Source organism: Lichenostomus cassidix, chromosome 4 (assembly GCF_008360975.1).
Source record: "Lichenostomus cassidix isolate B80296 chromosome 4, HeHo_3.0, whole genome shotgun sequence".
Taxonomy (NCBI): domain Eukaryota; kingdom Metazoa; phylum Chordata; class Aves; order Passeriformes; family Meliphagidae; genus Lichenostomus; species Lichenostomus cassidix.
The window spans coordinates 29,116,690-29,242,383 of record NC_139484.1 but is presented as its reverse complement, the minus strand read 5'-3'; the positions used below and the strand labels follow the sequence as shown (position 1 = coordinate 29,242,383).

Genomic DNA, 125,694 nt, shown 5'->3' with positions numbered 1-125,694 from the left:
ATTGAATGTAGGGTTTACCTTACAACACTGAGTTTGGTTGTGTCTGACAGGTTAATGGTGAGCTGAGGAATGAGAGGTGAGTTTATAGCCACAGAATATCATGCTGACAGGATGTGTTGCTGTTGGGGAAACTTGTGATAAGTAAGAGTATAGCTTGTGCAATCAGAAAAACCTTTGTGCTGTATCCAACAGTGCTTTTTTTTTTCTGTATGGGAAAAGACACTACAAATCATAACACAACTTAACTATTTCCAAGTAAACCCCCTTGACAAGCAAACTTCCTGCATTGACAACTAGAGATCTGCTCTCAATAAAGCAGCAATATAGATTATGAATATAAAAATTCCATGCAAAAATGTGAGCATGACTTCAGCTGCCAGATGAGTCAAAGATCATATCCTGTAAATATATTAATTCTTTCCTGCTCAATTTCTTTTCTTCCTGTGCAACATGATAATGAGCATGTTTCTTTTAAAGAAAGCTTGGCAATGCAAACATACCAGAATCTATTAATTCTGTTAATAACTTTGTTCTGTTTTGCAGCTGAAAATCCCAGTGAAGGAGTTTTGTGATGCTCTAAATCACACAGGAAATTCAAAAGTAACTAGCAACTCAATCACGGTAGCTAAATGAAAGCATAGATAAAATTGCTTGCTGCTAATTTAAATTAATGTAATGAAATGAAGCTTTATTTCTCTTCATGAACAAACCTGATTATTTTTGGTTTTGTGATTTTTTTTTTTTTGGTTGTTTGTTGGGTTTTGTTTGTTTGTTTTCTAATTTGTAGGTGAGGTTTTAAATGTGCTTTAATTATGTAAGAGGAAAAAAACTGCTCCTGGTGTTTCTGCAGTTTTAGTTGCCATGTAGTTACCAGTTCAGTGATGCAGCTTTTCTGCAGTGAATAAAAGAGACTGTGCTTAAAATGGCACAATGTGTTTCAGACTTTCACACAATGAAGAAAAGGTCCACATGCTTTCTGTAACATAACCCTGTGGCAGTGCAATTTTTAGTGTTATATTTTCTCACAGGTTTCAATTTCTCATTGATTTTTGTTTTTAGGAAACTTTAGTGGTGAAAACACTGCTAAGAAATTGGAAGCTATTTCTAGCCTGTATCTCCAGCCTGATTAACTATGATCTGGTGACTCTTTTTTTTCCTTCCCCCAAACTTGTCCTGGCCTTCTTCCATCAACAACATCCCTGAGGATCCTTTGAGATCCTCAGCTGTTCTGGATAGCTTCATGTTGTCCAGGTGCAATATGCAGTGCTATAGATTGCTCTTTCAGGTCCCCATGTGGCTCAGCCTTGCTGTATCAAACACTCTGACAGAACTATGCAGTGGGAGAATTTTGTCGTGGGAAGTTGTTCTTGGAGAAAGAAAATACTGACTGGATTACCTGACATGCAACCTGATGTTGATAGATAAGTGTTCTGCTTCCATCCTCCCAGCTCCTCTTACCCTACTTGATTTTTCTTGAGAAATCATAGTAATACAGCACACTATGTATAAAATGCACTAGTGGTTGTTAACAACACCCCACAGTGGTTTTAATACCAAAATCTGACCAGAGTTTTCACATTCTTGGCAGAAAGTGGGCAAGCAGTAAAGCATAAGATTGAATGAGACACACACAAAGGAAACCTAAACCAAAGTGAGGAAGATATTCAAGTAAATCATGTCTCTGGGTTTTTTCTTTTTTAACATGAGCTCAGCTATGTGCCCAGTAACAGTTGCTGAGCCTCAGCATTCCACTAGGAAACGTTCAACCCAGCTGACTGTCCTGGCAAATGCTTTGTATTGGTGATGTTGAGCAGGGGATATTCTGGTGGAGGAATGCCAAAATCTCTGAGTGAAAAGCTGTCCTTGTAATGAGAAAATGTCTTAACTTTTTTCTGTTTCACAATTTCTTCGTTTCTTAAACCCCATAAATAGTTGCTATGAATAGTGTAGTAAACAGATCTAGTATTGTAGGTAATACAGGCTTTTAAATTCTGATCAAACTTCTAAATTGTCTTAAAATTTTGGACTTGGGAATATTCCTGGACTTTCTTCTTCAGAGAATATTGCATCTCCATACATGTCTTCCAAAAAGAAGAGAAAAGCCTAAATGTTGTTGCTCTGCTCAAACAGAAGACATAAGGGATGGTGAGGTGAGGTTTGTTTATTAAATGAATGGCCAGAACATAAATGTCTGTGTGCTGTTCTGTAAATGTATGTCTTGCACCCTGCTTATTCTGAGGCAGTTCATTTGAAACAACTCTGATGATAACTGGTGTCTGTGTAGGGAGGCATGTTGGATATGGAACACAAAACTGGTGATTTTCTGCTGGATACACCTCACAGTTAACCACTAGGAGCCAGCATGTTTAAAAATAACACAGCTGTTGTCACTCATACCTCAGGGCAATACTGTGTTTTCACACAGTTTTGCTTGCTTTAAGATAGGCCAGTTCTCACTTTTTTTAACCTGTTGCTTTTCTCTAGTGTAACAGGGCCAAAGTAGTACGTTGTTGAATTTAGAAATGGTCCTGGATAAAGAATACACTTTGCTCGTCCTCTTTCATTTTCTCTCTCCTGTTTTTTGTTGAAAGGTTTTCCTGTATGTTCTCACATGCAGTTCATGTAAAGTCACAGCTCTCCCTCAGTAGAAGTGGAACATAACTTATATTAAGCAAGAGAGGATAAAGGTAATGTTCCCTGAGAACCTTACCTTAGAAAAAATTAAAAACTCTTAGCCTCACATTTTGATGACAAGTAGATAGAGTCAACAAAACCTCTTGCAAAAATGCATTTGATTTCTTTAGGCTGCTGTAGTTTCCCCCCGTGCTGAGGCTGATGAGGACAGTGGTCAGCTTAGTGAGATTCCGCATTCCTCCTTCCTGTGCACATCACGTCCTTCCTCATTCTCAGCCTGTCCCCTCCAGAACGGAGGGAGGTGGTGGGCAGAAGAAACACAGCCACACACTGACTCCCAACCCAGAGCCCTACCAAAAGCCTTTTTGTCTCCTGTTGGCTCATGAGCAGAAAAAAATAATAATCTGTTGTTTCTCTCCTGTGCAGCAGAGACCATCAGAGAAATGAGTGTATTACAGGGAAAGAAGAAATGGGTTTCTTTTTTTTCCCTTGATGCTTAGAAGTTAGAAAGGGATCACCTGCTGAAAACACTGGAGTTGTGTTTATAGAGTCACACCTTCTAAAATTCACTGTGGAGTTTGTAGAGACTCTAAAGCTGTTTTGCCTGACAACTTTGATGTTTCTCCTGTCTGAAAGCATCAGAATGATAAAAATGATGGTTGTGAACTATAATTTGCCACAATGAGCACTAAGAATGGAGTTGCATTTTTCATGTTTTCCTCCAAAGAGTTTTGTATATCTATTTCTGCAGGGGGTTTTTTGTTTGGTTTTGGGTGGGTTCCTTTTTTTTTGTTGGTTGGTTGGTTGGTTTTGGGTTTTTTGTTGTGTTTTTGTTTTTTTTTTTTTTTTGTGGGGGGGATGTTTTTGTTTTTTATTTAAAATAGGACTGAGAAGCATCCCTGATTCACTCCACTGGATTTCTAAATTTTGTTTGGCAAGATCAGTGCAGTTTGGGCAAGAGAAATTCTACAGCTGAATATAAAATATAGCTGCTTTTCTCACTGCCTTCTTCATTGTCCCTAACAAATATACAGCCTGATCAGTAACTAAGCATAGCATAGAAATGGATCCTACCCCACAGTGCTATGCTTAGTTACTCCTCAGGGGCTGGATGACTGTAGTTACTTGCAAAGCTTGTTTCTTAAAATCTCTGGTGGTTGCTAGGATGGTTTTGCATCCAGGCCATTGGTCCAAGATGTTAGTACTGAAGCATTTGTGCTGCCATAAAACCATAAAATGTTTTCTACACGGCTTGAGGTGATGTAAGTCTACCAAACCTGGGGCCCATATCCCAGTTTGGAGGTTTTTTCTCAGGTACTGAGGTAGATCCAGCCTGTGCTGTTCCACACGTGTCCCACCTCTTGCCACCCTTTCCTAGGAACTGGTGGCAGAGACAGCAGCTTTAGCAGGGCAGTGTCAACTGTTTGGAAATGTGCCAGCTCTTTGGGCTGCTTGCTGCCTGACTATCTACCCCCCCAACACACACCACCAAAACCTGGCCATGCAAACCCCATACAACCATCTACTTTTCATGCTGGATATTAAGCTGAAGAAAATAAAGTATATGCGCATTCCTGAGGAAATAAATTTTGGGAAGCTAAATTTGCAGTTCCTATTTCACATTCTTTTCTCCTTTTAAATCAAGACATGAATGTTGTGATATGCACTGTGTGTGTGTGGTGATCCTTGCTGTTGCATCCCGTAACAGGAGAAGGGAGAGGAAGTGTTGCTTCTATTTTCTCTGCTCTGAAGTCTTCTTTGTCATGCCAAAATTTTTTCTTTGGCATTTTTTCCATGTCTGGCTCATTGAAGCCATGCATTTGTTTTCCATTAGTTGCCTCAGTTAATATGATGAGTTTCTTCATTATTATTTTTAAATACTGTATTTTCAATGAAAGACCACATTCAATGGTCTGATAAACTGGTGCTATTTGCCATCTTTGCCTCATCTTCTTTTTCTCTTCGATTCATTTCTTTGAGCCAGCTTCGCTCACACACACATTGTTTAATGTGTTTTCATGTGTGTGGTACTGCACACAGAAACTCCCACTGCAAGCACAAGTCTGCCACAGACTCTGCCCAGCTCACCTGTAGGCTGGGAAGGGGACACTGGAGGTACCAGGGACAAGATGGTGAAATGAGCAAGGTCTGGTTAAGAAGCACAAACATATTTAAAATATCTGTCTTGGCTGGTTGATTGACTCACTTTCCATCTATCTACATTTTCCACATCTGTTCTGGGATTTTTCTCCTTTGACAGAAGGAAGTAGAAATAAAAAGTGCACAAGAGAATAAGTATTGAGAAGTAACACTGAGGTAAGATTCTTCATGTGCTTTTTGTGTCCTATAAACCAACCTATTTTCATACTATAAAGCTTCCTCTATCAAACCCCTAATTTTTCCTCTTTTCTCTTAGTAAAGATTTAAGCCAACAGATAAGTCTTGCCTCACAGACCAAAGGTAAGTAAATCCACCCAGCATACACTGGCGGAGAAATTAAAAATTTACATTGTCCTCAGGGCTGCGTTTTCTAAAATGTCTTTTCTCTGCCAGTACTTTTGGTCATAAGCCCTCGGCAGCAAATTCTGCAGTCACATTTGTGCCTTGAATCTGTACTAGTCATAACAGGGGAGGTGATTACCACACTGAGTGGTTTTGTTTTTCAAAGTATAATTGGTTACGATCAGTGAATATTTATTGAGGTGAGGCAATCAGAGAGAGTAAGCTGGGCATGCTGGGATGGGGTATTTTAATAAATTCTGAAATGTTCTAACTGCATGAATGTACTGCTTCTTTCTTTCACGTCCTTCCCTACCTCAGAAAGCGATGCACCAAGGGATCAATATTTTTTCTGTCTAAATGTCTGTTTAAAACTTTAGTTTGAACCATTTTTTCATTTTGTGCCTTTGCCTTTTCTATGTGTTTCTTCAGAGGGAAAAAATCCCCAGGCTGAGATATTAGCCAAGGAGTTCTGACTCTCTAACAAGAGAGGTCAAAAAATGTGAAGTGGCTTCTGAACTTGGGCATACAAAAACTCCCTGCATTGAATGGCTGCTTCAGATGTAGGTTTTGAACAGGGAATTGCACCTCCCAGCACTCTGGGAGATACATTAATACATTAATATTACATTAATTGATGGGCAGAGGGAAAGCCAGGCATGAGTTCACAGAGGAGTAATTTATTTGGAAATCGAAGTCTCCCAAGAGAGAATTTTAACACTCTTTGTCCTCCCCCCAAGGATACTTATTTTCCCAATTATCTTCACCTCCTGGGGAGTTGTTTACGTGTTCGCTGCAGCAGTTTGATGTCCTTGGATATACCACACTGCTGTCTGTGACTTCAGTGCATGGGAGAACTGGCTGGAATCCCTGCCTGGATCATCACCCCTGTACCTGCCTGGCCTCCATGCCCTGGCCAGAGGCAGCTCTTGGCAGGAGCCTGCCTCCATCCCATCCTGTTGCGATTTGCTGCCCAGTTTATTGGTGCAAATAGAGGCAGTTGAGGTTAAGTCACAGAAGCATGAACTGGAGCAGATGAAACGCTGCCTGCATCTTGTCCTATGGCTGAAGGACAGCAACCCATGGGGAGCAGCAGCCAAAAGCTGTGAGAGACAAGTCATGCACTGCTGCCAGGATGGCTAGGCATCCCCTTTGAATGCATTTTTCTGCTCCAGTTTAATCTCCCTGGTGCTCAGGTCATTGCCCTTTTACTCATTGAGAGGAGTTTCAATGCATTTCCCCATCCTCAACCTTTCCATTTTGCCGTTTATTCCTTGCTTCATGATTAACTGTGTTTGAAATTGGACACAGAGACATGTATGAGTGGAAAACCAAAGGAGAAGTCCTGAACTGTGCTGTTACTATTAATGGTGGGGCTAGCAGCCAGCGAGTTCACATGATTCTGCCAAACGCAGATTAGACGGCACAAACCCTAACAATTTGGTATTATTTTCTGAAGAAATTATTCAAAGTCTGTTTTCTAGTGGGGAGACAAGACGGCATTTTGCGTGAAAAGAATAACTTTCTTTAGCTGTTGAGCAAACACAGAGCATCTGCCTACTATGCATATCCAAGAAAATGTAGCCAGAAAATGTTCATTTTGGAACTTAGTGGATGAAATTTTGTCCCTTTAGAGTAAATGGGAGATTTGCCATTGACTCCAGGCAGGCAGGCGTTTCACCCGATACTTCTTACATATGTTTTTATATGTTATGATAATTCGTGAATGAACTGAAATAGTCCTGTAGAGAATATACTAGGATTGTTCTTCTCTGGCTTAGGGGGTGCAGTCTTCATTTATATTGGGGTCCTTGGAAAGAAATATGGATGGGAGAGTCTTTACTACATTAACAAGACATACTTTATCTTGTATCTTTTGTATAATCCATCAACAGCAGCATTGCACAGAGTTAGCTGAGAAAGGTGCACAGATGGGAAGAAAATGTTTGAAACCAGATCTGAAGGAGGCTAAGGTGATGTTGTCTCGATGGTGGTTGTAATCAGCAGAGAAGGCAGAGTATCTTGCCCTTTGAGAGTGTCTGTCTTAGGCCGTTTCAAGTTTATGATCCTAAGGCCTGGTTGGGCTTCCAATCTCTTTCTGGATGGATTTCTAAATGCTTAAGACATAATTAGTAGCCAGGACAACTTTTTGGGGTCTATTTGTTACCTGGCATGGGGAGATTCTGAAGAATCCTCGTGGAGAAAGACCTTGTTATTTCAACGAGGCTTTTGCCTCCCAACATCAGGGTCCTTCAAACACGCTCCTTTATGAAAATCCATCTTCTACCTGATGAGAAACCAATACCCCCATGGACATTGTGAACTGGTTTTATCCCCTGTGAATGCACAGGGCCTGTGCTCCACAGGCTGCTTTGGCCACCTCTTGTCTTGATTTGAATATGTTAGTTTTGGCCTGGGAAGTTGCAGCAATCCGAGAGAGCTTGTCCTTTCCTGGCTCAGCCACCAGTTAGTGCTGGCCCTCGGCCTGGAGGGCTGCTAATGTAAGAGAGAAAAGGGGTAGCTGGAGAGCCATTTTTGTTTCAAGATCTTTGATTGGAAACTTGCTTTCTTGTCCTGGTCAGAACATCTCCAGGGGATGAATGAGTGGTTTGGAACTTAGGGAAGGAGAAAAAGAGGATGAAGGTAATGCCACAATATTTTCTCTCGCAGGACTGTGGTTTGCAGGTAATTTGGGGAGTCCTTCATTATTGTAACTGCACTCACCTACAGAAAATAAAACTGTAGCTAATATAAAGCCCATGTAAATCAGAGCATAGGAAGACAGTACAAGTAGTTGGTAGGACAAAAATGTTTGTGATGCTATTGACTGCAGAGCAGAGAAGTTCCAAAACTTTACAGACAGATCTGCTTTGCCCATCTCAAGTGTGAAAGCAGTAGAGCTGTTTGGATGGTATTGTGTGCAAGTAAATAAGCTTGTTTTTTCAGAGCTGCTTGGGTGTCTTCCTGTTGCTCTAGTATGACTAAATCCCAGGCACGATGATTTGCTTCCATGTAGTTGAGAGGCGTCTGTATTTCCAAGTGGATCCTACAGTTATGACTACATGGCTGTTACTGCAATTAAAAAGGCGTGGTTTAAATTAAAAGATGATTTAAGTGCTCATTGCTAAAGACTTGCATCTGTTTAGCGGCCTAACAGTGCACAGTTTGGAGTGGTTTGGATTTTTCATATCCCTGGTACACTACTGAGTCCTGAATTCTAGTTGGTACTTCTTCTATAGCTCTGTCTCATTAAGCTAGGCAATAATGGCATGAAGTTGTTGCAGTAAATAAAAATTTCAGATAAGTGCTTTAGCGTTCAAGCAAAGAAGCATATGGGAATATTTCAACTCATTCAGATTTCCTTTAAATATTATCTTGGCCACAAAGTACTATTATTTGTCCTTGCAATATGTTTGGGGTTTTTTTCTGGAAAGCTTTAACAAATTCTCTTGCATCATATTGTCTTATAATAAATTTTTGTGGTTTGGCTGATGTTCTGGTTCAAGCCTGCTCTAAAACAGAAGGAAGAAAAGTAGCCTAAAATAGCAATTAGAAGAGAGGTTTGAGGGTTATGAATTATTTTCTATTTCTGTCACTAGCTTAGGTCTCAGCTCAGCATGCCTTGAAGTTGCAGGAAATGTTTTATTGATTTCAGTAGATCATGGTTCAGGTGAATTTAGTCTGACCTTGCACAAGTCAGGTGCCTTCTGTTCTTGGGACTGAAAAGTGAATGCTCTGCTTACTCCTCCAACAGGATCACTATAAAGCTTCATTCATTCACATCTGTAGAGAGCCTTAGGGCTTGTAAATGAACGCCACTTTCTAAAGTACAAACTATTATTTCAATGTAGATGAATTCATTTTACCTTCCCACCAGCTGCCAACAATCTGTTTACTGCAATGAAATTCTGACAGCCTGTGTCAACAACTGAAAGCAGCTCATTCATGACAGAGAGAAGAAAGAGAAAATGCAGACCTGAATTCTTCCCCTAGCACAGAATGGCTTTGTGTATGAAAATAAAAATTTTGTCTGTCATTTCAAAAGGACCTCTCATAAAAGAAACACACATTAAATTAAAACTGCTGTTATTTTTTCATTCCATAGCACTATGGACCCCTCCTGGTTCTTGATGAAGAGTGAGGTGAAATATCGCACGATTGAGCTACAGAGAAAACAGCAAGCTGTTCCAAGTGCATAAGCCAAAATGAGCATTCAGAGAGAGATCACCCTGTCATGAGCTCATGCTGCAATATGTTTTTTTCTATGGGTGTAAACTGAGATTTGAGCCCGAGAGAGACTCTATATTCAGCCCTGCAGGAGCACTTTTTTGCATGTTGTTTTCTTTAGAATAAGCGAGGAAGTTGTGAACTGCTCCCAGACCTAGAAAAATACCTACAGCCACAGTGAGTTCGATGGTCTCCTCCCCTTCCCTCCCCACCATGCAGCAATAAACTGAAGATGGAGTCAGAGAGAAAGCATGCAGGTTTTACTGAAGGGACAATGTCATTTTGCCCTGTGTTATTTCTTAGGTTTGTGTGGTGGTCTGAGAGTCTTGCCTCCTTTCATTTGGGAGGCAGTAGGCAGAAGTAGGTGTGTGGTGGGCAGAGGCAGGGACAGGATGGTCAGGGCTGGGAAGCAGAAGGGCAGAGTAAGTCCCTGTGTGAAGCAGGCACAGCGTGAGCCTGGTGTCTGTGCTGCTGTGTGGCAGTGGGACCCCATCTGGATCATCCCATGCAGAGTGGGGGCTGTAGGGTAGCAGCCCAAAGCCAGCAGAGTGCCCAGTTTCTCTATTCTCCGAATTGTCACTCAGGTACTGTGCTGTAGAGGAACAATGCCATTTGAATTCACCAGGATATTTTATGCCCTTCTCAGCGCTGGTTTGTTCCTGCTAGATGTGAGCAACACTGGGATTTCTGGTATAAACTGCCCCTTCCAGGCAGTTACACCTCCCTGTGCCTGAGGTCTGCTTCCAGCAGAGTGTAATCTATTGCACATCCTGTTCTAGACCTAAACACTTCAAAATTCCTTTTAAGAGTGTCATATCTTTCTTATTGGCAAAGTCTGAAAAGCATAGCATTAATTATTTTCCTTGGTGTCCTAAGAAAGGCTAGTAACCCTTGATAGGAAAACAAAAAGTGTTTAAAAATAGAACTCTCCTCTAATCCCCAAAGTACTGGCGCCCAGTTTTAGAGTATGACTGAGGCTGGGGGCATTGTGGCACTGGGAGGGGCCATCACCCACTGTGCTGTACCCAAGACACCTACTCTGATGAACGTGTTTAAGTATCCAGTTTCATTTTCCTGATGGTATTTTTCAGTGCAGTTCAGAGAAGGGATGCATTTTATGTTATTTTGAAAGCAGCAGCCATGAACCCTTTGATGCAGGAATTCAGAAACAATGTGGTCTAGTCAGGGATGAACACATGGCAAGTGTAATTGAAATAGTAAGCTAGGCCTACAGACAGTTCTTGCCTAAAATTAGCTGTAGGAATTCAGACTTCCTATGATATCCTTTTGTTCCTGTGGTCATATTCTAGTGCATAAACGTGCATGGGTTTAGAAGTCCTGCATTCCTTTTACAGATGCCTAGCAGTCTTTCTTTTTCCTCTAAATACATTACAGAAGCCTTACTTAAAGGTTTGAGAAGCTTCTCCTTCCTATCCTTTTTGGCTGAGTTCACTCTGAAATACTCTGATTTCTGTATCATGAATATTCATTAATATACTAGGAGTGATTAAACAAAAAAAATTTAGAAAGATCTTTTTGTTGACCATTTTGTGCTGGGAAACAATTTGCTCTGGGTAACATTGTGATATCCATGAAACTTTAAAACCACTGCTGTGATGCTGTGATCTCAAGCATCTCATAGTTGACGTTCCAGCTACCAGAGCAGAAGATACATAGCTAAAATTGGTAAAAGCCTGTGTTATTTTATTCTTGAACACACCAAAAAAAGGGGAAAAAAAGGGGGGAAAAAAGGGAAAAAAAAAAGTCAGCAGTGAATTACAACTACAACAGACTGGGAAAAGCAAATGGGGAAAACCACTGCCTTGGGCTGCAGGAAGTGTAGGTTGCATTGCTGATTCCCTCTGTGACTGTGCACATGGAGCGAGTGATTTGCAGGGTGCTCCCCACCCCAACACATTCACTCTGTGAACACAGTCTTTGCAAACTCCAAAGAGTGCTTGGCACTAGAAGCTGTGATGGTGAGATAGCTGGGGCTTTTCCAGCATATAACTCCCCTACCCCCCATTTCAGGCTGGGGACCCTGAGGGTGGTGCTATGACACCTCCAGCTGAAGAGCATGGTCAGTTTTACCCCAGGGCTCTCTGTTCACTGCAGGATGTAAATGTGCCCGGTGGATTCATAACTTGTGTCTGCCTGCTGTCCTCTGTGGAATGGTGAAAATGAGCCTTCTCAGCCCCATGAAGATTCTGTAGTGATAAACTGTATGAAAAAAATGATGAGATCTTGGCTAATTCAGTGACAGCAGCGTAAAAGTAGGATTTCTCCGTACTGGTGTGAAGAGGCTGGAGGATGCTGTCAGAACTGCTTTTAGATGCAGCTTATATGACCTAATTAAAATAGGCAACAACTTCTGTCTCCAGCACTCAGTTTGGCTTACTTTCAATCAAATAGGATCCATTAATTAGAATTTGTACAAATGTGCTTTCACATCCAGTAAAAATTGGTGCCTATGGAGAAGGTGCAAGGTGCTCCACTACCACTGACCAAAATGAAATGAGCACAATTACCCAACAGTTTACTGACAGCTGCCAACGAAAACAAACCTGCTACAGGAGGTAAGACAAACATCTGCTCCCCTATGGCTGTTATGGGGTTTTCACCCCATCCAGTCTCACCTCCAGCTGTCACCTCCCCAACGAAATATGCAGTACTGCATAATACTGTGTGGCCTGAAAATCAGCAGGTCAGGGTTCTTATACTGGGACAAGGAGGATTGCTTTGTTCTTCTGTATTTATAGCTTTGTCTTAATAGACTGCTCAAGAAAATGTGAACCTTTTAGGAATGTAATTGTGGTAGTGTCAGTTGTAGCACAGCAGCCAAAACTCAGGCATAAAAGCTCTTTATGAAATTATCATCTGGAAAAGGAGTACAAAGCCTCAAAACTGCTGGTGAATTCATTGCTTTTAGTGTTTGTGCACGTGAGAGAGAGAAAATAGCCAGGGGCATTAATTCACAAATGGATTATGGTATATTTCACTTTTAAAAGCAAAGCTCTTTTCTGATTTACAGCTATTTAAAATAATTACTTAGCTCAAAGCAGCAAGGGAATCAGCTGGCAGAATGGCTTAGCATATTAAGATACAGCTTTATGTGTAGACCCTCCCTCCTCTCAGTGCCACAAGCTTGAGTCCTCAGCAGGGACTTCAGCTGATGAAGTGATAGCAGCAGGTTTCCAGTCTCAAGCACACTGTGTGGGCTGCTCTTCTGTGATCAGGGCAGCTGCCCTGGGAAGCTGGATTTTCATAGATGTGAAAGCCAGAAAGGAACAGTCAAATCGTTTAGCCTGACTTCATTTTGCTTGGTAATTTCAGTTTAAAGCCCTGTCATTTGTGGCTGAAATAGAACAGGTCTGTTAGCTGTCTAACCTTGATTTAAAGACTGCAAGTCACAGAAAATGCATCCTATCCCACGGCATGCCATTGCAATCGCTCTTGCTATTTGCATCTTGTTTGCAGCTTGAACTCTGTTAATGGACTTTTAACTTCCAACTAGTGCATTTTGGCTCACTGGCACCACTAGTGCTATGCACAGTGCTGGCCAATGTTAACATCAGCTAACTGACGTCACTGGAGGGAAATCTGGGAAGAGCTAATTCAGAGCAATCCTCTGCTTGATGACTTCTTTGTCCTGAGATATGGTTGTGATGGTTTGTTTTGCTTTCTCTCAGCCACTTCTTGCTTTTCAAAGATTCAAAGCTTAGAGAGAGGGAGATTAGGGAAGCATTGTAAATGCTAAGATATCATAACCTGTAGACATGGAATAACTTCTCTAAAGCTGCACTCACATCCCTGGTTTAGGAGGCTGCATGCAGATGAAGATTATCTGTGGATTTGGAGCTCCTGCAAATGTGTTTGGTCACTGCATACTTTCAGCATCATCTGCAGTTCAGACAAACACATCAGATAATAGGATTTGATTCCATTTTGTTTCTCACATCTGCGTCTTTTTTCTTTTGCTATTCTACACACATAGAACGTGGCTACTGGATCTGATTGCAGGTTGTGATCTAATACTGTGTGAGAAAAGTTAATAATGTAGATGATCTCATATATTTTGTGAAAATTCAACATGATAGTCAATGGAGGTATTATGCCCAAGAAGTATTAAATCCAGTTTGGGATTACATTTTATCAAGCTTTCTGGAGCTCCCCTTCAGATTTTAGAGAGACCACTAAGGTCTGGATTCAGCAGTGGCAAGCAGATGGCAAAAGACAGCTTTATGTGGAATGCAACCCATGTAGTGCGAAGCTCTTGTGTGTTTATACCTGGCCTGTAAGGGTGAACCCTTTGCCATCCTAAAGAGATTGCTTCAAATCTGCATCAGCTTGTTGGAATAACAGACAGCTAAAGAAAGAAGCCTTTCTTCTCTTTTAAAGATAACTTCATATCATGTTAATTACAAAACAAATGAGGCAGTGAACAGTAATCAAATATGGGTATTTTAGATAAAATCTCATTGCTAGATTAATTAAATCTGTGACAAAGTTTATAAATTAAATATAGATAGAAATATAAAATTGGTTAGGATGTAAAAATCTGAATGAACACCTACCTAGTAGAATCTAATTTAATTAAATCAATTTTATTATTTTATTTTATATTTTCTATAAAGTTTTTAATAGTAAAGGATCAATTATATATATTGTGCATAACAAGAAATATCTTCATCCTGAAGGGGACAGTGGGATAAATTGAACGTGTAGGACATAGCCTATTTTTTCAGGCAGATTTAAATATATTTGAGCAATCATCTTGACAGGTGATGTGACACTTGGATTTGCAGCTGGGAAAGATGTGTAGAAACAGAATGGGATCGACAGCAAAGAGATTAATGAAGATCCATAAAATGGAAACACAAAACTGGGACAGATGATTAAACCTAGTTGACAGCATATGAGGTAAGTGGACTAGAAATAAAGTTAATGTAACAATATTGATCTGGGTAATCCTAGTTAGATGGTTATATCTGAGTGACAAATTCTGAAGTAATTGCCCACAGAAGGTGGCAGCAATATCCTCTACAGGCAGAGCAAAGGCATTGTGGTAAATCTGGAATGAAACTGAAAAACTCCACTACTACTATCTGTCCCACAAACAGTATGAAAGTCTTTCTTACCTATGAAGACAGACTCAGGTACATTATTTCCAATCAGATTCTGGCAAATACATGATTCTTCATCAGAGAAGGCAAAGCATCTATTATTTCACAGCAAAATGAGTTCTGCAAATTAGTTTGTGATTAAGAGTTAAATTATCGCTAATTTTTCTGCTAATTATAGCAGAAAAAAAAATTACTCTGAATTACATTTCGCTGCATTTATAAGGAGAGCAGTCCCTACATAGATTTTTATTATAGTAACTATGACCAGCATCCATTTGGTCACCAGCAAATCTTTTGTGCAGCTGACACTTCTTCAAGGAGGTGTTGCTGAAAACAATATACGTGTGCCTGGGGAATTATAAATAATGAAACACCTGATGCTCTGCAAAGTTAACGCTTTCTCCACATATCACATATTACAGGCTGAATATCCATAGTGACCCCAGCCAGTGAGGCTGGAGACAGACATCCTTTCTTAGATCCAGCTGCAATAGCTGAAGATATTAGTGCCTCCTCACACCACAATTTTGCCAGAAAGCTGATTAACATGGGCACTCTGTAACCCAGCATAGGAAAAAAAAATCACTGGGGTTAATGGAAATCATTGTTTCAGCATTGCTTAAACTAATCTGTCCTTAAACTAAACCCACAGAGGATCAGGGAACACCACCTGGTAAGCAGAAATGGAAGCATGGTGTCCACTGGCTTAAAGGCAGTAACAAGCAGTTGAGACCATGCTGTCTTCAAACAGCAGGAAATAACTTCATGGAAAAATGTTCAGGTTTTATTTGCTTCAGCTCTGTCTGGAGCAGTTCAGCCATGTTCTGCCCTCAGCTGGCTGCTACCGCCCATCTAATGAGCGCTGGAATGGATCCTGTAGCGCTCCCGCCCTGCGTCAGTCCCCAGGCAGGTGGTTTGGCTTAAACTGCTGCTGCTGCTGCTGAAGATGGTTTGCAGTGAGCCAGCGAGCTGCAGAAAAGGAAGTGGTCATACTGCTTTACCACCTCAGCCATGTCTTCAGCATGGGAGGGTCACATCTTAGGCTGCCACAGCTGTTGCGTGGGCGAGGCAATGTTTGTCGGTAGAATTAACTCTGTTATTGATAGACCTTCATGGTTGTAACAACACTATTTCTGTTTCAGGGATCTTTTGTGCTCCAGTGTCATACTCAGCTTTACTTTGCTATAGTTTAATTCTCCTTGAAGGAAAAGAATTTCCAATGAATCCAAGCTATTAAGCTATAGTAAATTGTGATTTGCAAATGTGGGCCAATTAAATTTGAGCAGCTGATACAGCTATCGCCTTCCAGTTTCCTTCTTTCCTGGAGGTTGGGTCCCTGCCACAGGACAGCTGAATTTGGCATGCAGAGCTGCTCTGGGAGCACCAGAGTTCACTGCTTTGCATTGTGCATTAGAGGGATGCTCATGTAGGGTTGCCTGAAGAAACAGGGTTCGAAACTTCAGTGGTTTGAAAATGGATTCACATGCTGTTCACCTGTCTACAAAGTCAGAGGTGGCCACTACCAGGAAAGGAACAGGAGAACAGCTGGAGTAATATCTTTCTGCTATCTAACTGAGCAGGCTCGCTCACAGACAATCCCTTCTATACTGGAATGTTCAGGCATTTAGAGTGCTCTAACCAACATCCCTCATTTTCATATATGCTTATCTTCCTGTCCACTTTTTACACTGGAAAGCTTGGTAGATCTGAGGAGCTGACAAGTGCCTTCACAATGAGAGTGATTTGTTGAGGATGTAGGAAGTGGCTAGTGCACTAAAACTTTGACACTTTGCTTCCTTTTGGATAATGTCATTTTGCCAGCTTCTCTCCATGTCTTACAAATGTCACTTCTCTTTTTTGTGTAGGTCAGCATGTCACTGAGAAGATGGGGAACAGCAGCGGTAGCTAAATATATCCTGGAGATGGCAAACACCTCCTCAAGATTTAGAAACTTCTGTTTGTGATTTGTGGAAGAAAAGAATGAGGTCATGAACATGGCAAAAGAGAGGAAATGTTCAAGAAAGAAATGGAAGAAAGAATAGACTCAGAGAAGGCAGAAACCCAAAGAAGGTGGAAGAATGCTTACAAGGTAAGGCTCATACAGTAGGCAAAACATCTATAGTGCCCCAAAGATGTAGTATTTCTGGAAACTGCTGTAGCTGGGCAGTGCTTTCATGAGACTTTACTTCATATAAAACTGTTAAAGTGCCCTGGTTTCACAAAGTGCATAGATACTGCCAGAACCATAGATAACTACATCAGTCTTAATTTTCCCCCTGCTATATTCATGCATGCTGTATCTGAATATCGAATTTTGCTCTTTAGGCACTGCCTGACCATGTCAACAGCAGGTTTTGTTTAGTTTTTCAGTGAATATGCCTGACTGAACATGATTCACATGTTTTTTTAGTGACAGCATGGGCTGCATGGGACATGGCTGTTTTTCCAAACTTGCTGTGATTCAATGGAATTCAGGCATTTTCATATTGAACATCTGTGACTTGGGGAGGATCCATGTGTTTTCTCAATGAATATGAACGAAGCTGGCAAGGGCCTCAGCATTTCCTTCTTGCTTCTATGCTTGTAATTATCACAGTGTATAAATATACAGAGACTTTCTCAGAATGTGCCTAGAAGACCTGACATGATCTAACTTTTGCTCAGCCCCGTTTCTCTGTGTAAGGAGGCAAGACAGATACAGTGGATGTGATCTCATGTGTTCCCCCTCCTGTCCATGCAAATACACACATGCAGTAAGACTTCTAGGCTTACTTTAGAACCTAGTTCTCCCTCTTAACCTGGACATGTAGTATTGTGTAGGTCCCAAAAATGTTTCCCCTTCTCCTCACTGTTGCAGTGAGTTTGCTCCCTCCTCAGAGTGCTCTGGCAGTGGTACTTGGGTAGTTCTCCCATGATTTAGAAAAGAGGTAGATAGTAAAACAACCTCCCTCTCAAGTGTGCCTTCATAGGAGAGGACTGAGTTACAGTAACTCCTGCTAGTTACAGTCTTTACCCTGATTTTACTTGTCTGTCCTAGGACGAATTTACTTTTCTCTGAACAGCTGCTAGACTCTTGCCAGAAAGGTGAAATTAGGTTTGTAAAGGATCGTGGGAACAGCAAGAGAGTGGTAACCATTGAAATACTGTACTTTGCTTTCATGGAAAGATGGATGGTTGGTACTTAGCATTTATATGATGCTGTATATTCTCAGTGTCATTGAAAAAACACTACTTCATTCTTAGACCATTCCAAGATACATATGGGAGTCAAGAATAGTGGTAAAGGAATGAAGTTCTGGTCTTGCTGAAGCTGATCGAAGTTTCTACTTAAAGCTTACTTCTGGTAAATGCTTTCCTGCTGTGCTGAGTTGCTATTTACTGACCTAGTGCAAGGATAACAAGCAAACCTTTTAATGGAAAAGGAGGACCAGAATATTAAGGCGAGACAAATCCTTGTTGAATTGTGCAAACTCGTTTATCCTCGCAGATTTCTGTTTCATTTAAATTCTCCTCCTTCACGAGCCATGCCTCTGCATCTAGAGGCAGCCCGTGCACTAGTCACACTTTGCCCCATCAGCAGAAAGCCAGCTGATTCCCCGAAGAACCAATTTCGGCGAAGACCTCTCCGAATTCTGAGCGGCGCTGCGCACCACCCCGACCCAGCGCGACACGTCCGTGAGTGGGGGACACCGCCGCCCCCCCGGGCGCTGGGTGGGTGGGCGGGCGGTGGCCCCCAGGGCTGCGGGGGGGTGGCGGGGCGGGGGCTGCGCGGGGCGGTGGCGGCGGGAGCCGCTCTCCCGCCCCCTCGCACACGCTCGTCCTTCACATCGCCGCCGGCGGCGTTCGGGAGTTGCTCCCGCGGCGGCGAGGCGGAGGCACCTGCCTGGCGGTGGCGAGTAGCAGGGCGCAGGCTGCCCGCGATGCCGGCTTAGCGGCCAGCCATGGCGCGGCGGCTGCGGGCCGGCAGGTGCCGGGGCGGGCAGGGCGGCGCTCCCCCGACGGGACGGGCGCTGGCGCTGCTGGTGCCGCTGTGGCTGTGCGCGGCGGGCGGCGGCGCGGCGCCGGTGTATAACCTCAGCCTGACGGTGGATGAGGGGCTGCCGGCCGAGACGCTGGTGGGCGACATACGCGCAGGGCTGCCGGCGGGCGCGGACCCGCCGGGGGGTTTCCTGCTGTCGGAGGGGAGCGGCGAGTCGGCGGTGCTGGCGGACTTCCACGTCCAGCCGGAGACGGGCATCATCCGCACGGCGCGGCGGCTGGACCGGGAGCGGCGGGCGCGCTACAGCTTCGCGGCGGCCACGCTGCGGGGCGAGGTGGTGCAGGTAGAGATCGCTGTCACCGACGTGAACGACCACCCGCCACGCTTCCCGAGGGACAGCCTGCAGCTCAACATCTCCGAGCTCAGCCCGCCCGGCACCGCCTTCCGCCTCCCGGCTGCCCGCGACCCCGACGCCGGCCGCTTCGGCACGCAGGGCTACGCGCTGCTGGAGGAGGGCGGCGCGGCGGGGGAGCCGCCGCTCTTCCAGCTGCGCTATGCGCGGCCGGAGCCGCTGGAGCTGGTGCTGCTGCGGCGGCTGGACCGCGAACGGGCCGAAGTCCACCGGCTGGTGGTGGAGGCGTGGGACGGCGGCAGCCCGCGGAGACGCGGCCGCCTGCGGGTGTCGGTGCGGGTGCTGGACGAGAACGACAACGCGCCCGCGTTCAGCCGCGGCGAGTACCGAGCGCGGCTGCGGGAGGACGCACCGCCGGGCACCGCCGTCTGCCGCCTGCGGGCCACCGACCCCGACCTGGGCGCGAACGGCGAGGTGCGGTACGCCATCAATCGCCGGCAGAGCGACCCCGACGGCTACTTCGCGGTGGAAGAGCGCAGCGGCGTCCTACGTCTCCGGCGCCCGCTGGACCGCGAGGCGCGGGCCCTGCACCGCCTGGTCGTGGAGGCGCGGGACGGCGGCGCCCAGCCCGAGGTCTCCAGCGTCCTCGTCTACGTGGCCGTGCTGGACGTGAACGACAACCGGCCCGCCATCCGTCTGCTCTACCTCACCGAGACCGGCGGCCCGCGGGTCTCCGAAGGGGCGCGGCCCGGCGACTACGTTGCCCGAGTCTCCGTCTCGGACGCCGACGAGGGCGGCGAGGCGGAGGGCGCGGAGGGCGGCGGCGGCATCGCGCTGGAGCTGCTGGGCGGCGACGGTGCCTTCGCACTGCGGGCGGCCGGGGCCGGCGTCTTCTTCCTCTGCGTGGCGGGGCCGCTGGACCGCGAGAGCCGCGACCTCTACGAGCTGCGGCTGGTGGCCACGGACGGCGGCGCGCCGCCGCTCTCCGCCGAGGAACCGCTGCTGCTGCGCGTCGCCGACCTCAACGACGAAGCGCCCGTCTTCCCGCAGCCCCACTACCGCGCCGCCGTCTCGGAGGCCGCCTCCCCCGGCACCGCCGTGCTCCGCCTCAGCGCCTCCGACGCCGACGAGCCGGGCTCGCCCAACGCCGAGGTGCGGTACGCGCTGGAGGGCGACGCGGCCGCGCTGGCCCTGCTGCGCATCGACGCGCGGAGCGGCGCCGTCACCACGCGCGCGCGCCTGGACCGGGAGCGGCAGGCGGCGCTGGAGCTGCGCGTGCTGGCGCGGGACGGCGGGGTCCCGCCGCGCGCCGCCGCGTGCCGCCTGAGCGTGCGCGTGGAGGACGCCAACGACAACGAGCCGCGCTTCGAGCGCGCGGTGTACCGCGCGAGCCTGCCCGAGCACGCCGCGCGCGGCCGCCGCCTCCTGCAGGTGAGCCCCGCGCGGAGCCCCGCGAGCGCTGCCAGACAGCGACACCTGTCGGGTGCCCGCGGGAACGGGGCCTTGGCGGGAAAGCCCAGCGGGCGGAGTGAGCGCAGAGTCAGGGCTGCAGGGGGAATCGAGTGCCAGCTCTGGGTCAACCTCAGAGGGAGTTTAACCGGTGTGGTACTGCTGAGGACTTGAGAGGGTCCTCGGAACAGAGCCGGTAGGAGCCATCCCCGAGGGCAGCGTGATCCAAACTGAGCCAGAGAGAAGGGCAGACAATGTAACACGCAGGGGCTTGAAATTAAAATGCACTTCAGGGTCTTTGTAATGGTTCCTGAGCTCCCTGCTAACGAAGTGAATCAGCTCACCTTGCCTTCGCAGAAACTATTAGATGAGTGCTAATAGAGAAAAATGTTCCACCCGTCCATAAAAACCCCTTTATGCTTTGCAAGTGAGGTTGAATGGAAGCTTTGGAGGGCCACGAATTGACAGAGAGCCGTTTTGCTTTTAGCTTGAAAAAACACTGCAGAATGTATACCTTTGAACTGAACAAAGCCTTTTCCATCAGAAGAAAATGCACAGCAGTTGGTCCTGGGTGAATGTAGACGTGTTTCTGAGTTTGTGCAGAATAGGGGGGAAACCAGTACTTAAAGGGAGACCTAGGGAGAGCTGCAGTGTGTTTCCTCAGTACATCTGATGAACAATCAATCTGTCTTTGTCTTCAGGTGGCCTACTTAATTAATTTTGGAGGGGTTTTTTTCTCAACTCAGGAGTCGATAATACTTGGGGTCTGACAATAGTGGAACAAAAGGCATTTTCTTCTCTGTCATTTTTTCTCTTTTTCTAATTGCACCTTGAGCTCAAAAAGTACACAGTTTGTACAGCCCTAGTACAAAGTAATCTAGAAAAACTTTGGGAATGTTGAGCTCATGGAGTTTTTCATTTAGTATCCCAAGCCAAAAAGAAAATCCCATCACTGCCCTTCCTTGTTCCTCCTTGTTCCGCTGCCCTTCCCTTGTTCACCATGGGCTGTTGGGGGGAAAAAAAAAGAGGACATCGGGCACCGGTGGCGCCAGGAAAGCCCAGGAAACAATTAATAACGTAATGTTAGACGCTCGCCGTCCCCGGGGAGGAGCGAGGGGCGGTGCGGCAGCCCCGGCCTCTTCGCTGGGCGTCCGTGGTGCTGAAAGGCAGCGGGGCGGGCGCCGTCGGGGAGCGCTTCCGCAGCCGGGCACCGCCCCGGGGCTCATGGATAGCGCTTGCTGGCTTTTGGTTTACGCGGATGGAAGCCTCCTGAAGGCTTCTGAGTGTTTTAATGAAAATAACCCGTGATTGTGGTTTTACTAGTATATTTTTTTCCTGTAGGTTTTGATGTATTAATAGTGCAGATTTTCTTGGGCCACAGGTGTTGTGCACTGTGATGTCATGTATGTGCATATCACACACGGTGCATTGAATTTTGGAAGTGTCACCATGCTGCCATAATCTTGCTTAGAGAGTAGAAATAAATAGTTACATCGTGCTGATGATCGAACCTAGGATACTAAACCCAAAGATGAATGAGAAGGAGGCATGAGAGACATGCATAGGAGGAATGGCAGATGAGCATCCTATGCACTGCCAGGAAAGGAAGCTGGTTCTACTTGCAGGTTAATCCAGGATAATCATAGTGATGTCCAAGTTTCATGCTACATTGTGTAGCAGGCTTAAACTTCAAAGACACCTACCTTTCAAAATTATCCTCATTTCCCCCATTTTACTTCTACTCAAAGACTGTGAGCAGGAAGGGCTATCATGAAGTGGGCAGCTTTGTTTATATTGCTCTAGGAGTTGCAGTGAGTGATAAGAATGTAGAAGATAGGTTTTGACTTGGCCAAGATGTTTTTCAGGGTCTGTGGTACGAGTCTTGGCTTCAGGTGGGCTCTTGAACTTCAGAGCTAGCATGTAAAGGAAGTAACCATGGACTCTATTACTGCTGCTGCTGGAGAACTGGAAGCAAACCAAGATACTGCAGGAGGCTACTCATGTCACATCTTCCTCTGATCCACAGCCTGGGAGGGGGTGATAAACATTTGCTTTATATTTGAATCACAGTCATGACTGTGGAAGTCTTCTAAACCCTCTAGTCTTCTCCCTCTGCAAGCAGAGGGGCTCTTGCAGTAGGGCATTAATGAAGTAGTCTTGTTCATCAGTGACTTTTGCTTGGGGACCAGCTGGTGACAAACCATTGCCTCATACATTGTGTGTCTAGAGCCTTCTGCCTTAGTGCTTTGCTGTTCCTCTGCCCAGCCACTAAACAACAGGACAGTTTGTTCCCTTATGTTCTTGACTGCATGTTGATAATGGGGGATTTCTTTCCTTCTGGGAAATCTTTAACTCCTCCTGTCATTATTCAGGTTATCTTCATTTCCCCCCTACTCTCCACAAATGTAGCCCATAAGTGGGCTAGTCTTATGAAATGGATCAACTTGCATATAAATCTGTGTATTACTGGTTTCTTCTCATCTGTGGGAATTCAATAATTAGAAGAATTAACTGCACACTTGAAAGCCATAGTATTCAGCTACTTCTGGAAATACCACTTTATTCCAAGGTTTTTCCTTGTGGACAAAAGGCTCTCCTGTGCATATTGACCAGTAAGTGATAATCTGCATCCTGAAAAACAAGTGGAACTTGTTTGCATCAGCTAATATAAGAAAGAAATGTGACAATGTTACGATTGCATCCCCAGGGTAGATAACAGAGGGGGAGATCAGAAATCTGAGCAGACAAATGGAAGAAAGTTTAAATGAAGAAAAGGGAAAGTCAGTGGGAAAGCAGAGGGTTATCAGACATTAGAAAGTAGAGCAGTGAAATATGTAAGTAGAATTTTGAAGTAATTAACAGCCTTTATCCCATTATTGCCCATTTTTTGATACTGAACTTCTGGTTTGTTACCAGTTGTTGTAGACCCATCTTTGTTAAAATTCAAGTGTTACTGGTGGCATGCTTAAAAAAAAAAAGTGCAAGGAGGCATAAGTGAAGACAATTTGAGATAAATTGTAGACAAAGGCAATTTGCAATAACTGAAAGGGAACCAGCAGAAGCACTCTTGGTGTGATGTGATGTTTACAGACATTTTAGTAATGCTTTGATTTTTGCAGATGTATCAACATCCTGGTTTGTTAATGTAAAGGTACTGCATGTTAATTCTGAGTTGTCACTAGCCTTAAGGATGATATCAGTTATCATGATGAACTTTCAGCACAACATGAATCTGTTTTCCTGAAGATCTTCAGCATAGCCTAGAAATGGAATAAGAAGGAGGAATGAGTGAGGACACATTGGCCTCTCTCCTGTTTTTCTTACTATAACTTCTCAAGGACCTATGTGATTACGAATGTCTATTGACTGTTGAGCGATGGTGGTGATTATGTCCTATTTATGCACACTTTGGTGTGAGCTTGGCAATTTTGGGTAGATTTAGCATCTTTTATAACTGCACCTCTATGGCCTAAGAGTAAGGGGTGTGACAAAGTGTCTCTTTTCTGAGCCATTCACTTATGCTATTAATGAAGGAACAAAGCTTTGCCATGGATCTACCTCAATAACAGAGATTTAATTCTGATTACAAATTTTATTTTCAAGATTTTTTTAGGTGATTGTAATGCTTCTCAATACTCATTGTTATGGTTCTCTTTAGTACAATATATTTCCAAATTACAGTACAGTATTGCCTCTAGCTGAAGTGACACTATTCTTTCTCTTTCTTTCTCTCTCTGTCTTTGAGCAGGCTAAAACTGTATATGAATTAGGAGAAATCAGCACATCATGTTGGCATCAGTTCGCCTTGTGTTTTTTACCTAGATGGGGTGGAAACACCGCATCCTGTTTCTTATCCTCCATGGACTCCTGCATAAAAGAGTATTTCCGTTATTGAGCTGTGCAAAGTTTATTGTTTTGTTGATGGTGACAGCTCTCAGTCCAACTCATATTTTGAACTTAATGAAGGTGTTTGTTTTGTGTAATACAGCACAGTACATTCTGTATACGTTTGAGGCTTGTAGGTTAAACTTGCTTCCACTGCCAGGGTATGCTGTAGCTTGTAGGGTATAAATGTGTGGCATAAATGTCATTCTCTTACACTGCACATGCATTCTTCTGAAAAGTCTAACAAGTTACATACCTATACTTGCATCTTGAAGAGAGCACTGTCATGACTTAGTCATGTCAGTAGCTTTTTAGTAAATTCATTTTCTTTTATGGTTTATTAGAAAAGTTATGTTTATTGGCTTTAGAGACATGTCTGAAAGAGCAGAGGAAGAGAAAAAACATATGTTATCTGGCAAATGATAGAGACCCATATGCATTCCAGTGTTATGACAACTTGCACTTTCCTGGTCCATTAAGGAGGTTGTTTCAACTCACTGGGCAGAGCACCTCTGTTCCTTTTATTTAAAAATAACAGACTTTCTGACTATGAGATTGTGGGAGGTTTGTAAATGCAATGACAGCAAAGACAGATTTTGTTTAAAGCTCTTAAAGCTAATCTAGGCATGCCAGGAATTATGGAATAATAAATCTGTGGGATTTTAGAAAATAGTATTTAAAGGTATAATATATGTAAGAAGGATGCATGGGTTTTCAGGATTTTTAAAGTATATTTGAGAGTAGTTGTTTGTGCTTGCTTGAAATACACATTGCCAAGAGCTACTTGCAGAATGAGAGAGTTCTAAAAAAGACATTATAACATGCATCTTCTCTCGTTTCCCTCTGCCTTCTACAAAATTGAAAGGGAAACTAAGAGGACAGAAAGGGATGGAGGACACATACCTGCTTTGAAGGATGGAGACTTAGAGACTATAATCTGTCATGGAGACACTAAGCAGGTAGCAGCAGAATTGGCTGCAGATTGCATTTTTCTTCCTTTTCTTTCTCTCAATGTTGAAGCAAGGAGCTAAAAGGACAGTTCTTTCCCTCCTGGTTTTGGTACTGGATCATTTAAACCACACTGCAATTGCTGAAAGCAGAAATGAAGTCAGCAAATGAGGTTCATGTATGTTCTAAAGAGTTATAAAATCTACCTCATCCCCGTTAGAGGTAGACCAGGAAGAAGCTAAAGATGTCATGCTGTATATTCCTCTGTTCATTTCTTGAGCTTTCCAGGTCTAATTTTCACTGCATTCAATTCAAAGTCAGCTGCAAAAAAAGACAGATTTTGTTTGTTGACTTGAAAAGCTGTCACTGTTGAGCCGCTAGCAGAGAAAAGGACTCCAGTTCTCAGTGTAGCAAGAAAAGCATTTATTATTTTGATTTCCATATATATATAGACTTTTCACAGGTCGCCCAGATTGGTCAGTCAGAAACCTCCCCCTAGGCCTGATTGGCCAGGCCTGAACTGTCCAAGTCTCGAGACACTGTTTGAAAAACATCCAAACTTTATCTTTGTTTATGAAACACAGCAGAATGTTCTCACGAGAAAGACCTGTGCTAGCCACAAAAAGCTACTGTATTTTAAAACTACTACAGTTGACAACAGAGAGACCAAACCCCAGACTAAACTACAGTAATAGCAAATAATCTAACCTGTAATTATAATGCAAAACTATTTATTTGTTCATCCAGTTTCTATTCTCATAGTCTGAGTCTGAAAGCAGTTAATGTATCATAATTTATCTGTTAGATGTGTGATTTTGTGGCAATTATTTCTTTCTAAATTCACAAGAAGTATCCCTTTGCACTCCAGAAGCTGTTCAGTAGATTCTCAGTATATTGTAATAGCTTTGTGGGTATAAAATCACTTTTCCTGTCTGTGCACAACATTTTGTGATCTACTGTTATGTAGCTTTAGAAGTGTGGGTGGGCTGGGCTCAAAAATAAATAAATTTTTCTTTGAATTAGTGTGGGAGTAGTAGGTGGCTATGCTGAGCTGATGCAGGAAGGAAGAAAAAAGTTTAAAAAACCAACCCCCAAAATAAATAATTTTAATAATTAAGTAACTTCAGGTGAATGGGAAGTCTACATGTGCTTTTGCTTAAGAATTCTCTTATTGCACCCTTCTAGCATTTTAAAAATAGAAAAACCAGTTCCATTTAATAATTAAAGTGTTTGTAAGAATGAGACTCTGTTCCTTGATGCAGTCCTTTCAATCCAGCATCCAACAACAAATGGGTGCTTTGTAGATGTAAGAAGCTCTGATCCTGAAAAATGAGCATTGGAAGCCTTTCACTTTGCTTCTCTTAGTTTGTGGTTGCTCTTAAATATGGCAAGTGTTAAATTTTCAGTGTCTAACACCTGCTAAAAACAGGTCTCCAAAGGTAATTCCCCCATCTGTGTAATAAATCTACAGCTGTTTGCTAACTTGATCCATGACTCAGGGAACGTGTGAAATGTTGAAACATCAAAAACATATTGACACATGGCTTTTATTTGAGAATTAAAAATTATGTTAAAGTTTAAGAACAAATACATTTTAAAAATTACTGTAGTAAATGACCTTTTTTCCCCAGTTCTCAGGAAAATCTTTTAACTGGTGTCAGCAAACTGGGTCTGCAAAGAGGGAAGTTTTGGAGGCTTGTGTGTGACTAAGTCCGAAATTCTCTGCATACTTCAGTCTATAGCTGTGATTAAAAAAGAACATATGTGATAAAGGTATTCTTGTTAGAGAAATTTGATATGTCCCTAGCTATGGAGTAGATTGGGAGAGGAGTAATGATATTAAATAATCTTAATCATAGACTTTATATTGCAGAGTGCTGTGTATTAAAATATTAGCTAATAGACTACTCAGAGCACCAGTGGCAAAAACAGAGTCCTTAAATACCTTTGGCTCCTAAATTTTTAGATTTTTATGCAGCATGATTAATAAAATTTTAGTTAAGTGTCCAGCAAGAGCTCATTCATAGCTACTGACCATTTGGAGTAATAGTTGTGAACTGCTTTTATAGATGGAAGTCATTCCAGTTCAGAAACAGAGGTGTTTTGCTGGTGCTCACTTTTATACAAAGAATTGGCATCAGCAGTTGTCTTACAGTACACTAGAGCAAATTATTAATAAGCTGTAAATGGCTGGGTCTGCCCATTTATCAAATATTAATGTCTGTTGATTGTCCTGATAGATTTTCATAAATTGCTGGGTCAGCAGAAGGCTTAGTCTTTCGTGGAAGGCATTAAAACATTGGGAAATAGATGAGTTAGGAATCTCTTAAATTCCATCTTACTATGCAAGCAGATTGACACACACTAGAATGAGCCTTTTTATTTTACTTCACAGCTCAGTTCATTCTTCAAAACAAATTTCTTGTTGCATAAAAAAATCGCAATGATTTCCAGAGTCTGCATTTTCCTTTTAAAGGGCATAGTTTGATTTAGAATCTGATAGGCTTCAGGGTCCATGTAGATAGCTTGGAGAAACTTACTCTGCACTGTGTTAAAGATAGGAGTTTGTCTGAGCAACCCCTGCTCCACAGTAAAGGTTGAACTGTAAATAATGTGAACACTGCTGTAGTGAGGAGTGGGGCTCTCTGTCCAACTGGCTGTTCAAATCCTGCTGCAGGTGTGAACAGCATGGAAGCAGAGAGATACCAGCTAAGAAAACATTTGGGGGAAAATATCACCCCGCTCATTTGGCACAGGTGTTATATGTAAGTCAGTGTATGTGTTGTATCAGACCAATATCCCATCTAGCCCCATATCCTTCTTCTCACAGAAGCTAAAAGTGTACACCCTGGATGAGTGTAAGGACAGGGCAAACATAGGTGAAATTTTCCTTCATGGATTCTTGGTGTTCAACCATTTTCAGCTTGAGAACATCCCAAGTAATGTAGTTTCTACACATTTTGTAACCCTGAATGGATTTTTTTTTCCTGTGAAAATTACCTAGCCCTCACCTCAGCTTTTCTGAGGTATCATCAGCCCTAATATGCTGTGGTGGTGGGTGTGTCAATCAGCTACTTATTCCAGGAGAAAGCATCCTTTTGATTTCAACCTGGAGACAAAGAGAATGGATGCTCCCAACTCCTCATTATTTCACACATCTGCTATATCACCTCTCCATCCCACTTCTTGTACTCATTCTTGTTAGCTGGGGAAAAAAAAAAAAAGAAAAAAAGAAGAAGGGGGAAAAAAAAAAAGTTTTGGCCAGCAAACACTCCTCTTTAACACCAAATGCTGAAATGTGCCACTGGTGAAAATATAAAATTAAGCCTTGTTTACAAAGGAAATGTAGCAGAAGAAAGTTCCCATTTTATAGAAATGATAGAAGATAGTGCCCTTCCTCTCTATTTATGAGAAAAGCTTACTAATCTGTGCAAAAAGGCACTTCTTTCAGGAGGGGTAATGGATTTTTAAAACGATACTTATAAATCACAGTTCATTCAATCAGCTCTAAGCTCTGTGAGACAGCTCTATTATAGGAAGCTGTCATTAATTTCATTGGCACTTAGGTGAAATCATTCTTCTCTGAATATTGAATTGCAAGGGATTTACATCATGCCTGGAGAACATGTCCAGTGGTGGTGAATTTAGCATTGTAACAGAAGATGTGCAGTTACTTCTCACCTCTTTGCACTAAACTATTCCCCTATATAAATTTGTGTATATAATTTAATATCATATAAAAATTAATGTGCAGCTGATTGAACAGTTGTACCCTATCTAACACATACATGACCAAATGTAGTAACTGTAAGCATTTACAGTAACTAATGCAGAAGGGATGTTTGTAGGGACCTGTGTGCTGGCCGGCTATGCTTGGCTATAAAATCTCTGCTGACTTCTCTTGATAATTACTTGTTAAAGGGTTTTGGGGTAGATGCAGGAAATGCATACCAAAGTAGGTGGATTACTGATTAAGTTGTGTTGTGCATGGAATCAAGTAATATTCCTCAGTCAGTCCTATTTAAATGAGATGGTGTAAAAAAATTGAACTAGGCTTTCTTTATGTGGGTGAACTTGACAGTACAACCCAGGCTTCATTGTAGCATCTGACAGTGAGAGTTAGCAGAACATGTTTTAAGCGACCATGCTTACGTTGCAATCCTTTTTTGTGTCTATTTCTTCACTTCCACAAGCTTCCCATTGATAACGTGGGCTACTCTAGTTGGGTCAAATCTATGGACTTGGAAATGCTTTGAAGTGCTTTGTTTAGAAGTGGGTTTTCATTCTGTAACTGGAAGTACATTAGAGACGCAGCTCTAGGTTCTCTCTCTCCCTGTTCTCTGTACTAAAAGAAAACAAGCATTACATTTGTGCCAGACTTTACTAGCTTCATTTCCTGTGGGATATGACTTAAAAATCAGGATACTGTCATGCCTATTTAGTTGTGCTCGCAGGCTGCACTGCTTTAAGCATAAACTGTTGCAGTACCAACATTATTTGCTGTAATAAAAGCAAATGTACTAACTTCCAGCCCTGACAGATGTCTCAATCTCCTGCACTGACCTTGTGCAAAGTGTTTTTGTCTCCCCTTCCCCCTCCTTGTCCCGAGCTACTTCCCTCATGCAGAGAATTAGGTTGTCATGCCTATGTCTGCTCCACTTCCACTGGCTTGTGCCTACATCTGGTACTGGGAAAGGGGCAACAGGAAGGGCAGTTTTTAGCTAATGTCTGGCTAAACATGTGCAAGACAAACAACTTGTGTATGCTCTTTTTTTCCAGCAGTTATAAACAAACACATATGGTTTAATGCAGAGTCCAAGGAACTGGGTGTCTCTTGCCAGTCAGAGAAACCACTGGAGATGACTGCACTCTTCTCCTGGTGTATATACATTACCTTCTATATGACCTTTTGTTTTCAACTGCATAACACCCCAATAAATACAGTTTTGTACAACACATTCAGTTTTTCCTGCTTTGAATTTTGAACTCATGTTCAGGCATACCAGATTACTGATTTACCAAAACTTTCCTTCCATGTGTCCTTCTGTATTGTGGCATTATTATGAGACCTACCATTTGTATGAAACTGTTTTCTTGCAGGCTCTTATCAGTCACAGATATATTGATGCCTTTATTTCTGCTTCTTTACACCAATAAGGTTATATATTGAACACTCTGTATACATACACAGACATCTAAATATATTTACTTAAGGTTATTTCATTAATCATTGGATAGGCTATTGCATTTTTATTAATTAGCAAATTTTATGGCCAATTTCAGTTTGGTACTTTGATCACTATGATGCTTACTTGACATTTCTGTAGGATCAGTGTGCATTTACACAGACATGGACTCAATAAGCATGTCTGTTATTCTCTTCTGAAAAGATTGCCTTAAGATGCTCCCAAATGGAGGAAAATAATCTCTTTGAGAGAAGGATTATCCTTCTGTTAATGCTTATGCCATACAGGGGGCCATAAGTGTGTTGTATAGGTAGGGTTTTTGATGTAGTTTTAGAAAATATGTTAATCTCAAGAATGTATCAACACAGAGTTCAAACTTCAGAATTTGTTACATTTAGGGGAAGGGAAGCAGTAAACTTAATGTACCAACTCAGCACTCCCTCAGTTTTCAACAGGCTGGTTCGTGTTTTGAGTGTTTTGTGCACTGTACTGCTACTTTTGCTCATGAAGACATCCAGTAGAACCTGTTCTACAGTTTTTGAGAAATTAAATCACTGAAAGCACTTCAGATGTTTTGGGGCATGCTGTGCTTACATTTGTAGTTATTCTAGTGAGGCTCTGGGGTACCTGTTTAGCATCATTACTACCAAGGCTCATTGGGTGTTTGAAGCCCCAGCAGTATCTAGTCTCCAGCTCGTGGTGCAAAATTAGGACAGGGCAAAAATTGCTTGAATTGAACATTGTCTATTTAACTCAGGCGTAAGATTCATTAATGATGGGTTGTAAAATAGACAAAACCTGATATTTCCTGTCTCTGCCTTCTGCTTTGTGTAGGTCTATAGTAGTATTATATGGGAATGTCACATCAGTTGGTGGCTGCACAAGTTGAGAGACAGTGGGGAGAACTGGGAGGGTCTTTTCAAAAAGCTTTTGTTGTCTAAACATACAGGGAGCTTAGGAACAGAAGCTGCAGTGAAGTCAGCCACAACTTGTTCTTTGGGGGGATTTCAGGTTGGCTGCAATTTGAAAATCCCAGCTAATTTAATGTGTATATGTGTGTTTCTGAGGGGGAGAGAGTGCTGTGTGCATGACACTTTAGGAGCAAAGGGATGAAACAAACCAATACTAAACAAACTAAATGTGACCTGTTTTCTCAGAGCACAGAACTCCTTCTCAATGTAACACATTTGTAAACAATGTGTGCTGCCATAACTAGTAATAGTAGAATAATTATTTCCCCCAAAAGTTCAATTTAAAAATGAAGTCACAAGTTGAAAACTCTTTTTCCTTTAGTTTTAGATTTGTATACCTTTAAAGGAGGCAACCTCACATATATTTGGCCCTTGTTTATTTGTTTGCTTCCTTTTGTTATTATTAAAGTAATATTCCATATCCTGGAATTTGTTTCTTTTCTTTTTTTAGCTGTCTTTGAAGTCCATGTCTTTAGCAATAATTTTGGCAGTGGTACAGTCGTATAATTATTTTGCTATGATACCAGGCTGCCTTTGTGTTCTCTTTCCATTGATAAAAAACAAACCCCAAGTCTCTTAGGTTTGTAATATTCAATTAAAGAAGTAATGTTTACATTTTCTCAAAACTAATCAATGTTTTTGGTGGGTTTTTTTGGTTTTTTTTTTTTCTTTTATATCCACTTGTGCTTGTATTGGAAGAGGGGGGAAAGACCTGACAACTGGAACAGCCTTTTTGAAAGGCTGACTGCTTTTAATTTTCAGAAATGTTTGTCTGAAGGGAGGACTCTAGCCAATATTTGGGGCTTAGACTAGACCATGTGTTACATTTCCAGAGCCCTGCGGTTGTGGGACACAAGTTATCCCTCAGTTTCTAAAACTTTGCCGTTGAAATGCCTTTTTCATTTTGCCAGAAATTCCCAGAAAACTCAAATATTTTCCATGTCTATTACATCTTATTAGAGGCCATGTATGGCGTACTTTTTGAGACTTTGATTTTATGCTATGCCATTATTCTTGCTAATTGCTTCTAATGGAAACCATGTTTTAGGCCTATGAGCATGCAGTAAATCGTAGTCATTTTTCCTAGAAAATGTGGATGAAAGTTAGAAACACTGGTAGGGATGATCAGGTGCAGATCTCAGCACCCACCATTCCCAGAGGCTCCCAGTGACTACACCTCCCCTTGCCCACCCCACATTTCTGGGAAGCATATCAGAACTGCTGTGCCTTCTGGAATGCATGGTCAGGCAGGTGTTTTCATCAAGTCTCTGGCTCTAGCATGACCACTGGAGCTCTCTGCTCCATCATTAATGCTCAGTATTCTCGAAGTAGAAACTTATAGGTTATTTACAGAGGAATGTTAGTACTTAACTGGTAACATCTTGCCTAAATAAGTTTGCATTTATCTTTTTTTTAGGCTGGATCACTTTGACTTACAGTCATCCATGTTTGGTTTTTTCTTTAGTTTCCAATGAATAACTTCCTAGCTCACAGCAAAAAATATTGGTTTGTTGGTATGTAATTTTGTATTTTGTCATTCTGTCTTTATTACTTCAGTGTTCTAGTTCTTCTGTATAAAGATCCTCTTGATCTCCCACATTGATAGGGCTTTCTAGTTTCAAGAATTAGTGAATGTTATTGAATTGCTTATGTTCTGTTTGTTTCCTGATTAATTAATAGATTTAACAAGCTGGTTATCAATACAACCAACATATTTGTTACTTCCCTTTTTTGAGACCACTTGTTTTGAATCCTTCTTTACCCAGTTTTCTGCCATATGATTGACTAAAAGCTATGTTGTCTGTACTAAGTAATATGTAAAGAAATGTGATTTCTGTTGGTTGCTTTACTAAATCCAGATCAACTTACTTGTGTGCCTAGAAAAATCTGTCATGGGAAGGATACTGAAGTACTTGGCAAATGTTTTATCTTCTTTTCTATCTTTATTCTTTGAAAGTTGTTCTTGTGATCTGTTTAGGTCAGGCTGCTAGGACTGTAGTTGCCACATTCAGTTTTTCTCCTTTTCTGCAGTCCCTTAATTTGATATTTTTAAGAGAGATTGTTTTGTTGACATCTATAGTGGTTATGGCTGCAAGCTTGTAGTTTGATTTGTCAGTTTTATAAAAATTCTATGTTGGGTCCTCCCACTTTGAGTGTTGTTTGAATTTTACCTGTAAGGTACATAACTTCCATTGTTGTGTCCTCACTCTGCTTATGCTGGCCACAATCACTGCTGATAGCAGAAGTGAGGAAGGAGCTCCTTCATTTCTAGTACAATGGCCAGTTTTAACAGCATGCTCTCGTTTCATCTTAGTACGCATATTTATGTTTATTTTTTTCTGTCCAGGACGACCTATATTTTTTATTGTGATTGATGGAAGTTCTAGACATTTTTCATATCCAGCCCTCCATTTTTTTTGGTCTCTGTTAACCGCTCATTTGAGCATTACATATTTGTCACATAAACTTTGAGATACAGGCTAACTCTTGTTCATTTCTCCATTTAATTTAAACTTAAGTGGTAATTACATGGTCTGAAATATTCAAGTCCAATGGCTTTATCATTTTCATTGGTTTACAAGTCTCTGAGAAGTCAAAGCTTCTTATAAAGAAATGATTCCTGGTGATACTCTTTCTCTAAGAGTATGGTAATTCTATTTGTGTATCTTCAAGTCTAGCCCTGGGGCCAAGGAGATCTAGAGCAGATACTCAGCTTTATTCCATGTGATGCTGGGGGAAAAAATCCACCAAACAGCGTATCCTCTGAGCATTAGCTCAACACTTTGCAGCTGTTAAAATCTCATCTTCTTGCTCTGAGGACTAACCATCTATGTTTCTCTTGGCTCATAGACTTGCACGTGAGTTCATTCTCTTGGTTTTTTTTTTTTTAATAACATACAGGTTAACTGGGGTTGCTGGTGGAGTTCCTCCTCTGGTGGGACATTTCACTGGCTTATGTGTTAGGGATTTATTTCATTAGGCCATTCATTCTTTAAGCCCCTGGAATCTGAACCTCTGTGGGGTCTCTAAGCACCTTCTGGAGATACCATAAATCTTTCAAGTGACTGTTGGGATTCAGCCCAGCTCCTCTTGGCTTCTGCACTTTCCGGCCTTTCTTCATAACAAAGCTTTTCTGACATTTTGTTCTCACGTGAATCTTATGTGCCTCCAACTAAATGAGACCACCTTCTTTCTCCTTTCTGAAAAGTACTGACATTGCCCCCTATGTAGGCTTTTCTCAAATCTTTTTAAGCTTGTATTTTATACGCTCAGTGAATTTTTCTTGCTTGGGTGTTCTCTTATCTCTCCACTTCCTCCTTGTGGACAAGCAGGAGAAAACTCTTTCCTGGCTTTCATCAGCCTCACTCAATGAAGCAATTTTTATTCTTAATGGGCACTCATTCTGTCTGGTTGGGGTGGTATGGTTGGAAATAGTGTGTATGAGAGTTAGTCAGTTAAGAAAACAGTATTTATAAAAAAATGTCCAAATGTCATACAAAGTTTATGAGTTGTTTACAGGGAAGGTTCCTGGAGTGTCACAGTGAGTGTGGATATTCTCATTGTGAAGTACTAAAACTGCTTTTCTTGTGCGGAATTGTTAATGTAGCCTTCAGAGAGCCTCAAGAGGCAGACAGTCATCTGTCATATTCTTCACCCTGCTTGTAAAAATGCCCTAGAAAATTCAGCACCTCTGAATATTTAGAATATGTGTAATCCTTTTTAGAATCAATATTCGTTGAATTAAATAGAATACATCACTATAAGCAAGAGAGAATCTCTGACTATGGAGAATAAACATCTTAATCCTATCCCTCTTGGGTCTGTGAAGTTCTTAAGCATGAATGTAAGATCTATTATGGTTATAATTCAGCCTACTTTTGCTTATAACTTTGCTGTTGCAGGTATGAGATGGGAGAAAAGATTACACAAGTAATTAAAGTACTGATGGATGGCAAAAACAGTTGAAAGATACAAGAAGGAGGCAGACTAACAAATACGGAGATGAGACTGGAATATTAAGCTGCCATCAGTAGTGGCCAGGAAAAAAGGCATTTTATCATTATCATGACTTGGTGGTCAGAAGAGAAAGGTGAGCAGAGTCAAAGAGAACATGATGGATTGTCTCTGAAAAGAGTCCTGCAGAGTGTTTAGGTTTGCGTGACTTGTGTTGCATTTGTATTGCGATTACTGTCCTTAAAATACTTGAAAGGTAAAAAGAAGAATTTTGGTTTGGGAATGAATGCTGTTGTGAGAGTTTCACCTGGTCAATAGGACTGAAGCAGAGTTCTACCAACTGCCAGAATTTCAATTAAGCTTTCAAAACAAAAGGATGTATTGGTTGTCCTTTTGTATCTAACTGAACACTGTCAGAGTGAAGTGTCACCCAGAGCAGCTGTGTTACAAAGTTAAAGATTTGTGGAAATGGTTTTACAGTGGCATGAGGCTGTGTGTGATTAGCATTGGATGTGTTGATTAGCAGACTGATCTACAGAAACACTCTTCTAGCTGTGAGACATGAACTGACCATCAGTTGCAGCAGCATTTTTTAGGGAGAGTTGGAGTTTCAGGCACTTTGTGTGCTCAGTATGTGCTGGTAATTTAAAACACAGATATCTAAGAGTGTGGGTATATGAGGTGTCTCTTTGATATAGATTTTCACTGTGTATCAAACTGTGATCTAAAACAGTTTCTGCAGTGAGTGGGTGGAGAAAAGAGAGGTAACATTTCAAGGGGATTTCCTCTAAACCATGACAGTATAATTTTTTTTTTCCAAACCACAGAAGGGGACATGCGGATAAAGTGATAGGCAGGCTGGCTTATTTTTATTTCTTGGTCTGAAAAAGTCCACTTCCAGAGCTAACTGTTGAGCTGATAGTGCCCTTCAATACTATATAAATCTACAATAATTTTTTCACTTTAGATATCTGAATGTTATTACAAAGTATACAGTAATCGGACTATTCAATATTCTTGTCATATTCTTTTACAGCAATAAAGTGGTAGTGTTACTTCTTCTCCTTTAAAATATAATAAAAATTGGATTCAATCTAATACTGAACCGTAAGTTCTAGTTATTTGGCTACTCTTGTTTAAAACATGAACTTCAAGAACCCTTTCTTTTCTTTTTTTTTTAATTTAACTCCTCTGGAATTATTCATCTCACTGGCTTAGTTCACATTATCTTCACATGTACAGTCACTAGAGGCCTTGGAAACTGTAATGTAGTACAGAGATGGAGATACTGGGAACATTGTGTGCATTTGTGACAATTCCAGGGCCATTTTATATATTCAAAGAGTTACTAGGCTGCAAGTATATTGATCACTTCTAGCTGTGGCATCATTGATGTGGATGATCTTTATGTGATACAGTATTCAAAAACTTAAGATAGTAACATTAATTTAGTAGAGCCATATTTAATTTGTTCTTTTAATCTCTGTGTTTTGAGATAATTTATCAATTTTCAGTAACTCCTGTCAGAAGTTCTTCTAAGCAGATTTTTTTGATCATCAGTATGGTTTTGACATTTAGACCAGCAGCGGAAAATAAGTAGTAGCAGGATTAGGCTGCTGTTGATATCTTCTCTGGTTCAAATCCCCAGAGATGTGACTTCTCTTGGCTCTTTTGTCACACTTATTCTGGTTCAGTGCTTTAGATCTTATCCTGCCTTTTCTGAGCTGAAAAAATTAATACAGGCTTTCACTCAGAGTGAACCTGAAATTTTTTTCATTGCTTTTTTCTATTTCCTCTTAAATATTAAGTTAACAAGGTGCTGCAGGCTGAATGAAACATTGACATCCTTCGGAAATAAAGCACGTTTTCTGATCCTCAAGGAAAGCAAAGAAGTTAATAAAGAAAATGTTCTCTCTTTTTTTTCTTTTGTTTCCCTGATAGCTGAGCTGTTAATTCACTCATAAAGCCAGAAATCAAGCTCCCATTTACCTTCTTTTGGAAAGGGGTGTGTGATAGCTGTAAGTGAAGGCTTTTCTTGATCATTAAAACCAGATGCAATTCAGTGTATATTTTCCACAATCACAGCTGTAGACTTGTGCTTGGAAAACATTCCTAGTCTTGAAGGTGTTCTTAATCATTGTGATATTAATCTGGTGAGATGCTGTAGCATGCCAGGATGTTTCCCAAGAAACTGATGATAATAAATCCAGAACATGAGATTGATCTTGTGGAAATAAGACTTAAGAGAGGAAAGTTAAAAGAGAAAGAAAAGTCCTGGACAGTAAAGCAAGGTTCTCTTTCAGAAAGGAGAAGTTACTGTGAAATTTCAGTTTTCTTTGTGCTCCTGCCCTGTCACTGCTGTTGGTTTATTTCTCCCAGAGGCCTCTTTAATATTGAAAGCCTGACTTAATTATCTTGAATTAATTAGTTCAATATAAAGTGGAGAACAGTGAATATCAGTGATTGACTTGTGAGGGACCTGAAGTTTTAAAAATGGGTATAAAAATGTGAAACTCCTCAGGAATGCTTCTGCAGGGAGCACCTGCAGGGAAAGATAATGATTTACTTCCAAGCCTAATGGCTTTGTCCAGGTGTTAACAATCTGAAGTGGGACAGTTTCAGCTGCCTTCCCTGCAGGGGAATACAACACTTCAGGCAGTTAATTGCCTAATAGATTTAATTTCTTCAGGAGAGATTATTCATGTAATCATTCCCATTCCCTAGAAATTTCACCTGTTCAGCATTTAATGTGCCCCTTGCCACTTAGTGGACTATGCTGTCACTGACCTGTTTACTATGTGTTAGTCTGTCCTTGGTTAATATGTGTTGTGAGCAGGAAAAACAGATTACTGGAAACTTAAAACCTGTGTGTTGCAACTAAAACCTCTGTGAGTTCAGATAGCATCCTGGATGTCCACTGATCACAAAGCTTTCCTTTTTAGTAGTTGTATGTGGAGAAAAGTCTTTATAATGTCACATGTTTGAAAATCTCACAGACTGTGTTTTCCTCTGAAAAACACAGTACTTTTGTGAACTCTGCTTAACTAGAGTTCACGCTGTTTTTCCCTGCAGTTAAAAATAGATGGGTTTAAGAAGTTAACAGTAGATATCTTTTATCTTTCTGTCTTTATCCATTTGCTAGTATCTGAAAGGTGTTGTTAAGATACTGAGATGTGGTAAATGCATACCCAATTTAAAATTCTCAGGTTAGAGATCATTAGGATAATGTGTTACAGTTAACCTGCTACCAGATGAAAGTAATCAACCATTCTGCTTTATTAGTTGATTGTCTCCTTTACATATAAATACCAGGTTGTGGTGAGCCTGCTGAGTAAAAGTTAGGGGGTTTTTTAATGTTTTAGTAGAGCTAATATGTAGACTACCTTTTAGAAGTCCAGAAAGTACTTAAAAAGGATCTTCAGTGAATTTTAAAAATCAGTATTTTCCATAGGAATTGTGCAAAAAGATGCACCGAATTTTCTTGGTGACATGTTTGTAAAAAGTGGAACAAAAAATAATAATTAGTTACCTTTCCTGCTTCTACCTCTGCCAGTGTCCAGCTCTATGCCATATCTAGCCTCATGTAAAACTTTTATCCTCTAAATGCAGCAATACAGAACATGGAGTGTGCTCAGGTTACAGATGCCCTTCTGTACTTGTGCTTTCAGGTAAGGCCACCTTACTGAGCAGCTTTATTAATAGTGCTAAAATCAGGATGGGAGGGAGGGTTCTTCTCTTCCAGTCCTCTCCACAAACTACATAATTTAATTTTGTTTCTTCTGTATTTTTACTTTATCGAGGTGTCTAGTACTTGTACCCTAGACCATGTACCTACTTTATTTATTTTATTTGTAACTGAAGCTGTTCCAACTTGTACAATCTGTCCTGGGCAGATACTTTCCTCCCAAAGTCACTTGTACAAAACTCATGAATTTGTTTCACTGTGCTTTATTCTGTGAAACTCTTCATGTTGTGAGCTATAGCATAGTAAACTGACAAATAACAGACTATGAAGACTGATTATGATAGAAAAATGTTTCCAAGTATACAAAGAGTTAATGGGGTTTCTAAGTGCTTGTGTTAAACTTTTGCATTATAGTTTTCATCAGTGTAATAGAATGGTTAGAATTTTCCATAGCATGAACCAGGATGGTGACTTGTTCTGTGTGCTGCTAAAAAATAATACTTTTTTGTATTGTGAGTTTTTCTCTATGTTTCTGTGATACTGTCAAGAGTATCAGAACTTTGAACAAACTTTCTGATTCTCTCCAGTTTGTCTTTGATGCATCTATAAATGAAGAGCTGCTTGATTTCACTCACTGAATTCAGGGATGCTTAAGATAAGAATCAAGTCTTGAATTTTTTGATAGTGTATCAGCAGGAATTTAAAAATTTCGTGAGATTGTTTTAGTTGACAGTAATTGTCAGTTTTCCAGGTATCTTTATTGCAGAAAAATTCCACCCCAGCTGTGGACATAGCCTATGTGTCTCACAGGTACAGATCATCAACAACGATCCTAAAACAAATTTAAAGCCACCCATTTTATACCTTCAGGATGACTGTGGGCAGTATTTCATTACAGAATGAAATTTGCTGTCTTGCGGAGCTGAGCAGCTGTAGTGTGTCCAAGGGCCTTCATCTGAGGAGCTCCTGAACCAACAGGTCAGGTCCTATCATGAAAAAGAAACCAGCTGCCCACTTTCCTTTGTAAAACGGGATACTGACTCCTCACTGTGAAATCAGGGCTCAAAGGAGAGTGAAAAATTTAACAGCTGCTTTGAATTTCTCTTGAGAAGGCTCACATGCCTCTGTGAGAATTGTGTTCATTGTCTTTGGGCAGCAAGAATCCCAACTGCTTGAAAATACTCTCGTTCCTTCCACTTGCATGGATATTATTCTCTGTGCTGGGGTGATGACTCTTTCCATGGCTGTTTATGCTCATCTTTGACTGTAGATGAGTAGGTGTGAGTAGACTTGTTCTCACAAGCAGCTTTGTTCTGAAGGCTGCATAACAAACACATGAAGAAAACTCCACTGGGCAGAACTTAAAATCACCAGTAAAAAGTTTTGGTTTTTTTCATGCTGGCACTATATGCATAGCAAATGCAGTTACAGTAAAGAAGGAGTTGTGTGTGCATTATCTTCTGGGACAAAAGCAGGGAGTGTAGCTGCTGCTTCTTGAGAGTTGAGAGTCTTCATGGAGCAGAGCTCTGGTGCTGCCTCCTTATTTACCCCCTTGGACAGGAAGCTTGGCACTGTGAGATGACATACCCAAATAAGCTATTAAAGTGTAAAATGGGGCACTTCTGTGTGATGCGAATGACTGGAAAATGAGCACATGAATTCTAATTTATAATACTTGTCAATGTACTGGGGTTTGCTAGTGTAAGGAAAAATTTCTGTTTTTCTTAAGCATGTTGAATTGTACTACAGAAATACTGTTTTCATGATATCTCATTGGGTGATTTTCATTTAGCAGATACATAACTGCTTAGCCTATTGAAATGGCCATATGGAAAATATGTGGTGAAGTTTTACCTTAATAAGCTTTAAGATCTCATCATCAACAACATTCAATATGGTTTTGAAAGTGAAGGGTTTTTTATGTTGGTCAACAAGAATACTTGAAATTAACAGAATTGTGTAGATTAGTGTTGAAAATGTGAGAATGCTCCTCTACCTCCTCAACATTTTGTCAGATCTCCTTCCTGTAATGGATGTCAGCAACATATTTTCTTTCAGCCCCAAATGATATTAATTCTTTTGCTGTAGTTTCTCTCCAGTGAGTCTGTTCTTTTCTTTCCCTCTCCCTGTTTATGTAAGTGTGGTATCACCAAGTGACTCTCTGACTCTCCAGCATCTGCCAGTGCTTCTGAGAGCCTTCATTCTTGCACTGTGGGACCTGACTGAACCATAGCTGAACATTCTTCCCACTGAACAGCTGCTTCAGTGTTCATTGCTTTGTTCAGAAGAAGGGAAGTTCTGTAATCATCAGGAAAAAAATTAATTTTGCTCAAGGGAAGGATTTTGTTCAAGGACATATCTTTCTCATTCAGAAACTAGTGGTGCCTTTAGCCATGGTGCTTGTTAGCCTTGAATTTGACCTGCTGTTTAATGGGGAGTTAGTCAAAGGAGAATAAACTAAGAGATGTGCTGAGTGACTGTGACTGCTGAGCTACTGCTGTGCTGCCTTTCAATCTGGTAGGAGACTTTCCAGGATTTCAGGCTGTGGTGTGTTCAGTTATCTGCTCCATTGCAGTCCCAACTTGTGAGGCCTAAAGGTGGAAGAGCTTGTGATCATTGTGGTTAAGTCCAGCTGTGGCAGGAATGGACACACATTCTCCCTCAAACCCAGCTGTTCTGGCTTTCTGAGTGTTTGGGAAGGATGATAAATTCAGATGAATACCAAAGCAGGTAGCCTAATTACATTTGATATGAATCATACTTGAAAGGTGTTAGGGTTTTATAAGAACTCTTCTACTAGCACAATCTTAGGATTGCTAGGTTCAATCCACTATCCACTACATATCCTACATCTTGGATACCTGTGAAATTGAGCTCTTATATATCATAGCAGAGAGGGATGTTGGCAGTACATAAGCTATTATATTTAATCTTTCCCCAGTGGTTTTGGGGAGAGGAAGAGCAGAAACACTTTGATTTTTTTGAAAAGAGCTCTAAAACCAGCTCACCACAAGCCCTGTAACCCCTGCGAGGTGTTTATGGCAGTAACATCCTCAGCTGGGAGGAATCCCTCTTCTTGGCAGCTCCTGAATAGACTTGGAGACAATTCTTGTCAAGTGTCTTGTTTGGCTTCCTCGGGAATTGGGAGTTTACAGATGTAAGTAAATAGGGGAGTTGAATAAATGGATAAACAAATATGGTGTGCTTCAAAGGAGACACTTCTCAAAAAATTTTTAAAAGGGAATATGGCACAATATTCCCTTGAAAAACAAGGGAGAAAGGTTAAATTTGCCTTTATCTTACAAACCTAGATTCTTAGGAACAGCTTTGTAGTGTGTTATTAATGAACAGTCTTACTCTTTGTACCTTCTTAGCCTTTGTGGGACTTGGTGTCTTGGACTTGTTCCTGCTGCTTCATTTGTCTTTGCCACAGAACACACTGTGAAAGAAACCCAAACAAAACAACACAAAACCATACTGCTAGTGAAACCTCTGCACTGAAAGTGGGTTCCTGTGTGGTTGGTGGTGTTATATACCAACAGGAACTTCTCCTTTCAGAGGGGAGAAGGATTTTCATTTTGCCAGAGCTGGCTGTTTGAGGCTTTTATGGGAACCAAATGTAAGTTAAGGAAATATGTGAGAGTTTCCCACAAAATTAATAAAGTCTTATTAGACTTGTTTACATTAAAATGTCCAAATGCAGTTATTCACATGACATTATCTAGTTGCACACATAATGACTGCTGTGTGACCTTTCAAATTTGATAAAAGTAGTATGTGATTGTGGACAGGTTAACCCAACAGACAAAATAATAATAGTTACTTTACTGAGTGATTAAAGTTTAAAAAGGAGGGAGAGTAGATATGTTTAGCTGTAATCCAGCCAAAGAAAATAAGGACCAAGACCTCAACAGTAGCTGGGATTTACGGGATTCTGATGCTCACTGGAAAAAAAAAAGGCTAATATCAACTATATACTAGCTTAAAATTAATTCAACATTTGTAATTTTGCATCTATATTGTAACTGTATTTGTGTTGTTAAGCATGTTAATGTGAGACAGCTGCTACAGCTTTATACAGAGACTGTGTCCACATGATGAGCTGCTTTTGCATGCAACAGAGAGGATCTAGTACTGCTATTTCTCTAAAGTGTTGCAGAAAAATGCTGTTTGACCTCAGAACTTTGTCTTGACACTAAGCAAGCAGGTTTTTCTGATTTCCACTGATTCAAAGTTCAAAATCGTAAATACTTGTTATCTGCAAAGCAGCAGAAACAGCTTATTTTCCCAGCTGGTGTTGGTAACACATGTGAAGGTGAGAAGCTTTTAAAGATTGTCAGTGTGTCTGTCAATAACCAGTGGGCCATGGATGAAGCCAGACAATCTTTGGAGTTAGCATAATTCCTCAAAGATTGCAGAGGAGCTGCAGATAAAGTGAAGCAGACAGACATACATGCTCACCACAGGATTAGTTAACTAAAAGTTGTGACTTTCTACACTTGATCTTTGCAATTATGTCATTTGCTGTCATGTAATTATTGATTTTTGAATTAATGAGTTTGATTTCAGGGTGAGATTGCTCTGACAGACATGCGTATATGATATGCAGATATTCATTAAGGATTTAATTGTTTTGTTAAGGTCTGTTGCAATTTTACTTGCTTGAAGAGACTTTGTTTCACTGTATTTTGCACCAAGAGACATTTCTCCCTTCTGTCATGACATTATCCCATTCACTATTGACAAACTGTCTTTGCTTTCACTGCCTCAAGTCCAGAAATAACCACAGAATTGAGTTTTACAGTGGGAGCTTTTACACTTAATGCGTGAACAGTACAGCTTGTTTAATTCCTGAAATGTACATTTTTTTCCTTTTGGCATTCAGTATTTTGGCATTGGTAGCCTGAGCTGTGGGCAAGGCACTTTGTAGTGTTCTCATTCATAGGAGCAGTCATGCTGGAAGCACCAGGCTCTCGTGAAGCTGCAGTCCAAAACACCTTATACTTCAAGGCTTCCTGTAATTTGTCTTTATCACTTTTTTGGCAAAACATTGCCAATATTTAGTAGGAATTTATTTTTACTGTCTTTGGGTAAGTTTTTTCAAGGCACAAGTATTAGATGAATACATGTCAGGGTGACTTTGCTCACATTTTATCGCTGATACTACTTGCCACAGAGTGATGTTATTTGCTATAGTAGGTGTAAAATGAGCCTTAATAAAGGCACAGAGTCTACATTCCTTTGCCCTTGAATGCCAAGGTGATGACATTACAGAGCTAGTGGTAATTTCTCTGAAGTTTCCCAGTCCATGGCTAGCATATTAAAAATAGTGGAATTATTTGCAAGGAGAAAGATTATTACAGGAGGGCAAATATGGCATGACACAGTTTGCTTTGAATTTTGTATTAAATCTATTTTTATTAATTCTGTAATAAAGAAGAAATTGCATAAGTTTTTTTATTTGTGAAAATTCTTAGTTTAAGAATTTGGAATCAAACACTGAAGATGTATTTCAGTAACTAAAGGAGTCATTTAGACCAGGGGGAACCTAGAGCAAATAGCTGTTTTTCATCAGATTATAGATTAGATGGCAGTACAGAAAGGAGATACTTGCAGGGAAGAAAATAATGCTGAGAAAGAGACCTTTTTCTGCATGCTGGCCTCCATAAAGGGCTTTTCTTTTGTCTGGAACCCACAGGTGGTGACAGTGGGGTTTGTTTCAAAATGTGTTGAGTGCAGTCATGGTCAGTTCAAACCAGTCCCTCAGGATTTCATGCAGTAATAGAGACTACTGCCTGTGCTGGGAAATTGATTTTGACATACATTTTGCAAATGCCTTTGCATGCTGCTGTGATAGTATTATTAAAATCCTGAATTCCTTGTGCTGCAGAACATGGCAACATTGCTGTGAATTCCTACTGTTTTTTGTTTTTTAATTTTCATTATTGAATCTGTAATTTTGTTTTCCCATTATAATTTTATATTAGTTTTATAGTGGAATTTCAGAACTATTTTGCTCCCTTTTCTTAGAATTGGGTGAAAAAAAGCCCCACCTCTGACTGCATTTCTCTTTCCTGTCTGATGGTTTTACAAAGTGTTTTTTACTTTTTTTCTTCAGATAGTTTCTACATTTTCCTTTGTTCTTTAGTTGGTCTCATCCTATCCTTCCTTTGCCTTCTTTTATGTTATGTACTTTAAAAGGTTTGGGCCTGTGGCCATATATTTACAAAACAAATATGAGGTTGATTTTGTTCTTGGAATTTTGAGTTTCCTGTGTGTGAAGCTGCATCAGAGGTGATGGGAAGAGTCTTTTAGGGATTAAGTTTTGTTTAACTCATGAATCTATCTCCTTTGACTTTACTGAAATATATATATATAGAGATTCAACTTTCATTCACTGTAATTGTGTGTTCCTAGCACCACAGGTATGCAAAAGACGCTTCCTTGCCTTAATTTATCAGCTTGGATTTTATATAATAGAGAAGTAGTAGTAGTAGTGCATGTGTAAAGCAGTGCATTTATTTACCTGATATTTTCTCCTGATAATGACAGTCTTTTGTTAGTAAAGAATATTGCAGGACTAGTGGACAGTTTTCAGAGACAGCAAAACCATTTTCAGTTGCCATTAGGGAGAGAAAATAAATGTAAATCTCACTGTTCCATCTTATGGTGCCTTTGGAAATTGCTTCTCTGGCAGACGGAGAATGTGTTGTAACTTCAATGAAAGTTTTGCCCCATAATGATAACGCAAAGTGTCATTTTTGTTGTTTGTTTTTTCTATAAATCTCTTTACCTTGCTTACTTTTACTTGCTTATTTTTCAGCATATTGCACAGCCTGGCAGATAATGATTATAATCAAGCAGTTGGCAAGAATCCCCTGCTTTGTAATCCTGTGTAGCTCAGCTGCTGTCAAAAAGAAGCAGTTTCTTTCTCTGATGTAGGCTATTTATGAGTGTGTGTTAATGGTAAAGTAGCTCTACCCAGAATTATTGAAGACAGCTCACTGTTCATGAGCTTTGGCTGCTACTGTTATGGTCACTGTGTTTAATTATTTCTAGATGTACTTCCAATCCATTCTGCATTCTCTTCAAAACACCCTCATTTCATATCACCCCACCTGTGCTCCCAGTGCATGTGACATGCATGACATTACCAGATGTGTGCTCTGGCTGAGGCATTGGGTTACTGATGGGAGAGCAGCTCAAATGACAGAACTGAGAATTGTAGTGCAGCACAGAGCATGGTGGCTGTGTGGAGATCATGTTTCTGTTTCCTGTCACAAAAAACTGCATCCTCATTTACAGTGCCTGACCACTGAAGTGCTCAGCTTTCTTTATTTCTCTGGTGTACGTGTGTAGAGCTGCTGGGCCAGATGGAGTGCACTTACTTTGTGATAGAACAGTGGCTTTGGCACCAAACCCTATCACTCTCAGCATCATTAATTCTTTCATAAATTTCTGAATTGTAATTTTTGACACCTCGTAGGAAGAATCACAGTTAAAAATGTTATTTTCCCGCTTTTAAATTTTCTGTGGCAATTGCTCTTTTTTCATTCTTAGCTTTCACGTCCTTTTAGAAAGTAGTTCTCTGATAGTAGCATGTGTATATTCATGATAACTTGTTTTGCTTTGTTTTTTTTCCCCTTTGGAACTGAATTTTTCAAAATGTAAAGTTTTAATTTCAACTTTTTCTTTTAAGACAGTGAGTGTCTTCCAACTGCATGACCCTTTCCCTGCCATCACTTTTCTGCTGGAGTTAATTTGAGCTGCAGAGGTGCTATACTTCTTTAGGCCACATGTGTTGTTCCATTATCCCCTAATGTCAGTTTTTATGCTTTAGCCTTTCTGTGAGTTGATTTCCATCCTGATCCTTGCACCATTACTGCACCCTACTTTTCACTCAGCACACTGAAGGCTTCTAGTGCTACAGTGAATGGTGGTTTTTCAAATTTGAAACATCTGCCAACTAAGCCAGTTTTATACTTTGTGATGAAGTGAATCTAAATGTCAGAAGTTGTTGAGGAGATATGCCACAGTCTGTTGATGCCAGATCCAGCAATGATAAAGATAGACCAACCAATTCCATCTTCTTTCTTGGTGGAGGACTCAGGTGCATTATTCAGGGTCAGCTCAGATGAGCTCAGTTGGTCAGAGCATGGTGTTGATAATAATACTGATAGTCATGGGTTTGGTTGCTGTATGGGCCATTCACTTAAGAGTTGGACTCTATCTTTGTGGGTTCCTTCCAACTCAGAATATTCAGTGATTGGTTGAGGTCACTTCTTTAAGAGATCACCTCATGACTTTTCAACTCTCATGATGAAGTGATCATTAGCAGCAATTAGTTATTAGTCATTGCTAATGTACCCACAAGCAAAAGGGACCCTACTGCAATCCCTGTGGACAAAAGCATGGATAGATATCAAGGATTATTAGGTCATTATCTGTGGAGAAGGATCTTTACCGGTACTGTTCCATCATTTTCTAGGACACTGTCAGAGACTGAGATTTTCCTTTTCTACAGTGCTGACAAATACTGGCTTCATACTCGTCAAGGAGATGGATTCTTTAGTGCTGTATGATGGGACTCTGCAGATACGTTAGCCCAGCTTCCCAGCATAAGCTGTGACTGATGTCAAGCGTTTCCTGTTTCAGAAATGGGAAAGAGAAGAGAAAGACTGGTATTATTTATCTTGGCCAGAAAATGAACAAAGGGACACTCAGGAAAGGAATTATGAAATAATTGAATAGTTCAGAGTAGATATTAGGAGCTTTTTGCTCCTTGTCTAACACCATAAAATACTTCATTGAATTGAAAAGGCATAAATTAAAAAATTAAGAGAACATTGTTCCTGAGAAGAAAATTTGTAGCCATGACTTATCTTGGCAAGGGGTTTTCTTTGGAGAAAAGTTGGACATTTATGGATTTAACACTAGTAAAGTCAGTTCATTTAGAAAAGTTTAGAGAAAAAATGAACCCCTGACCTTTTAGCCTATTTAACTAATATACTTACATTGAACCCTTCATAGGTGAGAAGAAAGGAGAGGGAAAGAGTAGTTTTGTCGACTGTGTGGTTCTTGCATCTTGGTCTTCAGATCTTCAGACTCTGGCACTGACCTTTGTCCAGTAACAGGTTCTGCACTAAAGATTCATTCATTATGCTCCAGTCTGGAAGTTTTATATCTTTATAATGTTCCTTCAAAAGCTACAGCTTTGCTTGGGAAGGAAAGGGGAAAAAAATGAGGTTGTAATGTGGTGAGACACACTAGGAAACAAGCTTTGATTCTGTGTAGTGGAATGAGACCTTGAGAATAAAATATGCTGGCATATTTACAAGCAAAGTGGAAACCAGTGGTGCAAAGTGAAAAGAGCACACACTGTAGCCCAGATATCCCCATCTCTCTACTCTGTTCTCTCCAGGGTCTCTTGTGTGGATGAAATTCAATAGCTCTGTTGTGAAACTTTAGTTGCTGTGATTCCCATTTCTGTTGTTTAGCAGGAGCCAGGTCTCAGCAAGAAACTGTTTAAAAAGTTGAATTAGAAGACTGTTGCTATGTGTCTGCTGTATAGCTGCTAGTGAGGGAGAGCTGCCACTCTGAGGAGGTATGGGAAAGGATGGGACCAGGGCTAGAGATGAAATGACATGGCAGAGGTTAGAAAAACCAGCCACTTCTTTGGCCATATGGTGAAATGCTCCAATAAAGGCAGCTGAGATTGGCTAACATCATGGACAGGTACCAATAATATGCATGAAAGATGGAAGCAACTGAGAGCAGAATCAGTTATTCAGCAGTTTGCTATTCTAATATGTCTTTTTAGCTTCTTCAGAAAATGGAGGAACATTACACCACAATGGAAATTAAAGGGCTACAAATTTAGCAGAGAGATGTGACAAAACTGCAGGGATCCTTTTTGTCTAATGAGAATATCTGGTCTGTTTATAGTTTAAATACTGTGGCTCAAATAGTCTCATCCATTAGTTTGAGGGGAAAAAACTAATGAGGAAATAGGGAAAGGGCTGGCTAAAAGCAGCACATGTGATAAAGTGATTTAGTATTAGAGACACACTGGATATTCAGGGCGGCCTCAATGCTCCCAAAAATTATGGATGTATAAATTCTGTATATACCAAGTTGGATATCCACTTCTTTTTGGAATGGCTATGTTTTTAATTTTTGTTTCTGAAGAGCAGATACTGAAGAATTCTTCTACTTGCCAGCACCATCTCATTCTTCTGATCTCTGAAGCTGAAATTCATTCCAGTTAACTGTTTCGATCACTGAAGGGGCTAAATCCAAAATATTCACAAACCAGTTCCCAGAACAGAGTATTTTCTTTTCCTAAGAGAAAACAAAAGACTTTGGAGAATTTTGGAGCTGAGCAAATGGACCTAGCCATCTGATTTTCATCATCTGCCACTTCAAAACAGATGACTTCTCCTGTGCAAGAAGTATAGGAAGACTATAGGACTTCAGTGTCCTGTTGGGAGGAGAATTCCTTATCAAAAAAATGGGATGCCTGTGTCTGTATCTCTGAGGTGGCCAATTTATACCATCAGCCCCTCTCATTTCCTTCCCAGAACTTAATCCATCTGTTATTTTTACTAATTAAAAATTGCTGCTAGTGCACAGTGTGCTTTCCTCAAATGTTACACTGAAACTTAGTCACTTTTCTATACTTGTAGATGTGCTTGAGCTATTCCTTCATACAATGTTCCTTTAGTTATGTGGTGTATTTGCAAAGGGCTTAAGTTTTGCCAGATACTGGATTGTGTCATTTAAATGCTCTGAACTCATGAACAAAGGATGAATGTAGAAATTGGAGTTTGTAACACATCTGTTATAATGGGGGGGTCCACCTGTGCTGCAGGTTTGTGACCCTTTCTCATTGGCTCTGGATTGTTCTGGCCTGGAAGCATTTGTAACTTGGCATTTCTGTGTGGTGTGTGTAGCTCAGCAGGACAGGCTGCTCCTGGGTTCCCATCTGGTGGAGGTGCATCCCTCGCAGTGACAGATGAAACATTTGTCACTCAGTGCCCAGTCTGGCTGTGTATCCTGGCTTGTGCACGTGTAACATGTTGGTCTTGTGGCCACCCTGTTGTTGGATTTGTGTGTGGAGGCTGTAGGAACAGAGACTGAAGAAGGAAAAGTGCATCTCATTGTTTCCTTCAGCCATGTAGCCTGGTGTGAAAAGGGCATAGAGTACTTCTGGCCCCATAATTCTGAGATGGTGTATTGAATGACATAGATGTTATTGCATTCATTTGAAGATGTGTAGCTTGTGAAGGACTGTGTATACACAAATAATTTCATTATTGATGTGTATGGTTTAGTTGGCATCATAATGCAGTTCAGGTAAACTTTACTGGCCTTTCACCAGACAGAATTTTTGTTGTATGAGGAAGTGTAATTCTCATAATACTAATCAGGACTTTTAGTTTGGGATTGGAAAATATTTTATGGGCAGCTCAGTTTTAGGCAATGAGAGTGTTTAAAGCTCTGTCTTGTGTTAAACTTAGAGTGATGGTGACTTTGTCATGCTTCTGCATATCATTGTTTAAACATCATGGATCATAGGTGATACCCTTTAACTCTTTGGGAGTGGCTCTGCCACCTCCACATGTTCAAAGCTGGGCCATCTGAATCCTATTTGTAAAATATACAGCAAACTTAAATTGAAGAATTTGCTGGTTTAGTTACATTTATTGCGCACTCAGTGGGTTTTGTATTTCAAACCAAATAAATTACTAAAGGATTCTATTTTTTATTTGACATTATCCCAGATTGTGCTTCACGTCATGCAATTGTGGTTAAGATTTGCGTGTTTTGTAACTTTTGTTCTTTCTGAGGATTGCTTATTGTTGCACATTGCCCTCTGCTTGCCCCGAGATTCTGTGAGTGTGAGGCTTGTGTAGAGCGAAAATAGGTCGAGTAATATAGACATGCAGTGTTGGAGAGAGAGAAAACAACATTGGTGTGTGTATGAAATATTGATTTAGAAGGAAGGAGAAGGGAAATGTCTCAATCCTTTGTGTCAGGCTTCATTTCTCCACCAATTATTAGGAGATACATAAGATCCCTTGCTAATTTTTAGTCTACAATGAACAAAATATGAAAATATTTTTTCTCAAGTGCTATGAATACAATATTCAAGCTGTGACTTTGGCCATATTTTAAATTTTCCCTTAAAGCAGAAATGAACTAAGAGAGCCCTCATCTGCTTACTTCCAAATAGAAATTGGCCATGATTTATAAAACTCCAGTTAAGCAAAATGTATGCTTTCCTTAGAGAGGTTATTCTTTTTAACACTTAGGGACACAACATTTTATGGGCAGTAACTGAAAGTAGTGCAGGCCATATTTCTGAGAGCCAAGCTAGAAGATGCTATTAATAGTGTGATTTTGGACAAAAGCACATTAACAGATATTGAGAGGGAGACAGGACAGAAGAGGCTGGCTTTCTGAAGAGATTCTGGAAGGCATTTTGTATTTGTTAGTATTTGACAGCTATAATACAGGCATGGGAGGGACTGGGCTCTGGGTTGACCCTCTCTGACATCTTCTCTGGACTTGAGCAAAACTACATTTTCTGACTTAACCCTCTGCTAGGGCTTTTTGGACAAGTAATGATGTCTAGAAGGTTTCTTCTCCAGTGACAGCAGACCTCCAGCTGGCCTGCCATACTACCCTTTCCCTGGCGTTAAACTATCATATTTACCCAAGGAGTGCAGCAATTTACAAGTGTAAGTGGCAATTTAGGTAGCCCACATGTAGTCCTTGCTTTCTGTAAAGGGGCAATAACAAATCCTTCTAGTATGACAGCAAAATAAGTTTGAGATTTCAGTCTTGCTAATGCGACTCAGAAATGAACTAAGGAAAGATTTTCAATAATCTGACTATGTACAAATAAAGCTTCTAGGGTTTCATTCTGTCTTCTGTTTCTTTAAATGGACCTCTACTCTTAGTGATCTTGTTCAGCACAAAGCTCCATAAATAGTTGTAGCAGTCTAGTCAGGAATATTGGTTGGAGCATTGTGGTTTGCAGGCAGGAATTAGCACCTCAGACTGGTTTTGGGGCTTGGAAAATGTTTTCACAAATGTGTGTAAGTGTTCAGATTTAGCCTATCTTAAGACCATGCCACTGCTTAAAGAGGTTTTAAGCTCTATCTGGACTGCACTTTTCCCACCACTCTCCTACCATCTGCCTCAGGTCAGCTGCATCAGGAACAGACTTGGCTGAAATCTAATGTTGCACCAAAACCAACATTTTTATGATGAGCTTTTATTGGATCATCTCCTTGGTCTGGCTCAAAATCCATTTGCACAAAACTGTGCCAAAAGGGAGGGGCAGCTGAGGTGCAAGGTTGCTTTTCTACTTTTACAGCTCTTCTTTCTCTCCTTTGTAGCATCCTCCTGCAATTTGACTATCAGAGACATGAGAATAATCAAAAGATTTTTTGTCATTATTGTTCTAAGGTCACACAGCTACTCTGCATTCAGGATATGCATTTTAATCATTTAGTCTCAGCTAAATAATAAAGCACATTACAGCTATATAAATACAGTAATTATGTTAATTGGTCTAAGCAAAAAATGGAATTTTTCTAACTTTTTATTAATGTTATAATGAATGCATCTGATAAAAGTTACATTACGGATTTGTTGTTTATAGTAAGTTTTTCTAAATAAGATAGTACCCAGCTGTGCTTTCTAAAAGAACTTACTAAATATAATCCTGAAATTAATCCTGCTACCAAAAATTAAAACATGCTCCAGTGCACAATCATTAAAATAACATATTCAGTACAAATATTTATTTGTGGGAGAGATATTTTCAATTATTAAACCCATCACTCCTTGCTTTATGTAATTAGCACAGAATATGGAAATTTTTGTGCTCTGCTGTTGCTTGGCAGAGGTATTCAGTCTTGGGGCTCTGTAGCTTACTAATGAATAAAGATGGATTTGTACTTAAACCCGTAACTGTGCATAGCAAGGTTTTACCATGTTATAAAATGTGAAATTATAGCAGAGTATGTGAGCAGCATTAACAAATAGATGGAGCAGCTTTCACTGAAAAGTAGGGGGGTGACTTTGATGATTAAATAACGCTTCAGTCCTGCAAATATTTGCTAGTTGATGTTAAAAGCCTTTTCCTTCCTCAGAAACATGTTCTCTTTTGTCATTTATGTTCTTTCATTTTCCACAGACGATAAAATTTTCTATTTTATTATATTTGTACAATAAGAAGGAAGGCAATGTAGACCAAATAGACTAACAGAGTAGATGGTCCTTTTAGCAGACATTTTCAGTGCTGGAACTCAAACTTTGTACTCCTAAAACACATTTTGTAACCCCTTCCCTCCTATGTGATAAGTAGGCATTGGCAGCACAGCTGCTTATTGTGAATCCAGACATTGACAATTGTATTTTGTGATGGTCCTGATCCTATCAGTGTGATCTGAGTGATGAGGTCAGGCATTCCAGGTTGGACCTGCCTCCCACACCTCTGGATCCTGGCTAGCCTCAATGGGGTTTAGCTGTTCGTGCTGCTTTGCAGGAGGCATGGCAGCAAGAGTTAAGGCATGTCAGGAGTATCTGGGTTGATTTGAAGTGAATTTGGGATCTGGCTTGCATCAGAGCAGGAATTGCAGATTACAGTACAGATTGAAATGTCTTTTTCTTCCTGGATCTTGACTTGGCTTGCTGAATGGTGTGTGGTGTTCAGAATGAAAATGTGATGCTGTAATGTACTTAGGTTGTTTTCTCCTCCAGTGATTTTCATTTTTCTTGCTTTCTATAGACTAACTGAAAGCAGTAAATCAAAGATTTGTCAATATTTTTTATTGGCAGGTTTGTTCACAGTCGTCAGCTAGACAGAAGAGCAGAGGAGGCAAAAAGCTAAGATCTCATAATCATTCATCATGTAAATTAGATTTTCTTTCATTTATTTGTTGTGGGGAAGATAGAGAATGTTGTAAAAATCATTGTATTATAGAGAAGATAAAAATCAGCATGATCTTTTATGAGAGATTCGTGTGTGAAATGGGGTTAGTTTTACCTTGTTTTAAAACCATGTAGTTCATTGGAATTTCTCTGCAACTCACAGGGGCACAAGCAAAAAAAAAAAAGAGCAAAACAGATAAGCAAAAAATGCATTTGTTGAGCCATTTGGTAGTTGTTTGCAAGGCCAAGACCATTAAGAAATGTAATGTTTACCTGAGGTTACAGTGAATGCCACATTTCACATGCTGTCATTGAGCAGAGAGGGTGTCTACCCTCTTTCTGTGCTTGCACTTAGGCTTTTCTATTTTCACTTTAAAGGTTGTTGAGAATCAATTATGGAATGTTTTGATGGGACTTGCTTCTTATTAGCACCTTCATAAAACTGATGGCAATTTGTGGAGTGACCTGGGAGAATCTGCATTAGCTGCAGGAAAGGTCAGCAATGTCATGTCTGTGTAGTGCTTATTGTCAGTTGTTCAGCTTTGGAAGTTTCCATCCTACAGCAGATCAAAAGAATGCAGAAAGATTGACATTAGTCATGTCCATTGACCTGACCAGCACGGTGGAGGTGTTTTGCATCAGACCAAGGATGAGGACTAAGGATTTTGTTATTCATGGGGGATTTTTTGAGTATGTGGTACCTGTGGTGGTTGACAAAGTGGGTATCAATGCCAGTTGAATGATCAACTTAAATTCCAATTGTTATTTTGATTTGTGGCTTGCCAGATGCAGCCCAGTTTGATGATAAAGAGGTTTTTTTCTGTTTTCAGTGCTTTTGTTGTTCAAAGACCTCTTGTTAAGTCCTTAGGCAAACAGTGCCTGTTCTTGAAGTCAAGGCTAATGCTTTTAGGGGTTCAAGTGGATCTGCAGCTTTATTCCCATTTCCATGTGTTAAATCTTCTGCACTGGGGAGATGGGGGTTAATCGTGGGTGTTGAGGCAGATAGGTGAAATTCCACTGTAATGTATTTATTGTGCTCCTTAGGTTTGGTGTCAGCATTATTATCTGCACTGTTGCTGGCAGGTGTGAGGTAGAGATTATTGGTTTGCTTTCTCTGAGCTCTGAAGTCTCTCCTTCCTCAGCATAGCATGAAAAATGGTTTTGTTCCCTCTTATTTAAATACACTGCCAGCATTTTTTTTCTCCCTTCAAACCTGCACATTATAGGGTTGAAGTGTACATCTGGGTGAGGTTAATTACCCCTAGCTTCACAGATTCTTTGACATCATGCCCTCTTTCCATATGGAAATAGAAGATTATTTCTGCACTTCCCCGCTGTTGCATTTTCTTTACTTGTTCATCTTCATACACCCTTTGGTATGTACCACTTCACACATTTGTTCTCCTCTGCACTAGCCTGTGTGAACATCACACAGATGGATCAGGTTTTTTACTTGTTCTCCACAACATTTCTCTAGGTCCCCCTTTTTTCACCTCCTGAGAGAATATCTGAAGTCTGACCAGTTTATTGGTAGTGTCAACAGGACAGAAGAAACTTTCTTTTTCTCGGACAGATTTGCTGTCTAGACATTGTACAAGCTGACTAATGGGTGTAGGCAGCTGGAAGCATGACTGATGGGAGAGAGAAGTCCAGCCAGAAGCTATCCATACCACGATACTTGCGATTCTCGTTGGCTTTAAGAAATGTTTCTTGGGGAAGTACTTTGTCCTGAACTTACTCTCAAGTTTACACTCCTTAAAAACTTGGATGTTCAGCTTACTGTATTGGAAACTTATATAGTGAAAGGAGAAAGGTCCTGGGGGCAGAACCCTCCCTTTTCTTCCCCTTTCTTTTTCTGCAGGATTCCAATCTTGTATTAGGCTTGTCAGAGGCGTTACATATTTGGTACTCTCTTGCCTCCCACTTCTTTAAGGCACGTAAATCCATCCAGCTCTATCACCTCTGTGATATTGCCAACACACAACACTCTTGATCAATCCACTGTGAAAATTCCTGCTGCTGCCTTCATTTCCTCCTGTTTGGACTGCTGTAACTCACAGCTCTCAGGCAGTTAACTGCTGCAATGCTCTGTAAGATTGGTCCTCACAGTATGCTGTCACAACCCAATGTGTTTTGGACAGTGGCTAGTGTGCTTTAATTTCTAAAATCTTCAATAACTTGCTCTCTTAATTGTGTCAGAAAACTTGAATTTGTTAGCATGTTTTCACCAAGTTCCTCCTTCTAAATCAGCTTGCATTTAGTTGATAATCCTAAGGGTCTTTTTTCAACCTAAATGATTCTATGGTCATAGTTAATAGCTTCCCTGACCTCAAGTGTAGTGCCATTCAATGTCAACTCTGTCTGCTACAGGAAATTTTTCATTCGCTTTTAATTCCAGATCTTCCCTCTTCAGATCAAAGGTTCCATGGTGAGTGATTAAAAAAAAGGACTATTAAGTGGGTAGAAATTGAATGGATGTAAGGTACTAGAACAGGGAGAAAGATCATATTTTTCTGCAAAAATGGATGCCACTTAGTTCTGCTGCCTGAGAGATGATTACAGTAATTGAAGTTGATCACAATTAGACCTTTAAATTTGCATTGCCTTGAACTGGAGCATTTTTATTTAAATTCATCACTCATTATGCCTTTGCATGTACTGTTCAAAGTCTGAAGGCTGCATAATTTACTACAAAGAAAGCAAGTCACCGAACATAATGAGCTAAACTTCTAACAATACCCTCAAATTTCACCTGTAATTAATCACTCATGCTCAATTGCAGACAAATATGTTAGCATTTACACATGTAACTGCATGTAGGCATAGGCAGACAGAACCTTTTAGTACTGTCACCCCTGTTGGATTTCAGGCAAAGGAAATAAATTGGAATACTTTTCTTATAAGAGCCAAGTGGATTATTGTTCCATAACATTAGGGTGGTAGATTACTGAGAGCTCACTAGATGTATGTTCTGTTCTTGTCTTTATGACAGAAATAACAAAGTCCAAGGCTGGAGAAATATGCATGTTGTAGACTTGATTTACATACAGCTGTAAAGCATTTTTAGGATTGGATCTTTGTTTAGTTGTGCGTGATTGTGAGTTTTGCCTTTAAATTGCCCGGAATGAGTGGTTGGACTGAGGTCAGGAGAGGCTGCATGTTGCACCCTGGGCTGCAGCTGTGGGATGCAAACTGCAAGGGTGAGAAAAGGGCACCAAGGGCTCTGTGAGCACAGGGGTCTCCTAAAGGAGCTTTATTTTGCAGAACCTCTGGTGTAATGCCTTTGGCATTGTGAAAAGCCATCTTGCAGGAGGAAAAATGCTTTGGAGTATGTGGTGCAGTCACAGTGATACTTCTGAAGTACAACAAATATTAAGCTTTCCATGAACAAGGGGGAAAGTCTGAAAAACAAAAACCAAACTATGACAAGCCAAAAATAATGGTTGAAATAACACGTGTATCTTTTGGGCTGTCATTTTAAAATTCTGATTGATGTAACTTGTTTAGAGTAAGTTTTAGTGTTATAACTTGAATTAGCACTTTTTATGTGGTTTCCCTTTCCCCACTTCCATGCTTTTCAGCTTTCCCAAGGCATGTTTTGTTCATTTGGTTTTAATTCAGTCCCAGTTAAGTATCTCAGTGCCAAAAGAATTCCTCTGTGGGCAAAGAAGTGAGCTTGTGCTGAAGGCACCAACTGGTCTTTATTGTCACATTTGTTCTAATAGGAGCAGCAGCCAAAGGCTGTTCTGTGTCCCAGGGCCAAATGACCTGGCACAGCTTGTGTCCATGCAGCTAAATTACTTTATATCACCCAAGCAGGATGACCTAATCCAAACTTCCTTCTAGGAATACTCCCTGGCTTGGCCCTGGTTTTTTTGAAACTCTACCTAAAACTGTGCCAGATGGTTTTCCAGGCAGGCAGTCAGGTGCAGATCTCCACCTTTGCCCTGTCTGGGGTTGATGGTTGTGGGTCTCACCCTATCAACCTGTGTCAGGTGCCAGAAATGGCTGGCACAGGCCTTTGTGAGCTCCCACCAATTCTAACTTGGGATTTGTGATACCAAAGTTTCCAAAGCTCTGAAAAGGTCTTCAGGTGTTGTGCTTGTACAGACAGGCTGATGGAAAAAACCACAGAATTTATTGCTTTCAGAGAATAAGTAGAAAAGGAGGGATTCTTTACGTATCTCAAATAATGACAAATTAGAGAACTGAAAATACTGGATTTCTTAATGTATATATATTTTTATAAATTATTTTCTGCCAAAATGTTTCTAAATTTAGATGAAAAACTTTTACAGTGGAACATGCCAGAGAAGAGCCAAACTCAGCACAAAACCCTTGTTATCAAAGATCTTGGGGCAATAAAATTGAAGGTGCAATGTACAAAACTTTTCTGTTTATCAAATACATTTAAAATCAACCCATCTGTGGGTCAGAAAGCATGAGTGCCATCAAGCCCTCTTTAAAATGAAAATGAAATTAAGATCTGGGGGGGTCTTTTATAAAATACATTAGGTGATGATGTCCTGCAGCACTTTTCTGATCTACATGTGACATGGTTGTCATCAGACCTACCTCCACTGGTAAAAATAGCAAAAAGGTGAAGTAGCTTAAGGTACAGCCTAGTGACATGGCTTAATGAGCATGGCTTTTCTGGTTGTGGGAAAGGAAGAAGATTGAGAAAATTATGGACAGACCCACAAGTAATGTTACAGACAGGTCTAATGGAACTGTCATACAATAATTGCACTGTCAGTACCTAAGATACTTTACAAACTGCAGACAGCCAGCTTAGGTAGCAGAACATGCTTGTATTTATTGTGTGTATACACATTTGCTTTTACAACACAAACAGGTTCAAAAATCACAGACACTTTGTTTTAATGAGTAATAGTTTCACTGGCTTCATTTTTCTCTGTTGTCTCACTGCAGGTCAAAGCAACAGATGCAGATGCTGACCAGTTTGGAGAAATTGAGTATTCTCTTTATGATGGATTTAATTTTTATGAAAAATCCAAAGCTTTCCAGATTGACCCACGCACTGGTCAGATCTTTGTGTCTCAAGACATTGACAGAGAAGGAGATCCAACCACTTATGATCTCTTAGTAAAAGCTACAGATGGGGTAAGTTTTGCCTTTCTCTACTGCCAGATTTGTGAATGCACTTGTAAATGTGGATCTCCTGTATACTTTTAAATGAGAATGTAATGACTATGTAAAAATTGCATGGATTTGAATAAAACATCTTCTCCTTAAAGAGAGCAGAAAATTACATTCATGAACTGTGGATTTTTACCCAGATTAATAAAATTGGCTGTAAAATCCCCAATGGCTCCTAAATAAGATTTGGAAAAGTGTTTCTAGGATGTATTAGTCCTTCCTGATTTTCCTCCTCCTGCTGAAACCAATGGACTCCAAGTTACTTCTGCGCCCTGCTTTCAAGATTACTGAAGCAGTAGTAAAACAGCATCATGCACCAGACCTGCATGGCTGCTGTGGGTGACAATGACTTTTCTGGATAAATTCCTTGTCCCTTCTACCTGGCAGATTCTACTGCAGCTGCTGTGGCTGGGTGCAGCCTCCCTGCAGCTGCACATCTGAAAGTTTTCCCACTTGACAAGATCTGGTGCTTGGCAGTGTGTAGTCATGGTACAGCAAGGGCAGGGTAGTTGTATGTGCCTGAAATAGTCCATTGCACATCTCTGGCAAGGAGGTGAGGAGGCACTTGCTGTGGTGGGAACATATAAGGTATCTGGGACTGGACACCTTGCCTGCCTGATGCCATGTAGTACCAGAAAATTTTGGTAGTAAGCTCCAGAAAAATACTGGAGGAAAATTATTACTTTGATTATTTTAATGAGAAAATACTCATTTTACAATTTGCATGGTGATTTGCAATCTGAGGTGATTTGCAATGTGAGGCCCCATCTGTACTTGTCTTTGCTTTCTTCAGCTTAATAATGAATTGTGAAGAAGCTGAAGAAAAAGGTTATCAGTTGTCTTCACGTGTTAAAATTAACATAAAGTCACTTTTCAAAATGTTATTCAGGTCACATTTTGCAGTACAATTTGTGCTGAAAAACACTGAAATTCAGTTATTTCAGGCTATGCAGTCTTTATTTCTTACACTGAATATTAAACTTGCATCTAAGATAATGCCATAAGTGTATGTAATAAAACTTTTTAAAAATGCAGTCATGCTAGAATACTGTATTTTCCATTAAAATGCCTGTAATTATTTTTATAATACACTGAAGAAGCTTGGTGAACTATGAGTTCCATATTCATGAGTAGATGACCTTAAAGAGCTGCAGTTGATGGTTGGTATTAATTATTTCATTTTGAGAGTATAGCAGTTGCGGGTGTATCTATTCAGTTGAATTCAGATATATGTGTAATAGTTAAGCAATTAGTCTGGTTTTTTTTTCTTTAGCTGTCACATTTCAGTGTTTATTTCATAGCCTACAGAAATACTCTTTTATTAATATTGCTTTTAGCTGCCTCATCTTAGCATACTCATCTTATTTGAATGTCTGGTAACTTGACCCTGCTCATTGCAGGAGTGTTGGACTGGATGACCTTTGAAAGGTCCCTTCCCATTCAAACCATTCTTTGATTTTAATATAAGAATGTATGGGTGGGTTTTTCCAGGACAGTGCCTGTAATTTTTATAGCAGAGGTAGTTCTATGTGACCATTTTGGAATTTTGTGGGTATGTGATTTCTATCTTCAAAATTTATACTTGAGTACAGCTATCCAAACCTTGAAGAGTAAAGCAGACTCTATTGCAATGTATAAAAGCAGGAAACTGTGTATTCTGCTATACTTCATAATTTCATTTTTCCTCTCATTCACTTGTTGTGATGCTGTATAAATGTAAAGAACACATACACATATCTGGAATATCAAGATTAGGCATTAATAAAGGTTATGTGAGAGCTGGACAATAGCAGAGAAATTTTGAAAAGTTTCTAAGATAGTCTGGTACAGCAGATTATTTTGAAAATCTGAAAGAAAGTATGTTTGTATGAAAAAAACTTGATTCCTTATTTTTTTACCTCAATTTAAGTAGCCAATGCATTGAAACTATGGGGTATTTAATTTTTAAATTGCTCTATCACTTTTCTCAATTTAGGGGACCTTGTGTTTTGAGAAGTTCAATAATGGGGAGAAAGGTTCAGTTTTTGATTGCCTTGTTTGTGACAGGCAAGGCTTGATCTTTTTACTGGAAGTCAGCACTTTGTAGATCCCATTGATTTATCTTCTAGAAGTTTGCCTGACACCTGACACCTAAATACTAAAGGACCTAAATTCAATATCAGCTTTTCAAAATTTTCAGTGCACCTGAACTTGTGTTGACCAACTCTCCACCTTTAAAGCAGAATTGTAGTAAGAGATTTATTTTATTTCCTGACATTCTGCTGCTGATTTTGATGTATTAAAGATGCTAGGTATGGGGCTTAAAGTAGAGTCTGTGATCAGGGGAGAAATGTGTACAGAAAAGAGAGGAAGAATGAAGGGTCACTTGTGACAAAAGGGGGGAGAGAGATGAAAAGGAAAGAAAATAGCACAGTTAATTAGAAATGAGGAGGAAAAGCAAGTATTTTCCAGGTGGTGTGCAGTTTATCTTACAGCAAAGCTATCAGTTTCCTCCACCTGTTCCTGGCTACTCCATTACATGGCTTTGGAGCTTGTCAGTCATGTATTTTATGACATTGTGCAGAAAATGTAAGGAGTGAACTTAAATTGCACACAAGAGCCCGTGGAGAGGCAGGTGGAAAACAGCTTCTGTTAAACTGGTGTTAAATAAACATCCTGTGAGAGCTGTGGGAGCACTCTCACTAATTAAGAAAAGATGTATCTTTTAAATTAAATGGTAGGTCCTCAGTTTTTCAGCTGCTACATCATCACTGCTAAAGGTTCAGTACACAGCAGGTGTGTTAGTGACTCTCTTTCTGCCTTTCTGCATAGAAAGATATTTTGTCTCTTGCTTTTTCGGTAATCCACCCTGCCTATCCAATTTTCTTAGTCTTTTACACTGGAGCAATTGAAACCTAGATATAAACACTTGACACTCACAGGCAAAACTTCTGAGAACTTTAAGGCTTTTGAAATAATTGGAGACATCTCTCCACTTTTACAGCATTACAACTTCAAGACAACATATCCTTTAGGTTTACAGAAAAAAAGTCTTTATGTCAAGAGATTCTGTATCTAACAATTCAGTTTGGAACAAAAATTTGACAGCATGGTTCATCATGGACCAAAAACTTTGGAGGCTGTGATGAAAATCTTGATGGAGTTTTAAGCATTTTACAGCACCAAAATGAAGAAATACAGCTACTCAAAATAGCGTAATTTCTACTTATGAAGACAAAGAGCTTCCCCTGCCAAAGGCAGGGTAATATTTTTTTTTTTTAAAGGCTTAATAGAGAGGTGTACTAATAGCTTTAGATATTCACACAAATTTGGTCCTCCTGAAGAAAAGAGAACATTAATTGTTATTTTGACTTGATGGTTGTTTCCCATGGCCCCTTTTTCTTCCACAGGGGACAAAAAGGCTCTGGACTTCTCACAGCGCTGACAGAGAAATCATTGTAATTGTGACTTTTTGTTGCATCAGAGAGTACAAAAGTAGTCAAAAACACTTGAACATCTGAGATAAGGGATTTTAAAATGAACAACTGTGGCTTTCTGTTGCCTGTTAATGTGTTTTGACAAATGTAATTTTCTGTCATCTATAGACTCATTTCAGTCAGCCTTCATATTTTGGAAGATCTGTGTTTTGCTTGCTTCTGAGTACATGAAGTATATCCACATCATTAGAAACAGAAGGACTTTTTGTTCCTTCTCAGTTGAGATACTTATTTTCAGCTGTCAGAGCAAGAATTGGGCCATAACCAGTTAATATCATAAGCAGATGTCATACTTGACATGTGAAGGTATACACTGCTCCTTCAGGAAAAGAAAGTTCTGTCTTCATCATAAAATTGGGTTTATCTTCTGAGAGAATAGGCTTCCCCATAGACTTACAGTTAATCAATTTCAAGAGGCATTGCAATCTGTATATAACTCCACAGCATAAACACAAATTGGCTGAAGGGTGGGGTTTGGGATTTTTTCATGTCTGTTTAGCAATAATTAAATTTGAAAGAAACAGTTTAACACAAGCTCTAGTGAGTTTGATTTCATGCTGTTCCAGCCATCCTTTTTAGACACTTTTTATTCTTGACCTCACTTCTTTCCTGGCCCTCTTCCCTTAAAAATATTTCTGATTTCTGTTCTAAAGTACCTGAAAGCTGTGGAGCTGCAGAGCATCTTGTGACAGTGAGCAGAGCACATTCCCTCCCTTTTAGCTCCTTTGCAGGGATTTCCTTACCATGGAAATCAAGGCACTGGGAAGGGGCTTGCCCTGAAGTGGGAGGGTTGGCAGTGGACTCACATACCTGAGCCTTCATGGGAATGTCACTGCCACCCAACAGAGGTAACAATACAACACAGAAGTTAAAAACAAAACCAGGACAAAGCAAAAATCACTGTGAAAATATGGAAGCAAATGCTGATAGTATCTTTTTGTCCAAAAATAAGTCTGAACCAGTGGGCATACTAAGCAAACCCTCAAAAATAATTTTGTGGGAGAATGTTATACAAGATAAGTCTAAAGTAGTTTTATCTAGTCTGAATCATTGGATAGTTTCATGAAGGTCAGGCTTAAAAATAATTGATGTGAACAATTAGATTGCAGAAACAGGAAACATAGTTGGTTTTGGGTTGATTTGGTTTTCTTTGTATCATAGCTACTGTGACTGCAAAATTAAGTTTGGGCTAGCTCAGCATAGTTTGTCATGTGTATGCATGACCATCTGATCTGTGTCAGCAGTTTCTGTAAGTGACTGCTACAAGAACAGCACGCTCAGTGTGACTTTGAAGAGCTCAGGATTCTTCCTCCATCTGTATCTTAATATACTGCATAAAGCATGTGCAGACTGTCCATACCTGTACTGCTTTGTGCCTCTGAACATGCCAGTGCCCCAGCATTCACTATAGCTCTGCCACAATGGACCTGCTTTGTCATAAAAATACTTGTGCTTCCTATGGCTGGAAAATAGTCTTGGAAATATGAACCCCTCCAAACTCATGGAGGTATGAGGTAGTGCCTCTGAGAAGTAAATTGCTGTTAATTTCACTCAGGTGCCTGTGGGGTCTACACTTCAGCACCCATAGAGCTGTCTTTTTTAAAGAGTGTCACAAAATTCAGTGCTTTGTCATAGCAAGTGAGTACTTTCCTGTCGTACACTCTGATAAGCTAGCTTGCAGTTGCTCCTTTCTTCTCCAGTGTCACTCCAGAGCAAGGCTAAATGTGGCCCCATGGCTGCCCATGTGGTGTTTTACTGAGCTTTTGTTGGGCATCTGTTGGTAAATTAAGGAGAAGTCTTGCAGGCAGCTGCCTGCCAGGTCAGCTTTTGGCTGTCCTGCTCTGCTCTTAGTCTGTGTCCCTGGTTGAAAAGGCCTCATATTCACTGTTATGATGCTCATCCTTTTACATCTGAAAGAATCATAGAGAGAAATTTTTTCTGATTTACTGGAGTGCCACAGACACCTGAGGGGCATAAAGCCCTGACTTTTATCTGTGAAGGAATAAGTGGGGTGTTGGTGATGTCAGCAGAAGCATGTGAGGTTGGACTAGCAAGGTTTTGACATGTGTAGTACTCGTTAGCATTAACAAAACTGACTTCATGTTCAGGCCTCACCATTGTTGAGAAGCTGAGTTTCTTTATGTACTTGATCACCCCATTGGTGTTGTGCTGAGTACATAGCTTGCTTATGTGCAATGTTTTGGGGTCTTGCAAATACTGTAAGTTGCTTTTAATGGACATTTTCATTGATCAGTATTGTTGCATCATGTTCCATTTCCTAATGATGGACTGAAGCCTGTTGTGCACCATCCTATTTTAAAAATTGACCTTGTTTTTTGGTTTGTTTCTTATTTATCCAACAGGGTGGTCTGAGTGCCCAAGCTTTTGTTCGCATTGAGATAGAAGATATTAATGACAATCAACCTGTTTTTGAACAAGACAACTATGTGACAAGTATCAGCAGTCACACACAGCCAGGAACAGAAATTATCAATGTTGTTGCCACAGACAGAGATTCAGGAATATTTGGTGTTGTCACATATGAACTGGTCCCAGGAGAATTTTCTTCTTTTTTCACAGTGGATCCATCCACAGGTACTGTATGAGTCTATGATTCAGAAAGGTGATAATTATAAATGGTGTATATTTTCCTTGATGATAATTTTTATATTTGGAGTCATGTCATACAAGTGAAACTCAGATTCTGATGGAAAGTAATTCTAGAGGAAGGTGGAGGATTTACGTTTAACATGAAACCTTCTCATTCACTGGAATAAGCAGAAGAATGGAAAATATAGTTCATGCCAGTACAATGAAGGACAAGCAGCATGCCACTTACTCACTATTTTAAGCCCTAAATCTATTCATCATTGTAAGGAATAATCAAAACATTATTTTTGTTACAAAAATGTCTGAACTTCTGAAATGCTTAGGCCTTACTCTTGAAAAGCCATAAAAGACCCTTAAAGATGCTTATGCTGCCATTTCATCCCTCTGTTTCTGTTTTAATCTTCCTCTGTACTATGCTAGGATAAGTCTTTAATCTGCCCCGTCTACAAGGCATATTTGCCTCCCTGTTTGACTCAATGTTTAGCTTTGTAAATGTCTTTTTCTGCCTTTTACTTTCTGATGTGACACCTCATCCTTCAGGCTTCTGGAGAGAGCTTCAATGAAGGAGTGATGAAGAGCAGGAAAAAACAATTAGGGCAGAAGCAAACCTGTGTGAATTTTTTTCAAAGACAGGTTGAATCTCCCAGGTTGAATTACTCTTCCCATTGCTACAAAACAGCCTCTGTTAGTTAGGTTTCTGACCTTAAAATAGTTGTCAACATCAGCTGAAGAGAGCATGAGCATTGCATCTACAAATGTCCACGGTGCCTTTGAGTGAGTGGTTGACTGAACTGAAATTGCCATTTTTCTTGAGGGCCAACTCTGGCATATGAATGTATCCTGATCAATGGATGGTCATGGCACAGATTATTTTATATGTTTTAAGATATTTTTGGATTTTGGTACATGTGTGTTCTGTTCTTTCAAAATGGTGTCTGTTTTTACGCAGTTCCCAAAATGTTCTGTTGAACAGAAGAAACTAATCTTCTTAGGAAGTCAGTCTGCTTGTCTTGGCTATTTCAGAATTTATTTAACTGTGGACTTTTTAACTACCTGTCAAATCAGGTTCTCTGGGGCATAACTGATGTCAAAAATACATAGGTCAGTCAATAATTAGGAAGCTGAATCTCCACAGCCATTTAACTGATCATTTTAAAACTGTCCCATCAGGCTTGTTGAAGAGAGCCCCTGTGGATCACATTAGCAGCGCTGGCTTTGCTCTGCTGAAAGAAAGCCTTTTGAAAGGCTTCTTCCTTGGATTGTGACCTTTTGGCCTCTCTTTCCAGTTTGGCACTTTGTATAGGAAAAATGTCATGCTTAATGATGAAGACTCTATAAGCTTGTAAGTTACTATTACCTCGTGGATCTATCATGGTATTTTATCAAAGGCAGACCAAATTCAGGGTGAAGTTGCTTGAGGTCATTATTGCTGACATTTCATGATGAGAAAAGCACTTAGGTCAGACACTGTTCCCAGCATTATAGTGCTTGGAATCTGATTGCACTTAATCAGATCTCCTGGGTAATTCACAAGGTCAGACTGTGTCTAATTTTAACTTATTAATATTAATGCTGTGGGGCTTTTTTTTCTGAATACACTTTTTCCTTTTATATTCTTCCACATCTACTGACAATAGTGCCTATGCTCAGTCACTGGTGAGCAGAATGATTTTTAAACTCCTAGGAAAAATAAACATTATAAACAAAAAAACCCCCAAAACATTAAAACAGCCAATTTGTCACACAGAAGTTTTGCAATCTTTGTGGATTTCATAGCTGCAAAACCTGTGCAGTATGCAGAGAGAGATTAAACAAGTGGGTCACTGTTAGGGCACAGAGATTTTGAGCTCTTCCTCCTTACCTCTTGTTATAACAGTGACATTTTCCAGTGTTCATTGTGCTAAAGCTATCTTCATATGCTCTGATATATGGCCTAATTTAGCTGTGCCTCTCTGAAGGTTATGTGAGGGATTTCATCTAGTTATGTGGGCTGCATTTTGTGAACAGAGGGCAGTGGAAAAGTAGGTGCAGAAATAGGCATTCGCCAGGAGATGGATGCTCAAACCAGAAAGCCAAATGAGATGATAATACAATTTGGTCTCTGTTTTTCTGATCTTATGGATGAGCAATCAATTACTGATGTGTTCTGCAGTTTTTCCAGTTTACAGTATGGCATATTCTGTTTTATCTGCTCTCCTCATTATTAGAGGGCCTAAAAAGAGGGACAGTGATGGTGTTGGAATATTCTGTGGATTTGCCTACTTGATAAGTTCTATTTTTAAAAATTACTAATTTTTCTCACTGGTAAAGCATTTAGAAAGGAGAGAAGACAAACAGTGCATTAGTAATTTTGACTTACTATTTTCATTACAGCCCTTAATACTATATGTATTTCAGTATTATGAGATTTAAAATAATTAGTATCTAATGGTTTGTCACATTCCTCTATGATACATTAAAATCATATGCAAGATGATGCTGTTCTCCCTGTCATAGGTAATTTCTGTTCTATGGCGTCTATATTGCATCTGGATTTGAAACTTTATCTCACTGTAATTTTGTTCAGGGATACTTCTTGAATGCTGCACTTAGAATACACACTAAAAATTGACTTTTAAATTTTTGGAAGAGAAATGGATAAAACAGTAAAATAACAATTGAAACGTGAATTCTTCACTGCAGTGGCTTGCTTCTGGCTCTTGCTTTGTTACAGCTCTTAACTTTTCAATGAGCTGTGTTCACAACATCCTACCAGCTGGTCAACTCCTGACTGTACAGAATATAACAATACTGCTTTTGATACATAGATATTATTTGGTCAAGGCACATCCAGGCACTTTGAAGGGGCTCCATCTTTTGTTTCCAGGACTGTGACATGTGGATGTTGTAAATAGATGAATTCAGTGGGAGTGGGAAGGAACATCTTTTCATTGACCAGATAAACATTCTAGTGAAATTTTTTCTGAATTCTAAACAAGATTTTATTAGTTATATTTGTTTGCTCTTTTAGCTTTTAGACTCTGTGTTTATTGTTTGCGATATGCTCTCGTACTCATAAATAACATTTATTGTGTTTCCATTTGTGAAAAAGTTGAAGTGTTTTTCATTTGATTGATGGTAGACTGTCCACAAGAAAAACCACTTTAAGAACTGTGTAACTAGAAAAATGTATGGATAGGAAACTATAAACCAGCTCCTCTGCTGGTTCGTGACTCTTGCTATCATTTGTTTCCAGTGTTGGTGTAAACAACATCTTGGCTTCATTATGTTGCCTTTTGTAGATATCTGATCCATGCATGATCTATGAGCAGTACTCGTGAATTGATTAGAACAGAGCAAGTTGAAGAGCTCTTCTGGCTAAGAAACTGTTTGAGCTATGTTTGTTTATTTTCCCATTGTTACCTAACAAGCTATCTGAAAGAGAGTGTATTTATAGTTATGGCTGAGCTGGTAATTAAAAATGTAAGTCACAAGATGCAATTATAAGTGTGGCAGAAAACCTATGCAGTGCTTAACTTTAAGGTTTTAGGATTAACAACTGAATTTGTAAACTTTCATTATGTTACCAGCATTAATACTTTCCTTCACCCAACGGCATGTAATTAATTTTTCCATTGATCTTAGTGATGCTCTTTTTGAGAGATGGATAAAAAGATGGTTATCATCTTACTATAGCTCTGTTTCAGGGAAGCTGTTTCAAACCAATGAAGTTAATAATAGTCCTTGAAAATTATTCTGGACCAGTGTGACTTCATGTGTCAGTCTTCAGGTAAATGGTCTGTTCATAGTCTTAGAACAAATCCCATAGCCAGTCACTGTGTGCAGAGAAAACTTCCATGAAGGCTAAGAAAAGGCAGCAGACAGTGGTTTATCTTCTGTGAAGGTATTTGCTATTTAAACCTAGTATGAAATGGACGTAGAGAAAGTATAATTCCTTCAGTATGTGTTACAGCAGTATAAGCATTTAATTTAGCTTCTGTTTCTTTCAACTCTACGAGATATCTAGGCTTGGGTTTCTGTGTTTCCTACCTAAACTAGACGCTTAAAACAGAGGGTATGACTTTCCTTCTGTGTATTTTATTGAGAATGTTTCTGTGAACATGGTGGATAGACCTTGGCTGCATGCCAGGTGCCCACCAAAGTCATTCTCTTACTTCCCTGCTCAGTTGGTCAGGGGAAGAAAATGATGACAAAAGGCTTCTGGGTCAAAAAAGGCCAGGGAGAAATCTCTCAGCAAAGGAGACTCAATTTGAGGAAATTACTTTAATTTATTGCCAATCAAATCAGAGGAGGGTAATGAGAAATAAAAACTACATCATGAAACCCCTTCCCCCCACACCCCTCCCTTTTCCTGCACTTAACTTCACTTCCAGTTTTTTCTCTATCTCCTCTTGCCCCTGAAGCAAAGGAGGATGGGGAATGGGGACTGTGTAGCTCATCACAGGTTGTCTCTGCTGCTCCTTCCTCCTCACACTCTTCCTCTGCTCCAGCATAGGTCATTCCAGCAGGGTGCAGTCCTTCAGCAGCAGAATGATGCAGTGTGGGTTTCCTGTGGGCTCACAAGTCCTGCCAGAAAACTCACATTTCCAGCAGGCTTGCCATGGGGTCACTGCCTTCTTTGGGCATCCATCTGTTCCCCTATGGGGTCTTCCATGGGCTGTGGGTGGATCTCTGCTCCCTGTGGACCTCCATGGGCTGCACAGGGACAGCTGCCTCACCACGGTCTGCACCTCAGAAGGCACTCCTGTAGCCCCCACACTGCCAAACCCTTGCCACAGAAACACAATCCATTGAGATATTTGGAGATCTGTCCATTGACTTGAAGGTACTTGGGTCAACCTTTTGTTGTAATACCTTCTTAGTTATTTACACCAAAAAGTACATATTGAGGTGTACAGACAAGCCTTGTTGCAAGAGCTGGCCTGTAGTTGAACATTAAAAAAATAAATTCAGCACAGAAATATAGCTCCTGCAAAGTGAACTTTCTTTTGAGGAAATTCTGACTTGCTAAAAAATCTGCTCCCTTTAATATGCATTCTGATTTCTTTTTAAGAGAGGAGCAAAGGGCATCGTGTGACTAAAATGTCCTGTGAAAGATGTAGAGCAGTCTTGGAGCTTAGTCTGTTGGAGAAGAATAAGAGGAGGAATACACCTAAAGATCATGCAAACTTAAGAATATAGGAAGTAACTTAAACAAAAGGCAGATTTAAGTCCATCTTATCCCTTTAACAGCGCCTAGTAATGGATACAAGAAGAAGAGTTTGGTGTGGAGCTTGTGCAGAGCAGTCCCTTCACTGGTATATGTTTCTTGTTTTGGCAGAATGTATTTTAGTGCTGTACTACTTTCATTACTGTGCTGTGGAACCATATGTAAATGCATTTTAATCTCAAACTGACTTACATTAAACTTTGATTTGGTTCAGAATAGATTCATTCCAGTTAAGGATGCTGACAAATTTTGTTTTATTAAAGAAAATAGAATGTTTTTTGACACATGCATCTTAGGAAATTTTAATTGCATGCAAAAGTTTTACTTTTTTATTGAAATGCAAGTTGAAAAGTGATGTTGAAATACAACATTTCTTTTTATGGAGGGAAAAATCCAAACTTTGCTTAACTCTATGTATTATACAATGTTTAATGTATAGCAGATTGTAATAGGCATCAAAGTAAAATGGGGATGCACCCTTTCTAAAGAAAACAAGGCCATATTTATGATGATTGATGATGTTTTTGTATAGTAATGTAGGAAAAAAATAGTTTATTTTAAACACTTTTGGCATTTTCCTACAGCATGCAGTACATTTGCTAAACATATGAAGAGCTTCACATAAATAACATTTAAAATTAGGAGTGTTTTATTTTGGAACATTTTGAGGCCACTTCTTTTTTTAAACTGCAGTTTCTTCAATTTCTCTTTTTCTGATCTGTCATATGATATTGGTAGCATATTCAGAATGCTGCAAATCAGAGGACTATGTCAGACATTGGTTTAGCACAGTAAGTTTTCACCTTTGAAGAATTTTGTTTTAGTTAAATCAAAAAGGAAAAACTAGTGGTCTCAGCTGAGTGATTTGTGAACATTTATCTTCTCTAAGAGCTCATCTAATGAGAAATTTACCATAAAGAATGCAAAAAATGTCCTAGAAACCCACAAAATCTGCTGTATTGAGTGTAAGGGTGCCGATTTTAGCCCTGAAAGAAAGTTGTGCAGCAGAACAGCATGAAAAAATATCCATACTGCTAGGTCTTAATGTATGTATCCCTTTCTTTTATGTATAAAATCCAATAGAGTAGGCCACCTACAAAGAGAAATATTCCTGCAAGCTATGTGTCAAAAACTCAACCATGCAATAGTGGGGTGACTTGTGTACATGAGATTATTGTGAATGAAGAAATACAAAGTATTAACAGAAATAATATAGCCCACCCTTCTTTCTCATATTTAAGTCAATGTCAGAAACAGAAGAACCCACCAGAAGAGACAAAGAGCAAACTTACATGGCGTTGCACAGATGATGTGGGCTGATTAAAAAAATTGTGAAAAGGAAAAAACTATGCCCAAACCTCCCATTTTAGAGGAGAGAAGGAGTGTAATATTCATACAGGGAAATTCAGGCAAGCAGCCCTTTTCCTTGCTAGAGACTGTATGGGTCTCAGAGTACAGAATGTATTTACAATACTTTGTGTTCTCAGTTACCCTAAAGAAAAGAAGAAAGTGTTAGGTCACACCAAGAGAGCAGAGAGCTGTGGTACAATGCTAGAATGAATGTAGCAGGGAAGTGTGTGCAGCAGGAAATTGCTTCATGTAAACGAAGGGGAGCATCTGAAATGTTTTTTAATGCTCTTAATATGAGAACAGCAAATATATCTTCTTTGGCATATAGCAGGCTTCATTCTGTATCTGTCCTGATATATCTTTTTGTACAGTGCCTTCAAAGAAATATAATCCCTGGTTACCATGGCAGTCACGTTCCTTACCAGGTTGTGCACTGAGCTATTTTTGGATCTAGGGGCTGGCAGCTTGATTGAAAAGGTCTTTGATTAAAAAGATGTTTTTGGAAAACTTTGATAAGCTAAGCAAGCAAAGGTGATCTGTTGGCAGGGCTGGAGACAGGCAAATTGTGTGGGGAAGTCTCTGCCTTTGTCTTTGAAAGTACAGCAGTTCACCAGGCCAGAGTGCTGCCTGCTTGCTGGTATATACTTTGATTTCTGGGTGGACTCGTGTTTGTGTGAGAGTGTTCACTTTGTATGCAGACAGACAGCAAACAGCTCTGAGTTACTGTTAGGTCAGACTAAAGGAAATAAAGCAGGGCAGAAACAAAGGAAATCTCCTTGTAACAGCAAATTCTATCTCTTATCTGTTTTACTGAAAAATTAGCTTTTTGGGGGGTTTTGGTGGTTTTGTTTTGTTAGGTTTTTTTTTTTTTGTTTGTGGATTTTTTAGGCAATAATTATTTAAACATGTAGTAGTACAATATAGAGAAAGCTGCATCAAAGTAATATATTTTTCCTATATTTAGTTTTTATGTCCTATGATGCATCATTGTACTTTTGTTGTATTGACATTAGAATTCTACTAAGCAAAAAACCCCAAATCCTGGTCCTCTCCTCAAAGACCTTTCTTTGATGGACTCTTACTGTTGCATACTTCTTCCTTAGGGATTCATCATCCTTCATTATGGCAATCAAACTTCTTAATAAAACAGAACTTTTAAGTAGAAGCACTGCTCTAAAAAATTGCCTTCTTGAAACTCTCAGCTTCTCAAAATCATTGGAAAAATGCATTGTGAATTTTTTTTGTCTGCAACTTTTCATGGATTTTGTAAGCATTTTTTTAGGATTGTCCAGCAGCTGAGGACTTTTTACAGAAAGTGCTATACAATTAAGTTTTTCCCTACAAAACAACCAACCATCATGCTAATTTGGTTTGTAGTAAACTTAGAACCATTCATGGACAGCACTTAAATATTAATAATGCCTCTAATAATACTACCTGTAATTTAGGTTGTTGTAGAAATTCTAGAGAATTTAAAGTTTTTGTAGTGTTTGGATAGCAATTAGGCCAAGCATTTGATTCAAAAAGCTGGTAATGTAAATATAAACACCCCCTTATATTTTTAAGTCTAGTTCTCTAGCTCACTTCTTCAAGTTGCAGAATTGTGGGTTTTTTCATGGTTGGATGTCACATGGGAAGGCTGAAAGAGACCAGCTTTGCATGTTCTTTTACCTCCCCTGAGCATTAGGCAGCACCTGACCTTCTCAACTGGCAAACTGTAGTCTCTAAGGACACAAGAGTTTGAATCCTGAATTGCAAGACTTTGTCTGAAAAGCACTTGTGTTAGAGAAAACTGAGCCTAGATAACACAAAACCATTTTAGTGCAACACTCATGCCCTCTTGCTCAGCATTGGAAGGTGATGCTCAGGTGGATATTCGTTTGTGAATAATGGAACTGCTGTAATTAGAAATTACTATTTTGTGTGTTGATATACTTCTTAGCTCACTAAAACTCTCTGTAACCTGTAGTATTTGAAATAGTAGCATCATGCTTCTGGGGCAGCTTCAGTGTTAAAACTGCTTATATTGGCTTATAGATCCAAGCACTGGTTTGGTGTAGTGCAGACTACCAACATGGTCAGGGTCTGATGAAGTGCTCTGGAACAGACTTTCACATGCTCAGCACGTTCTTGTGATTAAATACAGTGTGTTTATATAGTATTGGTTATATAGACACTAAGCCATTTTATATCTGTTTCTCTTTTGAAGAGGGAAACTATGAATTTAGCACAAGAATTTGCTACAGAGAGGTCAGTGTTGAAAGCATCTCCAGTGCAATGGTATGAGACTGTAAAGTACAAATGTAACCAGAAGACTGATATGGGTTGAATCAGTTATTTACTGCAAAAAAAGTCAAATACTGAATATTTTCAAACTTGAAAAAGTCCTTCTTTGCTGAAATGCAAAACAGTGTGTGTGCCATCAAAACTAAGCTTTTTTAAGACTTTTCGTATGAGCTGAAACTGTGTATATTGGAGCAGGTAGACTGTAAATAACAGTGTAATTCCTTATTAATTCCTTCCTTTCCCTGGCAGTTATTAAACCAGCTATTCAGTGTATTTGGCAGTGTTGCTATGGTTACCATCAAGCATGCAGCTTCACTAAAATAGGTGCATTTTGAGTACTGGTAAAAGCTGGAACCTGTATGCGGTGCCAAGGTTAGAGCACAGGCAATGAGTTGGATAAACTTAAATAGAAATGTCAATCAGAAAGACGATCATTCTTCCTTAAAAAAATGCTAGTTTTAATGTTAATGCAAAATGCACACCTCCTAACTGCATCCAGCTTCTGGAGGATTACCCTGTCTATGGTCATCTTGAAGTTTTTTCTGACACATAAAAAGCAGAGCTGTGCATGCATCCCTGCCCTGGGAAGCTGCCCTGCTAGGGTGGGTGCTCTGGGCAGATCAGTGGGTCAGCTCTGACCTGCCCAGTATTGAACAGCAGGTCCAGGGCCAGCTTTGAAGGTGAACTGGGGGGATGAACCATATAGACCTTCTGGCCATCTGCTTGTTGTCTGAGCTGTGTCAGGTCATGCCAGCTGGCCCATCCTAGGGTATTTGCTGAAGAAATACTGCCGTGATTTAAAGTTTGCTGGGGTGTTTGGTTTCAAGGGCTTCAGTAACATTATTGATAACTATTGATTTTATTCCTCTTTCTGCATTCTAAAATTGCTGTTCTATTTTATGAACGGTGATAAAAATACATGAAGCCATTTAAGTAGGCACACTTATGTAATCCAGACTTTGTTACTGAAGTTAGTGCATGCTGATTTTTATCTTTGCAGGGCTTGACTGGTGGAAAACATTTTGTTTACCTGCAAATGGCTATAAATGTAGGGCTGCTTTTTGTTTTGCTTGAGTGAGAACCTTGTGCAAAACCAGACAGATTTTCAAAGTGCTCAGCTGGAGATTTGTGTGGAAATCCTATTGGGTTAACTAGTGTGATTTCTTCCCATACAAAAAGTTCTTTGGCTGAGTGAACCTACTTTGGTGTTGTATGCTGCTGTAAGATTAGGGCTGAACACAGGATCATGAATATAATTTTAAAAAGTTTTTTTTAAAGAATCATTATGTGTGGATTCATGTCTCCTGCCTGTAACTGTTGAGAAACACCTTATTAACCCACTTGTGGAATAGGGTGCACCTCCACAAAAATAAGAGCATCAAAATTCCTTGAGAAATTTTGTCATTGCCAGAGGATGGTGAGTGGCACAGAGCCCTGTCCTTTATTAGGTGTATTTGTACTTTCTGGGCAAATAAACACAATGTGAAGAGTGAGACTTCTTGGAAGTTCATGCCTCCATGTGCAGTGGGTGAGGAAGTATAAAGCAGATGGAGTTCGCAGTAACGATTTTGTCCTTCGGTACTACTAGTTCTCACCCTACATTCAGTGCTCCAAACCATTGTAACAATTTCTGCTGGCCTGTCAGCACAGATTGTTCTGCAGCAAAACATCTGTAAATTCCAGCCAAAATGGCTGTGCTGAGCTAACCTGCCTTGGAGCAGAGCTGTTCCCAAACTACAGCCTGCAGTGGGAGTTGCTAACATGCATCCAGCATTGCAGGTTCTGCCTGAAATCTGTATCCAGATCATATCCGGGCACTAGGCAGTCTGTATGTCACATTTTTGATTTATAAGGGCATAATCAGTTATGCTCATGTAGATCTAGTCAAGAAAATGAGATTGCCAAGGTGGGAATGAGGCTGAATGTTAATGCTTCATCTGGTGTGTAATTATAGAATTGTTCACCTGTGAAGCAGAATTGATTCCAGCTCTCTCTCTTGTGCAAAATAAGGAATTAACCAGAGGTAAAAGCTTCAGAGCACTGCAGTGATATAAATATTAATTTGAAAAATGGGAATTAAATGTTTTTAAGGGCAGAAGATAAGACTATTCATTTATGTGGGGAGTCAAGCTGTAAGAAAGGTGGCACTTTTCTTAAAATGGACCCAGGCATGTCTCTGTGTGGTCCCTGCTGGGAGCTTTGGTAAAACATTCCTCACAGAGGAGCTGTCTTGTTATTCCCTTTTCATTGTCAGTGCTTATAGAAACTGTTTTTCATAATGGAAGAATATATTCTGTACCACAGCAACCTAATTGTCTTTTAAGGTCTCTGAAGCTGTGAATTACATGCTGCAAATGATTGGGGTAATAACAATAATAAGCCCCAGTCTTAATTATGGAATGGGGAAGAAAGGAAAATCATGATTCATCTTCAGCCTGCTATTTAGTGAGACATGCCTCTGTTGAGTTTCACAACTGAACCTGTGACTTTGACAGTTCCTGCTCCTTGCAATTACCTCTGTGTTTCTGCCTTTGCAGTGTAGTACTCGGGCATCTCCTGCACTCTGCTCCAGCAGATCAAATGCCCCCAGCCAGCCAGCTCTGAGGTGTGCTGGCAGCTGATTCTGGCCCAAGCAGTCCTGACTGTCCATTTTAGTCACAGTCTGCTGTTTTACCTAATCATACAGAAAGTGAAATCCCAGATGCTGCTTTCTTCTACGGCTTCTTTCCCTCATGTGGTGCCATAATAGAGCCTAATGAGGCGTGTTCACCAACATATTGCAGAGCTATCTCAAATGTCTCTATAGATTATAGATCACCAGATGCAAAGCTAATGCCCAGCCTGACAAATGCTGAAGGAAACAGAATGTATACAGTTAAAAGTAAAAACGGGTTATTAAATTTCTGCATACTACAGTTTTTGAGGTTGGAGGGAACCATATGGAAAACACATACTTTCTATTTGGAATCTGCCATTGCTCTTATGGTGTCCCTGGTCCTGCAAAAGAGAGCTGAGTTGGCGAGATGTACTTGCTCATTCCCCTTTTTCCCTGTGACACAGCAGAAGCATGAAGAAAGAAAACAAAATCTTTTATTAATTTTCTTTTTTCTTTCTGTAGCTGAACTGGCAGTGGAGAGTGCTGCAATGTGTCTAGGTCAGCAGAGAAAGAATTTTGGTTCTGAAATATTTCTGTTCCACCAGGTCTTCAGAGTTCCTGGAGTGGAGCACTGTTTGTTCCACCTTTTGCTAAAGGATGTTCTGAAGTCTTTAGTTACTGCTTTGACAGTAAGATTTTCAGTTTGATGCTTTTCTGTAGAGGTTTTTCAGTTCTTCACATACCTCTTGAAGTATCTAAAATGAGAACAAGATATTTTTATCCTTGTCAATAGAAAAATATCCAGTTGGTCAAGTTAATACAATACAGTTCATTTGATTGATTTAAATTAATTTGACAGAAATTATGTTACAAATCCATGTGTTTATGTTTATCCTGTGGGGAAAAAATATTAAACCCCTTTTTCCTTCAAGCTACTGTTGCTCAGATTACCCCAGGAAATGTCAAAAGTTTATTTCCTTGAAGGACTACTTCATTGAGCTGCTTAAGTAATCATAAAACTCAGCCATCAAAAGAAAAAAAATTAAAAAGCCAAAATAAGGTTGTTTCTTAGAATTGCATCTGTTGATAGCATAGGAGTTGGATCACTAGTGAGCCCTGAATCCTGAGATTTGTATCACTGCTATGCTTTTAGTGTGGTTTGTCACACTGCAATTTGTTAGTGAAAAGCACTTTTCCTTGATCCTGAAGACTCTTTGAAGGCACTTTAAGCATGTCAAGACACAGTTTATTGTAGTGTCCTAGTAGTATATTTGGAAAGTATACTGCATGCACTGTTGAATATTTTCAAGGATTTTATGTATTTTCCATTATTCTGCTTAACAATGCATTGGAGAAAATTAGTGTGGTGGCTTCCCCCTAAATTTTGAGAAGATGAATTCTCATTGAATCATGCATTGATTCTCCTAAGACACTTTGAGCTAACTCTAGTTTTACCCTGTCTAACCACTAAATGACCAACTTGAATGGCAAACATCATCTCTGCTAAACTTGTCTTGAGAGGCAGGAAATTACAAAGGGGGCTCAGAGTTTAAGGGTTTGGTTTTACTGACCTGCCAGAGGTTTTGTGTCTTCACCTACTTCTACAAAAAGCTAGATGATTTCTTAAAAATATCTGTTGTTATGTAAAAGGTCGTCCCTATTAGTTGAATCACTTGAGTTTACTGCAACTTTACTACTTAGCACACTGTGATTCTAACATTTAATGTATATTTAGTCAAACGCACTTATTGTTAAGAAATATTTTCCTACATTTTTTCCCCCTTTCATCTTCACTTTCACGCTGAAAAACTTGACAAATAGCTTACCTTGAGGTATGTACATCCAAAGTGCTATATTTTGGGACTGAACACTGGTTTGTTCTTTTTTTTCCCAAAGATTTCTTTCAGTTTATATGAAATGTAATTGTTAGCAGCTTGCAAATTCAATGGACCTTAGAATTCACTATGAAAAGGTATTTTGACAGAAACTTGTGATCAGACAGCAGATGATACTTTCCACAGAGCCCACTGCTCCTAAGATTTGTATTTTGGGGCTTTGACTCCATTTGTGGTGATATTTCATTTCAGAAGTTACTTAAGCAGAATGTCTCCACAGCCTGTTTGAAATAACACTAACTTCACCATTTGCAAAGATAAATTAATCTTTTGTAACAATACGTTTTTTCCACTCCCAATGCACTTCCAAATTGCTATAGTCTAGTAGTGCTAGTAAAATTTAACATGGTTAAAGACTTAGCTAAATCTGTGTTTCTAAAATCAGAATTATGGACACTGTGTTTTGAAACAGGACTTGCTGTGTTTCAGTGGCTTTGTTAATGGTAAAGACCATATAATTGAAAAGAGCTTGGCTCTCAAAAATTAAATTGGGAGTGCTGATTTTTTCCACATTGCCTGACCCTCTCTTAGAGCAGCAATACATGTTGATACCATTTTGACAGCCTGCTGAATTTTATCTTACATCTCTCTTAAGTGCTAATTTATTTCTGTGTACCTCCAGGAATTATTTACCTGACCTCAGCTCTTGGCCACCTGGCACATGCTGCCCTCTTCCTGACTGTCTCTGCACGGGATGGGGGTGGCATTCCCTCTGCCAGCAATGCAGCTGTCACAGTAAACATCCTCCAGACTCTTTTGGCTCCTGCTGTGTTTGAGAGATCCCGGTATACCTTTTCTGTTCCAGAAGATGCGCCTGAAGGCAGCGTGATTGGCACTGTAAAGGCCAGAGAGCCTCCAAGTAAGCCTCATTGTCAGTCAGAGATTATGTTGTATTTTCGTTGTGACCATTAACTGGAAATAGCCATAGATGATTTTTTCTTCCCCCTAAACTTCCATGTTATTCAGTCTGTCAAGCATTAAATAGAATTTGCAGCAACTGGTGCAACAGCTGGTTTTTCAGGATGCTCTTTAGAGCAGTTGGAGATTCATGGTACTCTCCTTGGTGGTCCATGGAGATTGGCAATGGCCTCCATTTTCTTCCTGATGGCTTTCTGTAATTGTAAATGGGGAGATGGGGAGCATGTTGTGAAAGTTTGTGTGGCAGTCCAACTCGTGTTACAGCATCAGCCATGCAAAGCAAATCTCAGAGTGATACTCACAATCAGAGAGTATTCAGAAGTTTCAGAGGATCTGCAAGAAGTGCTCCTGACCACCCCTCAAAAACCAAACCAAAACCACCCAACCAAACAAAACCCCACGTTGTCTCAAATTAAGTGGAGAAGTCCAGATGCATGTTTATGGGACCTTTTGTAAATATATCTAATCCATCTGGTTTTGTTATCATTTGTAAAGGGAAATGGGTTAGCTCCTGACAGTCCTTGGTCATTAAAGGCTCTGTCCTGGGAGCTGTGTGTATTTGGTCCCTATGCAGAGCAGTGGGAGCTGAGAGTTCATGTATCAGCCCAATGAAGGATCTGTAAATGTAAAAGTGGTAGATGCCAAGGTTCATACAAGCTTGATTTGTCAGGTCTTCGCATTTCCTTCTTTCTGGAAGGACTCTTTCTGTCCTCAGGGTGGAGATAGCACTTGCAGGGTGGATTTGGTAGTAAGCCTGAATCTTTAGACAGCTTGTGCTTTAGGTAGCATCTGATGTATAAATATTCCAACAATGGTCACCCATGAACAGTAAGTTTATTAATACATTTTTTCAGAGAACTGCCACCTGTTTCATTCCTTGTTATAGTGAATGCCTGTGTGTAGGAAAATTGCTCCCGCAAGGCTAATTTATAGGAGTGTTTTTTTCTGTATTTTAGGTCAGGGAAAACAAGAGGCTATTATATGATTTTCTCTATAGAGTTTCATAATACCAGTGTGATGAAAATCAAATAGTGCAGAAGTGGACAAACTGTATACATTCATATTTTACTGAAGGGCTCCAGGGATGGGAAGAAGGAAGCATAAAAAGCCCAAGAATGTCAAACATCTGTATGGCTTACATTTAGTCCATTGAATTTAACAGCATGTATTCTCCACAGATGTTCTCACCAATTTTTGTTATCACTTCCATATTTAATTTTTTTCTACATTTTTTGTTGTTGTTTCCATTTCCAGATTCGTTAGAAGTGGTTTCTTACAGAATTTGCTCTGGTGATCCGCATGGAAAGTTCTCTATCGACCCCCAGTTTGGCATTATCCGCACCAAGAAGCAGCTTGACCATGAAGCCCAGTCTGTTGTGGTGCTCACTGTCCAGTCCCAGCTGGGTACCTCTCCAGTCTACAGCAGCACTCAAGTTAACATATCTGTGACAGACATTAATGACAACCCTCCAGTATTTCTCACCAAATCTGATAAGGTCACTATCTCACATACCCAGCTTCCTGGCACTGCTGTCTACATTGCTCACGCAGAAGACAAAGACAGTGGCCTAAATGGGGCAATCAAATACAGGATTGCAAGCAAGCAGTCAAATGCATTTAGCATTGATCCAAGTCTTGGAGTGGTAAACCTTACCAGGACAGTGTTTGCAGAAAAGCAGCAGGAATATACTCTACTCATAGTGGCTGAAGACTGTGGAAGTCCTCCTCTGACTTCCTTGCTGATGCTGACAGTGGTTATTGAAGAGCAGAAGATGGGCCCCACTTTGGTTTTTCAGAACTTGGTGTATCAAGTAGAAATCAGTGAAGCTACCTCTCCAGGTGCCCAAATCCTTCAGGTTCAGGCCCACTCACTTGATCCACATAGTGTTACCTCCAATCTGACATATTCCTTAGAGCCTAGCACTGATTCTGTTGCATTTGGAATCAGCACTGATACTGGCTGGATTTATCTTCGGAAACGTTTGAACTATGAACGTGCACAGATGCTAAGTTTTAGAGCCTTGGTCAGCACATCTGAGGATGAAAACCTTAGGCAAAATGCAAGTACATCTATAATAGTTAATGTTCTGGATGAAAATGATCATTCTCCCATGTTTACGCATGAGAGCTACTTCTTTGAAATTGAGGAAAGTCCAATTCCCAGTGGTGTGGTTGGCACTGTTACAGCTGTTGACAAAGACTCAGGAAGAAATGGACAGCTTTCCTATTTCCTCTTGTCTGATGGAAAGTATTTCAAGATGAATTCCAACACAGGTAGCATTTTATGATTTGTAATCTGCCTAATATTGCTTTTGGAAGGCAGCCTTCCCTAAGGCTATGGAAGTAAAGTATAAAGCTTTCAGGAATTGCTGTGAATCTTACGGGTTGATTTATGAATATTTTAACTCAGAGCTTCACAATATGGGGCATGAAATAACCCAACACATTTTCATGAAGAATGAGCTAGCCCTTAGGATTTTATTTTTTTCATGACTTTGTTCAGGTCTCTTGGTCATACATTTCAGTGTTCGACTGCAACAAATTAAAAGGAGAAGTTTTAAGGAATTCATATGAGGAATTTATTTGCCTGTGATCAAGTAGAGTTGAAAAGTACAGATCAGCCATAAGTAACTATAAAGGTACTTATGAAGTTAGACAGAGTGATTTAAAATACTTGTGAGCACTTCTGTAACTTATATCAAAACAGAGTTCATGTTGTACATGGCATCCCTGAAGTCAAATTGGCTGAGAGATGTTTTTCACGGCACAGGGTGTACTCTGCAGTGAATCCCAAATGTCTTGAGTAATAGGAGTTATGTCTACACAGTGTAACACCACAGACTAGAGCATGGAGACCCTAAAGGAAGGGTCCCTTCAAGGGACACAGGCACCGCAAATAATCCAGTTTAGCAAAATGATACATAGCAAGCTACAGTCTGCTGTTTCAAGTTCCTATTTCCAGATGTCCAGTCCCCATGGGGAATGAATAGGCTTTCCCAGAATCTCTCCATATGAATCTCAAAATAAAAGCAAGTTCCTTTTGAGTGTGCTTATGGAAGTGCAGGCAAACAGAGTGGTAAGAGTTAACCAAGAAGATCTGCAAGTAACGTGGTTATTATGGATGACAGGCCTTGGTCAACCGCAAATCTATGGCTGTATTGGGTATGGTTGCACAGATAGGGAGAAGATTGGTCAGATTTATTTGCTGGGTTTACCAGAATGTATGGGAGACATGAGGGTTTCTGATTAATGCAGATAATTAATAAAGGCCACTTGTCAGCAGTTAAACCTCTGTGCTCATGTATTATCTCTCCTGAAGTGTGGTGAAGGCCAGATGGATTTCTTTGGCAGGTCAGCACATTTCTTCATACTGTTGTACACCTTTGCTCTGGGGCACCCAGCATGCAGTGAAAGATGTCATAGAGCACTAAAGTACACGTGTAAAGCTGTGACTGACAGAATGGGGTTTGGAAAGCTGAGGTTTTCATGCCAGCGGTCAGGTGTATCAGAGGGCACGTATCATTATTTCCCATTAAATTAAGCGTTTAATTGCACGCAATAAGAGGGGTGCTAGCATACAGCAAACGCCTAACTCCATTTCCCCTGCCGTCTCCTTGTCCCTCAGGTGAAATCATCAGCTGGGCGGCGCTGGACCGCGAGGAGCGGGCGCAGCACGAGCTGCGGGTGCTGGCGGCGGACGCGGGACATCCCCGGCGCAGCGCCACCGCCACCGTGCGCATCGCCCTGCGCGACCGCAACGACCACGCGCCGCGCTTCCCGCAGGGGGCGCTGCTGCGCCGGCAGGTGGGGCCGCGCGGGGAGTTGCGAGCGTCCCGAGTCGCCCGCCTGGGACACTGCCGGGGCAAGGATAACGCGTGTGCCAGCTTGTTTACCGGGGCGGCGGGAGCTCTCTGATTGCCGACCTCCGGGTTTGCTAAGGAGGTTTGAGTTAGCGATCTATGCGGACCGCGACAGAGGGTTGCTAGAACTCTGATTTTAACCATCTCCTGAAATGCTCGTTGTGCTCACTCAGTAAATATTACCGAAATGGAAAATAGGGCAGCAGCTAAACTCTTGTGTTACGGCAAGGGATTTGTTTTAAGACTTGCTTTATCCATGTATAATTGCAAATCATTAATAAACTGCTTGGTGACAGGTTTTGGAAGGGCAGCCGTCAGGGACACTTGTTACTGCCATCTTTGCAAAAGACTTGGATTCTGGAAACAACGGTGTTGTATTATATTCAATAGAACCAGGTAAGAATTTAAAGTGTTATTCATACACAAAGGTTCATTAAAATAAGTAGAATTTTAGAGAAGCCACGTATGCATTCAAGATTCTATGCTTATTTTGTGTCTGCTAGAATAAAGGTGCCTCTGTAAATAGGAATCAGGACCATCATGTGTCTTATGAAGTATCTAAGGAGGTGCAAGCAGCTGCCTTTCTTCCCTTCCCTCTCTGCCCCATTTTTGAGGGATTTAGTTGCTTCTGTGGCTGGCCAGAGTGTTCAAACAGCACTCAGGAAAGATTAGGGCCATGATCTTGTACTGTACAGTTTAATATTTCAGTCAGTTGTTTAACATCCTAAAGGAAAAATGATCTCCCTTTTCCCATGACCAATTGAAAATTTTCCTGCTAAAATAACAGTTTGTGGCAGTCTGAGACAGGGATCAGAGGGATCAGGAGATAATCTGGGCAAACAGTGAGGTTTGTGGGTTTTAGTTCAGGTTTCACCCTTTGTTTAGCACTGTGTTAACCTGACATAGCGTGGCTGCTTCAAAACACTTCTCTTTAGTTTTCCCTGTAGTTCCTACATGTAGTAAGTAGCTCACTTCTGTAGTAAGCTGTAGAACCCAGTTTTCTTTGCAGGGAAATTAATAACAGAGCAGTCCTAAATTAGAACATGAGTGGGACTGGGACATTAGTACTGATAAGAGGCATAGATGTGATGTCTGGTTTTGCTGCATACCATTTCTTACACTTTTATAAAAGTGTGAACTCTATCTGTAACCAGGCAGGAAAACAGGTCTGTTCCTCCTGTTTTCCTTCACTATTGGTTCAAAACAGTAAAAGCTACCAGGAACAGAACTATTTCTTTTTTGTTTGGTACCCATTCCATTCTACCAGGTTAATGTAATAAATACTTTCTAAGTTCAGGATTTGTAATCTATGGTAATTTGCACGTAGAGTTTACTGTTTCATCAGAGCAAGAAAACATTATTCCCTTAATTTGGATACAAATGACTGTTTTTTCCAGAGGGAACTGGAGAATATCTTAGACTTCTACATTGTGAGTAAGAATATTTTGCACAAAAAAGATCCTCCTTGAGAAAAAGGGAATCAGTAGTATGCAACCCTTTGTTTGAAGGGTGATGGCCAGGCAATGCAGGAAGTGTTTTTCAGTGATCTCTGCCTGTTCATGTATCTAACTATATCCCCTTCCTTCGAGCAGCACATTGGATTTTCTTATTGGCTTCACTGTAGAGCCCCAGAGGGGAGTAAGTAAGAGTTCAAATTGTAAAAATGACTAGCAACACAAAGTATGACTGGTGTTGCAAAAGCCGTCTCTGGAAAGAACAAAAGGATAAAAACAGCAGCAAAAAAACCCCAAAACCCCAAACCACAAAAACCACTAAAAAAGCCCTCCCAGCCTTGGAACTAGATATTTTCCTGATAAACAAATCCAGAAACAGCTGAGCTTCTCTGATACTAATTTTTGTTGTTAGTTGGCTCACGGCCTTTCACATCTGGTCTTCTGTTTCATGGTGAAGTTCTTGCCTGGTTTATATTTAAAATGGTATTTTCTAGTTCTGGGACACTGTTCAGTACTTAAGTATGAAGAAGGAATATGATCTGATTTACAGCCATAGTTGTTAAACAGAGAGACAGCAGGTTAGTTGGAGAGCTCCAAGCAGACCAGTGTTCTATTCTGCAGCATGGGATTGCCACAAGATGAAGAGCTGCAAGTGTCAGTGCCAGCTGTTAAGCTTGTAAATGTTGCTGGGTAATTTTTCATCTTCTTGAGATCTTAAATGTCAAGATAACAGCAATATATTAAGCTGTGCAGGAATGTTAATGACAAATGCCAGAAAATTACATAAAGAAGAATCTGTAAAAGAGCTGTGAGGTTTACACGCCTGATGAATTTTAGGCTACAGGGAAGTGTTTCCTTCACAATGCCCCTCCCTCTTCCAAAAAAATCAAACCAAATCATCCTTAAAAATGTATGTGTATGGAAGTGGGTGGTGACATGACCCTACCTCTACTTCTGTGTTATCACTGAAAGAGTAACCTAGTTCACAGGGAGGTGAATCCCAGCTTTCTGTATTATTCCTTAGTGATGCTGGCAGTCAGAAGGTGATTTGCCTGGTCTTCTTCATGACTGTCAATAGAATATAGTGCAGCATTTGTAACAAAAATTAGTGTGTATTTATAGTGCATCTTAAACTACTGCTTTGTGTGTTAAGACTAGCATTGACAGTGGCTTTCACAGTTATATTTGGAGCAATTATGTGAATGCAATATTGGCACTTGGCCACAGAAGTGCCAAGAGAACCCTTCTTAGTCTGCTGACACATACAAATTGGCAAGTGCTGTACATATGTCTGTGAAGAAGTATTTCTTCTCTAGAATGAGTAGCCACCAGTGTGCAGGGAGCATCCCTGAACTTGCAAAGAGCTGCATTTCTGCAGGAGCCCCCATCACGTTCAGGTTCTTTGGGAGCCACGGCATTGCCTTCCTCTTTTCTGTTAAGAGAAACACTTTTCCATCATCTCAAAGGAGGAGGAGCTAGTCAGGGCATTGGGTGTTTTAACACCTAGGAAAGATACAGTTCTTCAGGAAATAAGATAAAAATACACAGCTAACTATCACTGTGTGCTGAGGTCACTAATCTCTGAGAAATCTCTAGTGTTACTTTGTGTCTGTTTTCTGGGCCATTTTGCCGAAATGCCAGTCTCTGTAAGGCCTGAACCTTCTGCCAAAGTTCACAGTAACACATTGCTTGGTGTTTCTCAGGCCACCTTTTTTTTTTTTTTTTTTTTTTGTTCTAAACTACAGTTTCCGTGATCATCTTTGAGAGCACAGAGCTGAGAGAGTGCCTGAGTTTGGGAGAACATCATGTAAATGAAAGCCTGGCCAACAGGTTGAACAAGGCACAGATGAAAAATTTAATTTTAAAAACATACTCATTTATTGGCATGTTGCTTTTGCAAGCACAAGAAGAGACTGGGGCCATTAAAGTCTAGTTATTGAGAGATTTAATTTTTTTTTTCTGTTCCATGCTTCATCTGCTCTTTCTAGTTCCCTTATTTCTTGTCCATTTCTCCTCTACTGTCTTCCTTTTCTCCTCAGATACAAAAGGACATATTTAGGGTGTATGATATAAGGAGCAGTTGCCTAATTCAGGTGACTTATGGAGATGAAAGCTAAGGAGATGTTTCTGGAAATGCAGCAAGCATGAGCTTTTAGAGTAATGACTGACATGCTCATAGGTGTTAAACTTTTTTTCTCAGTGTAAAAGTTTTTTTATCATTTACAATCAAATGGCTACACTTGGAATACATTTAAAAAATAGATAGATAGATAAAAAAATACCAGAAAAATAGAAAAAAAAAATTGCAGTTTTGACTATCTTTTTAGTGTGGTATCAGATAAACAAATGAAAATGTGAAACACTTAGACAAAATGAAAGTCTCAATGGATTTTGTTTCTATAGAATCTCTCTTTCCAATGTTATTAGAATATTTTGTTACTTTTTTGCCACCAAAATATGCACAAAACTGGCTGTTTCATGCAATATTTGGATTTTAGTGGAACTGTAAGTGTAGGTTGTAGCAAAATGCTGAAAATATGTGCATGCAATTCACATTATGTGTTCTGTTTCTTGTATCTCCTGTGCCTTTTGCTTAACTGGGATTTTGTGTTGTGAAACATTATGGAGCAAAATAGCATATCTGTGAATGTAGACATATTGTTGGGACCTACAACAGGGAAGTAAACCAAAAGCTATTCATGAAAACAGTAATATAGGAGCATTAATATTTTGAAACTATCATGAAAAATGCAAAATGCAAGAGTGTCTGATTCAATGTAATTGTCTCTATATATTGTTTCCTTTTGTTGGAAATTTTCTTGTTGTGTTCCAGACAGCAAGGATCAACCCAGAAGGGATTCATGGAGAACTAGAAACCTATAGTCACTCAAGAAATAACAGAACAATATTGAAAAAAAAAAATCCTATTTGCTGATTGTGAAAACCCAGTTTTCTCACTAATTTGCTAAGTGGGTTTTTTTCAGATTTTACAGGTGCAAATATTTCACAGTTGCAGATGATATGATTGGATACAGAAGTGAACACCTGTATGTGCAGCTAACTAATTTGAATGTGCAGATTTGGAGATCATAAACAGCTTCATGCTCACTTAGGTGCCTATGGAAATATAGTTCTTTATGGGTGTTTTGTATACTACATCTGCACTGAATGAATTTTTATCACAGTTGCTTACTCTAATAGCAGCTTTTATGCTGCATGACTTTATTTAACCAATTAACACACCTTATTAAAAATTCACGTAACAGAAAGCCTTTTGCATATTATTCTTAGAAAGAAGTACTTATAACAATTGTGATTCTCACAGTTTCTGTTGATGTATAAGAAGTAATAGATACTCTCCAATTTTACTAAAATTTGATAGTAATTTGTATTCCACTTCTTGCAAATGAGTGCAGCAGGTTTCTTTCCTCTGGGTCCTCTCTTTTTCACTGTAAATTACAGTATTCAGTACTATGGAGGAAAGCTGTTACTGCTTTGCCATAACAGGTATCCATTTTTACCCCACAGAAGAGGATATAGGATACTTCCAGATTGATGCTGTCAGTGGAGAGTTAAGAACAACCCAGCCTCTGTCACATGCTGAGAGATCAGAGTACAGAATAGTGGTCACTGCCAAGGACCAGGGGATGCCTTCACTTCAAGGACATGCTGCTGTTTACATCCAGGTACTCATTTGCATGGTACAGACCGAGAAATTATCTTAGATGCTTTATTTCTTCAGAAAAAAAAAAAAATTAAAAGAAGGCGGGGAAATAAACCAAAGGAAGAAGCTTCAAAATTGCAAGCACCTTGTCTTATGCTTATTTTCTTTAGCCATTTTTCTGATGAGAGAGGAAGCGAGAGGACAGACTCATTTTGGTTTGTTAGGAATGAGCGACAGCATTCTGGATCATCTTACAAATAGATGATGTTTGTGCTTTAGTAGGATATCTTTGTGAACACTGGAAAAGAGGAGGAAAATGTCCAGGTAGGCAGAAAGAAAAGCAAATATCCAGAGGGAGTGAGAGTGAGGAAGAAAGTAGACTTTTTTGTTTTCTCCACTAAGTTGCTCTCTTTTCTAAATTCTGTCTCTGTAACCTTGTAAAAGGGTATCTCATTTCTTTGTGCTGGTTTATACAGGGCTGCTCTGCATGGGAGTGTGAAGTCCAGTGTGTGCTTATTCCACAGCCAGCCACCTGCTGTTCATTGAGCCACAGTGGGACTGCTTTGTCCAGGCCACCTCTGCACTCCTCTGTCAGAATCTGAGTGTCACTGAGGCTGCTATTTTCAAGTCACCCAAAATATGGTTAATTTTGGATAGCTTGTAATAATGTTCTTCAGTCCAGACAAGGCAAATGCTGTTCCCACAGTTAAAGAGAGTCTTTCATTTGAAAGCATTAGCTTGGAGCACAGCAGCAATCCATAATGAATGAAATCCTGTAATGACATAAACAGCCCTCAGAAAACCCCAGCTATCTGTTTGTGTTTGGAGAGCTGCATAATGTACTGTGCTTTCTTTGTCACATCTGTCCCTGTGATGCTGTCCTAGGTAGAAAGACAGTTGAAGTGCTTCAGAGTAGAGGCAGAGATAGCAGTCTTCAAGTTGTCTGTCTTTGCACCCCTGTGATTAAGACAGTGAGAGAGTCTTGTCCCTTTTCTTCTTTTTAGTGGGGCAGTGAATGATAGAGTTATGGAATGACTGGCCAAGGGCTATTTGAACTCTTATGTAGTATATTGAGTTTGTTTTCTGACTTCGAAGCATAGTTAGGATAGTCACAGATAATAAATTATTAAACTCTCAATTAAGGAAAACAATTTGCATTATGTATTAGGTTTACATGGCCAGGCTTTGGTAGTGGGGGGGCTACAGGGTGACTTCTGTGAGAAGCTGCCAGAAACTTCCTCCATGACCAGCAGAGCCAATCCCTGGCAGCTCCAGAGATGGATGTGCTGCTGGTCAAGGCTGGCCAATTAGAAATGGTTGCTTCTGTGATAACATATTTAAGAAGAAGAGCAAAGTTACTGCACAGATGTAATTTTGGCCAGAGAGTGAGGTGAGAACATGTGAGAGGAACAGCTCTGCAGACACCAAGGTCAGTATAGAAGGAGGGGCAGGAGGTGCTCCAGGCACCAGAGCTGAGATTCCTCTGCAGCCCACGGTGAAGCTTATCTCAGCTCATGAAGCTTCATTATATTTTCTCTCTCCTGTCCAGCTGCAGAGAGGAGTGAGAGAGTGGCTCTGGTGGATGCCTGGCATCCAGCCAGGGTCAGCCCACTACACATTACAATATTCATAATAACAGTGCGAATATATTGCAGTCTTTGTGTTTTGGTTGCAGGTGATCCCACTTCCCAACAGGAGATCTGGCTTCTCTCAAGACTTCAAGCACTTTGTCATACCTGAAAATTTTAAACCTGCACAAGTGTTGGATTCTCTGAAGGCACCTGACAACCATCTAGCAATTAACAGGAAACTGCATTTCAGTATTGCTAAAGATGATGAAAATGTTCATTTTGAAATAGACAGCTCGACAGGAGACCTTTATCTTTCCAGGGAGCTTGACTATGAAACAGCTTCGCACTTTCTTTTGCAAGTTATTATAAAGGATTATAATAATGCCCCACAAAATAGCACTGTCTTCCTAAGTATTGATGTAGAAGATAAGAATGATCATTCTCCATATTTTCAAGATGACTTTCTAGTGATTGGCATAGAAGAAAATGTACCTGTTGGCACTCTGGTTTACACATTCAATGCAAAAGATGGAGATGGCGGTTTCCTGAACAGCAAAATACAGTATTCCTTAGAAATGAGTAACATAGGTGAAAATCCATTTGTTATTCACCCTTGGTATGGCACCTTGACCACAGCTGCTCCACTAGACAGGGAGATTACTCATTCTGCGATCTTGACGGTGTTTGCAGAAGATCAGGCAATAAATCTGACTGATCGGAGGCTGGGTTCCCTGGCTGTGAAAATTGTGATTTTAGATATCAATGACAACAGTCCCACTTTTATGTCTTCGCCTCTTTCCCATGTCGTAGAGGATGTGGAAGTGGGCTTCCTTGTGCACCACATAATTGCAAAGGATCCTGATGAGGGAAGAAATGGACAAGTTACATATCACATTCTTTCAGGCAATGAAAACAAAGCATTTGTACTGGATAAAATCACAGGTACTGTAACTTCTCTTCTCTGGCATTTCTTGTGCTGTGCTTTTCACAGTACTATTTGCGACTGCAAAACGTAGAATAGTGAAATACCACATTAGTGTGGCACTCTGGGGTGATTGCCTTGGGCTGAGCACCACACAAGGATTGTGCACAGTGGTCGAGCTCTGTGAGACTCAGCTCAAAAATGTTGGCATGACACTGTTACTGTGTTGTGTAGGTGTGCTGGAGCATCTTCCCATAGTGCACTAAGGAAGGTGGGAAGAAAATGTGTGCAGTGAAATACTTCATTGTGATTTTGGCATGATGCATGCTTAAAGCATGTGCATACACATGCATGTTATGAAATGTACACATGAGGAAAGGCAAAGTCAAGGTCAAGGAGTCTGCATTACACTGTGGGTGGAAAATGTTCAGTGGAGGCTCAAAGTGTTGATAAATTTCATTCTTCAGCCCTCTGAAATTCTCTGTTTTTTAACTATTATACCATATTTACACCCTAATGCAAATGTCACCCTAAAAGTTCTAATATTTTTGTGGCTCTTACTCTGATGTTGAATCCATTAGATGATGCACCTGACACTGATTCATAGAGCTCCTAACTGCATAACTCACATGCAAAAGAAGACAAATATTTAGGTTAAATAAAGTTAAAAAGTTAAGCCCAAAGTTCAATAAAAAACAATTTCTCAACTTCACTTGAATTTTCCGTGAGTCCAATTTCCCTGGATGGCAAAAGTAGTATTTCTGGGCCAGTTATCACTGCAGAGGGAATTGCAGGTAATCAATGACTGCAAAGTCCTGAAGCCTTGCAGCAGTGGCATGGTCATGCTACATTGAAGCTGTTGAGTGCTGGAACAACTAGGATCCTAACCTGCACCATAATACTTTTTTAATACCTTCTTTCTTTATAATAGGACTCTTAACTACAGCCCAGCCTCTAGACCGTGAGGTTCAGGAGCATTACAGTTTGACAGTCATGGCTCTTGATGATGGCAGCCCAGCTCTCTCTGCCACCCAAGTTCTAACCGTCATTGTTCTTGATGTGAATGATGAGACACCAATGTTTCTGAAGCAACTTTACGAGAGTGTTGTTCATGAAAACCAAGATCCAGGGCAGTTTGTCATAAGAGTGGAGGCTTTGGACCGGGATGCAGGTAACTTGTGTTCTTTTCCCAGTAATTTACTTGTGGACCATAGTAGACCAATCCAGCCTTGCTGCCTTGTGTGTACAGCTGCTGTGCTTTCCCCAAGGTAATGTATGACTTTTGAGCTTCAAAATACGGGGTTTGGTTCAGACTCTCAATCTTTAATTGGGACTTGGAGGTATTCTGACTTGCACTCTTGACTTCAGCTCTGATTGATATATTAAATGTAAAACGTGCGCTTGTGTGACACAGCATAATGTAGCTTTCATGTGAATAAATCAGCAAACAATGTTCAACTCAAAGGTAGTACCTAAACGTTTTGTTGCTCTCAGAGTGTTTTGGATTGTTTTAAAGCAGTTCACTAATCAAGAGTCCTAGTTTCGTAACAGAACTAGCAAATATGCACTCATATTTTCTGACCAGAGAGGGGCACTGTCATACAAGATTTTCCAGCTGGTTGAGCTTTGAAGGGATCGTGGAAGCTGCTCCAGATTTTAAATAGACTTTATGTGCAAAAGAATGTAGAGCACTGCTTTTCAAAAATACACAGAATGGATGAAGAGGCAGGGATGGTTCATCTCCTCCGTGAATCGTGTGTAAGGAGTAAACCTGAGAGAGTCTGCTAAGCCACAAAAAATTCCCTTCAGTTCTTCAACTACCTGCTCTTTTGAACTGTCTAAAATGGATAGCATATGATGTTACAGGTAGTCCATGTGCTGGAGACGTTATACAGGGTCTGTGTGATAAATAATAGTAAAATCTGGAAAGACAGTTAAATATTACAATACTACTTTGTTTGGCCCAAAGGCAGTCTCAACTCTGTGAATGACTTCCTTTTTACTGTGGGTTCACTTTCTGTACTTTCTTTAGAATTGTGTGAGACTATGCTATCCTAAAAGTAGATAATGGAGCTTGCTAGCAAAATTATCTTCTATATTCAGTAAGATTTGTAATTTTAGTGTAGAGCACATATTGATTACAAAAGGCTGATGTGAGCTCAATAGAGGTATTATATAGAATTCCCCACAACTATGTAAGGTATTTAGGAATTGGGAATGAGTAGGTATCCCAGTCTGTTATGATCTCCAGGACAGCTGAGCTACACTGCAGTCTGCCTCTGTATCTCACTCTTCCAAGTATTTTCTTTCTTTTGTGGATCACAGTATATAAAAAAGGTGATACTTGAAGATAGGTTTGCAAGATAAAGGAAAAAACAATGAGAATTTGCTTGAATTCTTCTCCCTCCTTTTCCATCCCTTATGTTTTTTCACATCTTGTGGGAAATACAGCAGAAGGGAAATTTCCAGAGCAGTTAGGGGGAAGGAGTGAGGGTGGCTTGGCAGGGTGGAGAGGAAGGGCATTCCAAGTGTACTGGGTGGCACAGTGTGCTCCTGCCTGTGCAGACGTTTTGGGCTGCAGCACTGTTGTGGCTGATGGTTCCTTCCTGTTGTTTTTTTTTAAAGTATATTTTCCAGTAACCACAGTCTTTCTGTTGGGTCTTTTTCTCACATTTGCCTGATTTGGCCCTGTGTCATGGGTGTGTAATAGTATTGTTTCAAATTAATATTGAAGTGATGTTCATAATGTAAGAAAATTGGATTTATAGAGGAGTAATATAAATATAATGCTACTCACTTTCCTTACATTTTTGGAACACAATTTTTGAATAAGATGATTCCTCTCATGGTGTTTTTTGTTTGGTTTTTTTTTGTTTTTACATCATATCTTTAGTTTTGCACATTCTTTAAATTGCAGTTCACATCCCAGTAATATTTGCATAGTCTCAGTGGAGGACTTTCTCCCATCACACTTTTTGGTTCGTTTCATATGTTTCTTGAGTGGCCACTTGGAGGAATCATTTTTATTGACAATATCAGCCATTGTCAACCTTTTGTTTTATTTTCCTTTCTACTTCATTCTCTGTGACTGGAAGGGGGGGGGGAATTACAAGTAAAATTTTTGATTTTGTGATGGTTTTCTTTCACATGAATATCCCTGAAACATCTTGTTCAGCTACCTCCCTCCTGCACATCACAAGACCTGCACTTACTGCATCTCTATGTTGCCAGACTTTGGGAGCCCTCCATGCCCTCATCCCCAACCTAGCTGACATCTGACAGCTCAGCACCAATGAATGCAAGTGTAAAAGATGTTAATGTTGGGAAAATATGCATGGGAAAGCAGAAATGCCTGCAGCATATTTAAGATAGGTCAGGCCTTTTTCTTCAGTTAGGTCTTTGCAGAAACTCTGCGTGAACTGTACTAGCATTTGTCAAGGTCTGCTTCTAAGCTGATGTGCACCTCTGTGGTACAATAGTTATGTCTGGAGCCTTAGGAGAAAAATGTTAAAAGGTTAATAGGAACTGGAACCATTGACTTGGAGTTGCGAGACAGGGCTTGCTGGCATTCATTAGGCATTATTATCAAGTCCTGTAAAGATGAGACTTGAGTCTGGGTTTGGGGCAGGGAGGGACACGTTTTATCTCAGTTCGTGATTTCAACTCTTAAAATGTGACTGGTGCTACTGAATATTTAATCAGCAGGTTGGATTGAGTGCAAATGTGCTAGCTTCTGTGCTGTGTTGTGTGAATGTGTAGTCATCACTCCTCTCTCCTGGGCAGGGTGTGCAGCTTTTTCCTGATGCTACTTACACTCCTAGCAGTTGGATATGGGAAAGGAGGCAGTAAATGCTTGGTAAATAAATCTGATTGAGGTGTCATATATCTGTGTCCTTAAAGGGTTGAAAATTTTAATTTCAGCATTGTGTGAAGAGTCAACTTGGATGGCACACATATGTTTTTTTCAGCACTGGTTGTGAATAATGTCCATTGTGGAATCTGCTGGAGAAAGCACTGGGTTGATGCAGTTCAGTTGCAGGAGGCAAGAAGCTAATAATCAGACCTGCAGTTTCATGTGTCTCTTTTTTTCCATCTATAGCATATTGGTGATTAAGGATAGATAGATATATAAATGCATGCAGAACAGTGAATATCTTTTTGAATTTAGTTGAATGGTGTCTAGTATGGTAAATAATGTTAGTAAATACATAAATATTTATAGATAAGTATGTGTTAGTAACCTGAGACTTTGAAGACATTCACCTTGATTGTCCTCACTGATGCAATTTTTCTTTCTTCTTCTGTAAAGCTGAAAGGATTTCTGTAACTCAATTTTCCTGCTCTGTATTGTATGAATATGTCCCTCCTTTGACTTAGTTTAGGTGCAAATGCATTTACAGTAGTGATTCTCTTAATCAAATTTCAGTAGCATTGTTAACCACTTAACAAAGCTATTCAAGGGCAAATGAAGTTGAGGATGTTAAAAACTAGGCTCTGTTTCTTCTCTCTCATGGGTGTTTCTCCATCAGCTCCAATGCAGATTGTCCTGTGCTTGACTGCAGCAGATGAGAACAGGCAGGCAGTGTTTGACATTGAATAGGGGTTTTCATATGACTAGACGTGTCATGTAATTTTTCAGGTGCTCCAGCTACTGCCCTACTAAAGGATTAATGGTGGGAAAAACACAGAATGATTCAATGAAACTTAGGAAAATTTTTAAAAAATAAGAGTGCAATAGCCCAACCCAAAGGGTAAAATGTAGGTTAAACTCATTAAAGGTAATAATATAAGTGTGATGGAGATGACATTATACTTTCCTTGGGAGGATGTTAAAACTAGAAGAAATATGAAAGAAATTATCTTATAACCATAATAGGTAAGAAAGTTGAGTCTCATTTCCTGTTCAACTGAGGTGGGAAACTTTGAAAGAAAGCTTTCTAAAAGTCTGTACAGTTTTAGCCTCTTTCCTAGGGAAAGGTGGGAAGGCTAATATCCCTGTGCTATTTACAAATGGTGGGTCTGATCAGGAACTGTATGGAATTGTCATTCATAAAAACTTGGAGGGAGAGGAAAGAGACAAGTAAGTAGACCTCAATTTGAGGAGAGTTGTTGTGTTTTACTAAGACTTCCATTCTATTTTAAAGGACTGAATTCCCTGCTTCAGTATGAAATCTTACCAGGAGCTGGTTATGAGAAATTCAAGATGAACTTGGACAGTGGAGAACTTGTAACAGCTGCATCACTGGACAGGGAAGCCCAGGAGGTTTTCAGTATTAAAGGTAGCAGTGTGAAATATCCATGAATGCCTCTAGAGTGGGAAGTGAGAATGGGTGTGGTGTTACTATCAGCATCACTTCTTTTTATACTTTCTGAATTAGATACAAGTGGTAAGATTTTCCAGTACAGCAGAGCATATGCTCTTTGCATAGCAGAAATAACTCTCCTACTCTGATATCATTAAAGAACATCTGTTGCTGGACCCACAACCATTGAATGAAATTTGCTTTCTTTTATTGATTTTAGTTTTGGTCCGGGACAGTGGAACCCCATCGCTGTCAAGCACAGTGACAGTAATCTGCACAGTGCTGGATGAAAATGATCACTCTCCCATATTTCTTCTTCCTCCCACTGAGATCTTTATTCCAGAGAACCAACAGCCTTCTGTTGTTTACATTATCCGGGCAGTAGATATGGATGCTGGTAACAATGGAGCTCTAAGATACAAAATAATTGGTAAGTTACATTCCATCATTTTTGTTTGTATAAACCAGGGATTATATAAACAGCAGCATCCAAGTTTTAGACTAGTCTTGACTTTACCAGGCCTCCCTAGCTCCCATCTTGTCCACATGTTTCTTTTATGTGGAAAAGAGATTTTTTCACCCTTTTGTCAGCATTAATAAGCACTTCCCAGGCATACTTTCATTCTGCTTTCTGGATTTGAAATAGTACAGAAGAGAAAAACAAAAAAATACCAAATACTGGAAGGAGGCATTAATCATAGTTGTAGATGTCTGAATATAAATATACCCTTGAAAAAAAGTGCAAGAATTAATTGAATTTTACTTATTTAATGCTATTTATTTAATTTTATTTCATGAGAGCTTCTTTCACCCAGCAGTTAGAAGTTACATACTTGGCTTTCATCATGCCAAACTCTTCCTGTGTCTACTATGCCAATGTAAGCTCCACAGCTGTTCAAAGCCTCTTGTAATATCTTTGGACAAATACAAGTTTGCTGTGCTTACTTTGGTTTGTGGCTCTCAGCAATAGCTCAAATGTAGGCAGAGGGCTCCTGTGGTAAAAACCAACACATTTTTCTTTGAGGAAACAGTTATGAGTTCCTTTGTTTTCTTGGTTTTAATGTTGTGATCTTCTATGACATTTAATTAAATTAACTTTGGTCTTTCTACATGTTATAAAGTATGTATGCCATTCACTGTTACTAAAAATGCTGACTTTTCAGTTGACTGATTCATAATTATTCCCACTCCCCCCAAATCAAGACCTTGCACAATTCCTAAATTCCAAGACATAGGTTTGTAAAAGAGAATAAGGAGCAAGCTATTACAGTTGTCAGCAATGCTTTAATAGATTTCTGGAATTTGTAACTAAGATTGGGAAGAAGAGCTATGCAGCAGCATAGATGCATGAACTTTTTATAAGGTGGACTGGTTTGGGAAAAAGCATATGCATGTGGCCAAATAGCCAGTCTGTAAATTGATATGACAGTCTGCATTTGCTCTCATTGCCACCCACTGATTTAAATGAAATACAGGTTTTAATTTGTGTGAGAAATAAAATATGTGAAAGGCACATGAGCACACCAGCTGTATGAGCAGTTGGACCTTGTAACTGCAGTTAGCATAGTGCATTCACAAGGGGTTCTTTTCTAAAAAGTACTTGTTTGTGATCATTTCATTTTTTTTATGTGTTTGAAAGATGGAAATGTTGGAGAATACTTCACACTAAATAACACGTCAGGCAAACTGCTGGTCACTCGTAGCTTGGACAGAGAAGACATCAGCAATTTCACTCTTGTGATTGAATGCCATGACCTGGGCAGTCCCTCCAGAAGCTCCACTGCACAGCTCCGTCTAACAGTCTTGGATGAAAATGACCACAGCCCGTTATTTGCAAAGACCCAGTATCAAATCTCTGTGACAGAAGACCTGGAGGAAGGCTCAGCCATCCTGCACCTCTCTGCTTCTGATGAAGATGATGGCCTGAATGGTGAAGTCATGTACTCCCTCATTGATGACACCTATGGAGCATTTGCTATTGACAGTGTCACAGGATCCATAGTTACCACCAAGGCACTGGACCAGGAGACCAAGTCCCAGTACACATTTAGGGCTGTAGCAAGTGACTGCAGCACCCATTTTCCAAGGAGCACCACTGTCAGTGTTGTGGTGCACATTGATGATGTCAATGACAACGACCCTGTTTTTTTGCAGAATCCTATCAGGGCCTTTGTGCCTGATGAAACTGCTGTGAATGAGACAGTAGCCACTGTGAGAGCAGAGGATGTGGATCTGGGATCAAATGGAGCTATTGTTTTTAATTTGATGGTAGCAGAAACTGTATTTCAGATTGATGTGAAGACAGGTGACATCATTCTTCGAGAGCCCTTGGCTTCCAAGGATTTCAGTTCCCAGCTGCTAGTGATGGCTTCGGATCAAGGCATCTCACCTCGAACGGCCACAGCTGTGGTCATTATCTTTACAGAAGAACAAGAGGAGGCAATCTCATTCAGCCACAGCCTGTATGAAGCAAGTGTGCCTGAGAACAGTGCAGCAGGTGGGCTTTAAATCCCTGTTCTTGGAGTTGCCAGTCTCCCCTCCTCTTGGAATGGTAATTGTTATGAACAGTATAGGGAACTTTTTTTCTGTGCAGCAGCAGGGAAAAGTTAATGTGGATGTAGCCAATCCCATTTGCCCTTTTCCAGTACACGAGAATGAAAAAGAGGCAATCAAGGAGGCATTGTCTGGCTCTTGAGTTTACTGCCCTTGTACAACAGTGATGCTCACAGTGAACAGAAAGCTCCCTTTTCAAAGGTGGTGTGTTTCTATCCCTCAGCTTGGGAAGCCCTGATCATCAGTGGGTTCATTCATTTAGCAAAATGACTTTAATCATGGGTGGACAGCATTTACTTGTTGTTTCACTGGGCAGTGCACACAAGCTCACATGAGGTGAGTGTTGGGAGCCGGTTGCAACTTGGCCCTTCTTGTTTTCACAATACCCTTCCTGAACTGTAGTAGCTTTCAGAAATAACCTTACTGACTTTGGACTTTGCAGAAGAAGAAAGGGGGGTAGGATGGGGGAAGGGTAGAGAAGTTGAGAGGCTATTGGTACATTGTCACTTGGGACAGCTTCTGCAGTGTCAGTCTATGTGGAGCCTGCACTGTGGAATGATGCCTATAGCAAACCAGCTTCAGTCACAAGGTGCTTACAGACTTACTTGGATTTGTTCTGTATACTGATGAGAATTACTTCTCTGCATTTTATCATTCAAAGAGCATTAGTAGTTATCCCTCCAGACAATTAGATGTGGTAAATACCTTCTCCTGCATCAGGGATTGGTTTTGTCCTAATGAGGGGCAGAAAGGAGTGCCTTTCACATACTTCTGCCCACAAGTCTCAGTATACAAGTGACCAGATGTATTTAGAGATCTGATTTCCACTAAATTCTCAATTCAAACACCTCATGAGGTTCACCTTGAACAAGTAATTTATCCTCTTTATAATTCAAATTTTCCTCAATAAAATGAAAGCAGTGTTCCGTTATAACTCAAGGGTTTTGTGAGACTAGTGAATTCATAGATCTTGAGTAACAGCCTATATTGGATTATGAATCAGTAAATAAGAAATGTGTTAGTAATTTTGGAAAACCAATCAATATTCTTGGATGATTGCAAACAGCAGAGAAATGAAGGGTGAAGATGGCTGTTGCAGTAATTACTGCTGTGGTTATTCAGTCATTCCTTCCTCTATGCTTGTTTGGGACTGCAAGCCAAACTTTCCAATTGTTAGGTTTAAAGAAAGAAAATAAGGATCAGAGCTTTAAGGCAGTAGGTAAACTGGTCAAATCCTAGATTTTCCTAAATGTAGATGTGTTCCAGGGTCAGGCTAGAAAAGCCAGCCTGAAATTACAAAAATGCCCCAAGGAACTGTGTATCAGCATGCCATAGTGTTCTTCTGTTCAATCTATAAAAATATAATTAAGACTCAATTTAAGTTGTTTTGATTAAAGGAAATTTAGCAAAGCTTCAGGGTAAACAGGAGGGTTTGATCACAAAATGTTACTTTGTGTTTAATAATACTTCTATTTGCTAAGAAGATCAAATTCTTTTAAGAATATGAGAGATTTTACCAAATACTAATACTGTTTGTCTCTGTTTATAGTATTTTCCTTTTTTCATAAGCATACATAAATATTTCACATTTCACTGAGGAAGAAAAGCATGATTATAATTAAAACTCTCATAGAAGTTAGTTTATAGGATATATGTGATCCTGGGACCCCTACAAATGTGAATGGTACCAGTGTATTCAGTCCAGGGAAGATTTACATTACATACTGATTATTTGTAGAACTGGTATTAATAAATGTGGTTTTTCTTCATAATTTTATTTCTGCCTTAACTGATGGAGGGGAAAAACGCGACGTTTATTTTAAAAAGAATTTTAAAAGTGATTAATATAAATGACAAAAGCCAAAGCCAAGGGTCCCTAATTTTAACTTAGTCTAAACCCAGCAAATGGGTAAGTGCCTCAGGAACTGGTCCTTGTGGTCACATTTTCTTTAAGTGTTTGACCTCCAAGTTTAATGACCTTCAGAAAACCCCATTTTTCTATTTTTTTATTTAATATTGAATATTTAATGTCTTTAAATATTATAAACTGTATTACAGCAGGCACTTAGAAGCCAGTCAATAAATAATCAAGTGACTGTGTTCTTCAGAGGGTAAGAAACCTTTATTATTCACCAAACTTTCAGTTGAATGGTTGTTTGCATGACAGTTCCTTGGAGACAGATTTACCAGTAAAACTACTTGACTCTATGTTTTTTTCTATTAGATATAAAATATGTAGCCTCTTATTCTTTAAGTCACCGAATTACAGAATGGGTCAGGTTGGAAGAGACCACAGTGGCTCATCTGGTCCAAGCTCTCTGCTCAGGCAGGATCATCCTAGAGTGCATGGCACAAGGTTGTGTCCAGACGGTTCTTGAATAATTATCTCTGTGCTCAGCTTTTCCTTTCGTGGCAATTAAAAGGTCTGAGGAAGTAATAGCAAGGGTGACCACAGGTTAGATGGCAAAGGACAGGAAAAAGGGACTGCTATAATGAGTACTGAAGAGAGAAGAAAAGCAATGTCACAGTGATAAAGTAGCTCAGTGCAGTGCTGGTATTAGGACATATATATTAAAAACCCTTAAATATACATATAAGACATATATGTCCTAACACAGAATTCAGCTAATGTTTTGGAGCTAATTTGGCCAGGGAGGCAAATGCTGTTTCACACTGCTGTGTGTCATTTTTTGAGTCTGCAGGCATAATATTGGGACCTAGGCTGTATAAAACAGTTTGAAGTACTTCCAAATGCCATTGGACTGTCTGGGATTAAACTGAAAACACCCCTAAATTTATACATTTTACATCACTCTTCATGTCTTTCAATATTTTAAGTAATTCCAAAGTCAATTGCCTAGCATTTCAAGCCCATCTGACTGCCTTCTGCTTTGAACATGATCTCCCTGCTCCCTTGCTCTATCTTCAGTGCTGATCTCAGCCTCTGTGAGTTTGGCAGGCAGAAAGCTCCCTTTCTCTGATTTTTCTCTCTGTTAAGAGCTACATACTGTGACCTCTGCCTGAGGCAATGTCTGAATTGCATATGATTGAAATGGCAAGTTCCAACAGATGGGCATTTTCTGTTGCTCTTTATCTGTATAAGGCCTGTTTATGTCACAGTTTGGTCATTTTTTGGACAATGAACTGTAAAAATTCACTGTTTGGAGGAATCATTTTCTGTTAAGGTATCAGAACACAAGCGATTTTTTTTTCTGCCAAAAAGAAGTTGTAAACAATTCTATCTGCATGAAAAATGTGGGGCTTAAAGGATTAGGATATGAGGAGCCAGAACAACTGTTTATTAACCTAACCTCTGAAAAACAAGGATTCAAGTAGAAATGCTTCTGCTTCCTTTATTTCTAGTAGCTTTTCTTCTTAAGCACACAAGCAAACAAACAAAAAGACTGCAGACAGTGTTAGAATAAATAGGGATATTCTTCAGACATTGCTTTTTTTTTCCTTATCTTTAACTCTGCTCTGAGGATGCTGTGAATGATTGCCCTTGCAGTTTTCTGTAGCAAATCAAAGTTTATTGACAATGAAAATTCATCCTACAGCCCCTTATTTTAGTTCCTAAAAAAAAGCTGTGCAGCATTCATATATGTGTCTTTACATATTGGACACATGGATGTTGATTCCAGAGCTTTTCTAGTAAATATCTTACAAGTATATCCACAAATGAAGAAAATTACATGTCAAAATTGGAATAATTTTGCTTTTGACAGACAGATTTTGAGAGCAAATAGTAAACCCTTAATAGAAAAATTCTGTTTTTTAAGAAGTAATACGTAACTGCTAAAATAAAAAAGGTGTCAGATCACTGTAATAGCAATTTTTCCTTTCATTTTTTATGCTAAAGTCTTTTACTCTGACATCCAGGACACGGAGTATGAGCAGTATGCCCTTTGTGATATAATAACTAGTTGTCTGTAATGCTGTTTGAAAGAGCTCAGGTTGCCTCATTCCATTGCAGCTGCATGGAATCAATTATAATTAAGTTAAATAATTAAAACCATTAAAATCAATTGCCATATATGCTAGACAATTTCCTAAGTCACTTGAAAAGAATAATTAATTGGAAGTTCTGATGATGCCTTTTAAACTTGCTGCATTTTTGTTAAATAGGATTATTCTAAGCAGGAAAATTTACTGAGTTTCACATTTTCCCTCTTATTCTATTCCAAACAGGATTTGCTGTTAGTACCAGTTCTGTAAAATTAGAACAAAACTTTCTGAGTGGACAAGATGAAAATGTCTTTTTGCTTCCATAGGTACATCACTTCTAACAGTAGAAGCTTATGAACACAAATTTACAGGAGAAGACATAAAATACAGGATCTTCAGTGACCAGGAAATATTCTCCATAAACCCCATTACAGGTACATTTTTATAATTGTTTTCAAGTGTCTGTGTGTCATTTAGAGCATTAGCAAGTTCCTACCACAAGAACAAAGGCTAGATATCGTAAGAGCACTCCCTAGTACTTAAGGTAATTCTTTTACAATGAGCAGATCATTAGTAAATCCGGGACTGTTGTAAACTTGATGTAAAAAGAATATGAACACCAGTATACCTATTTGAAACACTCAGTTCTGATTTACTATTGATCACCAGGTGTTGGGAGTTGATAAACTACTGCTTTGTGATCCAAGCTGTGATTCCGTCTTGTTTCTTATCATAAAGTTGCCCAAAAACTCAATAAACAGAATCCTGCAAAGCACTTCTCATGTAGAAGCACTAGACTCTTGTCGATTTTAATGCTCTTTGTTTCAGGCAAACATTGGCACATTTTAAAGTCAAGTTTGTTTATTTTTTTGTGATTGTATTTGTGTTCTGCAGCAGGTCTGCTTTCCTGATGTCTCCAGGCATCAAATGGCATACCACAGTAAAACTGTGGTTGATGCTGAAAGACAAATAAAATAATGTTGTTTTGTGTAGATGAGGGGCTCTTAAAGTGCATACTCTTGATTTTCAAGTCCTTATTTCACTGAAATAAAAGTAGAGAGATTAGTCTTAAAGAACATCTTAGACCCAGACAAGTTTTTTGCTGAGAAAGTGAATCTTCTCCAATATCACCTCAAAAAAATTAAAAAAAAAAAGTAGAAAAAAAGTTCTTTTTTTTTTTTTTATCAAGTGAGGCTTAAAAATGGTTACATGATGAAGAGTCTTATAAGCACTCTCTTCACAAGTGGGAGTGGAATTTCTGTAGCAGTGAATATGTCACATGCCTACTTTTGAGACATTTGATCCATTCTGGTTTCTTCTGTTTCCTTTCCTCTCAAGCCTTTCTTCTGTTTCTTGGAAAACATTAATTAAAGTTCAACCTTTAAGGACTTTTTAAGAGCAGCTCTTACATTAGCATAATTTTGATACCATTACTTCTCTACCCATTGCTTCTACAGCAAAAGTATTTTGATCTGTGTAAATGCCCTGTCTGTGATAAATGTTCTGAACAGCCAAAGGTCTGCTCTGCTTGTCTCTTCAAGCACTGATGTTAATTAACCACACTTTGGAGAAGACTTTCTGACATTGTAGAGGAATTTATTATACTGTAGAATCACAGAAAGTAGAGTAGGAGGTGACTCAAAGACAGGAGCTATCAGTCCTCTGGTGCAGAAGGGGAACAAATTGTGCCGAAATCTGACAGAAATTTGTACTGTTCTTGAAAACCATCAGGAACAGTGATTCTGCAAACCCTCTCAAAAGTCTGCTAAAGTCTTGGCAGTTGGAAGGGTTTTATTCATATTTATCTGAATGTTTGCTGAAATGTTTTAACTTTATTACTTCTTAGTAATAGTAATAGTAGACATAAGACAAAGGCAACCCCCTATTATTTACGTATTTGAAGACTGTTGCCCTGTTTCTACTTTGTGTACACTTCTCTAGAATGAGCAACTCCAGTTCTTTCACATGTTCCTCCTAGTTGGTATATCTCAAACTTGATTACTTGTTCCACTCTACAGTAGAGTCTTTCAGTTTGCTGTCATCTGGAAGTGTATTCCTTCTGCTACTATCTGTTTTGTTTTCTCTGTAAACAGAATGGGATAATTTTTAAGTGTTGCACTGAAAATAAAGCATCTTTGAAATCTTTGTGTTCAAAATGCAGGTCCATAAACAATAGTTCATGTTTGCTTATCCTAGAAAATAAAAAATAAAAACTATTAGTTTGGTGAGCCTCAGTTAACGTGTTCTTGTGGTATCCCAAGTTTGGGATAATGATATTCATGGCATCATTACTGAAAAGTCCATGCAAAACTGAATTTGAATTCTAATGAAAATTAATATACAAATGAAGTATGTTTTATGCTAAGATGCAATGGAGAATTATGAGTATGTTCCTAGAACATTGAAACAATGACTACCGTTTTCCAAGGACATTTCATGTTTCATGTGGAGATAGCCAGTTGTGCTTCTCATCTCCATGTCTCATTACATATTTTTGGTAGAGTAACAGTTTGGGGGAGGGGGCTCATGGCATCAGAAGCAGTCAGTGTTTTACTGTGTGTCAGTCAGATACAGAAGTTGACACAGCTCTTGTCTGATATGTCATGTGCCAAGGAGGATGTGTCATGCAGACACTTTGTCTCTATCCCTCTACCTGTAAATTGGCTTTGTTTTAGGACATTGCCAGCGTGGTCATGATCAGTGAACACTTAGGTATCCAAGATTTATTCAGCAGCTAGCATATGGGGGTGATGTTAGGTAGAAAACAGACACAATGGAGAGTTTGCTGGAATTCTGTCATGTGTTCAGTGGAGGATCATATATGACCATATATGTTAGGAATTTCATAACTGCATTTGTATGTGTTTTTCCCTGAATGAGTATGTCACATCTTGAGATTATTTTATGTTTTCTTGTAATACACCAGGCAAAATCACAGTAAAAGAGCCAAAGTATCTTGATTATGAAGTTAAACGCAAAGTGCATCTTACAGTTGTGGCTGAAAATAGCTTCAATTCAGCATTCTGTGGAGTGACAGTTTTGATTCAAGATGTGAATGACAATGTGCCTAAATTTGAGCAAAGCTATTACAAAGCATCAGTATGGGAAGGTCAGGGTCCTAAAACAGACATAATACAGGTAAGTGGAAGTATTTATTCCCAAGCACAGTGCTGTAGTTAAAAACACATTTGGCTGATCTCTTCATCACTACAATCCTGCTATGTCTATTCTGTACTACTCTCTCTTAAAAACTGAGTGGGGTTTTTGGTGTTGCTAGTACTTTGCTTGGATATCTAATGTTTTTTTTTTTTCTAGACCATATTTCAGATCAAATAGTTAATTCAGGTCTATTAAGTTGAAGGAGAATTCTGTATCTTCCTAATAATTGTGCACCTGGATTTTAAATTCTCTTTTAAAAAAAATTCTGGTTTTATCTTCAAGCAATTGAAAAATACCATTCAGTTCAGTGGTTCTGGTTGCAATATACACTGGGTCTTGTATTAATACCTCTACTGAAGGGATGATAGCCATAAAAAGAATACTTTCTACTCATCAGACTAGTATAGTCAAACCCAAGAGTTCAGTTTAAAATCTGATGCCTAAAGAGCAGCTTGTCTTAATTTAAATGTGCAAACATTTCTTCCTCTGAATGGATCCATTCTCCCAAAATGTTTCCAGCTGGCCATGTTAGAGCAAAAGAAGACATCAGTTGGACTAGAAGAACACATAATTTCCTCAGTACATGTTCTTGCATTGCAAGTCAGGTCATGGTGAGGGTCATGTCAGGTACTAAAGATATTCCTTCTCTAGAGAATAAATAAATGAAAAGCTACAGATGCCTCCAGGGTGAAGTGATTAGAAACTGATGGACATTGTATTTAGAGAAACATATGTCCAGGAATGGAGAAAAATCAAAAGGCAGTCAAGCCAGATGTGTAATCAAAATTTTATGACAGAATACATTCTATTATGTTTTCTTTATTCAATCTGACTGGTTGCCTCTGCTATGTTTTGAATCCCATACTCATTATAATGCTTGTTCAGCAACCAAAAAAATACAGAGGACTCTTCAAAGAGTAAGAGGAGTCTGAGAAACCTGTTCACTGCTGATGAATGTTACTTATTCTACTGAAAAATCTTTACAGATTGCCTCTCCCTTCTTACATTTTCTGGTTGGTATTTTTAAAAGGCAATTAATGAACTATTCCATTAAAGCTCTGAAAGCTTGGTGGTTTAATTATTTTATCCTTTGTCTGTTTGTATAACAGCAATACTTAAAGGTCAGTCCTGTACCACTGAGAAAGTGCATTTTTATGTGCTGAACAGGGAGAGCATTCTAGGAGCAACCTAATAGTAAAATGATTACATTCAGCCCTAATGCCTTATGTATCTGAATTTCAAATTTCTCATTCCTGTGCAGCCCATTGCAGTTCATGAGCAGATTTTGTGACCTTACATGACACTCATGCCGGGGACAAAGATGATGATTTATTTAAATATGTGCAGTCAAAGGGAAAGTAATCAGAAATATCTGACGGTAGTATAAGGTTTTTCTTTCTGAAATCACATTGTGCTGTTTTTAATTAAGCCTGTATTTGCTCACAAACAGGTATTTGCAACTGACCTTGACAGTGGGCTGAATGGAGAAACTGAATACTCAATTTTATCTGGTAATGAAAATGCAACATTTCTAATTGATTCAGTGCGAGGAATTCTAGCAACAAATACAGGCCTAGATTATGAAAACACTTCATCTTACAGGTTGGTATGTAAGGTTCTCATAAAAATGTATTCTTTTTGTTCAGTCTAACTTGATAATACTCATGTTATATATTTCACAGTTTCTTGTTGATATCCATTGCCCACAGAACCTGGGTGCAGGGCAGACAGCACTGAGAACAGCACTGAAGATGCCCATTTGTACTACAGATTCTTGTATACTTATCAAATTTAGAGAAAGAAATACAGTTTTGCTTAATCAATGACAACACTGATATAAGTGTGATTATTCAATTTAGGAATAATGACAGTTCTTGGATTTTAGTTTATTAATAACTGTACAGCCATTCTCTCTCTGGAAACATTCTTTATAAATCTGTAAAGACACAGTGAAAACACTGAAATCAAATCCAAGAAATAGCGATATGTTCTCATTTTCAATTGGTAGATAGTTCAAATTTTCTACTCCATAATGTGATAAAGATGCTTTTTTAACTGTTCCCATCCATAATCTGTCTCGCACTAAGTATTAGTTTTTCTCCCGTTTTTCAGAAACTCTGAATAAACTTGGTCAAGTGGACATGACAGTTTTTCTTTACTGGTCATGCCATAGTTGGAATTAGGAAGCAGATAAATCATGCCATGAAGAGAAAATATGATTATGCAGATTCATTAATAGACCCATTTTAAGTACTGTAGTCTCCACAAAAAGTATTATTTCTGTGTATGTCTCAGTAGAAATTACTTTTTTTCCCATCTGGTTGTGGTATCAGTTAAAATATTTGCAAGTTTTCCTGTCCTGTGGGACCTCAAATTTTAACCATCCAGTAAGAATTCTTATGAATGAGAATAGTTTGTAGAATACCACATCCAAAAAGATTGACAGAGTATGTGGGGTTTTTTTAATATCAGAGTAACTTGATAATAATGTCCCAAAAATACTTCATTTTAACTTAATACACAGGACACTTAATTTGGGGGGGTTGTTTTCAGTTTTTCACTGACTCAAAAATATCAATTCTGATTTTTAGTAATAGCATAATCCATGTTATTTGTAACTAGTACTTTAAAAGAACACCTGGAATAAGTCCTTCAAAGGAAGGGTGTTTACTGCTGGTGAAACATGGGAGCATAATATTTCTCCTATCTCTCTTTAACTGGCAGCCTGATTTATTTCAGGATTTATATTGGAATTCTAGACTTTCAAAGTGGCAGTTTGTTCAAGGAATCTGAAGCTTCATATTTCTTCTCTCTAAAATAAATTCTTAATCTGTACATTGTTAACTGAAAAGTGAATAGCAAAAGAAGCTTTCAAAACTATTTTCCTGTTTGATGTCAAAATGTTACCATTGGTTCTTTCCAATTTGCAAGGAGTTGTTTATTTATCTAAATTGAACATTTTCATCCCCAGAAGTTCTAAGTCCCTTATAATAGGACTTATAATGAAAGTGTTGACAGAACCTTAATTTTAATGCATTGGCTAAGATGTTTTTATGAGAGGTTTTTTTCCTGAAACCTTAGAAAGTGATTATTTTTAGTAAAATATTTCCATATGTGTACCTCACCAATATTCATTCTAGAAAAAATACACATTTTATATGGAATTATGCATGGTCACTGATTGAATACTAGCCTGCAATTCAAGTTATGTCTTCTGTCAGATCTGAAACCACAAGGATACCCAGAGCAGAGCTGGTGTGGTTAAGGAATGGAAATGCTGCAAGCCACAGCTTGAGTTACAGCCTTGGTATTCCATACTGTCATGTGAACATTTAGGAAGTAGCATCTATTTGACACTTTTTAACTGTTATTTAAAAAAAAGAGGGAGAAGGAAAGTGTTTAGCAGGTCTTCAGGGAGGCCCAAAAATGTGGTGCAATGTGCAAACAGTTGTTAGTACATAAAACATTTGAGATGGCCAGCTCTGTGTGTGTGTATGTGTCTGTATATATTTTTTTTTAAGAACACCTGTTGCCAAATAGTCTTCCCTTATATTTGCTATTTATTGTTCAGAAGCGGCTTCACACAAGGAATGAACCTCCTTTTATCCATGTTTATCATGTTGCTGCTTACCATTTTCTTTGCTACACTGTGAAAATCAAAAAGTTGTTTGCAGAATTTACTACCCATCCTAATGCAGATGTAAAATGGAATCGTTCAGTCAAAACTCTTCTAATGTGACAGTGAGATTCTGGTCCCACTAAAATCCATGGGAACTTCGCCATTGTCAAATGGTGCATGTGTTTGGGGTTTTCACTTTATCTCTTGCATTTATAATGGAATAGGAGGGCTACTCTGTGTGTCTGCAGGCATTACGGCTGAATACTATTTTGAATGTTTTCATATTTTCCCATTTCCACATCCCTTTTGTCCCTTTATAAACAATGAAGAGAGTCAGGTTCCTCCAAATGATAATTTAGTACTTAAGTTTTAATTACTGCTCTGAATTACCAATGGAAAAACTGTCTTGTTTGAAAGAGTTGTTTAACCATGTACCTTTGGTATGAAATCGGGTGAAATGAAGTCAGATAAGCACTTCCCTTTCTTTCTATGATTTTACTATGTTTTTGCCATGTAGTATCTCCTGGACATTCTGCCTGCAAAACCAAAAAGTAAAAATTTGGACAGTCAACCTTACAGAAAGATGGAATTTAAGAGTTGCAGTGAGGAACAGAAATGGCTAATCTTTTTGGTTTTAAAACTTCCCCTGCTTGTAATAGAGGTGGATAATTCAGTGATTTGTAATCAAAAGTGACAATTGCTGCTTCCTTTAATTGCAGGTTGGTTGTGCAAGCTGCTGATAAAGGAAACCCCAGGCTCTCTGCTACGAGTATTGTGAGGATACAAGTGTTAGATGTTAATGACAATGCTCCAGTTGTCCAACCACTAGGGGAAGTGGAGGTCCCAGAAAGTAAGTGTGATGGTTCAGCTAAGTTTTGTTAACACTGGGAATTGTCAGATAATGATAGTGCTTTTGGTGATTTGTGTAACCAAACAACTGTAGTAAAAATTATAATGGATGGTATTAATGCTGAAATATCAAAGCAACTTGTGATCTGCTTTTATTCTCAGAGGCATTATTTTTAATCTTTAGGCATTGGGTTTAAGAATAGTTTGGAACAAAACCATAGGCAATTCAGAAACAGGAAAAAAATCTGCAGAAATACAACTTTAATCTGTTCATTTTGGACTCCAGTATCATATCCTTCATATGTCTTTAATTTCTGCTCTTCTACAATAAAAATGTTTGGTGTTAAAACCAGCATTGCTAGAAATGAGACGTTTTGAACTTCATTGTGATGAAAGAAATACTTTCAATAAATTTGAATGATGTGTTAAAATGCTCTGTAGCTTGATCCAGTTGATGATCATGAAGAGAAGGACCCAGGAGTTCCTGAGTTCTCATCCCAGCATACATCTTGTGTGTTGTGTGACGTTAGCTCAACATTTGCACACTTTGCGTCTTAAACCTTAATTTTTCAAATACAGGCAGCATGCATGTGAATGCATTAAGATACACAGCAGAATATTTATAAACGCCAGTACTATTAACAAAAGATACAAAGTCTGTCTTTCTAGTGGTATGTTCTAGTCTTTCCTAACTTTAGCTCCCACTGGTAATGACAAGCACAGAATTCATAAATACACAGCAGCTGTAAACTAGTGGTTACTTAATTAGCTTTTTGTATTCCATTTAAGAATTCTTGCTTTAGGACATGGCACAGTATTTCTGAGGCTTCATGCCCCAGGCATGCAAATGAGAAATGGTTTAGCTGCTGTTAGTTCCAGACTTTGTTAAATAATCACTAATATGTTCAGTTTGCAGTCTCTGATACTGTCAATTTGTCCCATGACGAAAGCTGCCTGTATCCAGTTTCTCAATCTCATAGGATTATACCTTGATCTTTTAATATTTTTGTGCCATGTAGGTCTTTCTGGAGGCTTTGTTTCTCTCTCTAGTGGCCTTCTCTTCCTTTGGAAAAGCTACAGAGTTGCATTTACTGGTTCTACACAGATCGGGGTCTACACAGGTTCTCATGGCATTGTTCAATTAATTCATGTCATGGCTTGTGGGAAACCATATAAGTTCCTGTTGCTGGTGAAGAAACTGCTATGACTATACTGGATCTGGGAAAGTATAAAGAAAACCCAAATTAAAATGGGGATACAGCACACATCTTTGAAGAAATCCACTACTGTTTTCATAGCTTTTCTGGATATAGTGATTATTGTAAAACACAAAGTTTAAATAGATCAAAAGCTATACAGAAGGATAACATATGTCCAAGATCCAATATTACAAAATAGGCAAAATCTTCAGAAATTGTAACATCGTCTTTTAGCTCTGACTTACTCTTAAAATTATTGTTTCAGATGCCCTGCCTGGTTTTATAGTTACTCGAGTGTCAGCAAGTGATGCAGATTCCAGGCCAGCACTTCAGTTTGGTTTGATTCATGATAATAGTCCTGGAATGAAATTTGCCATCGATCAACACACTGGTGTAATCATAGTGGTGGAACCATTAGATTTTGAAGAAACTAGTGTGTATACGCTGAATATTATAGTTTCAGATTCCGTGCATCAAACAGAAGCAGAACTCACCATCCTTGTTTTGGACATCAATGATAACCCTCCAGTGTTTACTCAGGATTCCTATCAGGTGGGAACATGGCAAATGGACAGTCAGCATGTGATGTCTTCCTGTATATGATGATAAATAGTAGGAGTGCTTGTTGATATTCTGAGAAGAAAGGTCTCTGCAAACTATTATTGAGCAGAAACAGAGCAGAGCTCTTCTGGGAAACCTCAGCCCCTTCCTAAGAATTCTGCTAAAAGGGCTGAGGGAATTATTCAGTTTTAATGTTTGTGGTTTCTGTCTTCAGAAGTTAAGTGGTGTGAATGCTAGCTATATTCCATAAACCATGCATTCATCACTAGGAGTTCCTGGATATAATCTCATCCAGTTTGGGGAGCAGGGTCCAATGTTCAGCACTTGTCTGATAGAATGCTAAACAAGTTGGTACATTTCTACTGGCCCTGTTACTATGGCATGAACTTCTTAATTTTCAGTCCCACAGCTCCACAGAGGTGTAGCAAATGCCCCTGTGGTAGGTCATGCACATGTGGTTTGCAATGTGTAACACTGCCTGACAGCAATGGCACTCATCTAGGGAGTGAGGGATGTGAGTTTTGACCTCCCCAACATCCCCTACTAGACTGGTACAGAGCTCAGTTTTTGGACTCCTGGACAAGCATTTGAACTGCTGTATTGGTGTAGTAGTCAAGTTGTCCAGCAGTGAACAAAGCTGTTTTAGTGACCATGGACAGCTATTGGCCACAAAGATGATTAAAGGAAGTGAAGCATATATAAAATAGAGTCATTGAGTCACAGAGTAGTTTGGGATGTATGTGATCTACAATCATCATCTAGTCCAGCTGCCTGACCACTTCAGGGCTGACCAAAGCTAAAGCGTGTTGTTAAGGACGTTGTCCAAATGCCTGTTAAACACAGACAGGCTTGGGGCATTGACCACCTCTTGAGGAAACCTGTTTCTGTGTTTGACCACCCTCTTGGTAAAAAAATGTTTCTGAATGCAGTAGAATTGCCACAGGAAAGGTAAGTTGCCAGAGGAGTTGTTTCCTTAGAACTTGGTGTGGGGCTAGGCTGTGCAGTTTGGGCTGAGCCCCTGGAGAGCCTAGAGCATGGATATGTCAGCCTGGAGAAGAGAAGGCTCAGTCTTACCAATGTGTGTAAATATTCATGTGGGGAAGTAAAGATGGGCAAACCAAAGTCTTCTCCATCGTGTCCAGTGAGAGGACAGGAGGCAGTGGGCACAAATTAAAATACAGATAATTCTGTTTAAACATTAGGAAACACTTTCTTTTTTCAAAACTCTAACAGTGACTATAAGTATTGGCACAGGTTGCCCAGAGAGGTTGTGGAGTCTCTGTCTCTGAAGATGTCCAAAACTCAGCTGTATGCAGTCATTGGCACCCTGTTTTGGGTGACCCTGCTATGACCAAGGATTGCACAAGGTGACCTCCAGAGGTGCCCAACAGCCATTCTGCAATCCTGTGAACTGAACTGCTTGACTTGGTGATTTTTGTATGTGGTAGATGTCCTCAGAGCCAAAAATATGAGGCACCACAGAAAACTTGGATTTAATAATGCTTCATTTATAAGTCTCAGACAGTTTTAGTAAAGAAATAAGTCTAAACATTTGGCTTAGTAAAGAATTTTCAGCCTCTGAGCATGTGCAGGCACAGGGTTTCAGTCACTTAGATACTTCTGGGACTAACTGTTGGCACCTGTGAAACTTTTGGGTGCCTGAGTTGACAGAATTTGTGTAAATTTCCCACTTAAACTCATAAATCTACATTCTGGAAAAAATTAACTATTAATACACAAGTGATTTTTAGGCATTAGTTTTTCTCAACCCTCATATGTGTCTGATTTTGGAGAGTAGTTGAGGCAAGTACTTTCTTGCGCAAGTGCTAGGAATATTGTTTTTGTAGATTGTACCAGGCATTATAGGGAGCATTATTAATGGATGCAAAACAGTATAGCTTTGTTTACGATTTTAATGTAAACAGCTGAGCTTCTCTTTCCTGATGTTTTGATGTGTTGCTTAGCAAGTAAAATACACTGCTTCTTTTTGGTTGATAATATGTATAATTCCCTATTCATCATCCTGTATTTTTACCCTTTTATTGTCTCTTCAAGTGTTTTCATATTTATACTCCTCATATATAGTTTAATATATGTATGTGGTTTTTATATACATATAATCTCTTTGTTTAAATTATTTAAACTAACACTTCAAGTTATGACAGAAGTGACTGCTATATTATGCTGTTCATTTGAAATTGGATTTATAAGGTGGAAGGAAACTGGTCACAAAAGTGCTGTATCTGGACTTCAAATAATGAAAATTCTTTAAAGGGGAATGGAGTTTCTTGGTTTCCTAGGAGAAAAAAATGGAGCATTTTGAAAAGCTAAATTCGAGGAATAATCCAATAGTGGTTAAGTGCCCTAGTGCTGGAATTTTCAAGGTGCATATGTTGGCTGTTTTAGTGGTCAAGCATATACTCCAGACAGAGACTGCAGACTGTATTCTGTGTATAGAAATGAGGGTGTTTTTGAAAGCAAGGAGAAAAGCCTTTAGCTGCAGTCCATAAGTGTTCTGTTGAAAAAAGTGATTCATTTGTTCTCTGAACTTGCTGTCATATTGAACTAGATGGATTTTACTATTGTTTAAAGTGTGCTATGAATTTTGGCCATATTGAAGGCATAGTTTTCAATATCTCAACTTTTTTCTGGTTTTGTCCCAGAAGAAAATGGATAGGTAGAGCTTTATCCAAGGCTGGGAGCTGTGTGGGTTTTTCTAATAAGATCAGATAAAGGCTAATGTATTTTTTAATGTCCAAAATATTTTATTAAGCTTTATTTTTGCTTTATATGTCAGGTGAACTTGCCAGAGCTCATTTCTATGGATGCTACTCTTCTGACACTCTCTGCCACAGATAGGGATTCTGAACATAATGGAAGGATTTCCTACAAACTCCTCTCTTCCTCTGTGGGATTTTCCATTGATCACAAAAATGGTGAGTTCGTAAGCATGGTTTATTCAGCTTTTTAAGAATAAATTGAAGAGTCTTATTGCTTTCTAACATGTTGCCAGTGCTTACTTGAGTTCTGGAAGTTCGTGGTGGACAAAGTCCATCATATGTTTTTGCTAAATCTGCCATTATCAGGGAGCTGATCACATCAAAAATGGGAGTTCTCAGTTTGTCCCCAAACCAAGCGTATTTTTTCTGGGTTAAATGCAGTATGTGTATTTGCTGCTGTATCACTGAGGGGAGGTCTTGCCTTCACAGTGTTAGCTGTGATTTCTTAGACTCATGGAATAGTTTGGATGTGCTCCTTAATGGTCATCTAGTCCAACCCCCTGCAATTAGCAGAGAAATCTTAAATAGATCAGGTTGCTCAGTGTCCTGTCCAATCTCACCTTGGGTCTTTCCAGGGATGGGGCATCCAGCACCTTTCTGGGCTATGTGTTCAGTGTTTCACCACCCTCATTGAAAAAAATTTTTCCTCATGCTTACTCTGAATTTGCTCTCTTTTGCTTGAAAACCACTACCCCTAGTCCTATCACAAAAGGCCCCTTTAGGGCCACAATAAGGTCTCCCTGGAGTCTTCTCTGGGCTGAACAATTAACAAAAGCTTTTGTTAATTCTGTTTTATTTTCAGGTACAGTGTTTACCACGGAGCCAGTTACACAACTGAAAAATATTTCCATTATTCATCTCCTGATAGAAGCCACAGACAGTGGCAGTCCTCCTCTGAGTGCAGTTACCTCCATAGAGGTGCATGTAGAAGATGTGAATAACTGTGCCCCTCGGTTCACAAAGGTTCTGTACAATGTCAGCGTGAGCGAGGATGCCTCAGTTGGAGAAAGTGTCCTGCTGTTTTCAGCCATTGACTGTGATCGGACACGTGAAAACACATTTGTTGAATACTCTATCATTGGTGGCAATGCTGAGAATTTATTCTCCATAGAAACAAGTGTCATGAAGCCAGAAACATCGTACAGACTTGTCAGCAGTCTTGTTTTGAGCAGTGCTCTTGACAGGGAAAGAGCTTCCTCTCATCAGTTGGTTCTCCTTGCCTCTGATCGTGGAACACCATCCTTGAATTCGACTGCTACTGTGCTAATAACTGTGCTGGATGTTAATGACAATCCCCCAGTATTCAGCAGCCCAGAGTATCATGTTCATGTCAAAGAAAGCATCCCTCTAGGTAGTCACATCACTGCAGTTTCAGCAAAAGACTGTGATGCAGGCACTAATGCAGAGATCACTTACGCTATCATCTCTGGAAATGACAGAGGGCATTTTTGCTTGGATGGCAGAACAGGATCTGTAAACTTGACAAAAACACTGGATTATGAGGATACCATGAAATTCACTTTGATCATCCAAGCCACAGATGGAGGAACTGATGTAAAAAATATGGCTTTTGCTGTTGTTCTTGTTAGCGTCCTAGATGACAATGATTATGCCCCACTTTTTTTGTTTCCCAGTCTGAGCTGCATTGTCAGTGAAAATCTGCCTACCTTTTCTTTTGTGTGTGCTGTTTGTGCACTGGATTTTGATAAAGGCTCCTATGGACACCTTACCTACTCCATTCAGTCTTCATGTTTGGCTCACCGTGAAGCTCCTAGAGACCATGACATGTTCTTCATTGATCCTCTAACAGGAGATATTCATACAAAGCAAATGTTTGACTATGAAAGTCAAAATAGGTACTGTCTTATAATCCAAGCAAAAGACAAAGGTGACTCACTTGCTACCACTACAGTCCAGGTGGACATTGAGGGGAGAGATGAATATGACCCAGTGTTTACACAAGAACATTATTTCTTTAATCTCCCAGAGAAGAATGAAGCAGGCCAGCTGATTGGCAGAGTGACAGCATCAGACAGTGATGGTGGACTGGACGGAGTTGTTCATTACTCCCTTCTAAAACCTTCTCCATTCTTTTCTGTTAATCAAACCAGTGGTAATATTTATTTGACTCAGACTGTTCACAGAAAGAAGACTGGCATAAAAAGGAATGATGATACCCTGGAATTGTTGGTAAGAGCTCACAGCCCCAAGATTGAGTCGAGGTTCACAGTATGCACCATTTTTGTAAATGTTTCCAACTCTCCTGAGAGCAACCCCACAGTGTCAGCTCACAGCCTGACGGTGAGTGTTTCCATCTCACTGATGGTGCTGCTGCTGCTTGCTGTCAGTCTTATCACACTTACTCTGAGACTTAAGCAGAAAGATCTGATGAATGTTTGTGTGAAAAAAGAGGCAGAGTCCTCCTCCTCTACTGACGTAAATTCAGTAAGAGAAGATGAGGACTGCCAGAAAATCCAAAGTACTGAGAGCAGTATGCTTCCCATGGGTGCTATAGCAAAATGGCTGAGCCTAGCAGGAATCGCAGAGGGGAAGGATGATGATGTCTCCTGCAGGCATTCAGACTCCAGCGGCCACAGTTCTGCTGAAGGAGAGACTGCAGAGGACGAAGAAATCAAAAGGATCTATGAGTTTCCATGCAGAAAAAGCACTGGCTCAGCACTGAGTGAGCATGGCTCACAGATGCCAGATTCAGGGATCCCAAGAGAGTCTGATCAGTTCTCCTATCAGTCTGGAGAAACAGATGTCACGGCTACCATGCAAAGCATGGAGAATGTGCAGGCCATTCAAGGAGAAAGCAGAGAAGAAGCTTGTGACACAGCCTATGCACATGAAATTTTGTCTCAAACACTTAAGAAAATTGGAGTAGAAGAGGAAGTCATAATGACAGACCTCGCAAGAGAATATGTCATGATGTCAGATAGGCAAGACTCTGGGTATGATTTGCTTGCAACTGTTGGCACCTCTGATGAGGATCTCAGAGGTGGTTATAACTGGGATTATGTGTTCAGCTGTGAACCCAGATTTCAACCTCTTGCCTCAGTGTTTAATGATATTGCAGAACTGAAAGATGAAAACATTCACATTCACAACTTCTCTAAGGAGAAGACATCTCATGTTTTCCCTCCTCCCTTGATAACGTCAGTAGCACAGCCTGGCATAAGGACAGTGCCGCCAAGAATGCCAAATACAGTATCAGGCCAAGCTTTTAATAAATACCCTTATCCTCCCCTTATCCACAATCATGGATGCCCTCCACCAACCATGACCCCCAGATTTTCTCCTTCTCTCTCTTTACTTACTATGCAGACACCTACTGCTTCTCCAGTAGTGTCTGATGGGAAGGTGACAGGACTGTGTCTTATTGATCCAAGCTACGAACTTGCAACAGAGGAAATTCAGGTCTAGGTTGTTAACTGACAGTATTTTACAGTAAAAAATATGGCTTAATATGTATTTTGGGATTTTTTTAACAGCAAAATATGCTTGTCAGAGCTGTATCACCAGTCTTCTTTCCATTTTCATGAGCCTAACAAGTTAAAGTATAAAATAGCCACGAAGTTGGTAACTATACCTCTTGTTCTTCCCAGAATACACTGTGAGAGCATGAGGCTTCTTTTCTAGCTCACAACTGTGGTTTCCTATGTAAAACACACAGCCAAGTGCCTGATAACCAATTTGACCAATTGTACAATTTTTTCTTATAAAATACATTAATAACAATTAAATGGAAGTAATTCTTTATTGTGGAAACCATTTGTTAGCATACTAGGGAGTTCTGATTGCTTCTGTGGTGATGTTAGAAGAGGGTACTGAAGGGATGTGTAAGTGCAGCAGGTTTGTGGGTGGACAAAGGATAAAACAAGGACTCCTACTGAGCTCCTTCTCTAGTGTTTACACAGGTTTCCCACATCTCAGCCTCTGGGTCCCAACAATCTCTTGGGCCTCATGTGTTTTTGTCATCTGCAGTGGCTCCTCAGTGGGTTTTATTAGCTATTTTTGTGCTGTGGAGCCCATGTAGCTGTCTGTGCACCTTTTGTTTATTTCCTGGTTTAAAGCCAGCAGGTCACAATAATCTGAATAATGGATCACCTTTGGAAAACAGACTAACCAGTGGTAAGATAAAAGCAACCATCTTCTCTATTACTAGATATCAAGTAGATATCTGTTGTCTTTTTGTCCTGTTGCAGAGACTGCCTTGGTGCTCAGGCAGCTGTAGGAACAGACAGTGTCACAGTTCTGAAGGTTTTGTATGCCTCCACCCTGGTCTTTGGTTCTGTGCTAGCCCAAAGATCTCTGCAAGACCAGATCATCTGGCCTTGTTTGTTGTATGTATCATACACATGGCATTTGGTGTATGTATGTATATCCAGATACATGCACATGCTGTGTATGCTTGTATATTGTATATTGATCAATAAAATACCCAGAAAATACATCTAGAATAACTCTGGTGTTTCTTCAATGTATGTTTAAAAGTCCTTTACATTATATGTATTGAAACTGGGCTATAGGGAAGTGTCTAAGTGCCTGGGAATCTGCTATGAGTTGGATGTGTACAGAGGTATCTATTGTACAGGTCGTAACAGGTGGAGGGAAAGCATACAGTGTGGTTAGGCTGAGGGATTTTGTGGGATTAATATCACGTGTGCAGTGGCTGCTTTTCCTCAGTCATGCATGTCAAGATTTGCAGCCTGTGGGCACATAACCTTTGAATAAGATCCTGTTTCTGAGGGTACACCAACATTGTACACCCTGCACATGCAACAGGACCCATATTGCTATGCAAGAGTACTTCCTTCAAAGCTGGCATTTCTTCTGTGGACTGACATGGAGTTAGAAACGAGATGTAGCTTAGGAATTCATTGGGACAGACAAATTTTACTAAGAAAGAAGATGGGATGGTAAGTTTTGTAGTCAGACAAAAACCTGTGCCAAGGAGAAGAAAGCAAAAAAAGGGGTCATTCCCAGTTCATATCTGAACTCAGAGATTCAGTGTTCATTCATAATTAATTAATTAACTTTCATTCAGCATTAATTCATAATTAAGGGCATTATTTCAGAATCAATGTTATTCTCTGCCTGTTAGCATTATGTTCTATACAGCCTGTTTGGTTTTAACTTATATGTCTAAAGTTACAAGGTAATTTCTAATAGCGTGAAAGGTGTTCTTTGGGTATTCACCTCTGTGCAGTTACAGTATCAGGAGCCATAAAGCGCTACCTTTTCTATGAAGTCAGCAACTTTGCTAATTTGATTTTAGTTTCAGATGGTCATGGACAAGCAGCAGCTGTTGCTCTAGTGAGCAGTGAGCCCACGTTGTCCTTATAGGGGCCATCTTTCCAACATGGGATCAGTGGAAGAATGAATGCTTTACACTCCAAAACTTTTTCATCCTTCACACTGATGGATATGAAGCAGGTAACTAGGCCTTCATTTCATGTATTGAGTCCTATATGTAGGATATACCCTACCTCTGAGAGTTCTTGAAAAATGAGAAAACTCTTTCTGTTCATGCATTTTTTGCTCCTTCAAATTCAGCTTGTTTTCAGTGCCTTTCTAAGAAGATTAGATATGATTTGCATCCAATTTATCAAGCACATGATATAACCAATGCATACTTTGTGTTCCTATTAAGTGTTACAGCAAACTTTTCCTTGTCTCTTATATATTTATTAATTTTTTATCAAATGGGAAACAGCACTTAGCTGATATATTGTTGTGTCATATATAGTCAAGTTCAAAAATGTAACCATTGAAATAAGTGTCTGCAATAAATCATGTACAGTTTTTAACCTGTTTTTTCCCCTAAGTAAACAGTATAATTTCTATAATTTACCATGACTTTAATATTAGCTTGCCTTGAAGAGGCTGTGTTACTTTGCAATTCTGCACACCAGTTTTAGCACTTTGGAGAAGGTACAGAACTTGTTAGTGGAAAATCATATTAAGCTCAAAAAGCATAAGCTATAAAATAAAAGACAGTTGTCTCTTCTGGAATTTTGGCCTCCTGCCTTCTGGATTTGCTTGTTGGCAGCCTTGAAAACACTGGTGTAAATCACTACCAAATGGATATAAAAATTCCATCTACCGGTAGTAATTGTTATTTTGACGTTCAAGCAGATTTCTGTGCAAAGGGAAAAAACCTTCATATTTTTGGGGAACCCATAATTTACAGATTATAAAATTGTATGCCTGTTTTCTGAAATGATACTAAAAGCACTAGTTACCTACACAAGTCCATATTTAGTTTGTATTTTATCTTCAGCTGAAGGCAAATACTATTCCTAAAGCAGTTTCAGGTTAAAAAAGTTGTGATAAAAATGAACCCTTGTTGCTAAGTCTATTGCACTGACATATCCTAGTATCATTTACATTTGGTTGCCATCCATCCTCTGTGCTGTATGTCACTTGTTTTCTATAACTGACGTGTAGCTTCCTGAAAACTATATTTAACTGTTCTCTTTGGGAAACCTATAAACTACAAACATGCTGCCCTGACAAAGAAAAAAAAAAAAAAAGTTAGTAGAATATCAGCTAGCACCAGACTGACAATTGTGCCTATATGGCTTTATACTTCTACAGCTCAAAGACCAATTGGCAATCCAGTTGGCCACCATAGGCATGTGTGAGGCCATTGGGATTAGACCTCGTCCCAGTGGTGCTGCCTACACTGCTCCTTGAAAACCAGCCCTCTGGGGATGAAGAAAACAGAGGAACTGAATCCTTGCAGGAAGGGAATTGCACTGGTTGGCTGTGAATGGAAGGGGGTGTTCCTTGAAATCCTGTAAAAACACTTAATTGGAATAGGAGGCATTGCGACTTTGTAATTGAATATACTGTGGTGGGAGGTTTATATTTAGGAGTTGGCTTGCTTGGCAAGTGAAATGGCTTTGCAGCTTCTTGCTCTTAATGTCTGTCACAACAGAACCAGCTCACCATGGCAATGTGTGGCTTAGTTGCCTGTAGATGATCTGGTTGCAATAACAAAAGTGTTGCAGACTCAAATTGAATATAGTTTTGGGTGCCTCATAGTTGCTAGCTCTGTAAGCTGTTTGCTAGCACGTATGGAAAGCCTAATGTATATTCAGTCTGTGCATGGATTTGTCTGTTCAGAACTCATTAAAAAAGCTGCAGTCTGACATCAAAATCCTCTTGGTGGCTTTGAAAATTCCTCCATAAATACATACAACATTTAAAAAAATTTGGAAACAATGTGGATGCCTAAGCAAAAGAAAAGGGGCCTTACAGAAGGGAAAAAAAAAGAAGATCTAAAACTTTCTGGTTAAGACTTGCACTTTACGTTGCTGCTAGTGCTATTCCTCATAAAACATCAGATGCTTTCCTTCTAAAATGTGTAAAAAGTAATAGAAGAGCATCTGTAAGGAATACAGAGAGGCAGCAGGGTAGGCTAGAATTGAAAAATTATTCTGTTTCTTGACATGTGTCCATTACTTGAGCAATGAAGAAAATACCGAATCCTTTAGATCATGATAGTCACAAAAATCACAATTGTTGCCTTGTTACTAGATAAATGTTTGACTGACCCAAATAAGTCATGTACTGGATGAAGCATTAGGAGCCAAACCATATGCCTGAAAATGCAGATGTCATAGTAAAAGACTGAAGGAATCTATCATGGTTTTCAAAACTTCAATTGAAAATCTCATTATAAGTAGAAAACTCAGATTTCTTGACTATCCTGTTTAAAACAAGACATTTCTGCCCTGCAAACTACATTGGAAAGTGTCAGTCACATCTGTGTAACCGTATCCTCTTGAAAATAATCTTACGTTTGACAGTCTTTGAAAATCAGTATTTACATAATGCTGGTCACCTTCTCTAAAATGACTTGTTAATTGCTTATGAAAAGCTCCCAGAAAACTCAGACAATAGAAGCTGTTGATTCTGTGAAAGCTGTTCAGCTAGCAGTAGCTGTTGTATATAAGAGACATTTCAGAATGGCTGGGGCTAGAGTCTCTCGGCTCAGCCTGGGGGAATACCTTGCTGTTACCTGTGTTCACCTCCACCATTTTGCTGGAAACTTTCAAACGGGAAATTCAAAAGAGTTTCTGAAATGGTGTTACTGGTGCCATAACCAAAAGAAATTAGTAGCAAGTCAAACTTGTTTGTATTTACCTCCAGAACTTCTGTCTCAAACCCCCTCTTGCTGGGTGTAAACCCATTTCCAGCTTCTCCCTTTTAACAAACTGGAGGGTTCATTTAATGTTGAAGTCTTTTAAAATACTGGGTTCTAATCCAACATCCCAAGACTCCTTCCACTGATTTTAGTGGGACTTGGATAAAAAATGCACCTGGAAGAGCTGGACAACATATGTGTGTCCCTGATGCTCTCCCAGGAGTCCCTGGCGGTGGAGAGCTGGTTCCCCAGTGTGCAGGGCTGTAAACCAGCCGGGGGAGCATTAAGAGAAGAGAAATCAAGAGCCTGGAAAAGAGTAGAACCAGCACGGGGTGGGGGGCTGAGGTTTGGTCTGTGCTTCCAGGTGATTGATGCAAACCTTGCTTTGTATGCTTATTTTGGAGTGACTTTTAGAGAAGCCTGAGAAGGTATGTAAGGGAAGGGCCACTTACTGTTTCCTCATTTTATGTGAACTACAGTTGGCTGCTTGATTTGCTACTGCTTTTACTGAATGCACAGAATAATTATGCCTTTAGACAAGGATTTCTCCACTTGTCTACTTGTCTGCCTGAGGTCAAGTGCAGGGTAGAATTAGTCTTCAAAATTATCTTAGTAACTGTTAAGGTAGCCAGGAAGGATTTCGGAGTTGCTGAGTGGTTGTTGGTGTTTGAGGGTTTTTTTTGGATTGTTGGAGATTTTGTGGCATTGATTTTTGGTTGAGTTCTTTTGAGAAATGCATGTATTTTTTCAATTTTAGGCTGAACTCCACAGTCATATAGAGTTTGAACTTTGAACACGTATTTTGAACTTTGAATTCTGTTTTCTGTCACACTAATGGAGCATCTTATGCCATTGGCTGATCACATATTCACTGGGTAGAGAGTGATACATTTCAGCAGCCTGCTCTATTCTCTGGCAATAGAATTACAATAAACTAGGTGCAATTTTGTTGCTGAATGTCTTAAACTCCAGGCTTGATCAGTGACATTTTTGAGCTCCCTACTTTTCCTTCAGGTTTTTCCCACATGAAGGTGACATTTCAGTGTTCACCATTCTCATCCCTCATATACTTCTTTTTACTTAGTTTTAATAACTGAAAATTGGGCATTCTGATGCCTAAGCACTTAAGGTGAAGAGCCAAGTTGTGAATATTTCCTATTAAAAGAATGTGGTGTGTGCTATCATTACAATTAGAGATAAATGAGGGTTTAGTGACACAAGCCTCCTCTTACCAATGGTTTTTGGGGGGATTTAATGAGGTCTGTGATTTACGGGGAATTCAGGAGTGACGTTTATACCACAAAGACACAGCAACAAGGAAATTTGATTGCTGCAAATAGTGTGAAGATGAAATGAGGAAGCAAGGAGCACAGCTTGGTAACTGCATTTTAAAACATGAGGCTGAGTAAAAGGCACATCCAGTTCACCCACATGCTTGAGACATTAGTTTAAAAAACAAGTAGTGTTGGCCCTGCAGCCAAGTTGGGACATTGCTAATTCCTTATTCTGACAGCTAAAGATGAATTGATCACTGAATTAGATGGTAGCCTAGTTGGGTTACATGGAAGAGAAAAATCAGATGAGGAGAGATGAGTTCTAGTTGTAATTGTTGCAATTCAAAAAATATGTGTGCTTTCCAGGGACAGCAGGTTTTGGTTGGTTACAGACCCTGCTGTGCCTCTAAGGTTGGCTTAGGCACAGGTATATGTGTACATTTAGGATTGTCTGTAATTGTACTGCTGGGGTATTTTCTGTAATATATATATATATATGGGTGGTAAACAGATACTGCCAATCGTGCTAGGACGTACAGAGCTAACACATTTATTCACAAAGTTATTGACAAAAGGTGTTCTATATTAATTTTTATTTTGATAAAATTAATTCATCAAAGCTATGGAAAACTTTACTGGAGAAAAAAAGCTTGTATCTGTAACCAAAAGTTACTTTTGTTTAAATTAAAATTTGAAAAAGCCTCTTCCAATGAAAGGAAGGTCTGTAACTAAGAACTATGTCTACACGACATTATCTACCCAGCAAAGAGAACCAAATTACTTCTGAATGGGCTGATTTGAATATCTGAAGCTGTGCTGCCACATTCTTTGCTCCCACTAACAGACTCAAAGTTTACTAGCTCAAGTGGAACATCACACTGACATAGCTACGCTACCCAAGAAAGCTTTGATCATATTCCCTACTGTGCCATGTAAGTTAATTCTTGGATTACTGACTTCAAAGAACAAACTTTGATAAATATAGAGGTGAAGACATTGGGACCCAGCAGTCTGAATGCTGGAGAGGTTTAGAATTGTATTGAGATGAACATGTGTGATGTGAAGATGTGAACATTAGCTGGAACTGTCTGGATAGCAAAGATTATTCAGGGCCCAAAAAAAAAAAAAATGCACAGGGTATGGACGGTTCAGTAAGAAGTGGTTATGTTTAAAAGGGGACAAAGTGTAAGGATTGCAAAAAGTCAGTGAGTAGGCTTAAGAACATTGCTGCAAACTGCCAAAGGCTCTTTGCTCATAAAAAGAAAGAAGTAGGAGCCCTGAAAAATGAGGTAGAGGTTAAAAATAATTTCTATCAGCTCAAGTGAAGGCATTTTTAACCTTAATTTGCAGTAAAAATACTGATAATGATGATCATGGGATTAATAACAGGACCAAGGTAATACTAAGGGCAGGAAAGGAAAAGAGACCATGCCTAAGGTAAAGGCAATGTGCTCAAATAGAGGGGGAATATTATAATCCTTGTCT

General features: G+C 39.7%; 1 protein-coding gene across 1 annotated transcript; it reads left to right on the top strand.

The window, feature by feature from the left end:
• Positions 1 to 17,996: 17,996 nt before the first annotated feature.
• Positions 17,997 to 119,231, top strand: DCHS2 (dachsous cadherin-related 2). The gene is made up of 20 exons (XM_085058554.1): positions 17,997 to 20,245; positions 58,771 to 58,962; positions 64,838 to 65,069; positions 79,043 to 79,279; positions 80,593 to 81,612; positions 82,964 to 83,142; positions 83,495 to 83,594; positions 88,181 to 88,338; positions 89,992 to 90,829; positions 91,741 to 91,980; positions 95,954 to 96,088; positions 96,333 to 96,542; positions 97,752 to 98,609; positions 102,937 to 103,044; positions 105,537 to 105,748; positions 107,220 to 107,371; positions 110,108 to 110,238; positions 111,702 to 111,988; positions 114,795 to 114,933; positions 115,580 to 119,231. The coding sequence occupies exons 1-20, from the start codon at positions 18,425 to 18,427 to the stop codon at positions 118,201 to 118,203; spliced, it is 9,873 nt and encodes a 3,290-aa protein (XP_084914680.1). The 5' UTR covers positions 17,997 to 18,424; the 3' UTR covers positions 118,204 to 119,231.
• Positions 119,232 to 125,694: the final 6,463 nt, after the last annotated feature.

Excerpts from the sequence above, each read along its gene's own strand:
- DCHS2 (XM_085058554.1), top strand. The coding sequence starts at position 18,425 with ATGGCGCGGCGGCTGCGGGCCGGCAGGTGCCGGGGCGGGCAGGGCGGC. Across the intron at positions 96,543-97,751 it reads TCTAAGATACAAAATAATTG|ATGGAAATGTTGGAGAATAC; the intron begins GTAAGTTACATT and ends TGTGTTTGAAAG. Across the intron at positions 114,934-115,579 it reads TTCCATTGATCACAAAAATG|GTACAGTGTTTACCACGGAG; the intron begins GTGAGTTCGTAA and ends TTTTATTTTCAG.